Below are 138,314 nucleotides of genomic sequence, written 5' to 3' on the forward strand. Positions count from 1 at the left end.
AACTACAGACTCATTGGACCATCCTAGCATGCGACTTTTGACACTCCCAAGTTAACCGACATATGTGACATGGCCAGCAACATCTGGATGGACGCGACTGCTTCCTCATTCGTGATCGCCGTCGTCATCGGTTTGCGCACTTAATTACCTAGCTAGAGTACATGATCAAGGAGAAAGATAGTTTAGACAGGCTTGGAATGGAGACTTCATCTGTTTCTTAAAATCATGCTATATATGTTGGTACCTAACTCAAAAAAATATAAACATGGTTTTTTGAAAATTATGAATCTGGTTTTATATTTTTCTAAGGTAAACCAAAATTTCTATGAAATTTCAAAATTTTAATTAGATTTATTTTTAAACACATATTTATTCCTAAAAATTATTTTTATATTTTTTGAAAAACTATTTTTATAATTATTTTCAAAAAAAATTGTGTTATTCTATAAAGTCAAATTTTCTATTTTAAATGCATATTTATTCTAGGAAATATTTGGATAATTTTTGTATAAACTCTAAGTGAACCCTTAAAATATTAGGATAGTTTTTGTAAAATTATTTCTGTTTATTTCCAAAAATAGTATTTCTCTAATTTTTAAACACATGTTTCTTTAATCTTTCTCTTGGGTGATGTCAATGAAACCACTTTAAAAATTGTGTAGATAGGTAAATCTTATGATTTTTAAAGTTAGAGAAGTTTAAAATATGATTTTCTAATTAAAGTCAAATAAAACTTGTACTTTAGTTGAGGTGCCTATATATTTTTTTTTCTAGATTGAGGCTTCTGGGAATGTGTTGGAGCGGATCAAGGGCATCGGTAGCCTAGCGCTATTTCTTGGCGAGAGGTGCCTTGTTGTGGACGCCAGCAGGTTTCCAACCATTGAGGTCAAGGCCTTGTCTAGATGCCAAAAATTTTGGCAAAATGCTACTGTAGCGGTTTTCGTTGTTATTTGGCAATTAGTGTTCAATCATAGTCTAATTAGGCTTAAAAGATTCGTCTCGTGGATTTCGTCTAAACTGTGTAATTAGTTTTATTTTTTATTTATATTTAATGCTTTATGCATGCGTCCAAAGATTTGATGTGGCGGAAAATCTTAAAAAATTTTGCAAAATTTTTTGCAACTAAACTGGACCCAACTACGTTTACTTCCAAGTCTGATCCAGCAGAGGAGGGTTATATCTACAAGTTCAACATTGAAACTTTTGACGACGGTGAAAACCCGAAGCTGGTATCTGCAGCAATGGGCAGCAGCGATATGATTTGGCGCACTAACTCAGCGTGTCCTTTCACAATTATTGAGCTCCTGTGCAACTACACCATGGACATTCGGCTTACTCTGAAGTGGGAAAGGCGCATCTACCAGAAAAGCTGTGGCGAGTTTGATTATTACGATGAGTGTAACTATATTGACTATGTGGATTATGAAAGGGATGAGTTTGATTAGATGGTTCTATATTATCATCTCTGTTTGAGGAGATCGTTGAAGCCTTGAATATGCATCACTATTGTTTATCTTTTCTTCAATGCAACGCATATTATTATTTGGCTAATTGTGTGTGGACAACGCTTATGATGCGTGTATGTATATTGTGTACTGCTTTTGTTCTACATTAGCTAGTGTGCATTTGTGTTAAATTACTTCCCTGCTTCTCTGCTTTTGTGTGCTTACTGTAAGGCCAACTCCAACCAAGGCCATATCTTAGCCCTCATCTAATTTTAAGAGTCCAAAATGTGAAAAACATTCTCCAACCAGGGGCCGAGCTATATTGCTCACTGTAGCACATACGCAAAATTAAAAATACAATAAAAAGAGTCAAATTTTCACTATATTTACACCATAAGACAAGACGCACCCCCCTTTGAATTTGCTCTAGCTCCACACCTGTCTCTAACCCATCTCCTATTCGACACCCAAGAGATAAGGGCGCCTCATTCCTCCCTCCTCCTCCCCCACATGCATCCTAGGGCCTCCGATCTGAACTCATCTGCCGGAGAGGAACAACGGTCGTCTTCTCACGCTCCCGTGCCTGCGTAGATCCTCTTTTGTTGCCGCTGCCCCCTTGTGCGAAGGCCTACCGGACGACCGCAGGCCCTGTTCAGCCTGCGGAGCTCGCCCCCTGCTGCTGCGCCTACCAAATCTGCCTCCTGCTTCGTGGCTTGTTGCACAGCCTGCCAGAGCCGCCCCTGCTCCGCAGCCTGTTGGAGTTCGCATGTGATCCTCCTGGCTTGTTGGGCGGCTGGCTGCAACTCGCCCCTTGCAGAATAGCCCTTGTTTAGTTCCTCCTACAAAACTTTACACACTATCACATCGAATGATTGGACACATGCATGGAGTATTAAATATAGACTAAAAATAACTAATTGCACAATTTGCGACTAATTTGTGAGACGAATCTTTTAAGTCTAATTAGTTCATGATTTGACAATAAAGTGCTACAATAACACATGTGCTAATGATGGATTAATTAGGCTTAATAAATTCATCTCGCGGTTTACTGATGGATTATGTAATTTGTTTTTATATTAGTATCCGAACACCCCATGCAACATTCTCATATAACACCCGATATGACATCCCAAAATTTTACATCTTGGAACTAACCATGGCCCCATCTCGATGATGCCATTTTATTATTATTTTTGGATTTCTTTAATAGGTGAAGAACGACCGGCTACAGCTTGCCCCTTGATGTGCTGGAGGTGTCAATTAGGCCATTTCATTTTTTTGATTTAATTAATTAGCTGAATAAGGTTTTGAAGATTGTGCGATTATGAGATGGCCAAAATTGCCGGTAGAACTTTTCTGAATTTCATGAGATTTTTTAGACCTATTGAGTAATATCTGCTGGTTTTAGACAGATTAAGGTCTTATTATTATTTTTTGAAACACATAAAGGTCTTATTATTTAGTTGTTCAAGTTTATTTTTGTTGTTCTTATAACTATTCAAGTCAATGTACCGACTATGAATGTACTGACGTCCAGGTACGAGCATGGGGAGCTTGATGTTGAGTGTGTGCTTGATGTAATGCAATAAGGATTTCTTCAAGATCATCATCACCTTCTCAGATGAGGAAGAGGAATCTAGTCGGGAGACGTGAGTCATTTTTGGTGGACAAGAAGGAGCATAACGTAGGAATTGATTCATGAAGGGGAATGACCATACATGTATAGAGATGGGAAAATATAACAGTTGGAGATAGAGCACTTGTAATATAGTTGTTTGAAGGGTAGGGTTGTTTGATTTATAGCTGTTGGAAGACCGTTAATTCATAGCCGTCGAAAGAGTGACGATTCAAATATATAATCGTCCGAAAAATAGTGGTTGCAAATTATTTCAAAAAAATAATTCCTTCAATATTTAGCCATACGAAACTGTTGGTAACAAACATCCATTCCAACAATACCCGTTTTTGTATCAATTGATATAACACGGTTTAGATATAAAATACTGGACTTGGTGGTTAAAAGTTTTGTATAAAATATAGGTGAGAGAAATATAGGAAGACTGAAATGAACGAGAGTTCGGTTGGAGTACAGAGAGAAATGAGTGCTGAAATCTGGATGAGGGGCTCACATTTGTGGGAGTAGGGGGTAGATTTTGTGGGGTTGGTTGGAGTTGCATGCCCTTACTACTTAACTAGTGTTAGCTGTTGAAATTTAGTTGAGGAATTGTTTGGATCCACACCTAATAAGCCAACTAATATTTTACCTACCACCAAGCTAATAATTAGTTGTTAGCCGATTTCTTCCAGCTAACACATCTAATAGTTAGCTGGATGAAGCCAAAATAGGGACCTCTTTTGCAAGTGAGGTGGGCACCTAGTTTCTCCATAGGCTGGATAACGGTACAAATGAATGCATATAGACAAAAGTTGACACGGCTGAGAATAGCCAATAATGTAATATATACCTTACCTCACTCATTTATAGCTGTTCAACACTAGATTTAATTACAGATGAACTATAGTGCAACACAGCTAAACTATTTAGTGTACAACCAATTACTACTTACAGCTATAAAAGACACCAACCAAACCCAAGCATAGCAAACAACCAAACCCAGGAGACCACCATGCCTTGCACACTCTCCACCCAAAAGAGAGCTCGCCTCATGCTAGCATGGACATCGCTTCCATACGACCTAGTCCATAACATGGGTGACCGCTTGTTGGCCAGCAACGACATCGACACATACATGGCGTTCCGCGAGGTCTGCCATGAGTGGCGCTCTGCCACCAAAGACGACACTGCAAAGGCGAAGGCGGGCGATGAAACTGATCCAGTCGTTTGCTTCGAGCCCACCAAGTGGGCGTTGCTCGACCGCCGCGACGACCTCATCACACTCGTCAATGTCGACACCGGCCGGTTCCTCAGCAAGAGGATCCCATTGCTGCGTAGGTTCTTCTTCATCGGCGCGACTAGTGGCAGCCTCATCCTCCTCGGGGAGTCTTCAGAGCCCCACAGGGCTCGCGTTCTGAACCCGTTCACGGGTTCAATCGCCCATTTCAAGGTGAGGATACCGTGTGAAGGGGTGAGGGCGGTTGCCATGACAACAAAGCCGCCGTTGACGGTCTTCATCTCCACCGAAAATGGCAAGATCATGTGGGCAGATCAAAGCATGGAGACCTTCAAGCACTTCTCGGTCGCTTACCCTAACAAGCCTAGCTGCATGACGTCCTTCGGGGGCAATGTGTACGCCATCGATCGGTATGGATCGATCTACTTGTCCACTGTCGTTGTCGATGTCAGCGAACCAAGGCGTCAATGTGCGATAGACATATCTATGGAAGCCATCTCTCCTAGTCTTAACACAAGTGGCCAAGGACTGATGAGCGGCAGGTATTATCTCGTGGAGTCTGCAGGGGATCTACTACTCGTGACCAAACCATCAGGCTTTACTGTCGACCAACTAGTGGTTCGTAGGGTGAACATGGAGACCCAGACAATCGAACCAGTCAGTAGCATCGGCAGTCGTGCCCTTTTCGTTAGCCATGGTAGGTGCTTGTCGATCGATGCTGACAAGTTCCCATCCATCCAAGGCGGCTGTGCCTACTTTCTGGAACCAATCGTAACTCGAGGCTACTATGCGACCGTAGACAGGACCATTGTTCATGTTGCTGACAACGTCGTCAAGTTCGATTGGGGTTGGTGTACCCTACAAGGCTACATCCGTCCGTTCACCCTCATCAAGGTCTTCGCGGATTACTGCAGGTCCATTCACTACTCTGAATTGTGCGAAATGATGGCTAACAAGTGGGACATGGATCTCTCGGATGGCGATGAATCTGAATCTGGTGAATCATCATCCTCTGAACTCGACGACGAAGAATCCTCATCCTCCGAACTCGATATCAAATAAGCATCCTCCTCTGAACCAGCTGACGATTGAATGAGGTTGTATGCTTGGTGCCTGCATACTCTACTCTCTCTAAAGGAAGTCAACTACAAGTCTGCTAGCATACTAGTATTTCCACATTTCATGTTGTTAAATTCCTCAGTTCTGTAGCCTGCTCTTTTTAATATAATCTTTAGCCCGCCAGGGCAGTGTTGTTTCATTTGCTGCAGCTGCAGAGTTGTAGTGTGTAATCTTCTTTGGGATGTCGTAGGCATGGCCAATTATATCAATTACCAGATATGTTGGTCAAATACTTAAATTTTCAATTTTAGCTTTCGAATGTTATGATGAATTCAAATGCTTGTGCATTAGTATCTTCATGGGATGATGTGTTCATGTTTCAATCGATAGAGTTCTAGGTGTAGAATTATACATTTGCATACCCATGACATCCGTTTATTTTGTTAATTAATTAACAGGAGGAGATCGACTAGTATAAATGAAAAAATGGCAAGTGACAAAAAAAACTTATAAATAGAGCAAAAAGAATCCCATGTTTTGCCTATGTTATTACCTACTAGGCTCTTCTTTCATCTTGGCGCAGAGGCCGCTGAAAGCCACTTGTCTTCTTAAGTTATATTGGCTAGTGAGGATGGCTATCTTCCAGCCAAACGAGGGTTCGATTCTCACCTTGCTACACATTAATTCTATATATATGTTTTGATGTCATTTAATCGGAGAGGCCTTTTTGTCGCAGTACTGAGGATTTCCATTAGGCATCAACAAGGGTTCGATTCTCACCTTTCTACGTATTAATTCTATATTTGTTAATTATTTTATGCCATTTATTTAATCGAAGTACCGAGGATTTCCATTAGGCATATCAACAAGGGTTTGATTCTCACCTTGCTACGTATTAGTTCTATATACGTTAATTTAATGTCATTTCTATTGGAGTATTGAAGATTTCCCTTAGGCATAAAATATGGTGCTTGTCACCTAGCCAACCAAGGTTCGATTCTCAACCTCTATGGGTGGCTCGATCTTCATCTAAAGAAGTATTTTTGGTGGGGCATCAATATTCATGACATAGTCATATATAGATTTTCACCTGCAAGCAGATATTGGCAATTTTGTTATCTTTGTGCTTAAACATTCTTACTCGAGGGATTTATTTTGTTTATATATACTTTATATGTTTTACTGTTCCTTAGCACTATAAGAAAATGAGGGAACCAGATAACCTTTGTGGTCTCTGGACTGCATGTTATATATTCAGGGAAACGCCCCCTGAGTGGCTTGGATTACATCACGGTAGATACACAACAACCTCATGTGTCTATCCTAACAACCTCCAACAATCTCTTCCTATACATATGCTGTACACTGCATGACTCGGTTGTCTAGGATAACTATGATGCATATCATCTAACACTCCCCCTCAATCTTAGCCACTAAGAAGGTTAAGATTGGTTCTGAACTGTTGAAGCTTGGCAGCAGGAATAGCCTTGGTGAAACCGTCAGCAAGTTGATCACCTGAGTTGATGAATCTGATCTCCAACAGTTTTGCAGCCACTCGCTCCCTAACAAAATGGAAGTCGATCTCAATATGCTTAGTCTAGGCATGGAAGACGGGGTTTGCAGAGAGATACTTAGCTCCCAAATTGTCACACCAAAGACGTGCAACTGAAGGACACCGAATCTGCAGTTCTTTCAGCAATTTCTGAACCCACATAATTTCTGCAGTTGCATTAGCCAGCGCTTTGTACTCCGCCTCAGTACTTGATCTAGAAACAGTAGCTTGTTTCCGAGCCATCCATGAGATCAAGTTGCTGCCCAGAAACACTGCAAAGCCACCAGTGGAACGACGGTCATCAACACACCCCGCCCAGTCAGCATCGGAGAAAGCACTAACAAGCATAGAACTCGACTTCTTGATTTTGAGCCCCAAACTAACTGTGCCACGCACATAGCGTAATATTCGCTTGACTGCACTCCAATGAACAGTTGTAGGAGCATGAAGATACTGACACACTTTGTTGACAGAGAAGGATAGATCAGGCCGTGTTAGTGTCAGGTATTGAAGAGCTCCAACAACGCTTCTGTAGCGAGTGGCATCTTCAGGGCTAAGTGGATCTCCAGTAGCAAGACTGAGCTTCTCCGAGACACATAATGGCGTGTCAACTGGCTTTGCACGGTCCATACCAGACCTGGATAGAACATCAGTGGCATAGCGCTCTTGAGACAACAGCAAGCCATCACCAACTCTTTTAACTTCGATGCCGAGGAAGAAGTGAAGATCGCCCAAGTCTTTCAGAGCAAACTCAGCTTGGAGATCTTTAAGTAGAGCTGCGGTAGCCGATGAAGAGGAACTTGCCACAATGATGTCATCAACATATACCAAGACAAACATGGTGTATGAGCCCTTGTTATAATAGAACAAAGAGGTATCTGCTCGTGAGGGAACAAAGCCAAGTGCTTGCAGCTTATTGCAGAGTCGAGCGTACCAAGCCCGTGGAGCTTGTTTCAAGCCATAAAGTGCTTTATCCAACTTGCATACATAGCTAGGATGGGCCTTGTTAGCATACCCGGGAGGTTGGTGCATGTAGACCTCTTCTTCAAGAAAGCCATGAAGAAACGCATTTTGAACATCAAGCTGACGTAACGACCATCCCTTTGTCACAGCCACGGACAGAATCAGACGGATAGTGGCTGCTTTGACAACTGGGCTAAAAGTTTCTTCATAGTCAATGCCATAACGCTGTTTGAAGCCCTTAGCAACAAGTCGTGCCTTGTAGCGGTCAATTGTGCCATCAGCCTTGCGTTTGAGCTTGTAAACCCACTTACAGCCAACAATATTCTTGCCCTTCGGACGAGGCACAAGATGCCAAGTTTGATTCTTGATCAAGGCTTGATACTCATTGTCCATTGCCGCACTCCAATTGTGATCATTAAGAGCTGCATCAAGGGTGGAAGGTTCCTCTGTAGTGTGACTGGCAAGCATGCCCCAACGCACCGTGCCATCAGTGAACTGCTTGGGCTGGCGAATACCACGTTGAAGTCGAGTGGCAGGGCGATCAGGCATCGGTGCAGTAGAAGGAGCAGCTGTCGAGGACGAAGGAGGCACAGGCGCAGCAGCCGCAGAAGATCCCGCGGGGAGGATCTGTACAGTAGCCTCAGGAGTAGGCGACGTCGAGGTGTCTGCGACGGTCCCAGCGCCAGCGGGATCTGGCTGTGGAGCATCGAGCCCGGCGGGTGAGGGCTGTGGCGTAGAAGATCCCGCGCCCGCCGAGGGAATCACAGCGGACCCGTGTGACGCCTCCACATGGTCGGGACGGACCACCGTACTGCCACCAGAGTCCGCGCCGGATCCCGAGTGTGATGCGCCGACGCCAGCAGTGTCGTCAGGTGGATCGACCTCGGATCGCGCGCTGTGCCCCGACGGGGAACACGTGAAATAGCGCGTGCCAAGCTCCGTTTGCACCGCATTTTCGCCGCCAATTGTACCTGTGTCAACACCAGAGACAGGAGAACTTGCTGAGGCATTAGCAGTGTTAGGAGATGCACCCTGCAGATCAAGTAATTGTGAATCCCCGAGGCTAGTAGAGTTGGTTAAAAGGACATCGGGTAGTAGCTCAAGTTCCTTTCGAAGACGAGCACCAGCGTTGGGGTGGAGTGACGCAAAGGGAAAAACTTGTTCATCAAAGATGACATCTCGAGATACATATACACGTCCTTGTTTTGGATCTAGACACTTGTATCCCTTGTGAAGTGTGCTATACCCAAGAAATACGCACTGTTTAGAACGAAACTCAAGTTTCCGAGTATTATAAGGGCGAAGATTAGGCCATACTGCACAACCAAAAACGCGAAGATGGCTATAATCTGGAGTCTCACCAAACAAGCGCTCAAACGGAGTATCATTATTGAGAACCTTAGAAGGTAACCTATTAATGAGGTAGACAGCGGTCAAGAAGGCTTCATCCCAAAATTTGAGAGGAAGAGAGCCATGGGCAAGCAGGGAAAGACCGACTTCTACAATATGGTGGTGTTTTCGCTCGGCAGAGCCATTTTGCTGGTGTGCATGAGGACAAGAGACGTGATGGGCGATGCCAATTTTATTAAAGAAGGAATTAAGCGCTTGGTACTCGCTACCCCAATCAGATTGAACCGCAAGAATTTTGCGTCCAAACTAGCGCTCTACCAAGGTTTGGAACGTATGAAAGCATTTGAATACCTCAGATTTATGATGAATTAAGTAAATCCAAGTGAACTTGCTATAATCATCAATGAAGGAAACATAATATTCAAAACGTCCAACAGATGTGGGAGCACGACCCCAAACATCAGAGAAAATAAGATCTAGAGGACCCTTGGACCCACTAACAGACTTGGGATAAGGCAATTGATGACTTTTTCCTTGTTGACATGCATCACAAATTCGCTGGTTATTGGAATCAAGAACAAAAGGGAGTCTATGCCGATCTAAGACGTGCTTGACGACCGGAGATGAGGCATGGCCGAGGCGGTGATGCCACAGGGAGGTGGAAGGCTTGACGGCAGTGTAGACTTGTTTATTGGAAGATGAAAATGACGGCGAGGTGGATGATGCATGCAACGGATAGAGCCCTCCTTCACATCGGCCTTTGTGGAGAGTTTTCATCGTCCCCTGTTCCTTGATCAAAAAATGATCGGGGTGAAACTCAAGATAAACATGATTATCTCTAGCAAGTTGATTTACTGAACAAAGGCTCTTATTTGCTTGTGGAACATGGAGAACATTATTTAGATGAAAAACTCTACTAGGGGAAGACACAGTACTATGACCGACATGTGTAATCTCCATACCTGCGTCGTCCGCGGCGTGAACATTGTCGCCGCCGTGGTACTTGTTGCGGGTGGTGAGGCGCTCCAGTTCGCCGGTGATGTGGTCGGTGGCACCACTGTCCACATACCAGTTCGTATCTACGCCGTACGAACTGGACGTGGCCGAGGAGACGCTCTTCTGAGGTGGCCCGCTGTAGGTGTTGTCGAAGCGCTTGCGGCAGCGGTACGTCGGGTGCCCTTCCTTGCCACAGATTTGGCAGAAGACCCCGGGCTGGAAGTTGCGGCCATGGCCGTTCTCGCCGCCGCCATTGTTGTTGCCACGGCCACGGCCTCCCCTGCCACGACCGAAGCCACCGCGATTGCCGCCGTCGCGGCTGCGCGGATTGTTGGAGGAGCCCCCAGCACTGCGGTTGCCCTTGGTGGCGGCGTTGGCAGAAAACTGGGTGCCACCGCCAGAGTTCAGTTCCTTGCGCTGCTCGTGCGCGATCAGCTGAGCATAAAGCTCTGGAACGGTGATGGGCTCGACCCTGTTGGCAACAGCAGTAATGATAGATTCAAATTCCTCACCAAGGCCCGTGAGGATGTAGGTGACGAGATCCTCGTCTTCCAGCTTCTTGCCCGCCGACGCCATGTCGTCGGCGAGGCCCTTCATCTTGGTGTAGTAGTCGGCGACGGACGATGTGCCCTTGGACGCCGTGGCCAACGCCATCCGGGTGGAGATGATGCGAGCACGAGACTGGGAGGCATGCTGGGCATGGATCGCAGCCCACAGCTCGGCCGCGGTGGTTGCAGACGACACTTGCGCGAAGATTTCCTTCGACAAGGACGAGAAGAGGTAGCTAAGGACCTGTTGGTCCTGAATCATCCACGTCTGGTAGGCGGGGTTGGGCACCGGGTCGCCCTTCTTGCCGGTCGCATCGACGGCGCCATCGATGAGCGCCGCGGGTGGAGCAGTGCCGGTCTTGATGTAGTCCCCCATCTGCGCGCCCTTGATGGTGGAGGAGACTTGCGCGTGCCACATATTGTAGTTGGCACGAGTCAACTTCTCGGAGACAGGCGGCAGGAAGCCAAAAGCGAAGGCCGGCATGGCAGCGGAGGAGGAAGAGCCGGCGGCCATGAGGATCAGTTCCGGGAGGAACGAAAAAAGCTCTATACCATATAAGAAAATGAGGGAACCAGATAACCTTTGTGGTCTCTGGACTGCATGTTATATATTCAGGGAAACGCCCCCTGAGTGGCTTGGATTACATCACGGTAGATACACAATAACCTCATGTGTCTATCCTAACAACCTCCAACAATCTCTTCCTATACATATGCTGTACACTGCATGACTCGGTTGTCTAGGATAACTATGATGCATATCATCTAACAAGCACCAGCTCACCACATACAATAATACTTTACCTGACACATGACATCTAATTTCAAGCTAGGTTTAGTTTTCCCTTGTAAGCTTAAGCTTTTGGATCAAATTGATCATGGTGTATCAGTGCATTCAGCTTGGTGCATAAGTGCATAATTCAGCTCGATACCTCTATTTGTGTGGTCTCTTGGAGAGAATGCATGTGAGTTCCTGCTTGTTTAGTTGGTGTGAAGCACACCATTTTGGCAAGTGTTTTGATGCTGAAGAACCTTAGTCGAGCTGTACACATGCATGGGGACCGTATTAATTGCCAGATTTGATGAAATCTCACGTTTACGTAATTTCGTATTAGCGGGGAATAATTTTCAGTAGGTTGGGCCTGTATTATAACGATGCCGTTAGTTTTTGTTGTTGTTGTTCATATATAACGCACTGCCCTTGGGCTTTGGCAGGTAGTACATAATTTGAACTCGAACTGTATGGGCGAAAATTAAAACAAAAAGAAAAGGAAAATGAACTCGAACTACATGATTTCTTTTTCGAGCCTAAAATGTAAATTCTCGTCGGCCCGCTTGCATCTAGGGCCTGCAGGCAGACGATGACTTGGGCTCAAAATACTGGCCCAGAAGGCGAGTGGGCCTGAACTCAGATTTCTTTTTTTTTCAGCTGCTTGAAACCGTGTGCTGTTTTTTTTTTCACTTATTAAACAAGCAATGCTTAAACCGAACCGGCGCCTGTTGAATAAAGAGTTCTGAGTTTATACGCACGCCTGCCTTTGGTGTGAAAAGTGAAAACTGCATTTACATTACATTTAACCATTGCCAAAATCACCAACGCCAAGGCGCCATTTTTGATGAGGGGCGTTGATCCGAGCCAGACCAAACTCCCGCCAATTCAACAGACGTCGTCGACGAGTGAGAACAAGCGGCTGCCTCCACCCTCGATTAGAATATATATTTACGCTCACGTACGGCCAACAAGCAGCAGATCGATCACCATTGCATCCAAGCATAAGTTCCTAGTCTGCCATGGTTTGCGCGCTCTCCAAGCACAAGAGGGCTCGTCCTGCTCCACCGACGCCCGGCCCCAGCATGCCTTGCACACCACCGTCCACGAAGCACAAGAGGGCTCGTCGTCCTGCTCAGCCGCCGACGACTACCCCTACGGCGGCGGCGGCGCCCGAGCCCGACTGGTCGTCGCTCACCCCGGACCTCGTCCGCCGCGTCGGCGACCATGTCCTGGCTGCCGACGACATCGACTACTACATGGCCTTCCGTGCCGTCTGCCACAACTGGCGCCGCACCCTCAAGGACAACAACGCGGCAAACTGCACCGACGATCCCACTTTCTTCCAGCCGAGCAAGTGGGCGGTGCTGGACCGGCACGACAGTGACGTCCTCGCGCTCGTCAATCTGGAGACCGGCCGCTTCCTCCGCAAGAGGATCCCGCTGCTCCGCGAATACTTCTTCGTCGGCGCCGCCAGTGGCGGCCTCGTCCTCCTCGCGGAGCCAACGTACCCCTACCGCGCCGTCGTGCTCAACCCCTTCACGGGTGTGCTGGCCCGCTTCAAGGCGCGCGTTCCCACAGGTGATGCAAGGGAGGTCGCCGTGATCGCAGCGCCTCCGCCGACAACGATGACAGTGTTTGTCTGCATGCTAGATGATGGCGCCGTCTTGTGGGCAGACCAGGACAGCAAGTACTTCCGAAAGTGCGCAGCGCCGGCGCCTTACCCCGACGACGGTCTCCTGTGCATGGTTCGCTTCGCCGGCGACGTGTACCTCACCAACCGGCAAGGAGCCGTACTCTCTACAACTGCTGCGGCCGTCGTCGACGATGGCGCCTCCCAAGGTCCACGTTGCAGCCGCTCAGCTCAGAGCATCTCCATGGCCACTGCCATTCCGGAGGCGGTGGAGGGTGGCCATTGCCATTATTACCTCGTGGAGTCTTGGGGAGAGCTGCTGCTTGTGATCAGACGTGCTTGGTATGGCTTGCCCGGCGATCAGTTGACCGTCGATCATGTGGCTGTCCACAGGGTGGACACCGTGAGGAACGTGCTTGAGCCGGTGAGCACCATCGGCAGCCGCGCCCTCTTCCTCAGCCGTGTCAGGTGTGTCTCCATCGACGCCAAGAAGTTCCCGGCCGTCCAAGGTGGCTGCATCTACTTTGTGGATCAGTTCGTCACCGGAAGCTGCTACTTCGACGTTCAGTTCTCGTTCATGACCGTTGTTCGCTTCCCTGGTGCCGACGGAGTGCAGCAGCCTATGGTGGATGGAAGCCCCATACCAGCAGATTGTTTCCAACCGTTCACCCTCAACCATGTTTTTGCAAAATACTGCAAGTTTGTCCAGTGTTCTGAACTGCGCCGCGAAGTTATGATCGATGACGAGGAAGATTGCTCGGATGACGACGAGGAGGATTCTGATGAAGAAGAAGATTATTTCTCAGATGATGACGACGGTTCTGATGGAGGGTCCTCTGAATCTGATCAGTGAAAAAGGATACATATGCAATGCACAGCCGGAGGATAAGGTGGGCGGACGCATGCCGTTGTGGGAAAACTGGGTTGAAAGATTTGCATTAATTTACATGAACCATACTGTTTAAGACAGTAGAGCCTCTGCGTCTAGTTTTCTTTTAATAAGTGAAGCTTAATTTTTGCCAAAAAGAAAACTGACATGACTACGTTTTTGAAGCCAATTCCCTCGGTGCCATCAAAATTTTTATGACTCGATCTGAGCATGCTACTGAAATTAGTCTTGTAAGGGCACTCCCAATGCAGAAACCACTATAGTTTCTATGGATATTAATTGTACTGCCACCTAAGCGTTTTGCTGATGTGGCAAGGTAGTTATTGAAGAGAGAGAACAAAAATCATAGAAACTGGGTCTAAGTTAGAAACCATGTCTACACGAGAACCAAGACATGAAGGAATGTGATTGGTAGAGAATGAAGAGAGAGTGTATGTGATTGGATAAAAAGTTGTTCTGTAGAAACTATCCATTGGAACCATGGTTTCTATATATAGTGTCTATGAAAATTAATAGGTATAGAAACTATATATAGTTTCTAGCATTGGGACTGCCCTAAAGCCATTGCAAAAAAAAAAACCTATATGACACTTCCGTCGTGTTGCTGTTAAAGTGGTTAAGTTTCTCTGGAGAAAACAGTTTTGCCCCTGCCATTGAATGAACCAAGGTGGACCGCTCATTTCATTAAACGCATTGCAAGTCATTTCTGTCGCTAAGGTCAGTCTCAATGGGGATTTCATAGAGTTTTATGGACATTAAATATGCTGACATGGCACTGTCTTGATGAAGAGAGAGAAGATAAAAGTTTCATGGGAGTAGAGAGAGTTTCATGGGGGATGAAACTCTTCTGCACTGTTTCCAAAATATGGGTGTGTTGGAAACTGAGAGATGAAATCCCCACTGAGACTGGCCTAAGAGCAGCCCAGTATTGCTGAAAATCTAAGTGTGCCTATCGCCGGGACGTGCGGACGCTGGCCTTGTTTGGACGCGCCTTGCCGGAATGCTGCTGAGCCTGTTCGCTCGCAGGAATTTGGAGGGAATCTGGAGGAATCTATGAGAGCGTAAATAGTATTTTTTATCCGGGAACAGTGAAATCCGACTGGTTTTCATACCAGCCGAACGCAGCCGTACAACTGCTGTGCCTGCCTAGCCGCCGTGCAGCGCATGCAAGTGGGGACCACCCCACGCCCACTTCGCTTCCCGCGCACACGGAACAGCACATACGCGAGCTTCTTGCGCATGCTAATATTGAAACATGAAGCACTTTCGCAGCATACGTCTGAAGAAGGTGAAATATTTGCAACGTACGCTTGCGACATGTATGTATAGCCACTGCAACACATGCGAATATTTTTTTAATTTTAACACTTTTTAATTAATTTTAAATATAACACCGTTTGTTTTTTATTTCCAAATCTAACACTTTTGGCCGCGTCTATTGTCATGGCGCGGCGAAATGCCTGTGCTGCGCCATGCATGATGGCGCGGTGGGAGGCTGACGTGGCGAAGACCGGGAGCGCTGACCGGTGACGTGGTTGGGGCTGCCGCGCCGCAACCTTCGACACGGAGAGACAGATGGCCCATGCTGCTTTTGCGCAGACAGGCATGAAAAGAAATTAAGAATGTTATCGCTTAACCATAGGGATATATTCATCCACAGGACATCACGATTCTTGAAGAAAGGCACTCATGGTCTGGTGGGTCCTAGCATACAGTGTTCCAAGAGGGCCAGGTCAATAACTCCTCTCCTCCTCTGCGTCGTGCCGTACGCAGCTGCCGCACAGCAGCAGCACCATCTGCGGCCTCAGATTTGACGGCTCCTTTGGCTGTTTGTGGCGTGGATGAACTCCTCACTCCTGCTACTCTAGAAAATTCATGATCCTTTATTTATTTACAGTACGTCAGACAAGCTTCGCGTTTCAGTCGTATAGTAATATGTATATATACGTATGGAATTAAAGAGCAGTTCGATTGTTCACTCGGAATTAAAGAGCAGCTTCAGTAATAAAAAAATAGAATTAAGGTCTTGGTTGTCAGAGCTCCCGCTCTAGAAAATTTATAGAGTTCTTAAAAATTCTGTGGATTTACATGTTTATTTCATTTTAGTTTAAATTAAATACAAATAGTTAAACTACATTAGTTTACTTTACAAACTTCAGATCTAGCATAAACCACTCTCCGAGCTGGAGGTGCGCTAAATGGGTTCCAAAGACCGAGTTTGGACTACAACTGCAGCCTCGTGTTAGGTATCATATGCGATTCAGCAGAGGTCTTTGAAATTGTCTATAGGTATCATATGCGTCCCCAAAGTCACAAAATGCACTTTTGGGTCCCTGGAGTTGGTTCGGTCTCATTCAGGTCCCAACGGGCTTTTACCTAACCCGGTAGCTGACGTGACATGTCAATTCAATGCTTACATGGATCTGACATATGGGACCCATGTTAGCGGCAAGGATCAACCTTTTAAAAATTGTATCTTTTTCATACGACCTCGGATAAAAATAATTTTTATGTCACAATTGTAGCTCTCGATGTGATCTACAACTTTCTAGTCTTTAGTTTTTTATTTAAAATCATTAATATGCTAAAAGGTTAATATAAAGTTTTAGCAAAAAATGTTTTAACTCAGAAAATATATGCATTTAAAATTACTAAATTTGATCAAAACTTAGAAAAATAATAATAAATATTTTAACTCAAAAAAAATATGAATCCAGTTTTATATTCTTTTTCTGCAATCTTGCTCTATATTTTTGTACCTTGCTTAGAACTATTTCAATCTTATGTGGTCCTCTAAAATTCAAAACTGAACTAAATATGAAAGGGAAGATGCAGCCAAGACAAATCTTTGAAGATCGCATCGCGTATCGCCTTGCAACCTGCCATGTAAACTGCAAACAACATTTGCTCAGTAGCAATGTTTTGCTTAACCTTTGAGACAGGCATAGAAAATTCCAAATAAACGTATAATTCAAGTTATGTTCTTATCTTAACACATACCATGTCGTTTAACTTTGTTGCAACAATTGTCTTCTCCCGGGTACATCACAACAATAACGTGTGGAGAACTGCAGACTCATTGAACCATCAGCATGCAATAGCTGGCGTGCAACTTCTCAAACAATTGTGGTAGCTGGTTTTATATTTTTCTATGGTAGAACAAATTTTCTTTGATTATTTCAAACATTTAATTAGATTTATTTCTGGACTCATACTTATTCTAGAAAGTATTTAGATATTTTTGAGAAAAGTATTTCTAAATTAATTCCATAAAAGTATTTCTATTATTTTGATAAAGTCATTTGTTCTATTTTGAATGCATATTTATTCTAGAAAAATAGTTGGATAACTTTTTTAAGAAAGTCTAAGTGAACACTGAAAAATATGTGGATATTTTTTGAAAGATTATCTTTATATTTATTTCCCAAAAAATAGTTCCATAATTTTTAAACACATATTTATTCGAGAAAGTCTAATTTATCTGTCTCTTCACGCTTACGACGGTTGGCGTGACGCTATGAGCCAAAAGCACTTTAAAAACCAGTTGGGGAGATAAATTGGATGATTTTAAAAATAGGAGATTCTTTTAAAAAAGCTGATTTTTCTAATTAAAGGCAAATAGAACTTGAACAATTACTTGAGAAAGATAAGTAAACTTTTTTCGATTGGATGGTTGGATTTGGAACGACCAAATCTCAGTCTCCGACTCCCAAATCCAGGGGAAGAATGATAATAACTGCAGCGAGTAGTAAATAGCAATGCCATGCATTGGTGGATCATATGGCCGCTTCTTTTCTTCTTAGGGCAGTCCCAATGATGCATTGATGATGGTTTATATCATCATTAAATGACTTGCCATGTAGGTAAAATGCTGACATGGCAACGTAATTAATGAAGAAAGAGAGCAAAAATCATAGACCTGGTTTCTTCATGAAGAAACCAGGTCTACTCTTGACCTAATGCACCAAGAAACCATGAAATCGCCATGGGGGAGAAACCACCAGTTTCTAGGGAGCTCGTGTCGCACTCCTATTGGAGGAAAAGATAGAGTTGGAAGAGAGAAAGAGAAAATAGTTATTACTCATAGAAACTATGGGTTAGAAATGAATACTTTTTTTTTTGTGCGATATCCTATGTTATAGAAACTACTAGTTTCTTTCATTGGGACAGCCCTTATTCCACTCGACCTCAAGCGCCGCGTTCACATCGCCTTCCTGCTGGCTGCCTGTCTCTACTATTTAACCCCCATCACCCCCTCCTCTCTTCGCCTACATCATCAGCACAGCACCAAACAACAAACAAGTCCCTGCAACCCGGAGCCCACGAGGGTCGATCGAGGCCATGGCGCAGGGCTGGTCCTCGCTTCCGGAGGAACTCGTCAACCGCGTCGCCGACTGTCTCATAGCCACCAGCGACCTCGACTACTACATGGACCTGCGAGGCACTGCCGCTTCTCCACCGCCGACCCCAGGAGCTACCAGCAAGAACCCCGCTTCCGACCCACCCGGTGGGTCATGCTGGACGAAGACAAGTTCTCCTCCTCCAGGTCTAACGCCGCCGTCGACGACGACACGCGCCTCTTCGTCAACTGCGCCACCAGCAGCTTCGCCCGCATTCTCCTGCCACTCCTCCGCGACTACATCTTCATCACCACCACCACCGGCAGCCTCCTCGTCCTGGCGGCCAGGGTCTCGCCGCAGGCCGTGCGCGTCCTCAAACCCTTCACCTTCGCTTTTGAGTGGCATCCCAACTCTGCCGCACGGAGGCTGCCCCTGATAGCAGTAGACGCAGCCGGCAAATGTTCTCCTTTTTTAACCTTCGTCGTCAGCTCTACCATCAGATGGGCTACCGTTGTCACGTAGTTGAGTCCGCTGCCGGCGGCGCCGGGGAAATGTTAGGCGGTCTTTGAGCACCGCTATGGCCATGATATGGATTTATTCAAGATTGACTCTGCTGGGATTGTTCTGGAGCACATCAGGAGCATCGGTAGCCTGGCTCTGTTCCTCAGTGACTCTTGTTGTCGAATTTTTTTTAAAAAAAATAAGTGTCCAGGCGGCGGCAAGGGAGCCTATCGGTAGCGCGGGGGCCCATAAGGTCGAATCGGCCGTCCAGTTGACGATAAGGGATTCCATCGGCGGATTCCGTCGGCCATCCAGTTGCCGACAAGGGTACCTATCGGCGACGACACCGATCTGGGCGATGTCCGAGCTCGTCAGCAGCCCGGACGCGATGCAGCGATCTCAGTCAGAAGTCCCGCGAGTCCTCCATGGAAAAACACGCGTGGTAGAGTCCGACATCCAGGAGAGGCTCCCATACCTGCAGACGGTGATCAAGGAAACGCTTAGGCTGCACCCTCCAGTATGCCGCTGATCCTCCCACGGATGTGCTCTGAGTCCACCGAGGTCCTAGGCTTCCACGTGCCTCAGGGCACCACGGTGTTCGTCAACGTGTGGGCGATCGGCAGGGACGAGAGGTCGTGGCCTGACGCCGACGAGTTCAAGCCCGAGAGGTTCGAGGACGGCGGTGCGGTAGATTTCGCCGGCGGCGCCGACGACTTCAGGTTCCTCCCCGGCGGTGCTGGCCGGAGGATGTGCCCGGGCATGGCGTTCGGTCTGGCCAATATCGAGATCGCGCTCGCGAGTCTCCTGTGTCACTTCGACTGGAAGCTGCCTGGCAGAGCAAATCCGTGTAAGATGGACATGGCTGAATCGTATGGAATCACGGCACGCCGGAAGTCTCCTCTCTTGTTGGAAGCTGTTCCATGTGTTCCACTTCCTCCACCCATGGATCAGAATCTTCGGTCTCGTGATTGAGTGGGGTTAATGGTGTGCGCGCGTGCGTGCGTGTGAATTTGTTTTGTCATGGCACGTCTATAATTTTCTCATGCATATAGCATGCATTGTTCATGTAAATTGTAAAATGGCTCCCTCACACATGAGCCGCGTTATCATGGATTTAATTAGAAATTAAGACTTTTATTATTTATCTGTTGATAGATTTTTTTACTTCATCTTCCAAATTTCTATATGTTTGATTTGTGCTACAACTGTCACTACTAGGTCGTATTTTAAAAGATCTGACAGATTTCATTACATAAAATCTGTTGACAGATAACTAGACACTCCCAAAAATTAAAATACAATTATAAATTCATAATGGAATGTAGGTCAGAAGACAGGGTCAAAGAACTAAAGCATTTGTGAGATATTGATTTTAGTAAAATTTATTTTTCAACCTCCAACTTGCTGTCGGAGTTTATTCTTAGCCATAAACTATGAAACTGCGAGGACCTTGAATAGTCAAAACTAGAGGTGAGACTTGGGCTCATGCTTCGTGCCGCTTCGGGCCGTACTCTCTTAGCACGGGAGGCACATCGGGCCGTGCCGATATGGCACAGTGAATCTTTTCTTCGGCTCAAGCACCGCCCGTGGCAGGCTCGCATGCCTTCAGATCGTGCTGGCCCAAGCACGGCCCTCGAAGTATCTTTGCTAGTTTTCTTTTTCCCTCATGATATCAAATATATATCTCTTATGTGTACTTTAATGAAAATTTAATGATTTTTATAATTTATTCAAGAATCAGATAAGAGTATTATAGTAAATGCTAGAAAATTGCATTGTATAATTGTAGAAGTGTCTCGTGTCATTTTCGTGTCATGCCGGCCCAAGCACGGTCCAAGATACGGGCCGGGCCATGTAGCTCGTTGTGCCGAGATCCCGGGCACAGCACGGCACGGCCCTCATGTTCGTGTCGTGCCAGCACGACCCAAAATATTTCGTATCGTACCGTACTTCGCATCGTACTAAAAGACCGTACCATTACCCGTCCTCGAATGGCACGGCCCAAGTCGTAGCTCTAGTAAAAACCGGGTACCATGGCCTCCAATTTGTGGATTGATTAACGGGGCTGTCTACCGCACGCTCGGTTGTTTCTAGGGCTTCCAGCACCCGGGTGGTGCAGGCCACAGAAACCCTCAATTTGGAGCCCAAATAAAACATACAAGAATAAAAAAACAAAAAAAGATCACATAACTGTTCAATTAATTGTGACCATCCTCATCTACAATCAGTCAATTTACACCAACTGAACACAAAATTTATACCAAAACAGGGATAGTAAAATACAATAACGCTCCTATCAGGACGTCCGTCCATTCCGGACTGGACAGACACGCCTCGCGCCGCGCATCGTGACGTCTCCCGCTTGACGTCATGCGAACCAGCACCTTGCACCTTGCACGATCACATCGGACCCGTCTCGCGCCGCGTGCGCCCTGGGCCTCGCGCCACACGCCCTTCCGCCTCCCGCCTTGTGTCATGTGCCCCTGCACCTCACACCTCGCACGGTCGCACCAGACCCGCGTCGCGGCGTGAGTCCCGTGCCTCGTGCCTCGTGTCGCGCACCCTGCCCGTGCCTCATGCTGTCCACGCCCCCGCTCATGCCTCACACCGCGTGCCGCCCGCGCCTCATGCTGCGCTCCCTCGCGTCGTGTCAACTAGCCTCCATTGTTGCAAAAGTAGATCTGGTGTTACATATGTTACAATGGCTATATACGTATGTTACAAGTATATGTTTTAAATATTTTAGCTGTTTCAAACTAATGCTGCAAGTGTTTTATCTCGATATTGCATATGTTGCAGTGGCTATACATGTATGTTGCAAGTGTATGTTCCAAATGTTTCACCTGTTTCAGACCTATGTTGCAAGTGTTTCATATGGATGTTGCATATTTTGCAATGTTGCATATGTTGCAAGCGTCTATTCAAAATGTTTCATCTGTTTCAGACGTATGTTGCAAATGTATTTATCTGGATATTGTAGTTGTTATATACATATGTTACAAACGTGTGTGTTTGTAAGTTTCACCTATTTCAGACGTATGTTGCAGAAGTGCTTTTACGTTGCTACATTAGCAAGTGTAGTAAGTGAGCGCATGCAGATGCAGTCTCCATGGGCGTAGCGGTCCCCACCTGCACGCGCATCAGCGGGCACGAGACATGCATCAACAAGCATGAGGCGCACAATTGCATTCGTAAGCGCACTATCATGAAGGGGCAGGTGTGCAAGCTAGAGTTGTATGCGGGGTAGACTTTTTTTTTGAAAAAAGCGGGGCAGGCTTAGCAGCATGTGTGGCAGGCGGGACGCGCTTATGCCAGGAAAGCTGTGTCGAGTTTGATTATTACGAGGAGTGTAACTATAATGATGACAAGGATGTGTATTGGTAGCGTGAGTATGAATCAGAATGCCAGAAGATGGTTCTGTATACATTATCATCTGTTTATTTGAAGAGATCGTTGAAGGCTTGATTATGCTATATATGTATGCAGCTCTATTGTTATCTTTTCTTCAGTGCAGCGCATATATATTATCTGGCTATTTGTGTGTCTTGTTATGCTGTATACTGTGTGTACTGCTTTTGTGCTACTTTGACTACTGTGCATTCGGGTTACTTCCATTCATGTAATGTTGATTGGTAACGCAGACTGCTTGCTTTCGCATCTGACGTGGCCACCCATTTTCTCCAACAGGCTGGATGTATATGGATCAAGCTAGCTTCAAGCATGTTTGTTCGCTGTCAAATCTTGTTCAATTCACTGGCTCCATGCGAAAAAAATGAACTTCTAGTCGATCTGGAAAGCTAGAGCTGAACTGAAATGCTGGTTGTTTGTATCGACGTCCTTACAAACATACACACGCAAAATTCCTTATGGAAAACAATTTGCAAAAAAACATGCATGTCTGCGTGCACGATCGGATTGCAAATTTTCGCTCGGTCACTGTGCTGTGATACCTGATCAGCACCTATGCAAAGATTGCACTTGCAGTAAACTTGTTTATAACAGCTTGCATACAGGGGCATCTCAAGTTCACACTACATATGTCAAAAAAGAAGAAGATAAAGTTTAGGTCTCTTGGAATTAAGCCTTGCCCGTGATCTTACCGGTAAGACAATGGCGACGCCTTCAGGCCCAATTTTTCTTCAGAGGTGTTGCCATGGCACTCCACACTCCTGATCTCCAGGTGAAAAACTAGCCTCGATGAGGCGGGCGGCGTCGGCGACCCTCGTCGTGTACGTGTGTGTAAGACAGTAGCCCATGTCTTGGGTCCTTGGGGGTGAGTTTGAATCAGGGTGCTTTCTTGTTCTTCCACAATACTCCAAAGGGTTGTATTCCTGACTTGGTTACAAAAGATTTGCATGGAGTAATGGAGTTTTCCATGCTAATAAGAAAACAAAGAATGTTGAACTTACAAGTAATACTAGGATCGATCCTCCAACAAACAAATGGTAGTAGATGCTGCTGCCGTGGTCTAGAGTTTGTTTTGTCCTTTTCAGCGTCAACTTTCCTGCAGACTGACAAATGATTTTCAGCAGAGCCGGCCAAACAATGGAATATGCTCCATCATCGGGTTTGGACTTTGGATTATCTCTTACTTATTTTGTTCGTACTGCAATTCATTAGTAAAGAATGTTGAACTTACAAGTAATCTTAGCATCCTCCAACAAACAATGGCAGTAGATGCTGCTGCCGTGGTCTGGAGTTTGTTTTGTCCTTTTCAGAGTCAACTTTCCTGCAGGCTGTGACAAATGATTTTGAGCAGAGCCGGCCAAACAATGGAAGTCATCGCTGTGCATCGGGTTTGGACTTTGGATTATCTCTCACTTATTTTGTTCGTTCTGCAATTCATTAGTAAAGAAGGACTATATATCACATAAACTTCGACATGTCTAACTACCGGCAAGTTCAAATGCATAGTATAGGCTAGTTGCTAGATTTATGGAACCAATCAATCACAGATCGATTGTGTTCGATCGACTCCTATATTAGGCACGTATTTGGGTCACTATTCACTTGCGACGTGACGCTCCCAAGAAAATTGCGTAGTTAGAGCATCTCCAAGAGTATCCTATTTTTTCTTCCTAAAAACATGTACTTTTACAACTCCTAAAATGATATCGGGAGGAATCATAAAGGTTATCTCCAAGAGTTTCTAATAATTCACTTTAAAAAAATCTAAATTTGGCACCACAAGCTACGAGAAGCTGCCGCCGGCGAGGTCTGAGTCTGACCTCGTCCATGCCAATCGGCGTGGCCGGCCTTCCATCCCCTATCCCGTAGACCCCTAAGACGACGACAACGACTATGCCTGCATTCGTCTCGCAGTGCCTCAACAATTATAATTAGGTTAATAAAATCAACCAACTAATCGATCCGGCAGCCGCGACGGCCTACCGAACCAAATAAATCAAACTAGTACTACTACTACTCCGGCCGACCAGGCTCAGCAGCAGCGTTGCCGGCGCCTCCGCCTTGCAGTGCCTCCGTATGGCCTCGTACGAGTAGGACCCGCTGCCCGCGGGGTTGTTGCCCGCTGTTGTTCGTGCCCGCCACGGCGTATGAGGAGCTGGAAGCCCCTGCCGCGGCCGCGGTCTGTCTTCTTGAAGTCGATCAGGCCGCCGTCGGCGTACGGCGAGTCGATGAGCCATCCCCACCGTGGACGTGCAGTCTTGCCGACCCCGGCGACGTCGAGGAGGCCGGCAAGCTCCGGTCGGTGCTCCAGAGGCTCCTGCACTAGTACGCCCTGGGGCAGCGAGCACGCCGAGCAGGTGGCGAAGCGCGTGCTCATGGCCATGGCGCGGCTGCTGGGGTTCGGCGAGGGGTTCTTCCTCGACTGAGTCGGCGAGAAGGGCGGCACGCCGGCACGTACGCACGGTTCACCTGGTCGCGGCAGGATCCGCGCAAGCGCAACTGCACGTATCTTTACGCGCAAAGGACTCAGTTTTTAGAAGTGCTAAAAGATTAGGAGTTGATTTTAGAAACTGTTGGACACCTGTTTTTCTTAATTTTGCTAAAAAATTTAGATTAGGAGAGTGTTTTAGAAACTCTTGGAGATGCTCTTAGGACTCCAAACGCTTCGTAAATTTGAGTCTCTAAACATCAACTTCGTAAAAATAACCCTCCAAACATTGGTCTCTTGATTTCCATGACATTTGGTGTATTTCTTTACTTTCTTAATCTAAACACATGTATTTTATCATGAGTGGACCCTATTGCCCTTCTGTGTTCCATTGCACCTACCCGGGGGCAAAGCGCGCGCCGCCCGTCTGGCCCGGGTGCTCCGAGTGCCGCGGCGCCGTGATCGCCACCACCTACAAGATGCTGGCCACCGCGCACACCAAGGAGTTCGTGCCCTGCAGGATGGCGGCCACGGTCGCCGTCTGGTCAAGCGCGGCCCCCGCCGCTAGAGCGGTACAACGAGTACGCGCTCTGCATGCTCCAGGTCCTTGAGAACGTCAACAGCCTCGGCACCGACGAACTCGTCCCTTCGCCGCCGCCGCCGCTTGCTGCTGCCTCCGCTAACTAGTCCCCTCCGCCTGCTTCCAGTTCTTCTTCCTCGTCGAGCAAAAGCACTCTTCCCATCGCCGCTGGCTCGGCTGCGGCAGGTGTCGCGGCGGTCAGTCTGTCTCGGCTTCACTGTCGTGGCAGTCACAAGAATCCGTCGCCGATGTAGGATGGCTGCAGGAGGAGACAGCGAGAGCGGCAACGACTCGAGCGACGACGGCGACGACTCGGTGGCATCGCTGCCACCGCTACCGCGCGAAGGTTGGATTGATCTCCCAGCCAATAAGCCCAACGGCCTATTGGGCCTGGGTCACGCGTCCTGATTGGGGGCGCCCAACCCTACATGGTTGGTGGACCCCTGTCGCACTGCACTATATAAAGTGGTGGGGGCCGGCGGCTCAACGTACGAGGTTCACCAACAAACCCTAAGTCCGATCTAGTAAGGGTGCGCAGCCAGCGACGGAAAGACGCCATCGTCATCACCGTCGGCCTCACTGCACCCCACTGCGTCGCCGGACTTCACTGACTCTTCCCCAACCATCGCTGCCCATGCGCTGACTGCACCAACGAACCCGATGGAGGCCTCTGGATCTACTCCTTCCGCGGTGTCAGGTCGTAAGACCTAAACTACCCCTCTTTGTTTTTTCTCTGGTAGTACTAGAACTAGTTCTAGGTCTTTGATCTATCATGCACCCCAGCTAGATCCCTACCTAGACGATCCGAATATCATAACAATGGTACCAGAGCTTGTTTTCTAGGGTTTTGATCTAGAACGGGTGAACCGTTTAGAAAAGGGAAAAGATGATTAGATCCAGTGTGGATTTAGAAAGTAGAAAGAGGCTTCGGCCGACAAAGGGTTCGGTTGAACCTTAACCTCGATCCCTTCGGATCTGAGAAAAGATGAGGGTTCGGGAAAAGTGAAGAAAAGATACATCCAAACCTTAGATCGGATTTTGGGACAGAGATGATAACATGGTTTCAACTGGAAACCAGACCTCAAACCCGTGAAGAAATCAATTCGGGAAAAGATAACAGTGCCATCCCTAACCCTAACCCTAACCCTAATCAGGAAATCGGATGAAATCCGAACAAATGAATCAAAACAAAAGGGGAAGAAGGGGAAGGGGGTGGCCTACCTCGCCGTTGCGTGGCACTACAGTCATGCCGGTGCGCGGGGAAAAGAAAGGGTCGATCGGGGGTGAACTGCTCGCCGGAACAGGCCACAGAGGCGCCGTGGCTAGGCTGCTCGACGACGGCACGCTCACCTGCTGGGGAGCGTGCACGCCGGCGAGGGGGCCGGCGACGGCGCCAGGGCTCGCTGCTTGCTCTCGCCGTCGAAGCTCATCGCTCGGTGCTGCGGTACTGAGGGTGAAGAGAGAGGAGTGAGGCAAAGAGAGAGAGAGGGCCGGGAAGAATGACTTAGGGTTTTGGCTCGGAGACGCGCGGCGTCGGGTTTTATTCCGAGCGAAACGCGCGCGCGACCGTCCGATGATGGATCAACGGCCGAGATCAAATGGGCCAACTCGCGGCCCAGACGGGCGCACGGACGCGCGAGCTTTGTAGGCCTAGGCCCAGGTTGCGGCCTGCGCGCGCGTGCAGTGATGGGCCGAGCCGGTTTTGCCGATTTTTGGGCCGTTTGCGCTGCTATGGGCCGAAATGGCCGAACACAGTGAAATTGAATTCGTTTTATTTTTTCCATAAACTTTTGATACATATTTGATGAATTACAATGTCCAACTCTACACAATTTTGATCCAACGATAATTTTGTTCAGAGAAAAGTAAAGTTCTATAAAGTTTCTGGAAAAAATAATATTGAGAATATTTACGTTTCCCGCTGCGTATGTAAAGATGTAATTTTCATTATTAAATTCGAACCAACGGGAGAATTTAATTTTGAAAAATAGATATGTTTTAATTGATTATAATATTGTTATTATTCTGACCAACGTTGATTAATGGCAATATTATGATATTTTGTCTTGCATCAATTCTATTTTCTGCCCAACGGTGATATAGAATTAATGTAGAGAACAATTGTATGTTTTAATTTTGACCAACGTTGAACTAAGGCATGCAATTGTTGTTGTTATTATTTGTGTTCTCATACTATTTGAATTGTGTTTTCAGGCGGATACAACTTGATGAGTTGTATCAAAGAGATCCCCACACTAAAAAGGGATAACTACATTGAATGGAAGAAAAAGATCAACTTGGCCTTCATATTGGTTGAGGTGGACTGGGTAGTCACCACACTGTGTCCCAAAGAACCTATGGCACCGGTGAGGGAGACAGATGAGACTGATGCTGCATGACAGAATAGAGAGCGGGACTTTGCTCCTGTAAAGATGTCTTTTGACCTTGAACATAGAAAGTGGGTCACAGCCAATAAAAAATGTTTGGCTATGATAAAGAATACAATTGAGCCTGTAATAGTGGGCTCAATTTTAGACTGTGACACGGTCACAGAGACCTAGAAAGAATAAAGAGTCAGTTCACTGGCTCTTCAAAGACATATGCAACCCAGCTGATCAAGCAGCTGGTCACAGAAAGGTACTCTGGTGACGGCAGTGGCATTAGAGAGCACATACTGAGAATGAGCAATTTGGCATCTAAGCTCAAACAAATAGATTTGGCACTCAAGGATGAGTTTCTTATTCATTTGATTTTTGCTTCTTTGCCAAAAGAATTTGACACATTTGTTGTTAATTACAACATATAGCCCGAGAAATGGGATTTAGAAAAGCTCATAGCCATGTGTGTGCAGGAGGATGAAAGAATAAAAGTTTCATAGGGTGGTACTGTCAACTACCTAAAAGATAAGAAAAGGAACTATAATAACAGCTCTTCCTCTAAGTCATCTGGAAAGGGTCCCATGCAACAGTCTCAGAGCAAGCAATTCTCAGTGGATAAAGACCAGTGTCTCTACTATAAGAAGACAGGACATTATAAGAAGAATTGTCCCGATTTCCTAAAGATGATTATGAAAAATAAAGGTGAGAACATTATTACGTTCGTAAATGAATCCTTGTATGTCAAGTTTTCAAAATCTACTTGGTGGATTGATTCAGGTGTAACTATTCATGTTGCTAATTCATTACAGGGATTCCGTTCGATGAGAACTTTGCAAAGAAGCAAAAGTTTCATTAAAGTCGTAAATGAAGTACAAGCAGATGTTGAGGCTGTTGGTGATCTTCCGCTAGAGCTTGCTGATGGCTTTATACTTTTTCTTAGAGATGTTCTTTATGTACCTTCTTTGCAAAGAAACTTGATTAGTGTATCAAAGTTGGACCATGATAGTTATGATTGCCATTTTGGAAATGGCAAATATCAGATATTGTTTAATAATAGATGTATTGGTCTTGCCTTCCGACAAGACGAGCTTTATTTATTATCACTTCGTAAAAATGTGAATTCCGTATGTGATGTGAATGAGAATGTATCCTCATCGAACAATGGAAACAGAAAACGAAAGAGAGCTCACGATACGTTGTCGAAATTATGACACTGTCGTTTAGGCTATATTTCGAGGGGGAGAATAGAAAGACTAGTTAAGAATGATATTCTTCCTCCATTAGAGCTCTCAGATTTAGAATAATGTAGAGATTACATAAAAGAAAAGTATGTAAAAAAAATTAAGAAAGATGCCAAACGAAGCGTAGGAATTCTACAGATTATTCACACAGATATCTGTGGTCCTTTTCTTGTAAAGAGTGTGGATGGTTTTGATTCATTCATAACATTCACAGATGATTACTTCCGTTATGGCTACATTTATCTAATCAAAGAAAGAACAGAAGCATTGGATAAATTTAAGATATTTAAGGTAGAAGTTGAAAACCAACACAATTTAAAGATAAAGATAGTCAGATCTGATCGTGGTGGGGAGTACTACAGTCGGCATACCCCATATGGCCAAGTTCCTGGACCTTTTGCAAGGTTCTTACAGGAGAATGGCATAGTAGCCCAGTATTCCACACCGGGCGAACCTCAGCAGAATGGAGTAGCTGAAAGGCGCAATCGTACCCTGATGGATATGGTGCGCAGTATGATAAGTTACTCCACTTTACCAATGAGTCTGTGAATGGAGGCGTTAAAAACTGCCATTCATATTTTCAATAGAGTACCAAGTAAGTCGATGCCCAAAACACCGTATGAGTTGTGGACAGGAAGAGTACCCTCACTTAACCACTTGCGTGTGTGGAGGAGCCTTGCTGAGGCTAAAGTTTTTAACCCAAACATTGGGAAGCTAGATCCAAAGCAGTGAGTTGCCATTTCATTGGCTACCCAGAAAAGTCAAAAGGTTTTCGTTTCTACTGTCTAGATAGACATACAAAGTTTGTGGAAACGAGACATGATGTCTTCCTAGAGGATGAAATGATGAGGGGGAGCACGGTAGCTCGAGAAATTAACCTTAAAGAGAAGCGGGTGTATGCACCCACTCCGATAATTCATGAGCCGTTTTTCTCACTACCTGCTGTTGCTGCACCGACAGTATAAGACACTGTGGTGCCAGCACCTGTTGTTATCCCACCTGTGGCAACAATGAATGATGATGAGGAACCTGTTCCTCAGGATCCTATAGAACCTATTGTCACATATGAGGGGGAGCAACAACAGCGTCAAACAGAAAATGTGCCAAATGAGGAGACCCCCTAGAAGGTCTCAAAGAGTTAGAAAATTAGCTATTCCTGCTGATTATGAAGTGTACAACACTGAGGAATTTCAAATAGAGGATGATCCCACCTCATTTGAAGAAGCCATGAAAAGTGATCATTCATCAAAGTGGCTTGAGGCCATGGAAGATGAAATGAAATCAATGAATGCAAATAAAGTTTGGGATTTGAAGATAATTCCTAAAGGAGCCAAAACAGTAGGCTGTAAATGGGTCTACAAAACAAAACTTGACTCTCAAGAAAATATAGAGAGATATAAAGCCCGACTTGTGGCAAAAGGCTTTACACAAAGAGAAGGGATTGATTACAATGAGACATTTTCTTTAGTCTTATGTAAGGATTCCTTCAGAATCATAATGGCATTAGTGGCACATTACGATTTAGAATTACATCAGATGGATGTAAAGACGGCATTTCTCAACGGAGACTTAGAGGAAAATGTTTACATGGCACAACCGAAAGGTTTTGTCATGGAAGGAAAAGAACGATTGGGATGCCGCCTAAAAAAATCCATTTATGGATTAAAACAAGCTTCAAGACAGTGGTACTTGAAGTTTGATCAGATAATAAAAATTTTTGGGTTTAAAGATAATGTTGAGAACAATTGTGTCTACGCAAAGTTTAAGAATGGGAAGTTTATCTTCCTTGTCTTGTATGTGGATGATATCTTACTTGCTAGTAGTGATGTCAGTCTACTACTGAAGACAAAGAAGTTTTTGTCCTCAAAATTTGATATGAAAGATCTTGGTGAAGCTTTGTTCGTTCTAGAGATCGAGATTCACCGAGATAGAAGAAAAGGGGTATTAGGACTGTCACAAAAAGCATATATAGAAAAAGTCTTAAAGAAATTTAGTATGCACAAATATAGTCCCTCACCTGCTCCTATAGTAAGGGCGACAGATATGGGGATTTTCAATGCCCTAGGAACCAATATGAGATCGATCAAATGAAAGTGGTTCCATATGCTTCAGTTGTCGGAAGCTTGTAATATGCTCAAGTGTGCACGCGCCCTGACTTGGCATTTGTTATCGGGTTACTTAGCAGATTCCAGAGCAATTCTGGAATAGAACACTGGAAATTGATAAAGAAAGTCTTGCGTTATTTGCAAGGAACGAAAGGCCACATGATGACGTATAGAAGATCTGATTCACTCCATATAGTGGGATATTCAGATTCTGATTATGCGGGAGATAATAGAAAATCCACGTATGGATATGTATTCACTCTTGCAGGAGGAGCTATTTTATGGAAAAGCTCAAAGCAAACCATCACTACATCGTCCACAATGTATGCCGAGTTTGTAGCGTGTTATGAGGCAACGGGGCAGGTGAACTGGCTAAAGAAGTTCATACCCGGTTTGAAGGTGGTTGACGACATCAATAGACCACTAAAGTTATATTGCGATAATAATCCAGCAGTACAGTATGCTTACAACAATAGGTCAAGTGGTGCTGCCAAACACATTGATATAAAGTATTATGTTGTGAAGGATAGAGTCCGGGATCAAATGATAAGTCTTGAGCATATAAGTACCGAAAAGATGCTCGTGGATCCGCTTACAAAAGGCTTACCACCCAACGTGTTCAGAGAACATGTAGCCGGCATGGGTTTAAGGGAAAGCCTATGATTTCTAGACTATAAAGGGCCCAAAAGTTAAAGTGTCTATTTCATATCAGAGACGTGCATCGTAGTTGTTAAATATATCGGCGATTGACCGTGACGATGAAACATGCTCTATGCATCATCTGTGAAGAAATGAGTAACGATAAAAGAATTGAAGTTTAAAGTTTAAAGATAAAAGTAATAGTGTGAGATCAAGGGGGAGAATGTTGGATTGATCTCCCAGCCAATAAGCCCAACGGCCTATTGGGCTTTGGTCACGCGCCCTGATCGGGGGCGCCCAACCCTACATGGTTGGTGGGCCCCCGTCGTACTGCGCTATATAAAGTGGTAGGGGCCGACGGCTCAACGTACGAGGTTCACCGTGAGTCAATCCGCCCCACCAACAAACCCTAAGTCCGATCTAGTAAGGGTGCGCAGCTAGCGACGGGAAGACGCCACCGTCATCACCATAGGCCTCACTACACCCCACTGCATCGCCGGACTTCACCGACTCTTCCCCAACCATCGCTTCCCATGCGCAGACTGCACCAGCGAACCCGATGGAGGCCTCTGGATCTACTCTTTCTACGGTGTCAGGTCGTAAAACCTAAACTACCCCTCTCTATTTTTTCTCTGGTAGTACTAGAACTAGTTCTAGGTCTTTGATCTATCATGCACCCGGGCTAGATCCCTAGCTAGACGATCCGAATAGCATAACACAAGAAGCTGCTGAGGTCGTCCTTGTTCTCCCGCCACGGCGCCGGCGGCTTGAACCTGCCTCCAGGCCCATGGCCCCTGCCGGTCATCGGGAACCTTCACTACCTTCTCGGTGCGCTGCTGCACCACGCCATGCGGGCGATGGCGCAGAGATACGGCCCCGTCATGCAACTCTGCCTCGGGCACGTCCCCACGGTGGTGGTCTCCTCCCCGGAGGCGACGAAGGAGGTCCTCAAGACCCACGACGCCGTGTTCGCTAACCGGCCGCTCTACGTGAGCATGGACATCTTCACCTACGGTGGCCGGAACATCAGCTTCGCGCCGTACGGCAGCCGGCACTGGAAGGAGATCCGCCGGCTCTGTGCCACGGAGCTGCTAGGCCCCAAGCGTGTGCTGTCCTTCCGCCCTGTCTGGGAGGAGGAGGCGGCGAGCCTTGTCCGGTCTGTCGCGGCGGCGGCGTCGCCGGCGGCAGTGGTGAACGTCACCGAGAGGGTCAAGGTCCTGATGAACGACATCCTCATGAGGTGCATCATCGGCGACACGTGCCCGATGAGAGAGCAATACATCCAGGAGCTTGACAAGGGGCTGGAGCTCATGGCAGGGTTCAACCTCATCGACCTCTTCCCGGGGTCGCGCCTCGCCCGGGCGCTCGGCGCCGGCTCCCTGCGCACTGTCACGCAGGTGCACCACAGGATCCATCACATAATGCAAGCCATCATCCAGCACCATGCAAACAATGGAGGTGGCGACGGCGACGGCGCTGGACGTGAACGTAGGGAGGATATTCTTGCCGTTCTACTATGGCTTCAGAAGGACGGCGATGGCGACGGCGGTGGCGGTGGCGGTGGCAGGCTGGGGACCATCCTCACAGCAGAAGTTCTCAGCGGCGCCTTGTTCGTAAGTCTCACTCACATGACATGCACGTCCTCCAATAAAACTTCTTTTTTGCCGCGTGCGTACTCATTCGTGCCATTGCCATCAGGATCTCTTCACCGCCGGCTCAGAGACTACGGCGACGACGACGATCTGGGCGATGTCCGAGCTCGTCAGGAATCCGCGCGATGCATCGAGCTCAGTCAGAAGTCCGGCAAGTCCTCGAGGGAAGAGGACGGGTGGCAGAGGCAGACATCGAGGGGCGCCTCCCCTACCTGCAGACGGTGATCAAGGAGGCGCTCAGGCTGCACCCTCCAGTGCAGCTGATCCTCCCACGGCCAGCGACGGAGCTAGCGGTGGGGCTAGGGGGGGCTTCAGCCCCCCCTACCGATCCTGTGCACGTGGAGCCCCTCTAAGTCATCTCTTAAAATTTTATGCATATATGTATTAGGTAGGAGGAGCTAAGGTTAAGAGAAGATAAAAAAGCCTTTATTTTTTGTTTAGTCTCTCCTAAATTTTTTCCTGGCTTCGTCACTGCCCACGGCTGTGCTCTGAGTCCACTGAGGTTCTGGGCTTCCACGTGCCTCAGAGCACCACGGTGTTCGTCAACGTGTGGGCAATCAGCAGGGACGAAAGGCTGTGGCCTGACGCCGACGAGTTCAAGCCTGAGAGGTTCGAGGACGGCGCCACGGTGGATCTTGGCGGCACGGACGACTTCAGGTTCCTCCCCGGCGGCGCCGGCCGTAGGATGTGCCCGGGCATGGCGTTTGGTCTGGCCAACATTGAGATCGTGTTCGCGAGCCTCCTGTATCACTTCGACTGGAAGCTGCCTGGCGGAGCAAATTAAATCCGTGTGAGATGGACATGGCTGAATCGTATGGAATCCGGAAGTCTGATCTCTTGTTGGAAGCTGTTCCATGTGTTCCTCCACTCATGGATCATCAGAATCTTCGCGCTCGTGATTGAGTGGGGTTTATTAGCATCCGGTGCATCCCATTAGTTGTGAATATATATGTGTGAATTGATTTGTCATCATACTTGTGTACAATTTTCTCATGCATATAGCATGCATTGTTCATTCATAATGGCTCCGATGGAAATGAGCAGCATTGCCATGAATTTGGCAATGCTTTAGAGAGAAAAATGCAACTACAAATTGACAATGGAATGTACCACCTCCGGTCCTTTTTATCTGTGCGCTGCTTGCTGGGCGCGCTGCCGCACCACGCGATGCGGGCGCTGGCGCAGAGGTACGGTGACGTCGTGCTCCTCCGCCTCGGGCACGTCCCCACCGTGGTGGTCTCCTCCCCGGAGGCGGCGAGGCAGGTGCTGAGGACGCACGACGCCGTCGTCTCCAACCGGCCCCTGTACGTGACAGCCGACATCCTCACCTACGGTGGCCAGAACATCGCCTTCGCGCCCTCCGGCTGCCCGCACTGGAAGGAGGTCCGCCGGCTCTGCGCCACGGAGCTGCTGAGCCCCAGGCGCGTGCTGTCCTTCCGCCCCATCCGGGAGGAGGAGGCGGCGAGCCTGGTCCGGTCCGTCGCGGCGACGTCGCCGCCGGTCGTGAACGTCAGCGAGCGGGTCAAGGTCCTCATGAACGACGTCCTGATGAGGTGCGCCGTCGGCGACAGGTGCCCGATGAGGGACGAGTACATCGCCGAGCTGGACGAGGCGCTCAGGCTCCTCGCCGGGTTCAACCTCGTCGACCTGTTCCCGGGCTCGCGCCTCGCCAGGGCGCTCGGCGCCGGGGCCCTGCGAGCCGCGAGGGAGGTGCACGACAAGGTGCACCGCATCGTGCAAGCCATCATCCAGGACCATGCAAGCAAGGCGGCCAACAACGACGGCGAGGGCTCTGAGGACGACGACATCCTCGACGTCCTGCTACGGCTTCAGCGCGATGGTGGGCTGGAGACCGTGCTCACCACAGAAGTTGTCTGCGCGGTGTTGTTCGTAAGTCACCTCCCCATTGCCATGGCTTCCTCTATTCCTCTGGTACCTGATGAGAAAATGGTTTCAATTTTTCCATCAGGATGTCTTCGCCGCTGGCTCAGAGACTACAGCGACGACGACCATATGGACCATGTCGGAGCTCGCCAAGAACCCGGGCGTGATGCGGCGAGCGCAGTCAGAGGTCCGGCGAGTCCTTCAGGGCAAGACAAGGGTAGCCGAGGCGGACATCCAGGGGCGTCTACCCTACCTCCAGGCAGTGATCAGGGAGACGCTCAGGCTGCACCCTCCATTGCCGCTCATCCTCCCAAGGTCCTGTGCTGAGCCGATCACGATCATGGGCCACGACGTGCCCGCGGGCACCACGGTGTTCGTCAACGCGTGGGCGATCGGCAGAGACGAGAGGTGGTGGCCTGACGCGAGCGAGTTTAAACCTGAGAGGTTCGACGGCGAGGGCGAGGGCGATGGCACGGTGGATTTCAGCGGCGCAGACTTCAGGTTCCTCCCCGGCGGCGGCGGCCGAAGGATGTGCCCGGGCTTGACGTTTGGGCTGGCCAACATTGAGATGGCGCTTGCGAGCCTGCTTTATCACTTCGACTGGGAGCTGCCCGGTGGAGCAGATCCCAGCGAGCTAGACATGGTTGAAGCTTATGGGATCACGGCACGCCGGAAAACTGATCTCGTGCTGAAAGCTACACCTTTTGTCCCCGCGAACTAGTAAATTCGTTCTCACACACATGCCTGTTGTGAATATGCTACTCCTCTCTGGCGCTCTCTTGTCCTGAAATACAGTGAAATTTCAGCTATTCTGAGTCAACCATCCTAAGTTTCGACTAAATTTGTTGAAAAGAACAAGGCATTTACGATATCAATGAGATGCATTAGAGACATTACGAAATGTATTTTCACCATAATAATTCATTTCTTTGATGTCGTAAATATTCTTGTTTGTCTTGAAAAAAAAAACTTCAAACTTTATGGTTTATTTGACTTGGGACACCTGAAAATGCACTGTGGGATGGAGGAAGCACATGTACATATGTTTCTAAAATAGCATGGTTCATGGAAGGCAGGTACTGATTTATACTGTTTTTTTTCACAAATATAGTTGTTCAAATCTAAAAAAAAATGGTTCATACTTAATTACTCATATAACCATCTAAAATTTAGAATATTAGTGATTGGTTTAAAGTTAAACACAGAAGGAGTATATGGTTGATATTTTAGCACTCATCCTACAAGTTGATTTTTTTTTTTTTAATAATGCCTGACTGTATTAAAGTTAGGGAAAACATACGAGAAGGCGTACAGACGTTCTAGCCCACATTACACAAATGCCCCTACAATCAAAGGAAAATACAACAAGCCCTTGAAATCCTTTGTGCTTGTCGGAGACCCCTTGCTTCGTTGAAGTCCCTACACTCAGATACAATTTATCAGTTCCATGGAAGTAGTGTTGGAGGGATAATCTATACGCTAGCCTGAACTCTAGACCGCAGGGATTAGCCAGCAATAGCCTCTGCAAAGGGAAGACAGGAATTAGGCAAGATTGATCTATTACTTGGATTGGTTCAGTTTACAAAAGGCGTGGGTCTTCTCGCATCCGGATTCTACCTACAATATCCTATAGCTTTCCCTAATCTAATCTGATCACACGTGGAACTAGCCACGTCCCTGGGGGCTGCTAAGGTCCGGGCGGCCGTATCCTAGCGCCAAACAGTAGCCGTGCGCCGCCCCTATTCACTTCGCTGAATAGCCGTGGCTGAAAGTACCGTTCGCTGATTTGTTGTGAGAGAAAAAGACTGTTCGTTCATTGAAAAAAAAATACGGCTCATAAGAGCGAACAGAGGACGCGGGAATGATAATGTTTTAGGGATACGTGCGTGCAGGCCCGGCTGAAAGCTCTAGTTTGGTTTTGGTGAATTGATGAAACCCTAAGTGCTAACCTAATTCATCAAGTGATTATAAGATAGGTAGCACACTTCAAGTAGAGAAGCAAATGAAGATCATAACATGACAATGGTGATAGCATAGAGATGATCAAGGGCTTAAACTTGAAGAGAAGAAAGAGAAACAAAAAGCTCAAGGCAAAGGTATAACTTGTAGGAGCTATTTTGTTTTGGTGATCAAGACACTTAAAGAGTGTGATCACATTTAGGTTTGATAGCCGTACTATTAAGAGGGGTGAAACTCGTATCGGAATGCGGTTATCAAAGTGCCACTAGATGCTCTAACTTATTGCATATGCATTTATGATCTAGTGGAGTGCTAACACCCTTGAAAATATTTGTGAAAATATGCTAACACATGTGCACAAGGTGTTTGCAGGGTTGAGGCGGGATTCGGCGCTTTTGAAAAAATAAAATATCTATTTTCTATTGCGTCGGATGCAAAATTCTTGGTGATTGGCACATTTGAGCAAGGGTGAAGAAGTTAGAGTTGAAATAGAGTTGGTTGAAATGATGCTGGCGTCGGTCTACTGACCGGACGCTGGGTCACTCAGCGACCGGACGCTGAAAGGCTGCGTCCGATCGAGCTGTTAGACGGCACAGTAGGCTAGGGTTGAGCACCGGACGCTGGCTGCGTCCGGTCAAGGTGGACCAGACGTGTCCGGTCGAAAAAACATGCCTCGGGGAGCTTACTGGAAACGACCGGACGCTGGGGCTTCAGCATTCGGTCAGTTTTGACCGGAGCGTCCGGTCAGCCTCGTAGCCGTTGAAATCTGACGAACAGCGTTTGAAGCTGGTGACGCGTGGCATCCATCGGGCGATCGGACGCTGAGGGCCAGCGTCCGGTCAGAGCGCGTTTTGCCCAGTGAAGGGGTATAACGGCTCTATTTGATTGGGGCTCTATTTATAGCCCCATGGCCGGCTGTGGCTCATATCTTTGGCCATTTTCATTGACATAGAAACCTTGTGAGCTAAGCCAAAGCCCTCCCACTCATCTACATCATTGATTCATTATCATAGTGAGATTGGGAGTGATCCAAGTGCATTGCTTGAGTGATTGCATCTAGAGGCACTTAGTGATCGTGTTTCGCTGCGGATTTCGCTTGTTACTCTTGGTGGTTGCCGCCACCTAGACGGCTTGGAGCAGCGAGGATCGTCGAGCGGAGGTGGTGATTGTCTCCGGCTCCGATCGTGGTGATTGTGAGGGGTTCTTGACCTTGTCCCCGGCGGAGAGCCAAAAGGTACTTTAGTGAATTGCTCGTGGCTTGTGTGATCCTCATCTTGTGTTGGTTGTGCGGCACCCTATTGAGGGTTTGGCGTATGAAGCCAATTAGCGCGTGAACCTCCAAGTGAGTGAATCGCCATAACGAGAACTAGCTTGCCGGCAAGTAAGTGAACCTCGGTAAAAATCATTGTGTTTATCCTTTGATTCCGAGGTGATTGGTCTCCATTGTTATTCATCTTTGTGATTGATTGGTACTTCATCTACACGGCGGTATAACTATCATAATCACTCTCTTTACTTTATCGTAAACTAGTTGACAAGCTCTTTAGTGTAGCTAGTTGTGAGAGCTTGCTTGCTTGGTTGGTGTGGCTCTTTAGTTAGTCTTTGAGAGCACACTAACATAGAATAGTGTCTTTGCTATTGTGTGAATTGACACTATCTAAACTAGAATTGTGGTAGGTGGCTTGCATTTTAAGTAGGCTAGCGCAACACTCACTTCGCCTCATAATTGTCTAACCACTTTGTTAAGTGTTGTTGTAGAAATTTTATTAAGCTATTCACCCCCCCTCTAGCCATTAGGACCTTTCACCGGCCCTGGAGGGGGGCGAGCGGGGCAGCCGCTCTAGGCCCCCTGGAACCAAGGGGCCTCCGATACTAGTACATGTAGTGATGTAGGTAGCAATATACTTGGTATATAGTATGTATATGTATGTATTATTAGTTACTAGTATATATTTGTTGTATCACCTAGGAAGCTAGCTACTACTCTCTCTGTCCCTAAACGTGTATCGCCACGATTTGCGTGCCAATAAGTTTAATTCGATTTATAAAAAATACGTGCAATATTTGTATCTTCAAATAAATTTATTAAAAAACTAGATTCAAATATATATCCAATCATACTAATTATGTATTATAAATATTAATATTTTTTAATATACAATTAGTCAAAGTTGTTTCTTGAAAAACGAAAACGACAGACATTTATGAACGGAGGGAGTAGTTATTAGTTATAATTCATTGTCAATTGGTCATTTGGGCCCGACAAACGGCCCCTCAACGAGGAAGAAGACTGCAGGTATAAACTGAGAGCTTGTGCCTTTCTAATTGCATTAGTAATCGTTTCATTTCTCTCTTTAAAATTACAGCATCGTTTCTTTTCTTCCAATTGCAATTAATTTATTCATACCAAATTTCGGCAGTGAGAAAATAAAGAGAAAACAAGTCGATGAATTGTTGCAGTCATAGAGAGTATCAAATGATAAATTCTTTAAAAGTCATATAAGCACATCAAGAAATCCATACGAATTAGATATAATTGCTATTAATGTAGATAATCAACCATGTAGAAGACATTGAAGAAAATTTTAAAGTAATTTAATATTATAATTTATTTGATATGAATATTGCATTTGATACTCTTTAACTGTTTATAGGTAATATTCCGTTTATACATGTGTTTAGTAATATTAATATATTATTTTGATGTTTATACTAAAGGGTCCTGAGATTTAGTTTTGCTCTTGGCCCTAAAAATCTCAGGACCGGCGCTGCGTGCGTGGCTATTTGTACATAGACTTAATTTGTTTGGGCCAAACTATCCACCTATTGTATTTTAATTATTATATGCATATATGATTCGGATTCACTTGTGCTCAGCGCATCAGTTAGATTAAGATTAGTTTTTTATTTATTTTGGCCAGCCTATCAGAAAAAGATTCCCTTGCATCAACATGGGTACTAATGGTTTTATGAAACTTCAAAAATTCATAGTTCACAGACCAAGTATTGAAAAAAAAATCTGATGACGCCATCAACTTTTTTGTAATAAATTCTTCAAAACAAGACCCCACATGGATATATTTAAAAAAAATTCATTAACGAACATTTATCTCATGAAAATAGAACATTTTTTATTGAGGAGATACAAAGTTCTAGGTTCAGCAAACAATGTTCCACCTTTATACAATGTTAACATTCTAAAATATATCATAGAAAATCACATGTATACCATGTGAACCTCTTAAAATACATCTACTGTCATATGTATACCACGCGAATATCATAAAATACATCATAGAACATCACATGTACACTAAATGAACATCACAAAATACATCATAGAACATTACATGTATATTACGTGAACATCACAGAGTAAACAAAGAACATGACCTGTATAGTACGTGAACACCACAAAAAACATCATGGAACATCACATGTATACCACCTGAACATCACAAAAAATACATCATAGAACATCACATGTATAACACATAAATATCACAAAAAATACAACAAAGAACATCACATGTATACTACATGAACATCGCAAAAACGCATCATAGAACATGACATGTATGTACCACGGGAACATCACAAAAATACAACATAGAATATCACATACATGTACGTTTTTCCACTCTCTGCATAGTGCAACAAAAGCAACGAGGAGGACTGGTGATGGCACTCACCATCTCCGATCGACACATAGTCCCCAACACCTTTTGTAACTGCTACCTCTCGGATATATAATGCGAGGCAAGGGACTTGTCGTGGGTTCGTAACCACAACTAGGGATTAGTGGATTCATTGGTAGGTCGATGTGTGGGACTTCGTTAATTTAGCACTCAAGACACAAAGGATTTATCTTGGTTTTAGCTTCTAAGCCCTACACCCATTAGCGAGTTCTTCATGCTAGAATGCTCAAGCGAGTTTGGCCAAAGAGATGAAGAGAGATGGTAGAAGAGCATATTCTCTACAGGAGCCTCTTCCCTCCTTATATCCTAGGAGGCAAGAGTAGGCCCTGGAGCTCCATGGCTTTGCCTGCATGTCAGGCTCTGGATACCTATCTAGATCTACCAGAAGATTCCCCCGTCACTGTAGATGGAACGTTGGTCGAGACAGCTCTTTAGGGGGCCCAGTCCTCGACCTTCCTTGGTCGGTCACGCCTGTCTGAGGCTAGGCACACTCAGAAGCTTCCCGGGTCCCCAAGCATGGAACTTGATAGAGGGTCAGCCCTAGGGTGTTTTTCTAGGGCTTCGAGGCTGCTTTTTCGAGTGGACCGCCACAGGCTCAATGGCTCTTTCTATTATCCGACGGGGGGGGGGGGGGGGGCACACGAGTGCACCCACTGGATGTAGCCTCTGAGCTCCTAACTAATTAAGGGGTAAATTGTTGTATGATGACCACTTATCATGACATTTTTTACGTCATCTTTATAACCTAATTTTTGTTCATAATTGTTAGCGGGCAAGCGTACCTTGACTACATGGGAGAGTTGATTTTGGTTTGCCTCCTTGGTTAAGGATTTCCTTGCTCATGGTCCTCCCCCTCTTGCTCGTGATCCTCCCAGGAAGATTGCCACTAACAGCCGAGTATATGTTCATTCATCCTCTCCATTTCTATCTTTGTCTCCATCTCCGGCTAGTGTTCAAATGGGGGTGGGGGGTGGAGATGGGGTGATGGCCGCGTAGGGATAAAGTTGTGTAGCAGAGAGGCTCCAACGGGCACGCGGTGGTTTGTGTCGTGGGTCTGTGTAATGTGAGTGAGCGTGTCAGCGTGGCTTGCGCCCTGCATGTCTGTTTCGAGCCAGCCCACTTGTATCCAACGCAAGAGGTATTGGGCTAAAAATACTCACCCAATGGATGACCCTGAACTCAAATTTCCTGCTTTTTCCTGGTTTTCTAAAACCACATGCTTATCTATTTCAACTACACAACAAGCAATGCATACACTTGCGACTATATATCTACTCCCATGAACTATAATTTTGTTCCCGTGCACATTGAGCTGATTGTATGCCTGTTGTGAATATGCTGATGCTCTCTCACATACTCTTTATCTTTATGTCCTGAAATATAGTGGCAGTTTAATTATTCTAAGCCAAACCATCCTAAATCCGACTATGTTTACTGAAACTAATTAAAAAATATTTACGTTATAAAATGAGATTTATTAGAAATATTATAAAATATATTTTCATAAATTTATCTATTGAATATCATAATATTATTGTTCTTTTAATAAAACCCGGTAAAACTTTAGATGGTTTATTTGATTAGTATAATTAAAAGTTATTATATTTCAGGACAAGTGAAAAACATGATCACATTTTGGATGAAACTTTGGTCAAATTTCATCGCGAGAAAATGATTGTTCATATTTAGTTGCTCGTACAATGATCTAAATTTTGAAAAGTTTGTACATGAGATTGTTATAGATGGAAAGAGTATGGTGTCAGCCACAACCACAAGAGGTGGGTGGCGAGGAGCGCCAAAATATAGAGAAAATAGAGACAACGACAAATTATACTATATATATAGTAATACATCTATGTAAGTTATACATACATATAGTAATTCAAATTCAAATGTGTCCTTGCTACAAAAGTTTCAAAAAATATACGAGATCGTTTGAACCGAATGAGTAAATAGTCCAAATTGTAATCCTATATTCCATATAGGGAAACAACCTCAGCCCTCAGCTCCAAAAAAAAAAAAGGAGTAAATGGTCAAAATTTTAATCCTAGGGCAGCCCAAGCTAAAAAAACAAGGAAAACCCCAAACCCCTTCCGGCGGCCCCTCAGCACCGCGGCCATGAAGAGGAAGCAGAGAGCCTCGGCGGCCGCCGCCAACGCGGACAACGACTCCGACGCCGACGAGCCCTCTCAAACCCCGCTCCCCCTCGAGTCCTTCTCTGGCGACGCCTGCGCCGCCCTCACAGCTCGCTACGGCCGCTCAGCCGCCCCGCAGCACCGCCACCTCCTCGCCTCAGGCGCCGCCATCCGCTCCATCCTCCTCGACGACGGCCTGCCGCTTACCCCAGCGTCCTACCTCCCCGCGGCCGTCTCTGCCCTTCGTGCCGCCGGGTCTGCAGACCCCGCCGCCGCCGCCGCCCTCGCCTCTCTGCTTGTCATCCTGCTGCCCCACATCCCATCCTCCCCTTCGTCCCTCCCGCCAGACGCCGCCTCCGAATCTGCCTCCGCACTCGCCGCCTTCCTGTCGTCCCCCGACGCCTCCCGGCTCACGACAGGCACCGTGCGCTCGGTGGTCAAGTCCCTCGGCCACTTGACCCTCCATCTCGATGCTGCAACTGATTGGGATGCTGTGGCGGCACCTCTGGAAGCTCTCCTTGCGGCTTCTGTGGACCAGCGGGCCAAGGTGAGACAGCTAGTAGCATAGTAGTACTAGGAATTACTGAATTAGCAATAGACATTTAGCAAGCTCGCTCATGTGGATGTCAATCGCTGCTTTCTAGGTTCGAAAATGCGCTCAGGAGAGTGTTGAAAAGCTGTTTGCTTACTTGGGACAGTGTGATTCCACGAAGAAAGCTAGCAATGCTGCAACTGGCATGTTTGAGAAGCACATTTCTTCAGCCCAAAGTCTTATCCATTCGAATATAGATATTTCGGAGGGTAAAGAGACAGAAGCGGCTCATATGCTAGGTACAATGGTGAATTTAGTTCCACATCTATCAAAGAAGGCAAGGAAGAAGGTGTTCTTGGATGCTTATCAGTTATTGGGCCCTTGTTTTACCCCACTTACGAGGCACGTCCTAAGGCTTTTGGCAACCTTGTTGGATCATCTGAAGGCTGAAGGTGTTGAATCCGAGGTGGAGAGTCTTGTATCCTCGGTGGTTGCTTACCTGCCTTATGATGAGAAGAAGCCTGATGATACCATTGTCTCAGCATTTCACCTAATTAAAATTTGCTTGGATAAACTTGTTGGCCGCTCAAAGTTGTGGATGGAAGTTTTTCCAACTGCATTCGAGGCAGTTTCAGGTGTGTATGTTTACATGTCTTATGCACAGCCTTGTCTAATTATATATACTGACGCTTTTATTATGAGTTTATGGTATACACATATCCATCCAGAAAAAAAGTTTTTCCTATTGACATAATTGGCTGACCATATTTGGAAATACACCATTCTTCCTCCAATGTATTCAGTGTTTCAATAGGAAGGAATTATTCCTTTAGTGTCTCCTGACTGTTCAAAGCTGCCATCTAGTTTTTTCAGGTTGTTTTTTAGAGCATATCTCGTATGCTGTCGCCATTTTAATATGTACTTGTCTACTTAGATTTCTTGCGAATATTGCATCCTTCAGAATCTGTAATTTGTGGATCACGCTTACGCACCCTTCTAGTGGCAACTGTTTCTTTTCTCTTTTTGATTATTCTTTATATATGGAATATAGTGCTTAACAATGTAACCTATGTTTAACTCTCAATTTGGCAGGATACTTAATTCTGGGCAGAAAATGTTCAGATGATATAGCAAAAGTTGTGCAAGACTGTATTGATTCTCATATTGACCAAAATGTTTTTGTCGCTAATGGACCACAGCTAACCAACAGTGGCTTTGAGGGTTTGAGTGATCAAAGTGCCATGAAATCAATCTGTTTAACAATCAACAGCAGACTTCACACGTGTGCTTATCCTCCGGATAGTATCTTAACAGTAGTATTGGGTTTATTTCTGAAAATTGGTATGTCTTCAGTTTTTTGAGCAGCGGCATCTCTTATCTTCAATTGGACTATTGCGGAGATATTCTGAACTCTTTAAGCTCACCATCTTGATTTTTGAATGTGATTTTACCTCCACATAAAACTGCATGTGCCTTTTCTACATATCATATGCAAAATGTGCTTGTTGATTACAAACAAGCACTTGAAACACTACAAAAGGGTAGATGATGCACCATAAAATGATAAAAATGTGTTAGCTGCAAAGTTAGGAGCACCTGTGTAATCATTTTAGACAGACAGATGAAAATACCTTTCAAATCTGTTGTGAATCCTTTTTGCATATGTGCCAATGCCCTGCTCTTTGTATGATCTTATCATTCAGTCAAATGATTCATTAGCTATTCTGTTTGAATTATTTTTCCAGGAGAAAGCTCTTTTATCTTTATGAAAGATATCCTACTTACTTTGGCAAAGTTTGCTATGAAAGTGGACAAAGAATCACAACTGAGGAATGTAAGTTCATTTATATTGGTATAATGGTATTTACTTTGTCTTGATTACTGTGATGCCCCTCAATATAAAACATTTCTCAACTTCTTTCGTGACAGAATTATATTTAAGTGCTTAAACTCTAGTTTTTGTTGAACTTATATCACCTGCAGGTTGAAGAATGCATTGGAGCAGCAGTGATTGCTATGGGACCAGATAAAGTACTTTCATTACTTCCAATAGCTTTTGATGAAAACCGGTTGACATGCTCAAATACTTGGCTTCTACCTATTCTGGACAAGTATACATACGGAGCTCCGCTGCAATTTTTTCTAGAGCATATTGTACCACTAGCAAAATCTGTACAAAATGCATCTAACAGGGGTAAGTAACTAGATACAAATAACTCATCCAAAAGCACACAAAACCCAATTTCATATATTTTTTCTTTAATTTTAGTCAAGAAAGAAAGGAAACGTAAAGAGTTGCAATCTTGGACTGATCAACTGTGGAACTTGCTTCCTTCCTTCTGCCGCTATCCGATTGATGTACATCATAGCTTTGGTTCCCTGTCCAAGTTGCTGGTGGAGATTTCAAAGTGTGATGACTGTCTATACAAATCTGCTGTTAAAGCCCTGCAGGTTTGGATGCTCAGCTATCATACAATGCTGTTCTTTTGTTGTTTGTTATATAGATCCCTTTGATATTTCTGCCTTCAGAATTATAAAGATGGTTCAGGCCATCTCTTATATATTTTTTTATTGTTTCTCAGCAACTTCTAGATGGGACCAGAAGATTAAGTACTGGTGGTCAAGACGTTGAAATCTATATGGAACTTTCAGCCTTGTTCTCCTCAAAACCTGATAGCTTCAAATGTGCATGTTTAGATAGGTGCTCCAAAAAAGATGCCCGCAAGAACTTGAAAGTTCTAGCATCACATTCTGCCAGTCTTCTCTGCACTTTCACGGAATATTTCCTTGACTCCTCACCTGAAAAGCGTGCTCATTTGAAGGTGCATCTCCTACTCATTTCTTTCAACTTTTTAATTGGTTACCTGTGACTATTTGAATTTTTAAGTATTAAATCTGTAGTGTACATGCTGTGAAACATCTTATCTTATAATACCTAATTTAGTTACGTCTTAAAAAATCATCTTGCTGCACCCTATTTTAGCCTCATTGTTTTTTCTACAAGAGTTTGATTTGTTACAGCGTACCTATTTTTGTCAGATTTGTACTTCCAAACTGTGAACTAAATTTGTTTGGTTGACATAGGTAAACTACTGAGGTATAATAGAACTTTTATTCAAGTGCAAGTTTTACTAAGAAGAGATTTTGATGCCATCACGATGAAGATCAAACTTTCACATTTTCCATTCTGAAATGACCACTGCTATAATAAAAAGACAGCTCTATCTGTTATGGGTTGACTCCAGAAGAAGGAATAAAAATTTTGTTTTCTGAACAGTTAACACCCTAAATGGATGAATGCTAAATACCAACACGATAAAGTTGGGTTTTCCAAAGAGTAAAGTCTACCAACGGTCCCTAAACTTATTCCACTGTGTCATCCCGGTTCTTAAACTCTCAAAACGATCATCTAAGTACCTAAACTCTCATATAGGACTGTAGTGAGACCCGAATAATGTTTAGGTACTTAGATGATCGTTTTGAGAGTTTAGGGACTGGAATGACACAGTGGGACAAGTTTAGGGACCGGTAGTGGACTTTACTCTTTTCCAAAATTTGCAGTAGTTTCACCTACAAACTAGCATTTTTGGTGTATATATGCACAGTGGAACATTTGGAAGTCCAGTTTCCCTCTTTCCTTCAGGATCAGTTCTAACTTGTAATAATTTTCATTTGACAGCCATTTATTGGCTAATGTTGTGTGAGCTTAAATAATTTCTCTGTTAATGTATTATGCGTATGAAGGGCGGGCCTGGTGCAAGCGGTAGAATCTTACCGCCTGTGACCGGAAGGTCCTGGGTTCGAGTCGCGGTCTCCTCGCATTGCACAGGCGAGGGTAAGGCTTGCCACTAACACCCTTCCCCAGACCCCGCACAGAGCGGGAGCTCTCTGCACTGGGTACGCCCCTTTTTTAATGTATTATGCGTATAGGCAATATATTTTACTACACATTTTGTACTTGATCCGGCCCATTTATCTCTTTCCAGGTTGCTTTGAGATGCCTGGCTCAACTTTCTGGTAGCATGAACATATGTGAGCTTTTTGTTTCACTAATCACTAGTCAAAAGGTTTGATTTAGAAGATACTCCATTGGAGCCAGAATGCAAAACTGATGAAGAAGATAGGATGGATGAACTTGTCAAAAAGGAAGATAGGAAGGATGAAGAAAGTACTGAATTCAAAACTGGTGAAGTAGATAGGAAGGATGGAGAAAGTACTGAATGCAAAACTGATGAGAATGAGATAGATAGGAAGGACGAAGAAGGTACTGATGCAACAGTGGAGCTAAATAATAAGAGGTTTGTTGCTTCTTTTCACTCATCTACAAGATTATTTTTTCATGCTCAGTCGGTTTCTGTTCAAAGAGAGCTCACAAACTGCTTGATGATGTAGTTTGGCTTGTGCATGTCTCTTCCGATGATGCTCAATCTCATCTTGTTACTTTGTGCTAGCCTAGGATTGATTAAACATTATATGACTAGTATTGCTTGTGCAGGTTTCTTCTATTAGAACTCATTTCCACATTTGTTGAAGTTGCTGATGAGGATCTGCTTGATAAACTTTTTGGATTTATCAAGTCTTGTTTGCTGGTACTCTCTATTTCTTTCTGCTCCTGCTACCCCCAAGACCCCAACTCTTAGTAAACATTCATTTTTTTCATAAACTTTATCTATTCCTTCTGCAGGACAGTAGCATGTCTTGTCACAGTAAAGCTCTCTTCGCGTTAAGCATAATTGTGAAGGTTAGTGGTAGTTTCCTGTCAGTCATGACACATTGATGTTTTTCTTCCTCTTCTTGCTTGAGATGACCTTAATGTCTCATCTTTTTCTTACTTGCAGGAACATAGTGAATATTCTTTGGCTCATTTGGATGAAATGATGCTATTGCTTCATGGAATGAAGTCAGCTTTGGATAGCACAGTTTTAGAAAGCCAACTATTATGCTACCAGCATTTATTGGTTCACATGATTAAGGTAGGTTGACAGTTGGTAATTTTTCCCAATTGATCATAATGTGATTAGTATCTAGAGCTTTGCTTTTAGAGGGCCTGTGTTTTACTGGTGCTTTGTTTGAAACCATTATGGGGTTTCTCTGGACTATCATGCAAAGCCAGAGTCTATTTTTCCTTGCTTATTCATATATGCCTGCAGACCATGCTTATATTGTTACATCTCAGTGATGTCTACACAGAAATATAAAATAAATAAAAGCAGGGTCTTTTACAGTACTCAAGTTGCTTTTGTTTCAAATTTATCTAGTAAACTTGTACTCGACAAGTAAACAACTAAACATTTCAATTACAGGTAGGAACTGGTCAAAAGGCACAAGTTTGTTTTCTAAGCTGCACTAATCGAACTTAACATGCATCAGAAGTAGACAACTATACATTAATAATTGGACATGAACAAATGACTTGTACTTTTGCAAAGTGTGTGTGCATGCGTGTTGTGCCTATAATAAATATGTAACTCAATGACGACTTCATTCTTCATCTTTATGTGTTTATCTGATCAGATTTACTTAACTAAGACATCACGATGTCATTTTGAAATTGGATGTGCCTGTTACTGAGTCACGAGCGATGAACATAATGTCTATTGAAATATGACTGCATTTCTTATCTTGCGTTGTGTTCATGAATTGCCTTAGCTAGTTTTGTTTTATATAGTTTGGGTTTGTCTTGTATTTCTCTGACATACATTTCTACTATTTCAAGGTTAATGAAGAGAACACCAGCAAGAAGGCATTCTTGATTCTAAATGAGCTAATAGTTGCACTAAAGGTTTTCCTTTCTTACCTTCACATGCTAAACAATTATTAAATGTGTATTAGATAATATCCTGCCAAAAGTACATCATTCCTGTATGGAAATCTGAACAGTAATGGTGTATGGAAAAGGTTGTAACATGAGAAACTCTCTTTCTCTGATGCCAATTTCCTCTATTTATTCAAAATTCCTTTCTTTTTTTCTGGTGCAGTCTAAGAAGGAAAGTAGAAAATTAGCGTATGATGTGCTCCTGGCAACTAGTACAAACTTGAGGAGCTCAGAGTCAAATAGTGCAGATTTAGATCTTCAACGACTGTTTACAATGGTTAGCTACATAAAATACTCTATTCTTAACATATTTCCTTTTGTTTTATTTGGTTTTGAAATTTATTAATAGTGTCTTGTCGGACAGTTACCTTTTGTTTCCTGCTGCTAGTTATTTCTGCCGAACATTTTTCCGAATAAACTTATGGCATTTCCTCTGCATTTAGATATGGACTGACATGTCCATCGGTATCTTTAGGCTTCATTTGGATACATCCCCTCAAATCCAAACATATTACTCCTCCATTCCAGTGTAGGTTGTTTTAGTTTTTTTCTATGTCAAACTTCTACAATTTTGACTAAGTTTATAGAAAAGTGCACCAACATCTAGAACATAAAATGATTTCATCAAATCCACTGTGAAATATTTCTTGATAGTGCACTTATTTGGTATTGTAGATGTTAATATATTTTTTGATAACTTCGGTAAAAGTTTGAGAATACTCCATTTTTAGTCTACTTTGAAGATATACAATCACCAACACTAAGATTTAAACCACTAATAGTATCACAAAACACTCCGATTGTTTCTCTTAGTAGCAGAGGGAGGCATCTTCTAAAGGATAGCAGGTTATATTTTGCTACACAATTGTCATGGAAAATATAGAACTATGGAGGCTTTTGAATAAGTAGTATCCATGGTGCTTACACCTCGTAAATTATGTGGTGAGCAACGAAACCGCATGAAGATCGCAATGGAGCTGTAACAGTAGCTAATCAAATGCCTAGCCTTTTCTTTTTCCAATTCACAACTATTTGCAAACTTGTAATGTCTATAAATCACATGGATTATTTTGTGTGAACGGCATAAATGATCAGTGTAATTCTATATGTTAAGTGCGTAAGTTGCATTTACAAGTTTTATTATTGAAGCTTATTGACTATCTTCTTTTTATTCAGGTAATGGGATATCTTTCAAGTCCATCTCCTCACATAGTGAGTGGAGCAATTGCTGCACTATCATTGCTTATATACAGTGATGCTAATTTTTGCATGGAAGTACCGAATCTGATAGAGTCAGTATTAGTTTTGCTGCAACATAAAGCCATTGAAGTAACTAAAGTCAGTTCTGTGATTCCCTATGTCCATCTTTTCAGTTCTTTTCCTAATTCCTATTGTTGAGGGTCTGGTATGCTCGATTTTAGGCAGCCTTGGGCTTTGTCAAGGTATTGGTAACTTCTTTGCAACCACAAAAACTATTGAACTTGCAAGCAGATATCGTAAGTGGGATATTACCATGGTCATTGGTTACAAAGCACCATTTCAAAGGGAAGGTTGGTAGAAATATTCCAAGGCTTAATTCCCATTTTTTTATTGTTTTCTGTACAGGGGTACGAATGACATGCTGTGTTCTTATATTTGCAGGTTGTACTAATATTAGAAATATTGATTAGGAAATGCGGGTTTGATGCTATCAACTTAATTACACCTGACAAGTTCAAGGGCTTTGTTAGAAGTGTTGAAGAGGTTAGATTCAAATTACTAACTTGACATTTAGCCGTGGAAACAATATATTATTTGTTTGATCAATGGGGCATGTTTTTAGTGAGTTCTTTTATGAACTTTATATTGGTAACGACTAAGAGCAAAATTGATTGCATGTGTACCTGTGACATATTTTGGTAGCCCTGTATATGTATTTGTAAACAGCATGCCTTGTTAAGGCATATGATTTGAAGCAGATCATTAAATACTTTTTAATTATTACTCAGGTGGTAGAAACATCCTGTACTGATTTTTTTAGTATGTACTATTTTCATCCAGTTAATACAGATGCATCGTTTGTACCTTATGTTCTACTCCATATGTATCATCTCAAAATAGCGTGTACTTGCAATTTTCAGGGTCGCAAGGGAAATTGTAACCAAACTGATGGTGCACATCTCGAGGCAAAAGAACATGAGCAACGTGATGGCAAAAGGTTAGCGCAGAGTCATTTTTTCCGGTGCTTAACAAATTGCTTAATGGTTTATTGTTGTACAGGAGGAAATGGGTTGACACTAATGCTGAAACTGGACAAGATGGAACACCTAGTCGACCACCACCAAATAGTTGGTCAGCTGGGAAGAAGCAGGGCAGGGATTTTCATTTGAAGAAAAGGACAGGGAGAGGCAACCCTCATGCTGCAAAAAGGCATCAAAGCAGAGATTCAGGTGGCAAAGGCGATAGGACTAATTTCAAGCCAAAGTCAAAATGGCAACCAGGAAATAGCCAAGGAAACAGAGGCGATAAATCGCCTGGCAGCAACCAAAAAAGAACTAGGGGCGGTGCCTCCAGCAAGATGCAAAATAGTGAGGCTCGAGCACCTGGGCACTCTCCTAGTTTCAAGAAGCGTAAGAGATCGACAGCATAAGATGTTTTACTTGCACCACCCTGTCACCCACCGGGATTCATGGCTCGTGGGGATGGCTCTGAATATTGCAATGTCGACCCCAGCTTTTACCTACTAGTGCTTTCATCTTGAAGATCTTTGCAAAACTTGTGTGCTCGTCTCTGTTGTGAATCCACCGTTTTGTAGAGTAAAATTTTGACTTGTAGGTGGATTGAGTACCGTTGCAATCAAATGGGTTTTGGTTATAAAGAAATCAATAGCGGATCTATCACTTTGGTTGATCACGTCCTTGCCTGCTTGTATCTACCCTTGTGACGGTTTCAGCCGTTCCGTTTCTGACATGTATGATGCTGGCAAAATTGTCGAGTATTCCCGGGAATAATACCTGGGCATCAGTAGTGGATCCGCCCCTGCTCCGAATTGAAAAGAGAAGCAGCCAAAGATCTTCCACTATTTGAGGACGATATCGAAGTCACCTTTGACGAGCAAGCTGAGCTGCAAAGGCTCATACCCTCAGAAAGCAAATAGGTGACCGAAAAACCCAACGGCGGCCTAGTATTTCAGTAAAAAAAAAAAACTGAACCTAAATATGTACTTGCTCACATGTAGAGCCAAGTTGAACATAGGTCTTCAGGTGAATTACGGTCGCAGTAGTAGCAGCATCAGTAAAATGCATACGATGCCAATTCTGGAGGAATTCGGAGGAATCTGGATATGAATCTGGAGAAATTTGTGAGAGAAACACTGTTCTGGATGAAAAAAGAAACGGATCAGGCCGGGTTTCAGGGCACATGAACGGGGCCAAGGTCAAGCCCAAGGCAGAAGAACTACCTTCGGCAATCTGTTAATCCCCATGGCTCGTTGGCTACTGCAACAGCATGGAAATTCAAACAGGGAAATCTCACGAATTCAAAAGAAAGCTATTTTAAAAACACATTTATAAGTCTAAACATCAATCTGGGATCCAATGTCCCATCTGGCTCGAGACCTGCCTTGGCGCAGCCCAATCTCCCCCCACTCGGTTACCCTTAGCCGCAGCCCAAATCAGTCCAGCCCAACTACATGCAACCTGCCCCCCTCCGTCATTCTTGAGTTCTTGACTCTTGAACCCGAGCGCCCAAACATTACCCACGTCATCCCAAAGAAACATCGGAATAATACTATACAAGATAAATAGATACAAATTATAGTCACCACACACGGTAATCAACAATTAGTAATTTGACTCCCAAGCATCATCAGGTTTAGGTGCAACATTATGAAGAGGTCTCTTGTCTGAAACCGGAACTTATCCATTATTTATTAAATAAAGGTGCAACATTATGAGGACTTCTCTCATGTTCTTCACCTCGGATATTTGGACACATAAAGATCTTCGAGGTCATTTTCCTGGTTAGCCACCGTTTCTTCACTTTCTTCCATAGCATCAACCTCGTCCTCACCTAAATTTAGCAAAATATTATTAACTTTGATGCTAGCATAAGAAACTCGAATGCTGAACTGATCGGGTACCTCACAGCCTTGCAGCTTCTTAACTCCGATGACACCAAGTGCTAGACTGGCTGAACCTCCTTACCGTCTGTTGTATAATCTTTCAGCCATGTTTCCTTCTCATCCTTGTCCTCGACCATTAGGTCTTCGGACCATCTCTTGATTTGAAGTGTGGGGCGTCCAGGATGGATGCTGGCTGTGTTCCTGATGGCAGCCTCTGCAGCCTCTACCCTACTTCTAGTAGCACCATAGCAATAAATGTCGACACTGAGGTTCTCCAGGCTTGCAAGGTGCTCAAAGGAGAACTCAAAACCCATATCAGACTCTGATTCTTCTGCGTTAAACTCGAGATTAAATCTTTTGAGCATTGGCAGGCATCGCTTCCCTTTCACAAACCATCCTCAGCCCACCAATCCCTTTGGTCCAGAAAACAAACTCCTTCAGGCAACAGAATAGTTGGCTGCCGATGGTGAGCCTGTCACCAGGGGCTTCACTTGAAATCAGACTGACGTAAAGCAGTGAGGGAATGCCTCCGAGTATGCAGAGCTCTTCCTGTTTAATTTTAGTGACACCAATGCCAAGGTGGGCAAGACTAACAAGAGATGACACCCTTTGCGGAAGTCAACTAAGAGAAGGACAGCATATGAGCTTCTGAAGACATCGAGCATCACTGCATATTGAATCCATCAGTTTATCTGCTGCTGGGTAATCTCCAAAGTCAATCTCCAGTGACTTCAGCTCGTGTTTGGCCAACAGAGTGAGAGATGACTCTAAAGACTCCTGGTACCTCTCCATGTCATGATCACCAAGTTTATCTCTGCAACTGCAATGCAGTTGGATTCCAATGATCCTTAGATTGGTTAATCTTCTGAGCTGTCCCACAAAGTTCACCGGGTTACAAGGGCAAACGAATGAAAGCGTGCGTAAGGCTTGAAGATTTCCGATATCATCAGGAAAATACACATAATAACCACCAACAAGGAAGTGAACCAAATTTTGCAGACGACCAATGGTTGGTGGAATTTTTTCTATAATACTGACACTCAGATCTAGTGTCTGCAAATTCTGTAGGTGTCCAATTCTATTTGGAAGATTGGTAATACCAGCAGAATCGAGTTTCAAATACTTTAACTGGATAAGGCTTCCGAGATACTTGATTTGCTGGTTACCAAGATGCCCATAATCCTCATCTTCCAAAACCAATACTCTCAAGTAACAGAACTTTGAAAGTTGAAATGTTTGCTTATCTAATTCATGGAAGCTAATAAGTGAACGGATCTGCAAGCACCTGTCCATAATCTCCTGCATCACTCCGTTTCCCATACATCTGGATTGAAGAGAGAGCCTGCGAACTTTATTGGACTTATATGCATGGCCTTCAACTATTGTGGTAAAGTTCTGTTCTGTGGACTGGGATATGATAAGATCAAGCACCATATCATGGACTCGACAGCCACCAGCCCTACCATCATACTGTTAGACTCTTAGAATCAATCACAGTAGGTCATCGGAGTACAATACAGTGGGGTATTGAGGAGGAGGAGCCGGATCCCGCCATCGGGTTCATCGGTGAAGTTCTGCGCTAGGCAGCGACGGTCGGAGAAGAGAGAGCGACGCAGTGAAGACCGTGGTGGCGCCGTGTAGTGGCGGCGGCGGTGCTTCCCGTCACTGACTGCGCCCCTCTGTTAGATCGGAGTAGGGTTTCTAGGTGGGGCGTACGGCTCAGGCGAACCTCATTTTGAGAGCCGCCGGCCCCCACCTCTATTTAATGCGCAGTGTGACGGGGGCCCGCCAGCCATAGATGGACTGGGCGCCCCCGATCAGGGCGCGAGGTCAAGGCCCAAGTGGCCGTTGGGCCCCTGTGGTTGGGAGATCAAACCAACATTCTCCCCCTTGATCTCAACTCATACTTTAACTTTAAACTTTGACTTTAATCCCTTTCACTTTTATTTGTTCCATCACAGATTAGTGCATAGAGCATGCTTCATCGTCACGGTCAATCGTCGATAGATTTAACAGCTACAATACACGTCCCTGTTCTGAAACAGATTCTTTAACTTTGGGCCCTTTATTGTCCGGAAATCATAGGCTTTCCTTTAAACCCATGTCGACTGTGTGTTCTCTGAACACACTGGGTGGTAAGCCTTTTGTACGCGGATCCACAAGCACTTGCTTGTTACTTATATGTTCAATACTTTTAGTATGATTCCGGACTTTCTCCTTCACAACGTATAACTTTAACGTCAATGTGTTTGGCAGCACACTTAGACCGTTGTTATAGGAGCGAACTACTTAAATGGTTATTGCTGTTGAATACCATTATCAATTCCGGGTGTAAGTTCTTTTAACCATTTCGCCTGTCCTTAAGCCTCATAACTAGCTATACTGTGGGTATGCATCTTTGATGACACCACAACTGTTTCTTTGGAGCTTTTTCATAATAAAACTCCAACTGCGAGTGTTAGCTACTACGTGGGTTTCACTAAACATCTCGTTAAAATTTAACATTTGTACCCACAACTATTTGAGAGTACTTATTCTTTCTTACTCGAGGCCTATAAATCTTTGCACAATTGCAAAACATTCTCAACTCCATTCCAGTGATCTATATCTAGACTGAACTTCTGCCAAAACATCCCGGATATATGAACTATGTCAGGGTAAGTTCTTACTTATAAGCATTCATTAAGCTTCCAACAGCTGAAGCATATAGGACGTCCTTTTTATCGATCTTACATTGGTTCTTGGAACACTGGAAGTTCTCAAAACTATTACCCTGGTTTACTCACATATATACTTTATTTCTTTAGAATCTTCTCTAAGTATACACTTGAAATAGTTCTAATACCCCTTTTCCTTTTGTCTCGGTAAGTTCCAATTTCTGGAACGAATGGCGCTTTACCAAGACCATTCTCATTGAAACTTGAGGACAAAAACTGTTTCTTCTCCAACAGTAGATTAACACCACTACTAGCGAGTAAGGTGCTACCCACATGCAGGATTAGGAAAATAAATTTTCCATGTTTAAACTTTGCATAAATATAATTGTCCTCTACATTCTCTTTAAACCCAAACTTTCTTATTGTACTGTCAAACTTCAAGTACCACTGTCTTGAAGCTTGCTTTAATCCATAAATGGATTTCTTCAGGCAACATCCCTTACGTTCTTTTCCTTCCACGACAAAACCTTTTGGGTTGTGCCATGAAAACTTTTCTATACAAATCCACGTTGAGGAATATGTCTTTACATCTTTCTGATGTAACTCTAAATTGTAATGTGCCACTAACACCATTATGATTCTAAAAAAATCTTTGCATGCTCATTATAATCTATTCCTTCTCTTTGTGTAAATCATTTCGCCATAAGTGGTCCTTTATAGCTTTCAATATATACCCTTTGGATATCTTTCTATATTTCCTTTGGAGTCACATTTTTTTTAGACCCATTACAGCCTACTGTTTTGGCTCCATGAGGAATTTCTTCTAAGTCCCAAACATCGTTGGTATTCATCGATTTCATTTCATCTTCCTTTGCTTCCTGCCATTTAGATGAGTGAACGCCACTCATGGCTTTTTCAAATGAGGTGAAATTACCCTCTATTTGAATTTCTTTCTTAACATTGACTCCTTAGTCACCAGAAATATCTTATTTTCTTATTCTTTGAGACCTTCTGGGCCTCATGACACTTCTTGCATATGGGGCTATTGTTATTCTTCATTGCCAAAAGGCAATTGTTCTATAGCCTCCTGTATCACAAGATCCTTATTTACTTATTCATCTTCTTTAAGAGCTAACATCAGGTGTTGTATACGTCATACAACATCAATATGTATTAAGCAATTTGTTGCTCTAAAACACTGTAGTGGATATATAATCCCACTTCTATTCAAGCCTTAGGTATGTATATACCATGCTCCCCCAGATTACTCTGTCTTCTGTAAAGATGGTGTATCTTCAAATTTTTTATTTTGGGTTTAATCTGCTAAAAACTCATATGGCGCGTTTAGCACCGCCTTGATAACTCTGAACTCGTCCAGTATGAATACTAGCCGACTATGCTATCTTCCTATTGGAACTGTAAAAGGTCCAGGAATTTAGCTATTTCTTTACTTTAGGGTATTGTTATTATGACAGTCTTACTCCCTCAACGATCACATTCATCTTAGAATCAATCACAGTAGGTCATCAGAGTACAATACAGTGGGGGTATTGAGGAGGAGCCGGATCCCGCCATCGGGTTCATCGGTGAAGTTCTGCGCTAGGCAGCGATGGTCGGAGAAGAGAGAGCGACGCAGTGAAGACCGTGGTAGCGCAGTGCAGTGGCGGCGGCGGTGCTTCCCGTCACTGGCTGCGTCCCTCTGTTAGATCGGAGTAGGGTTTCTAGGTGGGGCGTACGGCTCAGGCAAACCTCGTTCTGAGAGCCGCCGGCCCCCACCTCTATTTAATGCGCAGTGTGACGGGGGCCCGCCAGCCATAGATGGACTGGACGCCCCCGATCAGGGCGCGAGGTCAAGGCCCAAGTGGCCGTTGGGCCACTGTGGTTGGGAGATCAAACCAACACATACATCATATCAATAGGTTGTATCAAGCTTCTATTGATAAGATCATTAAAATAGTTTTCTCCTATTTGTTCCAAGGATTGTCCCTTCACTTGAGTTATAAAGCCTTCAGCTATCCACATCCGTATTAATTCTTCTCTATCAATCCTATAGTCCTCTGGAAATACACTGAGATATAAGAAGCATGTCTTCAAATGGCAAGGAAGATCATAGTAGCTAAGCAACAATATATCTCCAACATATTGTGCATTGAGTATAGAAACCATAGAATCTTTGACTTGCTCCCATTGCTCTTTTGCATCCGAATTCTTGTTAGCTAGCAAACTAGCTATTGTTATTATAGCTAGTGGCAAACCATGGCACTTCTTTATAATTGCATGAGAAACTACTTCCAAGTGAGGAGGGCAGCAATGCTTACTTTGGAAAACTCTTTCATAAAACAGCTTCTGAGAGTCCTCATCACTTAGAGGTTGAATGTTGTGAATATATCCTTCTAAACTAGAGCAACAGGATTGAGCCACATCAATTTGTCTTGAGGTTGTAATTATTCTACTGCACATATTATTTTCAGGTAAAGCAGACTTTAAAGATTCCCATGCAGCTATGCTCCAAATATCATCAACGATGATGAGGTACCTGCAAGGAATAATACATTCAAAAGCTCAACATCAGAATCACAAATGCTAAAGTATGCACACTTTCAAAGCATATCAGGGCAGCTAACAACATGCAGTGAAATTATCATAATTCAACAAAACTTAACATTGATACATATACTTATATCGTTATATGCCCCTTCTAGTGTCATAAGCCAGTTCGTTTTTAACATTGACACATATACTTGAAAGATTTGAATATACCTCTTATCTTGCAGGAATGCTCTGAGCTTGTCTATAAGCTGCCGCTCATCATCTGACGCATCAACTCCACCCCGAGCATATCGGTCAGTATCTTCTTCGTGTTTGGATTCCTTGAAATTGGCACAAATGCTGCGGAAACGAACTGGGCTCTGATTTTGCAGCACACTTGATTCGCGAGAGTCGTCTTATCAAGTCCACCAAAACCCACAATGGATACCACTTTGAGTTTCTCTGTCGATGAGTAGTCATCTTCCATCAGCCACTGAATGATCGTCTCCCTTGGGCCATCAATCCCAACGAGCCTATCAGCTTCCATATAGAACGCCGGCAGCCTCGGATCGATCTGGGTCGTCGCACTCATGTCAGCAGCAACGACAGAAGCATCGACCTTGCACCCAAGGTTTTAAATAGCCGGCTAAGCCATTTAGCTTTCTATGTCCGAAAACAGGCTATAGCCGGCTGTAGCAGGCTATAGCAGCAGCTAAGAGCTAACTTATACATGGAAAAACTTAGCTAAATCATTCTCAAACAGCTATAGCCGGAGATAGCGGAGGCTATAGCCGGAGATTTAAAACATTGCTTGTACCTCAACCGCCGATCGCTTTCCTCCACCACGCTAGCCTTGAGCCCTTGGATCACGCCGGCGATCTTGTGGCGCGACCATATGTTCCTGATCTTCCGGGCGGTGTTCTGGACGATACTGGTGGTGGCATCAGCGCCACCACCACCGCGCTTCACCACGTGCAGGAAGAGGTCGATGCAGTCCTCGATGTCGTAGCTCAGCTCGCGCACCTTGTTCCTCCACTCTTTGGACTGCTCGTCCAGCCTCTCCTCGTTGTTTGATAGCTTCACGAGTAGGGCGTTCATGCTGCTGAGCTCGTCCCTCAGGAACAGGATCCCGCCCTTGACGCTCTTGAGGTGCTTGTACTCCCCCTCGATCAGCGCGGTGAGCTTGTGGAGAAGGGAGTTCATCACCCCTGTGGAGACACTCGCTATTGGTCCAACCATACTGATCTATCGTGCTTGACTGATTGTTCTTGGTGGATGTAGGAATAGGATAGCTCTCGCGTAGCAGCAGCGGCGCGAGGGCCTCAGCACTTCGGGTAGTGGCGGCGGCGATGGGCCGATCAGAAGCTCGATCCGATCGACTGGTGGGGAGCCCGATCCAGGGCGGCGGTGGATGTGAAAGGGCGCGCGCGACTCGTGCGGTGGCGACGACGACGCACCACCAGCGAGAATCACGATCCGTCCAGTCGGGAGCTCGATCGATCGATCCAGCAGGGCGACTGTGGACGGCACCGCCGGAAGGGCCGCGAAGCACGAGCCCCTCAAATCCTCCCTGCGCCTAGAGAGGTTGAGTGGCCGGAGAAAGGAGGATCCGAGCTCCCGTTGTTGGAAGGGAAGGGCGCCGGCGGGGAGGATAATCGGCGGAGGGTTGTGTCGACTGTCGAGGAGTACGGTGGAGTACTGTAGATGCAAAGTGTACATTTCCTCTCTCTCTCTCTAGAAACCATAGTAAGAAGCAGGCCACTGCTGGTTCACGCGTCTCGCAGTCTTGGCCCACTAGCCACAAGCATGGTCCGTGGCGCGCAACATCTTTTTTTTTCTTTTTATTGTTATATATTATTTTTTATTTTTAAAAAAAATATTACTTGTATCTCCCTGTATTTCTCTAACTTAAAGTAACTTTGATCTAATCTACAGAAAAATATATTAGCGTCAATATTATCAAACAAATATGAAATTAAAATATATGTCATGGCATGTCTAATAAATTTTGTTTGATGCCGTAGATGTTTTGTTTTTTTTCTATAAACTTATCAAAACAAGAGAAGTTTGAATCATAACAAAACTAATAAAACCTATCTTGCATTGCTTGAGAAAAAAAACTAAAACAACATAAAATTGGAACAAGATGAGTAGTACTCGCATATATGTCTCGCCGTTGCAACGGGAGTTATTTTATAATTTACAATTATTTTGATGTGACAAATCTATAAGTTATTTCTTGCGTGGGGTCCAGGCCGAGGACCAAACTACTCCCCCAAAAACTTGTCCTGAATTCTTGCCGGCATATCACTAGTTACTCAATGCTATTTAATGTAGCCTCTCATCTGCTTGCCGTAGACTGAATTAGGGTACCGAAGGAACCGGAGCCGGAGGCGGCACGAATCGTGACTTTTTGATCGGAGAGAGAAAAACAGCTCCTATAAACAGTGTTGCTACATTACGGGGTGCAGGAGGAGCCGGAACTGCAAAAAGCCCTGGCAAACACGCTCTTAGCGTTGTGCGAGTTTCCTTATCACCTTAGCACATCTGTAACTTTTGAGATCGCAGATAATCCAAGAATTCAGTTACATTTAGTGTAAGAAATTAGGATCTAGTATATTCTCCCATTTCTTTCTCCGAATCCTCCCAGTGCAATTCGAAATTTACAGTTACCAGCCTCTTACACAAGGGATCCGCAGGTCCACAAACTCCACCAACAAAAACTTCAGCTCCTAGCTCGTTACAGACCGGAAGACAAGTTCTGTGATTCTGTCTCAGCTTAGCTCGGACTCCAATTCGTCTCGACCCTGGCCTTGTGCTTCCTAGTTCCTACACTATTGTAGTTTCAATGGACACAACAAGAATAACTTACATGAAGAGCCAAAGCAACGACAGAGTCAAAAAGCTTTACAGTACACGTATGCCCAAAACCCGAATTCATGGGAAAATGGCTTCAACAAATGCCTCAGCGTCAAAAGGTTGTAGGTCTTCCATCCCTTCACCAACCCCAATAAACTTCACCGGGATTCCAAGCTCATCCACAACGCTAACCTGTAACAGACCAAGCAAGAAAATCCACAGGTGAGACTGTAACAATGGCCATTTTTCAGTTTGTTTATGCAACAAAGCTGTGCCTACCACACAGCCACCGCGCGCAGTGCCATCAAGCTTTGTCAGGATGAATCCAGTGATTCCTACAACCTAGAAAAGAGCCAAGAGAGTACAACATCACCAATAATCCTCCCCTTTTTCCTTTTTTTAGCGAGGACACCAATAGTCCTCTTGAACGAATGATGATGAAATTTAATACTGAATTATCAGGTGCAGTGATTACATCATTGAACTCCCTTGCTTGCTGTAACATGTTCAAGCCAGTCGTTCCATCAAGGACCAGCAAAATCTCCTGGAGACCATTAGACAATATGTAGTTATTACCAACTAAAAATGAGCAAATAATAAATCAAATTAAATCTGTATACATTGAATACAGCATACATTTGGAGCACCAGGAAGCGCTTTAGCTAGGACTTTTTTGCAAGAAACCAGCTCTTCCATCAAACCGTAATTTGTATGAAGTCCTGCAAAAGATGCTCCAATGTAGTTAATTTCAGCCCCCATCAAGTAAATACCTAAACAGATGATAATCGAAGTCTGTAACAACAACCATACTTCCTGATGTATCACACAGAACCACATCAAACCCCTCACGCTTCCCGCGCTTTACTGCCTGCGAAAGAACTACCAAACAAGTCAAATTAGATGAAACATAAGAGCATAGTCCCAATGAGGGAGCAAAGTGCTTTCATAATGCTCGGCAGACCATGTGGTCATACCTGCTGGAGGCTGTGCCTTCTTATCATTGTCAATGACAATCTCAGAACCAGTTCTCTCAGCCCAAACTTCTAGCTGGTCACGAGCTGCTGCTCTGAAGGTATCACCTGCTGCCATCAATACCTATATTATGTTTCCAAGCAGGAGACGCAAACTGATTAATTTATTTGTGGGAAAACATGGTTGATCAAAAACAATAAATAGAGTGTAAGCAGTACATTATAACTACACTGTAGAAGCAATGTCCTGAAGCAATACATATAGCTGGACCTTTTCCCACACAACTAAGCCTATAAAACAGGAGATGTCAAGAAAATAGACTCACCTTCACTCCTTCGTTCTTAAACCTATAAGCAAGCTTGCCTGCATAATACAACAAATGAAAAGCATGATCAATCTATGGTACCAGTTGATAGCATCATGTTGTTGAATTCATCGAAAACATCCTTTCAAAATTAATTAAGTAAAGTGGCAAACTAAGCAGTGGATCGAGTCCAAAGCAAATGTGATATACTGATGTACTCAAACTATGACCACAAAGTTCTAAATTACTATGAACAGAGAGTGCCTTTTCCAGTTGAAAATCAGTGTATAATTAAGCTCGACAGACAAAAGTTTATCTAACTGAAAGCAGCGCAATCAACAATGCAGCAAACTGTGTACCTAGTGAGGTTGTCTTTCCACCGCCATTCACTCCCACGATCATGATGACAGCCGGCTTCCTGGCACAATGACAGAGCCCATTGAGACCTCTCAAACCTCAATCAACAAAAGATTCTCGTAGGCAGGAGGGAGCAGAACCTGAAGCCGAGATTGAGCTCCGAGTTGCCGCCCTTGCTCGTCAGCAGTTCCAGGATGCACCTTTTCAGCGCGACCTGCACCACCATCGACCATCAACAGTTCAACACTGTAAAATGTAGTCGCTAAACAGCTAAATAAACGAAAATGTTCAGTGAAACTGAAAAACAGCAGCCGAAACCGATCGAATTGACCTTTATCTCGGCGCCGGACTTGAGCTTGCCGTCGCGGATCTCCTCGCGGAGCGTGTCGACGATCCGGAACGAGATTTTGGGTCCGAAGTCCGAGACCAGCAGCGCCTGGGTGACGGGTGTGCATCAGCAAGGAACACCATCAGAACCGAACCGATGGAGCAGACAGCAGAGAGAGAGTCCAAGGGAGAGGTGAGGTGGTGCTGGCTAGGCGCACCTCCTCGAGGTCGTCGAGGACGCGGTCGGTGTCGGCGAGGTTCCAGTAGGTGAGGAGCTCGTCGACGACGGAGAGGTTCTCGCGGGTCTTGGAGAAGCCGGAGAAGAGCTTCTCGACGTCGCTCTTGGCCTTCTCCTTGATGAGGCGGCCGAGGCGGGTGAAGAAGCCCGCCTGGCCGGCCGCGGCCGAGCAGCGCAGGAGGCCAGCGCGGCGGCCAGACTGGGAGTGAGAGCGGGCGCGGGCGGAGGAGGCGGCGCACCCGCCGGCGGGGGAGAGGAAGGGGAGGACGTGGGAGGGTGCCGCCATTCCGGGCGCTGCGGATACTAGCGCTGATGGTTGTGGATAGCGCTGCGCTGGTGTGTTTCTTCTCCACGACAGCGACGGACAGGACCGGTGGGCTTGGGGCCCAAAACGAACGGGACTCGAATGTTTTTGGATGTAGCCCACGAATAGGCCTACAAACCGCGCATGGACCAACACGTAATTTTTTGTTCCCTCCGGATGTTTTTGTAAGGACTGCAGTATAGGAGTACACGTGAAATACGGCCCCATTTCTTCAAGAAAACAAAAGCAGTGATGCACATGAATTATACCCTCCACTAAAAAAAACATGAATTATACCCTTCATTGTCTATGAAAAATTAACCATGTATTATAATTAAGATCTTAATCCTCTCAAACACTATCATAAATTATAGAATACTAATTTACGAATGATAAGGAAAATATATACAATGCATGTCTAGTGGAATCCTGAAAACCTTAGTATGGACTATCTGGGAAAATCAGTAAAACATATGGACGGACCAAGTACTCCATCTATTTAAATTATAAAGATGTTTTGGTTTTTTAGGTACGTTGGTTTTATCATGTATCTAGATATAGTGTATAGTGCACAGCAAAAACTACATATCTAAAAAGATAAAATGTTTTATAATTTTAAACCAAGGGAAAACATTATCCAAGTTCCAACCAACCCTACAAAGTCACGTCACACGTTATGGAACCACCAGAACAACAGTGTTCTTTGTAAATTGAGTCGACCTGATGAATAGTTGCACCTCCCATTTCAAATACCATTCCCTGAGCTAGCTAGAGTTTGGATCGAAGCGGTGTGAATGGTCCTGCTTCCTATTATAGGAAACCCCCCCCCCCCCCCTCAATCCCATCGAGCAAGGGTCTGCATATTTCCCACCATCGGACGAGACCTTTAGGCCCGGTTTTAATGCAATTTTATAGGAAAAGCACATTAACATGATTTTTTACGTGTTCCAAATTAAACAGGGACTTTTTTTTTTCTTTCTACCTCCTTCCCAAAATAAATATAAATACTCATATGATATCTCAAAAAGTCAAATAATTTTAAATTTAACTAAATTTATAAAAAAAAATAGTATCAATATTTATACATCCAAATAATAATGCTTATTTATAATCATGAACATTAATATTTTTATATATATACTTGGTCAAACTTGAGATTGGTGATATATTTCTCAAAATATGAGGCGTGCATTTATTTTGGTAAGAGAGCCTATTTCACAATAATTTGTTGCTCAACAGTCAACATCACTTTAGTCGCTAGATTGAAAAGGTTAAATGAGCTAATGGGTTTGAGCTCCTCCCCTGGTGGCGGAAACATCAATAATGGCGTCGACACCCTGAACCGGGAGGGAGGGAGGGAGTGAGTGAAAAAAGTAATATCCTTTATTTCTTATATGATACTCCCTCCGTCCACAAAAGAATATAATTATGGTATCCGCGTCAATCAATTGAGCTCAAGTTTGACCAAATTTATAGTAAATAGTATTAGCATTTATGTCTCTAAATAAAATTATTATGAAAATATATTCTATAACTAATCTAATGATACTTATTTTGTATCAAAAATGTTTGTACTTTTTATTATAAATTTAGTCAAACTTCAGTCCGTTTGACTCCTCAAAATTCAAAAATTGCATTCTTTTATGGATGGGGTAGCAGTTCATATGTCTTTGTGTGTGTGTTTTTACTATGAATTACTCTATCTCCTTGGTTCTATATTCGTTCTACTAGTATATACTCCATCTGTTTTAAATTATAGATGTTTTGACTTTCTTAAATATATTGACATAGTGTTTATGAATAACCAAAGTTGCATTTCTACTAAAAAGCTAAAATATCTCATAATTTGAAATGGAGGAATCAGCTAATATTCTAGCGCCTATGAACTCTTTTTGAAGCACACTGTGTGGTTGCTGTTAGGTCTCCGTTGCATACTTTAAGGGTTTTATTGACCCATTTCCATTTTTCTTTAGGATGAAATTAAAATGAAATAACGAGATCTCCAGCTGGTATTTCAAACCGTACACTGCAAAGGTGGCACGTGTTCGTAAGTGTGAACTACGACGACGACAGCACAAATCGGAGAAGTGCACGAGATGGTCCAGCACCAGCAGGGGGCCTGCCAGGTAGGACACGGTAGCCCATAAGGCCATCAGGTACTGTAGCACTTTATTGTCAAATCATAAATTAATTAGGTTTAAAAAATTCGTCTTATAAAGTAGTCGTAATCTGTATAATTAGTTATTTTTTACTCTATATTTAATACTCCATGTATATGTCCAAATATTTAATGGGATAGAGTGTAAAGTTTTGAAGTGGGAACTAAACAAGGGCCAAATAGAAACATTGTTTTTTTAGGTAAATACGTTTACATAACGAGAATCGCGCGGATTCAAAAAATTTCTAGCTTCGCCACTGACAAAGTGAAAAGAAATGGTAACTCTCAATAAGAAATGGTAGTTGCCATATTTTAGATATCTAATAATTTTCAAACAATAATCTTAGACAATTAACCGGGATAGTTAAAACAACAATTCACAAGAGACAATTTATAGTTCCTTTTTTATGATCAAACAATATGATAAAAATACATGTTGCATGAATAATAAAAAAAAATCAAACAGCTGATGAAGTGATAAGAAATATATGAATCGAGCGCACGGAGAAATAAATCAAACATTCTCTTTGAGCTGTGTCCATGCATGACTAGATAAGTACAGCCTGTTCGTTTGGCTATAGCTTCACGTAAACGATCGTAAATTTTCAGGCGGAACAATATTTTTCTCTCACACAAACCAGTCTACAGTACTTCTTCACGAACCAGCAACGATACGAACCAGCCAACTGGTAAACTGCTGCACTGCACACAACAATGGATGACGACGACACACGACAGGAGAGAGTACATCGAGACACCATGACACGAAGTGCATGTTTGGTTCTCATCTGCTCATCTTGCCTCACCTTGCCAGGCCAGGCGAGCCGTTTTGGCTCTCCTCTGCAGAAATCAAGACAGCACGAGAGGGAATGGATCGACCTTGCTTCAGTTGCTTGGCAAGGTTACAATATGGCAATGGATCCAAACATTCCCGAACTCGTGATCAGCCATCATGCACGTACCACTGCCACTACGACACATAAAAGCTATGACACACACACACACACACACACACACACACACACACACACATATATATATATATATATATATATATATATATAGGGAGAGGCTATTCAGTAGCCGGCTACAGAATAAGTTATTCTGTAGCCACCTCCATTTACCATAATTTTATATACTAATTTACCGTAATGTCAATACATATTTACAATAGTTGGGTTACTATAACACACGGGGGATATTTACCATAACGTTATATTAAACCACTTAGAGGTGGCTACAGAATAACTTATTTTGTAGCCGGCTGCTGAATAGCCTCTCCCTATATCAATATTTATATTCACTAATTGAGCGCTCGCTCATCCAGCGTGCATAAAATATTTGAGCGTGAAAGCGACACTTGTCTTGAATAGTGAAGTGGTTGAGCCACTCCCGGTGTGCTCGGGCACTGTTCATATCCCGAATTTGAATAGTAGCCGCGAATTTAAATAGTAAATCTAAATTTGAATAGTGCTGTGAATAGTAACTCAAGAATTTTAAAATTCGAATTTTGAGTTTCGAGTTCGCTTCTCGTTAGAAGGTACCCCCATTTATATTGGTATCAGAGCCTGGTTATTATAATTTGAATTTAAGGGATTTAATATAATCTGTTGAAGATTGAAAAGTTACATTATTTAAATTTAGAAGTGAATACAGGAAAGACAGTCACTACTAAAGAGAATATAAATATAAGGTGCAGACTAAATAGTTCTGAAGAACATACTTGGCATACCTCTCACGGACAGATAAATTTAATAGTTGATTTGATACATAACTTTTACATATATTGGGGAAAGAGGCAAGACGAGCTAGAACTAAAATTTGATAGACTGCAAAAAGAACATAAGCACCTTGAAGAGCAATATTCAGCTACTAATAATAAATTAGATTTAGTTTTACAAATTTTAGAAGAAAGTAAAGTTTCTCTAGGTAAAATTAGCCAGAATAGTGATTATATTAAAAAAGATATAACTTTCCTATATAAGAAAACTGATAATAATATTGTTGAGCATAACAAAGACATTGTGTTATCATCAGCAGGAATAGTTGAGTCCACTAGATCTTTAAATTCAGAAAGATGAAAGTATCTGAGAGCCTCTCTAGAAGAGACAAGTCACTCCAGCTAGTAAATAAAGACATAAGACCTCTAAATTTTAAAGATAAACTAAAAGGAGGATGTGAGGATACTGAAGCCTTAGAAGAAGTGATAGACTTAGAAAGCGATCTTGAAAGATATCAGAAAGACACTTTGAGAAAAATAAGGCATCAATAAATATATCAAATGGGTTGGTTTGAAAATAAAAATGGACTATATAGAATATCTAGAGAAGTAGAATTAAGTGTAGTAACAGAACCAGTTCTGTTAAGAATTGTTAGTAAACAATTTGAGAATGCTTTAAAATATTCAGGGTATAAATATATACATCAGGGAATGTATATCATTGGAATTAAAGGAATGACAAGAAAAAAAATTAGGAACTAAGGTTCTAATAACTTTATTAGATAAAAGATGGGATTCAATAAATAAAGCATCATTAGAATTTTTAGAAGGTGATATGAATGAAAATATGTTGATAACATATATAGCTCCAGACTTAATAATGCTAGTTAAAGAATTTATAGATAAGATGGCATTCGGATTTCAAACTAAAGGATATGAAGAATTTAAAGGAACGAATTTATTAGTAATCATAGAATTTATAGAAAGGTTAACCAACAGAAGTGGAACCAGATATAAGGTAAATGTAAACAATGTTGTAGAAAGTATGCAATTTAAAGAAATAAAATTTATGAGTCCTCTTAAAATAAGTTCTGAAGAAAGAGCAGGAGAAGAATGGAATATAAGCTCATTAATAGAACCAAAAATTTTAAAACAACCTAAAGATTACATAAGCTATGAAAATAATAGAGGGTTGACTAGTATTAGGTTTGTAGATTATAAAGAACAAAGTTTATATGATTTAGAAGCATCCAGTTCAGAGGCAAAACTGGAAAAAACAGAAGGCATAGCATATGTGAATTTATGGAAAAAATAGATATAGATAATGAAATAAATCATTATAAGCAAAAGCTAAACAAAATTCATAATGAATATAAAACCTCCATGATATGCAAATGGACTGCTATAAGAGAAAGGAAACTCTACTTTAGACGAGAAATATGTAGACTTGAAAATATCAAGAAAGATAGAGAATTAAATGCTAAGAAATTCAGCATTCCAATAAAGAAAAATGACTTTGTGTCAAAACAAATAGATAATAGGGTAAGGGAAGTCCAAAAAAAATTAGAACATAGCAAGGATAAGATAAATGATATAGAAGATAATGATATAAGCGAAGATGAGCAATGGAAAATTAATAATAAGTTATTATTAGAAAGCTATGAAGAAGAGGATGAAGATATAATTGAGATATGCAGTAATAACTCAATAACACTCATAAACCCCTTAGAAAATAAAGAGTTACCTAAAAATAATGCCATAGAAGCAATGGAAATAGATCCAAGTACATCAAAAAGAAAACGAGGTCCTAAAATAAAGATAGAAGAAGAAAGTGAGAGACCAACTAGAAAACCAGGAACTTGGCCTCCAGAAAAAGAAGAACCTGCATACAGATATATACCTGGACAATATAAGCATATGGGTTCAAAAAGAAAGAATTTGAAAAGAAGGTGCAATTCCAGAATTATAAAAGTGATGGTGCTATACTAAACTTAGCAGCACATGATCCTATAGATTGGTCAAATATAATTAGCATATGGAAAGGATTGATAGTCCAAAAGTATATACAAAATCAGCATAATATTGGAAATAAAGTAGAAGATATGATTACATATTTAGAAACATTTTTAGTTGAATCAGTCAAAGTATTATGAGAACAATGGGTAGAAGCTTTCCCTAACCATTATGCCCAATTAAAAATGGCTGGTAGTAATCCATATAATTTTGCAAATATTATATCAAGCATTGTAATAGGTGAAGATCCTGAATTAGGATTTATTGTATTACAAAATGAAAGATTAAAAGAAATAGAAAAATTATCACTGACAAGTTGGAAAGGAATAAAGAAATTTTCTCAACACTATTTGTATAATGCTACGACTGCCAAGCAAGGCTATAACCAAGGTATAGTAGAAAAATATTTTAATAAATTACCAGAGCCTTTAGGTTCTATGATATTAGAAGAATATAAAAAGGAAACTATTGGTAAAGAATATAATATTTCTCAGGCTATAACATTTGTTTTCAAACAGTTAAGAAAAATATGCACGAATATACAAGCCCAAAGATCAATGAAGCAATCAGACTATAATTTTTACAATAAAATAGTCCAAATACCCCTGACATATGGAGAAGAAAGATCTAGAAATAAGAAATATCCTAAGAATTATAAGAAAGGAAATATAAAGACAAAGAGATGTTATTTTCTTAGAAGGTCAGATAATAGAGCTCTATTCCTCCACAAAAGGAATGTAAGAAGATATAATCCTAGAAAAAATTATGATAGTTCATGTAGATGCTTTATCTGCAACTCGCCTAATCACTTAAGCAAAACATGTCCTAACAAAAATAAGAAAAGGTATTCCAATAAACAAGAAGAACAAGAAAAGGTTCAAATAATAGATAGTGTGAATGAAAATATCTTAGTCTGTGATGATGATATAATGGATGATGAATCAATATATTCAATTATAGAGACAGATGAAATAGAATATGATGAAGAAAAAGAATCAAGTGATGAAGAGTTAGATTTAATTGATGAGTTAGCAGGATTAAAAATAAAAATGATGGATCAAATAAACTGTGAACACAAGTGGAATCATAAAAAAGGCGATCCTAATATAAAATGTGTATTTTACATATATTATCAAGATCCAGCAAAAAGAGCAATATGTAGGCTATGCTTAAGACAAGCATGCATGTCATGTTTAAAACAGCAAAGCGATATGAAAAAGAACTCAGAAGCTAAAATAATATATGAAGAAAATAAAGTGTAATTAGAAAAGGAAGTAATTCTAGAGGAAAAAAGAAACAAATATTTAAACAATATTCCACAAGAGTTTCTTATTCCTAGATTAAGTTTTAAGACTGAACAAACTTTGTCATACTTTACTCGTGATGTTAAAGATATAATTTGGAAGAAATATGCTGAAGGATATTACAAAACCTTTCATGATATACAAAAATACTTTATGAAATTATACCAAGGTAAAGAAAGACATCTAGGAATAATTGTGAATGCAAATACTTTTCCTTTACTTCATCTTGATGATAAATTAATTGTTAAGCCTCATCAAAGATTCTTAATATTGAAGGCTGATATAAAATTAAAATATTTTAGAAGTATACAAAGAAATATTAGAGATGATATATCTTTGCAGACTATTATTGATCATGGATTAGTTCATGATATATATGGTACACTTGAAGAGATACTCCAATCAAACCTTGGAATAGCTATTAAAGAAGCTTGTAAGAAATTAGCATGCATTCAAGGTAGATACAAAATTAAGTTTTGTTCTAATCCCCCAAAATTTACACAACCAATAAGACCAGCATACCATGATATATATATTATAAAGGGATCATACAAATTTCCTACTACATAGAATTCAGACTCATGGCAAAATTATGAAGAGTTGTTCGTAAAAGACACGAACCATGATAATTGGAGAATTTTCAGTGAAGCAAAAGAATTAGAAGGGAATACCAAATTTGCTTCTGAATATTATATGATGTACCAAAATAAAATAATAAAAGTATTCTTGAGAGAATACTATGGAAGATATAGTATAATACAAAGAGAAGTTGGCAGACTAATAAAGCCAAGTTATGGTAAAGAATGTCAATTACGAAAAGAATATCGTGAATTATTATCTTGGTATGAAATATGGCAACCTGAAGAAGTGGACAACGAAGAAAATATTGAAGAGTCAATATAGACTCAGTTCAATATCAATATATTCATACAAGAAATATACTCCTTATGTTGATAAGGTGTTATCAATAATTTGCCTGGGGGAAGATAAGAAAAATCTTACATGTCATAGAGATAATACTGCATGCCTATCCTTGATTTGATGTTTGCAACATCAATCATTCGAGCGTAGAAGACCATACCGAAGAATATCCAGAAAGATACTATCTGTGCGTGATGGAGGACAGCGCATACTATCTGTGCGTGATGGAGGACAGCGCAAAAGGAATATACAGTCACTCTACTGTAGCCAGGACAATTATTCTCTGTCCAGCTGTCCAAACAACAATAAAGGATGGTAATTGAAGACGCCAGACGCTTCCTTAAGCACGAAGGCTCCTCAATTAAATAATTGAAGACTTCGCCTCGAAGGAACTCCAGAAGATAAGCGCGAAGGACGCTCCTTCAGTGCTATAAAGCGGGACGCCGGACACATTCATGGATCATCGAATGCTCAAGCCGAAGACAACCACCGAAGCCTCAGACATCCGCTCTCATCCACCACCCACTCCACCAACTCTCCACCCACACACACACATGAAGACATGATCTCAGAAGCTCTCTGAGAATCATCCACGAATAATAGTAATCATACACCACCGTTGTATCACTCCACCTTTGTAAATTAGAGAATAAAGGAGGTCCTTGTGATCATCCTGCGCTTGTAAGGTAATCCCTAAGGTTTGTGCTAAGTGCTTGGGGTTTTCCGAAAGGGAAAGCCGTATGTAAGCTTGCTCTGTGGAAATGAATTAAGCTTTCCTGTTTGAATCCCTGCCTTCCTTCAAGCTTGTTCATATGGGGCGACATCTCTATGTTAGGGACCCTAGAGGAGAAACATCTGCGTGTGTTGTTCTCGTGTTAGCCCAAATAGCGGCGTTTGTAGAAAACCCTATGTGCGCAGAGAAATGTTCTCTTTGGGTGGAACTGCCTAGGGAGACGATAGAGCCTGAGTCCTGTGTGTTCGTGGTTGGGGATAGAAGAGAGTAGACCGGGTTAGTCTAGTTCTGAAGCAAGTTAGTGATGCATACGGTGAGTACCGAGTAGGACTGTCACAAGCATAGTATGCACGACCGGCTGAACTGTTGGTCTTGCCAGCCTACAGAAGATCCTTAGAAATAATCTGCATACGCATATTCACTAAGCACCAGATTAGCTAATCGCGATAGCGACATATCAATATTTATATTCACTAATTGAGCGCTCGCTCATCTAGCGTGCATAAAATATTTGAGCGTGAAAGCGACACTTGCCTTGAATAGTGAAGTGGTTGAGCCACTCCCAGTGAGTGCTCGGGCACTGTTCATATCCCGAATTTAAATAGTAGCCGCGAATTTAAATAGTAAATCTGAATTTGAATAGTGCTATGAATAGTAACTCGAGAATTTTAAAATTTGAATTTTGAGTTCCGAGTTCGCTTCTCGTCAGAAGGTACCCCCGTTACGTTTGCGAACTCGGAACTCAAAATTCAAATTTTAAAATTCTCGAGTTACTATTCATAGCACTATTCAAATTCAGATTTACTATTCAAATTCGCGGCTACTATTCAAATTCGGGATATGAACAGTGCCCGAGCACTCACTGGGAGTGGCTCAACCACTTCACTATTCAAGGCAAGTGTCGCTTTCACGCTCAAATATTTTATGCACGCTGGATGAGCGAGCGCTCAATTAGTGAATATAAATATTGATATGTCGCTTTCGCGATTAGCTAATCTGGTGCTTAGTGAATATGCTTATGCGGATTATTTCTAAGGATCTTCTGCAGGCTGGTGAGACCAACAATTCAGCCGGTCGTGCGTACTATGCTTGTGACAGTCCTACTCGGTACTCACCGTATGCATCACTAACTTGCTTCAGAACTAGACTAATCCGGTCTACTCCCTTGCTATCCCCAGCCACGAACACACAGGACTCAGGCTCTATCGTCTCCCTAGGTAGTTCCATTCAAGGGGAACACTTCTCTGCGCATACAGGGTTCTCTACAAACGCTGCTACCAGGGCTAACACGAGAACAACACACGCAGAGGTTTCTCCTCTAGGATCCCTAGCATAGAGATATCGCCCCATATGAACGAGCTTGAAGGAAGGCAGGGATTCAAATAGGAAAACTTAATTTATTTCCACAGAGCAAACTTACATACGGCTTTCCCTTTCGAAAAACCTCAAGCACTTAGCACAAACCTTAGGAATTACCTTACAAACGCAGGATGATCACGGGGACCTCCTTTATTCTCTAATTTACAAGGTGGAATGATACAACGGTAGTGTGTGATTACTATTATTCGTGGATGATTCTCAGAATGCTCCTGAGATCATGTCTTCATATGTATGTGTGTGGGTGGAGAGTTGGTAGAGTGGGTGGTGGATGAGAGTGGGTGTCTTCGGTGTCTGGTGGTTTTCTTCGATGCTGAATGTCGATTTTCTTCGATGCTGAATAAATGCGCCCGGCGTCCCTTTTTATAGCACTGAGGGAGCGTCCTTCGCGCTTATCTTCTGGAGTTCCTTCGAGGCGAAGTCTTCAATTATTTGATTGAAGAACCTTCGTGCTTAAGGAAGCGGCTGGCGTCTTCAATTATCATCCTTTACTGTTGCCTGGACAGCTGGACGGAGAATAATTATCCTAGCTACAGTAGAATGACTGTATATCCCTTTTACGCTGTCTTTCGTCGCGCACGCTAGTATCCTTCTGGATATTCTTTGGTATGGTTTGGTATGGTCTTCCACGTTCGAATGATTGATGTTGTAAACATCAAATCAAGGATAGACATGCGGTATTATCTCCATGGCATATATATATATATATATATATATATACACACACACACGACGCACTGCCCAGATCGCATAACTATTTTTTCCGTGATCGAGGAATATAACCCGTTTTTCTTCATTAAGGAGAGAAGCTACCTCGTAGCACAGGTTACGAAACTATTATCGATGATGGCCGGCATCTTTGCAACTTGCACGAACCTCCTCCCCATCGACCTCCGCCGGCTGGCGGCGGCGCTGCTCTTCTAGCAGCAGCCCCCGACGACGACCAGCGGCGCCTCTACTCTGATGAGGTGTGAGCGTCGTCTGCACCAGTGCCGCGGGGCTCATCGTCTTTTGGCCTCCGCGGCGACGACGACGACCGAACCTCCGTCGGTGGACAAGCCCATGGTCGGGGACATGGAGCGGGGCTCGCTAGCGGAGAAGCCCGGGCGCTCCGATGGGCAGCTGGCGGCGCGGTGGCGGGAGGTCCACGGGCGCGGCAACTGGGAGGTGCTGCTGGACCCCATCGACACGGTGCTGCGCGGGGAGCTGATCCGGTACGGTGAGTTCGCGGCTTCGCGCAGGCCTGCTACGACGCCTTCGACTACGACCGCTTCTCCCGCTGCTGCGGCAGCTCCCGGTACCCGCCGCCGACCTTCTTCCGTGACGTCGTGCTGGTCGGCGTGGGCTACGAGGTGACGCGCTACCTCTACGCCACCTCCAACGCGCGGCTGCCCAACTTCGTCAGCGCCCGCAAGCACCGGTCAGACACCGACGACCTAGATGCGTGGCTGTGGAGCGAGACCGCCTCCTTCATCGGCTTCGTGGCCGTGTCCACCGACGAGGAGACGGCGCGCATCGGCCGCCGAGACGTGGCCGTCGCGTGGCGCGGCACCGTCATGCGCCTCGAGTGGGTGGCCGACCTCACGGCGGCGCCGCGCCCCGTGGCGGGCTTCGGGATCCCCTGCCCGGACCCCGGCGCCAAGGTCGAGTCCGGCTTCGCCGAGCTCTACACGGGCAAGGACGCGGCGTGCCGGTGGTGCCGGTACTCGGCGTGGGAGCAGGTGCTGGCGGAGGTGCACAAGCTGGTGGAGCTCTACCACAGCCGCGGCGAGGAGGTCAGCATCACCGTGATGGGGCATAGCCTCGGCAGCGCGCTCGCCACGCTCAGCGCATTCGATGTGGCGGAGATGGGCGCCAACGTGTCGCCGGACGGCAGGGCGGCGCTGGTGTGCGTCTTCTCCTTCTCCGGCCCGCGGTTGGGGAACACGCGGTTCAAGGCACGGCTGGAGCGGGAGCTGGGCGTGAAGGTGCCGCGCGTCGTCAACGTGCACGACATGGTGCCGACGGTGCCCGGCGTGTTCTACATCCTGGACAAGAAGTCGTTCCCGGAGGCGGCGCTGCGGCTGATCGATGACCTCGGGCTGGGCACCGTGTACGTGCACGTCGGCGTGGACCTGGCGCTGGACCACAAGGTGTCGCCGTACCTCAAGGCGGACACGCTGGACCTGGCGTGCTTCCACAACCTGGAGGCGCACCTGCACCTGCTGGACGGCTACCGGGGCCGCGGCTGGGAGTTCAGGCTCTGTGGCTGGGACCTGGCGCTGGTGAACAAGGCCGCCGACTTCCTCCTTGACGAGCACATGGTGCCGCCCGCATGGCGGCAGGACGAGAACAAGGGCATGGTGAGGGCGGAGGACGGCCGGTGTGGTTGCTGCCGCCGCGGCACAGGGAGTTGCACGACCACCCGGAGGACACCGACCACCACCTCCAGCAGCTCGGCCTCGCCGCCAACTGATCGGCGATGCATGAGCATATGCAGCACCGCTGCGTCCTGCGTGCGTAGGGTGCAACGGCCGCGTGGTGTACAATGATCGCGAGCTGCCTGGCTAATAATTGGCAAAGCATTTGCATGCCAAGGGTGTGCCATGTGTACTCATGTGCGATGGGACGACGAGAGATCATCTGCTACACTCTACACATTATTACTATTATTAGAACCCAGTTTTTTCTTGTCCACAAGGGCTCAAGGGCATTATTATCACTCCAAAGTCCAAACTAGGAGTAGTTCGTTATAGGATATTGTGGGGATATGGCCCTCCGTACCCACGAGATAAGACATGGGTTACGCCTTAAAGGTGGTCTATCCCATGAGATCGAGACGTACGGCGCACGGCTCAGCTCGGCGTGCACGGCTATGATTTATTAGATATTGTATCAAATAGGATATTCACCTTATAATCCTACCCCTCTAGAATATATAAGGAGGTGCAGGGGTCCCTAGAAGACATCCCAATAGCAGATTCAATACCAGATCCAATCTTATACGATAGCTAATACTAAACAACAGACCACGGGAGTAGGGTATTACGTCGTGCCAGTAGCCCAAACATGTCTAACTCTTGTGTCTCTATTGCCATCTTGTTTTTGGTCACGTGCACCTCCTCCGAACAATCTACCATTATGGGTAGCCCCTCGGTGGATTGCCCTCTTGTGTCTCTGTTGCCATCTTGTTCTTGGTCACGCGCATCTCCTCCGAACAATCTAACATCATGGGTAGCCCCTTGGTGGACTGCCGAGCATCTTTTGTCGACAGTTGGCTCGCCAGGTAGGGATGTGCGCTGATCATTTGGTGAGCCAGATGGCAGTTTTCATCTATAACTAAAAAAATCAGGTGAGTCGTTCTTAGCAACGTTCTAGATTAGATTGATTTGCTCTTCAAATATCTGATCTAGATTATTTTTTCTCCATGTACTGATCGTGTCTCATCATGATGCCTGGCTGCCAACAAGCGCTAGCTGATTCTCTGGAACGATGCGGCGCTACACCCGTACGACCACTAACAACGCCGCGGCGGCTGCTACCCTTCACGACAAGATCCAACCATGCCCAGGAGCAACCACCTCGTCACGACCCTAAACCGCTTGATCGGCAGTGTCATCGACAAGCCAATTCCGCCCACCGAATTCGACTACTCCGACCCGATCGAGAACTCCGAGAAGTTGCAAGCGAGCCATCCGAGTTGTAAGCAAGCGTCTGAGCTGCCTAGCCATATGCATCTACAAGGACATCATGACATGCTGACTACTCTACCCGGCGACAATCCAGTTAAGTCACGCTTTAATATTGAAAATTCAATATTCTCCAAACCTTGTATGTCTGCATAAAATTTCTCCATGTTGTTCTCTAAATGATTTTTCCCTACAAGTATACCATCTAAAAGATGACATCTAGTTTCGCCATTGGCTCGCCGACCAGACACGTTTTCACTTGTGTTTTTACAGAAACGGCTCTGTCCTCGGCTTATCCCTACATGTGCATGCAGCCACGCGCTCTGCGTTATGGGTGGTCGGCAGCGGCTCCTCGGTTACGTTTGTCTTCCTACACGTGCACGAGCCCCAGTGCTCTGTGTTATGGACTTTGGGCTGGCCGGGGCTGGAAGCTCAATGATGAACTAACTGGTTGGGTCGGTTGTAAGGTCCTAATGGCTAAGGGGGGTAAATAGCCTAATAAAAATTTCTACAACAACACTTAATAAAATGGTTAGACAATTATGAGGCGAAGCAAGTGTTACGTTATCCTACTCAAAATACAAGCCACCTGCCACAATTCTAGTTTAGGTAGTATCTATTCATACAATAGCTATGACACTACTCTTGTTAGTGTGCTCTCAAAGACTAACTAAAGAGCCACATCAACCAAGCAAGCAAGCTCTCACAACTAGCTACGCTAAAGAGCTTGACAACTAGTTTGCGGTAATGTAATGAGAGTGATCAAGAAGGTTATACCGCCGTATAGATGAAGGAACCAATCAATCACAGGGATGAATAACAATGAAGATCAATCACCTCGGAATCAATGATGAACACGGTGATTTTACCGAGGTTCACTTGCTTGTCGGTAAGCTAGTCCTTATTATGGCGATTCACTCACTTGGAGGTTCACATGCTAATTGGCTTCACAAGCCAAACCCTCAATAGGGTGCCGCACAACCAACACAAGATGAGGATCACGCAAGCCATGAGCAATCCACTAGAGTAACTTTTGGCTCTCCGCCGGGGAAAGGTCAAGAACCCCTCACAATCACCACGATCGGAGCTAGAGACAATCACCACTCTCCGCTCAATGATCATCGTTGCTCCAAGCCATCTAGGTGGCGGCAACCACCAGGAGTAACAAGCGAAATTCACAGCGAAACACGAACACCAAGTGCCTCTAGATGCAATCACTCAAGCAATGCACTTGGATTCACTCCCAATCTCACAAAGACGATGAATCAATGATGGAGATGAGTGGGAGGGCTTTGGCTAAGCTCACAAGGTTGCTATGTCAATGAAAATGGCCAAAGGTGTGAGCTTCAACAAGCCATGGGGCTTAAATAGAAGCCCCCACGAAATAGAGCCGTTGTACCCCTTCACTGGGCACAACGTGGGCTGACCAGATGCTCTGGTCATGTTGACCGGACGCTAGACCTCAGTGTCCGGTCGCCCGATGATAGCCACGTGTCCTGACTTCAACGGTCACTTGAGTTGACCGGACACTGTGCTATAACTGACCGGATGCTGAGCCACCAGCGTCCGGTCGTTTCCAGTAAGGTTCCAGAAATGCTTTTCACCCACCGGACGCGTCCGGTCAAGCACGACCGGACCCTGCCATCGTCCGGTCAGAGACCCTAGCCTCTGTGCGCTGTCCGACAATAGGACCGGACCCTGCCTCCAGTGTCCGGTCACTGAGCGACCCAGCGTCCGATCGTTTGACCGACGCTAGCATCTCTGCTGTTACAACTGACCGGACGCACCGGTTCCACTAGGACTAGCGTCCGGTCACCTTGTGACCAGCGAGACTAACTTTTCTTCACCTCTAACTTCTTCACCCTTACTCAAATATGCCAACCACCAAGTGTATTACCTTGTGCACATGTGTTAGCATATTTTCACAAATATTGTCAAGGGTGTTAGCATTCCACTAGATCCTAAATACATATGCAAAGAGTTAGAGCATTTAGTGGCACTTTGATAACTGTATTCCGATACAAGTTTCACCCCTCTTAATAGTACGGCTATCAAACCTAAATGTGATCACACTCTCTAAGTGTCTTGATCACCAAAATAAAATAGCTCCTATGGTTTATACCTTTGCCTTAAGCTTTTTGTTTTTCTCTTTCTTCTTTCCAAGTCCAAGCACTTGATCATCACCATGACATCATCATCATCATGCTATGATCTTTATTTGCTTCACCACTTAGAGTGTGCTACCTATCTCATGATCACTTGATAAACTAGGTTAGCACTTAGGGTTTCATCAATTCACCAAAGCCAAAGTAGAGCTTTCACCGGTTTATATAAAATATGAACAAACTCCAATGTTTATTTACTCCGCTCTACTATCTTCATCGCCGGGTTCAAATATTTTATCTGTACATCATGTACTAACCGTTCTCCGTATTTGTTTTATAGGGGCAGGTTCGGTTGTCGAGCTCATCTCTTACGCTCGGGGACTAGATCACCCGAGAAGGCCACAAGGATCGTTGTTCGGGTGGTCGCACCATCTGGCATTTGGGCTACTTCGCACCGATTAGCTGCTAGGACTCCTCAACGCTTACTTTGCCACCAATCAGTTGCTCGGACTACTCAGCACCTCATCGTCAATTAGTTGCTCGGACTGCTCGGCGCTCACTTCACCGTTCACCGCTCACCACACCGTTCGTCACTTACTTCTGTTCTGTGAAGACTGATACATTTCAGTCAAGTACATCTTAGTCGCCCACCCTAAAGTCAATGGCAAGGTCGAATGGGCAAACGGCATGATTTTAGGTGCCCTCAAAAAGAGACTGTACCAGAAGACTGAAGCAATGCACATGCTCTTCATCGCCGACCAGTGCTCGCTGGCTGAGCTGGGGACTCGCTTCATCACTAACCAGCGCCCGCTGGCTGAGCTGGAGACTCGCTTCATCGCCGACCAACGCTCGCCAGCTGAGCTGGGGACTCGCTTCATCACCGACCAGTGCCCGTCAGCGGAGCTGGGGACTCACTTCATCGCCGACCAATGCCCGCTAGCTAAGCTGGGGACTTGCTTGAAAGCATCTAGGCCCCTAGTTGGATTTCGGTGATTAATGTCAATACAAGATTACTATAACTAACGTGTGTTTTGCAGAGGCAATTAAGTTAGGTCATGGTAATGGAGATCGATTGGGCAATCGAGGTTGTCATGCCCCTACGATGAAAATCGTTTTGGTTTTCAAAGAATTGGACGATAAGGTTAAGGATAACTAGTTCTAAGTGTTAATTGAAGTTGGAGAGACACTTAGAGTAGTTTAGGACTTTGTTTTTCCTTTGGCCGTACTATGAAGGGGGGTATGAACAGGTAGCTTGACCTAGTTGAGTCTAGTGAGTTAGGTGTGATGCACACTTGTTAAAACTAGCTCTAGGTAGCTCCTATGAATGCCTAAAATCCTTTGGAGCAAACTTCATTCACATATGTTCGAAAGTTGGAAGTGAATGGAGGGTCAAATACTGACCGGACGCTGGCTCCAGTGCGACCGAACGCTGGCCGTAGGGTCCGATCAGTTCATTTAACTGAGGAGATCAAGTCTGGTGTGACCGGATGTTGGAAGGTCAATGTGACCGGACGCTGAGGGCCAGCGTCCGGTCGACTCCAGTAAGGGTCCAGACTTGAGAAAGTGTGACCGAACGCGTCCGGTCAGTGGTGACCAGACCCTAAGTATCCAGCGTCCGGTCGATTACAGTAAGCATCCAAGAGCGACCGGACACGTCTGGTCAGTACTGACCGGGCCCTAACAGCGTCCGGTCATCACGTGAAAACTGTTGCACGGGTTGAACTGACCGGAGCGTCTGGTCAAATCGATTGGAGCATCCGGTCGCCCCATAGAAGCTCATAACAGTTCGTTTTTTAGGTTGCCTTATAAATAGAAGCTCCACTCATGAGTGGAGTCACTTTTGCTCATTCCAATAGCTGAGAAACATGTTTGTGAGTGCCAAGAAGAGCAAGGTCCTAATGAGGTGTTTGTGATTTGAGAATCCAAGAGTGAAACCTCATTAGTGAATCAAGAGTAGCAAAGTGTGCATCCATCTTCTTATTAGGCTTCGCGTGGTCAAGTGAGAGTTCGTGCTCGTTACTCTTGGTGATCGCCATCACCTAGATGGCTTGGTGGTGATTGGGAGCTTGGTGATCACCCGGCGGAGCTTGTGGGTGACCCAACTCAAGTTGTGAGCGGCTTTGGGTGATTCGTCGTGATGGAGTGTCAAAGAATCAACCTGTAGAGAGCACTTGATCCTTGCGCGGATCAAGGGGGAGCTACACCCTTACACGAGTGCTCCAACAAGGACTAGTGGAGAGTGGTGACTCTCCGATACCTCGGCAAAACATCGCCGCGTTCCTCTCTCCATTTACTTTGAGCATTGTTAACACTGGATTTTGGTCGATTCTGGAAGATGACAGGTAGACCCACATGCGGGAAGAAGGGTGTTCGGCAAACAACGCAAGCGGTCGGCTAAATGCTTGTGCGGTCGGTTATTCTGGAAGGCGGTGACTCCATTCGGGAAAACAGAAGATGGCAGGCAAGACCGATCGGAAAGATGAGAGTTGTATTAATAAAAGAATCTATAAGTTTAGGGTAAGGAATCGTAAGTTTCCAAGTTTGTTTAGAAGTTCCTTTGTAAATCGTAGTCCTTTAGGACTCACATTTTGTCTAGGGTATAAATGTTGACCCTCGACCATTGTAAGGAGAGTTCACAACCAAATCAATACAACCGGCCCCATGCCAACTTTCGAGTCCTCTTGTCGTGTCGTCGAGCTCTTCGAGAGGAATCATCGATCCGTCGACCTCCGTAAGTTCCGACAACCTTGTTATCATGTTTAGTATCATGCGGTGGATTTAGACATGGTGCAAGCAGTCTTGTTTGTTTTCAATGGTCGTGCGGCGGATCTTTGCTTGACAATCAAGAAGTCTTTGCTTATGCTTCGTTTATGAGTAGATACCGTGCGGCAGGCGTTTACTCATATACTTAGTAAAGGCGAGATAGTTATCGGCTCTATATTAGATATGGCAAATCTAAATAGATTCATTAAGTTATCCAGTGTTGCATGTTTTAAATCTCTTATATATTTGTAACACACTTCTGCCCAATCTAGATTGATATTGTTCGGACTTCTTTCTCTTGTGGTTTTACTCGTGCTTCAACGATCATTGTCTATTCTTATATTACCCTTGCAAAATAGATAACATGCTCATAGTGGCCGAATTGTCTTAATCTAGATTGTCACATGTTGCGGGTTCATGCATGTTAATCACGTTTAAGCTTTAACGAAACTAGGTATCGTGCGGCAGATGCAGGTTTTAGTTTAGTTTAATCGCTTTTATTTGTACGTTCCTTCTTCATGGATCCCAATTCGGTTGGATTGCCGAGCTTGGTTATGCATTAACTCATAATTAATTTCACTTGTTCAAACGTGTCTTCCCATGCACATGCATTCGGCAATTAGGTCTTTACGTGCATTTACCTTACGATTAGCTGAATGATTTATGAATTTGTTGGCAGACAGCTCTCTATAGCCGTATGTCGTTGTAAGTGGCTTCAGGGCCGTACATGTGGAACTGTCCGGTATTACCCGACATGTTCCGGTTTGACATTTAATTGTTTTATCCCTTGTTAGTTTTCAGGTCAAACTGACTGGCACGCTTCCGGATCACGAAACACCCGGGAACTCAATTGAAGCCACGCTTTTCGGCTTGCTGTGTGTGAGGCACAGTACGTCACATTTTGTGTCAACACACTTTTTGGCACGCCCGGTGGGACAGTCTGCTAGTTCAAGATGGCATCTGAGATCAACAATGATCATGTTCTGGACGTAAGCATGGCAGAATTGCCAGATAATTACAAGGATTTAGTGCTACAAGCATGTGAGCAATACCAACGGAAGTGTTTGATGTCTTTTTCCAAAAACAAGAGCAATAAAGTGTTTCAAAAGCAGTCAATGCCAAGGGTTCTTCTTCCGCATCAAACTGATTACACTGAAGAGGAAGATGCTCAGAAGATGGCAGCCCTAATCTATAAAGCCATGGGAGAAACCATGACAAACCATCACACAGCTTTTCTGAATACCTTTCGGGCAATCATGATCAGTACTTTTGGTCCAATGGTTGATAAATACTTCGAAGAAAATGTTGGACCACTCAATGGGCCGATGCTTTTCAATGTTCCAAAGCATCAAGAGAGGCCTATTGGAAAAGAAGTAGCGTCGCCTTCAAATATAGGTGGATTGACTCATACTGAAAAGCAATCACATCCCACCTATGGCCAGGTGACATTTGGTACCACAGGGGAAGTGCCACCTTCGGCTTATAGAGTTTCTCCAATATCAAACAGATTGCAAAAGAATATGTATGGTGATGGGTATCAAGAATTTACTGATTACAGTGCTATCAATGCTATGCCAAATCCAGGGTATAGAAGTGTTTCAGGATTGCCTTCTGGAGTGCAAGTACAAGGAAATTAGGATCCAGGCATTGATGTTTTGATGCACAGGATGGCCGATATGATGCAAAATCAGTTCGGCTTGAAGCCAAAGAATCAATCCTATTCATACAAGTCTCCTTATCCAGAATGGTACAATAGAGTGGCGTTGCCTCCAAGGGTGAAGCCTCCGACAGATTTAACTAAGTTTTCTGGTCAAGATGATACTAGTACCATAGAGCACGTCAGTCGATACTTAATGCAGCTTGGAGAAGCTGCTTCAGATGAAGCTTGGAGAATTCGATATTTTCCTTTGTCTCTTACAGGACCAGCTTTCACATGGTTCACGTCTCTACCAGCTCATTCCATTGGTACGTGGGCAGAACTAGAATAGAAGTTTCATTCATATTTCTATATGGGTACTAATGAGAAGAAGTTAGTTGATCTCATGAGTCTGAGGATGAGAACAAATGAGACACCATTGGAATATCTTCGCAGATTTAGGGAGACCAAGAATATGTGTTATTCTTTAAATTTACCAGATGATCAACTACCTGGAATAGCTATAGCAGGAATGTTACCGAATATCAGGGAGAAGTTGTTCGGTTTGGAGTTTGATGATCTTGGCCAACTTGCACAGCGTTTAGCAGCTATGAGTAACCAAGCCCAAGGATTTAGGAGAGATAATCGCTTTCAGAAGAACAATGCCACTAATGATGTGTATCAAGGTTTTCTGGATGAAGCGACTGAGTATATTGATGAAGATGAGATAGCTGCAGCTGAGTTAAATTGGGCAAAGGAACCCACTCAAGTTAGTCAACGCTGGTTGAAGCAACAAAAGGGGACCTATGATTTTGATGTTACTAAGGCAGATAGACTTTTTGCATTGTTGATAAAGGAAGGGCGCATCAAGCTGCCAGAAGGACATCCTATGCTACATCCTGAAGGAGTGAAAGACAAAAAGTATTGTGGTTTCCATAACACTAATTCTCATTCTATTAATGATTGCCGAGTATTCAGAGTACGAATCCAGAAAGCTATCCAAGAGGGACATTTGAGGTTTGATGGTAAGATGAAAATTGATGATCAGCCTTTTCCACAAAATATGATTTCTTTCTCTGTGAATATGGTCTCTGCCAATGATCTCAAGGGTAAAGGCAAGGTGAAGGTGTTGACTTCTGATAGAGCAAAGGAGAGTGGTGCTGTTGACCCGGATCGGCAAGTCACCAGTAAAGAGCTGCAGCAACGAATTCGGTTTTAGAATAGCCGAACCGAAAAAGGTCAAACTTCCGAACCCAGAGTTACATCACGTATTTTGCTAAACAAGTGGCAGAGGGAACAAGAGAAGGAATACTGTAAGAAGCAATGGTTTATGGGAGAACGCCGGAGGTATGAGGAAGAAGTATACCGAAGGAAGCAAGAAAAATACATGACAGAACAGGAGCAGTCTCATTGGGGTTGTTCGTTCTTTAGGCATTGTTGGAATGAAGGTTTGAGGTTGCCTGCAAGAAATAATTGTCCGGAGTGTAGTGTTCAGTACTCCGAGTATAGGCAATCTCGAGTCAACCGCCGTCCCGTCTATGAAAGACTTGGAATAAAAGTTCCTGAAGATGATCGGCGCTTAAAGATAGGTGGCTTTGAGAATCAGCAAAGGAAAAGAGTTGCAGGTTCGGGTTGGATTCATAATAGAGTGCATGATGAGGAAGCTGACTTCTATAAATACGTATGGCAAAAAGGACAGTGGTGTCCTCCAGGCCTGAGGAAAAGTTAGAAAAGAAGAGTGCAACGGTTGAGGAATAGGGAGCTGGAATTGGAAGTTGCCGAAACAAAGCAAATATGGCGTCCTAAAAAGAAGCCTGATGGATGTGGTCCTTCGGCTAATGCTTGCATGGCTTTCTTCCTCCCATCAGAGTTTATAGCTCCCGAAAGCCAAGATGTCCAAGAAGAGGTGTACTCTAATTTTGATGAAAGTGAATGTCAGGATTTGATGGCTCAACTTGTATTAACACAGCAGGCTATTTTTGATAAACCAATCAAGAATCGTCACTTGAGACCACTCTATTTAAAGGGATATGTCAATGGCAAGCCTTTAACTAAGATGTTTGTCGATGGAGGGGCTGCTATCAATATCATGCCTTATACTACCTTCAGGAAACTTGGGATGACTAATGAAGAATTGTTGAAAACTGACATGGTGCTCAGAGACTTTGCTGGCAATCCTTCCGATACCCGAGGTGCTATCCATGTCGAGTTGACCATTGGATCGAAAACTCTAATTACTACCTTTTTTGTCATTGATGGCAAGGGGGCATATAGTCTACTCTTGGGCAGAGATTGGATCCATGCTAATTGCTGCATTCCTTCAACCATGCATCAAATTCTCATTCAATGGATTGGAGATGATGTTGAAATTGTACATGCTGATGATTCGGTAAGTGTTGCTGCTACAGAGTCTACCTATTGGGAATATGAAGGCGTTGATTGTTTTTCCAGAAAAGTGTGGAAAGAAGGTCCTGTGAATGTTTTCAGCGAGGACCAACAGCCGATCCAAGCAGTCGGCTCTCATAGTAATTTTTAATGGGAAATCCTGTCGATGGCAACAAAGGAAAATTGGGACGTGGTTTTATGTCGGCTGATAAATTGGAAGAAATTGATGTTGGTGATGATTCTAAGCCAAGACCGATGTATATTAGTGCAAAGTTAGACCCAGAATATAAATCAAAGTTGATAAACCTGTTGAAAGAGTTTAAAGATTGTTTTGTTTGGGATTATACGGAAATGCCTGGATTGGATCGTTCCATTGTTGAGCATCGATTACCCATTAAACCTGGATTTCGTCCTTACAAACAACCTCCACGGAAGATATACAAAGAGGAGGTATTAGCCGATGTAAAGAAGGAAGTTGAAAGATTAATAGAAGCAAACTTCATTCGGCCATGCAAGTATGCAGAGTGGATTTCAAATATAGTACCGGTATACAAGAAAAATGGAAAAATGAGAGTTTGTATAGATTTCAGAAATCTTAATAAGGCAACTCCCATGGATGGTTACCCAATGCCAGTTACCGATTTGCTGGTAGATGCAGCAGCAGGTTATGAGGTCATTAGTTTTATGGATGGTAATGCTGGCTATAACCAAATTTTTATGGCAATAGAAGATATTTCGAAAATAGCTTTCAGATGTCCTGGTCATATTGGTTTGTTCGAATGGATAGTCATGACGTTTGGGTTAAAGAATGCCGGTGCAACTTATCAAAGAGCTATGAATTATATTTTTCACGAGCTGATCGGCAAGATTGTAGAAATCTACATCGATGATGTAGTAGTCAAGTCTAGAAATCATGAAAGACATTTAGCCGATTTAAGAAAGACTCTGGAGTGCACAAGAAAGCATGGCTTGAAGATGAATCCAAACAAATGTGCCTTTGGAGTTTTGGCTGGTGAGTTTTTGGGATTTTTAGTTCATAAAGGAGGAATTGAAGTTGGTAAGAAGAGCATGGAAGCAATAGACAAAGTTGTGCCACCAACTAATCTCACAGAATTGCAATCATTGTTAGGCAAAATCAACTTTGTAAGAAGATTCATATCCAATCTTTCAGAAAGAGTTTTACCCTTTTCCCCTTTATTGAAGCTCAAGAAAGATCAAAAATTTGTATGGGGTGACATACAACAAAAGGCTTTTGATGAGATCAAACAATATATGAAAGCACCACCTGTGCTGGTACCTCCACAACTTGACAAGCCTTTTAAGTTGTATGTGGCGGCCGATAGCCTAACGATAGGATCGGCCCTTATGCAGGAGTTTGAAGAAAAAGAAAGAGTCATAGCTTATCTTAGCCGAAAGTTGTTAGACCCGGAAACAAGGTATTCAGCTGCAGAAAAACTTTGCTTATGTGTATATTACTCATGTACCAAATCTCGGCACTATTTGTTGAATTCCGAATGTGTGGTGGTTTCTAGTTTTGATGTAATCAAGCATATGTTATCAATGTCGATTTTGAATGGAAGAATTGGCAAATGGATTTTAGCGTTGTCGGAATTTAATTTAAGATATGAATCGGCAAAGGCGGTAAAGGGTCAAATTATTGCCGATTTTATTACCCAACATCGGGATCTTTCTGTTGAAGTGGTAAGCATTGTGCCTTGGGCTTTGTTCTTCGATGGATTATCTTGTAACAAAGGTGGTGGTGCTGGTATTCTCTTGATTTCCCCACAAGGGAAGACTTTTGAATACGCGGTTCCTATTGAATTTCATGTTACTAATAATCAGGCAGAGTATGAAGCATTGATTAGAGGGCTTCGGCTTCTTATAGAAGTAAAGGCCGCTGCTGTCGAAATCTTTGGGGATTCTGAGTTGGTGATTAATCAATTGAATGGTCAGTATGAATGCAAGAACAATGTGTTAAGAGAATATTATGAGGAATGTAGAGAACTTTTGAAGAATTTTCTGGTAGTAACCTTGCATCATGTCCCTAGAGAGTGCAATGAAGAAGCAAATAAGTTAGCTCAAGCTGCTTCTGGATATCGAGAGAATCGGGAGATTTTTGCTATAGAAGAAGATGTTTTAAATACTGATCAAGTAGATGATGATTGGAGATACGAAGTTACCAATTATCTAAAAAATCCATCTCAAAAGGTTTCCCGAAAACTCAGGTACAAAGCTCTCAAATTTGTATTTCTTGATGATCAGTTATATTACAAGTCCATCGATGGAGTATTGCTCAAATGCTTAAGTCAAGAAGAAGCCAAGAAAGTGATGTATGAGGTTCACGAAGGATTGTGTGGTGCACATCAGTCAGCTTATCGGATGAAGTGGATAATTAGGAGAACTGGTTATTTTTGGCCAACTATGTTGGAAGATTGTTTTGAATATTACAAAGGGTGTCACAATTGTCAGAAATTCAGCAATATTCAAAAGGTTCCAGCGTCTGCTATGAATCCTATAATCAAGCCTTGGCCGTTCAGAGGGTGGGGTATAGATTTAATTGGTCAGATCAATCCTCCTTCTAGTAAGGGACACAAATTTGTACTCTTGGCCATGGATTATTTTACCAAGTGGGTTGAAGCTATCCCTTTGAAGAAGGTAACATCAGAGAATATGATCAGTTTTGTTAAGGAACATATAGTTTACAGATTTGGGATTCCTCAGACTATAACAACTGATCAAGGAACTCAATTTACTTCTTCAGAATTCTGTGACTTTGCCAAAAGTATGGGGATTAAGTTGTATAATTCTTCTCCCTATTATGCACAAGCTAATGGTCAGGCAGAAGCATCAAATAAGATTATGATTAAAATTATCCAGAAGAAGATTGATGAAAAACCAAAGAAATGGCACTTGGTTCTTAATGAAGCATTGTGGGCTTACCGAATGGCTTGTCATGGGTCCACTCAAACGTCTCCTTATGAACTGGTTTATGGACATCATGCTGTGTTACCATGGGAACTGCGGTCAGGATCAAGGCGAGTTATTTTACAGAAAGAATTAGCAGAAGAAAACTATAAGAATCTGATGATGGATGAGTTGGAAGATTTACATTTGATTCGTCTTAAGGCATTAGAAAATATTGAGAAAAATAAATTACGCGTCGCCAAGTATTATAACAAAAGGGTTAGGCTAAAGCAATTCGCAAAAGGAGATTTGGTGTGGAAGACTGTATTGCCGGTTGGAACAAAGGATAGAGCATTCGGCAAATGGTCTCCAAATTGGGAAGGTCCTTTCCGAATAGTAGAGTGTGTACCTGGCAATGCATACATATTGAAGACTTTATTTGGGGAAGAGTTTACCAGAGCTATCAATGGAAGATTTATTAAGAAATACTATCCTAGTGTTGAGGTTGGTTCATGAATGTAGATCAGAAAAGCGACAAGGAAAAATTGCCTTTAGCCTAAAAATCAGATACAAGACTGAGAATAGCCGATATCATTCATATCGCCTTTAGCACAAAATAGCCGATGCAGTTTGCATCGCCTCTAGCACAAAAAATGTTTGTCTGAAACTGGGTTGTTTTCAGCATTTTTTTCTGACAGTCGCAAGTGGAATTTTGCCGAAAAGAATCAAAGAAGTAAATATTATTCCAAAAGACGAGATTGTTTATAAAGTTCATCCTAATACAAACTACTCCTCAAATAACTTGTTGAGGACGGATTAGGGGTTTGTGATTTCGGCAAGGGCAGCAGCATGATCGTCGTAGGCCTCCAGACGCTCATCGATGTCGTCGACTTCGTCCGGGCGTCCTCCAACGAAGCCAACTGGCTGGGAGGAGTAGTCCTCGTTGGTTTGGGAGGTCATTGCCGCCAGCCCGAGAGAAGCGCCGAGGTGCACACCTTGGATGACGGCCTGATCAATGCGGCCGTCCATAGCATCAAGGCGTGCCTCGGATGTCTCCCCCTGAGCATTCACCTTGTCGGCAATCTTGTTCGACGCCGTCTTCAAGCGGTCATTCTCCGCGGAAAGAGCTGGGCATGAAAGAAGAAATGGGTCGGCAAGCAAAGGAAGTCAGGATGATGAAACTAAGTGAGGATATCAAACCGGTGATGGCGTCGCAGAATTGTTTCCGCTGATCCTCCCATTCGGCTTGATCGATGCCGAACTTCTTGGATACGTCGCCTAGCTCCTCCCGGGCTTCGTCCCTCTCCTGGCGAAACTTGAGCGCCTCCTCGTGAGAATATGGATGGTGTGCATCTGCTGGCTCTGCCAAACCCCAAGGGTTGGAATGGTAAGAGCTTGAGGAGCTGGAAGATCCGGAGGAGCCGGATGATGGAGTTCCCGGTTGAGTTGCCGACACTGGAGGAAGGAGATGGTATTGGCCGGAGCTGATGACTCTTATCCTGATGAATGAGGAAGGGGAAATCGAAATTAATAGATGAACGAGGATATTGCAAAGGGGGCAAAGAACCGAATCATACCCACGACGCCGGCAGCGCGACGCTCTGCTTCCTTCAGCCTCTCCGTCGGCAGGACGCTTGCCATGGTTGCCACTGTTCGTCATTTGCTTTGGTGGAGGTTAGGGTTTCCTTCTGGAATGAATCGAATGAAGGAAGTGGAAGAGACGGATGTGAGAACACTGAGGCAAAGATAGTGATGAAGGCCAATGGAAAGGTCTATTTATAAGCCGAAGCAAAAGATCGTGGCGAATTCCACGGGGTTGTGGGGCGAGAATCCCGAACGGCGGAGTAGGTTTGTTCCCTTTCGGCTGGGCCGTTACTGGACTGGGCCAGGCCTGAGTTAAGTCGAACGTCGCTTGAATATCTCCATGATTTATTGGAGCCAACATTGTTCGGCTATACCCTCACAGTATTTGGATTGGATTCGTTCGGTTATCGGAAGGATGGAGACAATCGGCTACATTCTAATCGAGTAATTTAAGGGAAAATGGCCGATTGCTTTTTTTTTCCGAACGAATGAAAATAAGTGAACATAAAGTTGTTTAATCAAGGAAAAAAGGGTATCACACTTAAGGTTTATTACAAGCCTAATGTCTACTGGTTCAGAAGATGATTGATTGCTTCTATGGCCTCGGTCCTGATTCGGCTAACATTATCTAGCACTTTTTGGTCTTCATCTTCGGAACTCTGGATGCTGGATAACTTATTTTTGATCTGCTGGTCTTCTTTGATGGTCGAAGCTATCTTTAGTGAAGTTGCTTCTATGTTCTTCGGCAGATTGGCTATATGGGCCCTGTGAGACTGAATTTTGGCATTCAGTTCGGCTAGTTGAGCTTCTAGTCTGATTTTTTCATCCTCCATGGATTTCAGTTCAGGCTCCAAGGTTGCCAAGGAATTTCTCGTAGTCTGGATATGAGAGTGAAGATCTTTAATCTCCTGCTTTTTCAAAGATCTATCCTTCTGCAGAGCAGCCCTCGAAGATATGTTCTTGGTTGCCCTTCTCACCATAGCAAAGTGATCATCAAGATGGGCTGCAGATTCTAGGGGAGCCTTGAGAGCAGAAGGGATATCTTGATCAATGAGTTCAAGGAGGTCTTTTATCTGGTCTGCATCCTGAACCAGACTAATGGTATCCTTATTCAGCAGAATAATCACTTCTTTTAGTCGAGCCTGATTCTCCAGTGATAAAGTTTGATGAGAAGTGATCTCTTCACCTTTCTCAATAATGTAGTCCTCAATAGAGAAGGAGTAACTGGTGGTCGGTTTAGTGATGTTCTTCTAGACAAAGAGGAAGAAAGAAGGTGTTAGCCGATTGGGTAATTTTGCTAAAATATAGTATGAGACAAGGCATTACCTGTTGGGCTGATTGGTCATCAGGATGGGTTATACCCTGGCTTGCTGGAGGACTTGATTGAAGGTTCGGAAGAGATGGGTCTAGAGATTGATCAGGAGAAGTTTCCCTTGCCAGTTCATCTAAGATCTCATCTATTCTCAGTAAAGTAAATGATAATGAGCATAAGAGATAGATGTTGTTAAAGAGAAAGGAGAGGAGAATTGGTTGAACAGTGTTACCTATAGTCTCATCAGGTTTATGAGCCTTTGAACCTTCAGCTTCATGGGTCTCTGAAGTTTCGCTATCATGGATTTCTTCATCTTCGGTAGAAACTTCAGGGGTTGGTTCTGCAGGCGCTGAGGTATTACCCAGTATGGGAATTTCGACTTGTGGCTGCAATGGAAGAAGTGAGTGTAGAGGTAGTCAGGCTTACTGTTAAATAAGATGGTTGAACTGATAAGAAAACGAAAGGTTCATGCCTTAAGGGATGATCTGGCTTTCTTGGTCCTTGGTTTCTTGGGTAAGAGGAAACTTTCAGGTGTTTTCCTTTTGCTTTTTCCTCTGGAAGATGCAGCAGTTAAAGTAGCAGGAGTTCTCATGAGTGCCTTTAGAGGTGCTGAATCCAAAGTTGCAGAAGTTTTCATGAATTCCTTTAAGTTTGGAGCATCAAACCCCAGAGCAGGTTTGGGGCCAGCCGGATAGTACTGAATTGCTTTGGCAGGGGGAGTAAACTCAAGATCCTGTGCATGACCAGATGTTAAAATAAGAAATGGATTCAAGAACAAGAAATGATGGGTATAGTGAAATTACCTCACTGTCAGAAGCAAAATCGGGTTGCAAGTTTTTGCATAAAGAATGAACTGATATATTGAAGATATGAGCATGCCATTCTTGCCACCAAGAGACAAAGAGAGGGTGAGCATCATCTATTAGCCCAAATGGAGATGGTTCGTATATTGGTAATTCCCATCCTAATTCAAAGACCTTCTTGGCTTCCATTCCTTCTGTTAGTACTTCCCTTGATTTTATGATTGTTGAGAAGAGGAATTTTGGAGGCAGTTGGCCGCATCCTAATTGTCTGGCCACCATGTTTGGATAATAGAATTCATAGGTGGATTGTACTAATCTCCCATGATGAAATTCGGCTGGCAAAGTGCAAGGTTTGATAAAGGAGTTGAAAATCTCTGTGGATTCTTGGCCTGAACAACCAATTTCATAGCTAAACTTGCAGGGCAAAGTCAGATCTTCATTCTCTCTGTAAGGAAACCAGAGCACATTGCCGAATCCTTTGAAAAATAGCTTGAAGAGATGACCAATGTCTATATCAATGCTTATAGATGCTGCTGCTTCCCCATAAGTCTGACAAGCCTTAACCTTTGCTGTTCTGCCTTCAGCATAGTTAACTGAGGGGAAACTTAGGTTGAAGAGGCTCACAGGGGTTATCTGATGCATATATAGTTGGAGCCACATTTGAATTAGCCACCAGGGACCATTTACACAAGAAATTTCTCCACCATGGCGCATCTGAAGGGTGATCTGATGCATCATATGATAAGCAGACCCTAAAAGATATTTGCCTAATGGGATCTGGGTGCCTGCAGCTAAGTCTTCAGCCATTACCATGTGATTCAGGGTTGGTTCATTGGATTTTTCACAGAAGATGAATCTGCATAGCCACATATTCATGAAGGCTTTCAACTCTTTGTCAGAAACGGTGCCAGATGCATTCATATAGTTCTGGATATGTTTGATCCATCCACATCCAGAACTGACGGCTCTTTGATTACTCTTGCTCTTGTACTTATAAGGATATACTGGCAATAACACATTCAAACCAGTCATCATGAATACGTCGGCTAGAGTGATGGTCATAATACCATGACCAAAGACAAAGGCATTGGTGGCGTCAGACCAAAAGTGAGAAGCTGCTATCAGAAGGGAATCATTCCTGGGTGTCTCTGCTAAAGATAACTCCAGATAATGACTGATGTCCTGACTTTCCTAGTGGCTGCTGCTCTTCTCCAACATTCTCCTGTACCAGTTACGCCATCCGGTGATTGGGGGAAATGGCCAATTCTTGAATGTGTTTGGCCATCGGTTTGGTGAGGTGATCCCAGACTTGAAAGGAATTCTTTGGGTTTCCTTCTCAATGATTTCAGAAGGGTCAGGATTTCCCATTGGACCGAGGAAATAGGAGTCGGGGTTGGCAGCATAAGGGATCAAAATCTGGCTCTTGTACTCCTTTAGAAGATGATTGAAATCAGAGGGGAGTAAATCAAAAGAGGAGCGGAAGGATGAGATGAAAGTTGCCGAATATAAATGAAGTTTACCTCTGGAATTTCGTCCTGGGTCGCCATTGAAGATTGGAAGGAGGTCCGAGGTTGCGCTGAAAGCTTGAATTTTTGGGTAGCGGCTGCGGTTTTGAACGGTGATGACCTAGGAGGATGAAAGAGCTTGTGGTCAATTTCAGAATAAAACAATTTTTATCCCGAAATTGAGGGGGCATGTGTTAACACTGGATTTTGGTCGATTCTGGAAGATGACAGGTAGACCCACATGCGGGAAGAAGGGTGTTCGGCAAACAACGCAAGCGGTCGGCTAAATGCTTGTGCGGTCGGTTATTCTGGAAGGCGGTGACTCCATTCGGGAAAACAGAAGATGGCAGGCAAGACCGATCGGAAAGATGAGAGTTGTATTAATAAAAGAATCTATAAGTTTAGGGTAAGGAATCATAAGTTTCCAAGTTTGTTTAGAAGTTCCTTTGTAAATCGTAGTCCTTTAGGACTCACATTTTGTCTAGGGTATAAATGTTGACCCTCGACCATTGTAAGGAGAGTTCACAACCAAATCAATACAACCGGCCCCGTGCCAACTTTTGAGTCCTCTTGTCGTGTCGTCGAGCTCTTCGAGAGGAATCATCGATCCGTCGACCTCCGTAAGTTCCGACAACCTTGTTATCATGTTTAGTATCATGCGGTGGATTTAGACATGGTGCAAGCAGTCTTGTTTGTTTTCAATGGTCGTGCGGCGGATCTTTGCTTGACAATCAAGAAGTCTTTGCTTATGCTTCGTTTATGAGTAGATACCGTGCGGCAGGCGTTTACTCATATACTTAGTAAAGGCGAGATAGTTATCGGCTCTATATTAGATATGGCAAATCTAAATAGATTCATTAAGTTATCTAGTGTTGCATGTTTTAAATCTCTTATATATTTGTAACACACTTCTGCCCAATCTAGATTGATATTGTTCGGACTTCTTTCTCTTGTGGTTTTACTCGTGCTTCAACGATCATTGTCTATTCTTATATTACCCTTGCAAAATAGATAACATGCTCATAGTGGCCGAATTGTCTTAATCTAGATTGTCACATGTTGCGGGTTCATGCATGTTAATCACGTTTAAGCTTTAACGAAACTAGGTATCGTGCGGCAGATGCAGGTTTTAGTTTAGTTTAATCGCTTTTATTTGTACGTTCCTTCTTCATGGATCCCAATTCGGTTGGATTGCCGAGCTTGGTTATGCATTAACTCATAATTAATTTCACTTGTTCAAACGTGTCTTCCCATGCACATGCATTCGGCAATTAGGTCTTTACGTGCATTTACCTTACGATTAGTTGAATGATTTATGAATTTGTTGGCAGACAGCTCTCTATAGCCGTATGTCGTTGTAAGTGGCTTCAGGGCCGTACATGTGGAACTGTCCGGTATTACCCGACATGTTCCGGTTTGACATTTAATTGTTTTATCCCTTGTTAGTTTTTAGGTCAAACTGACTGGCACGCTTCCGGATCACGAAACACCCGGGAACTCAATTGAAGCCACGCTTTTCGGCTTGCTGTGTGTGAGGCACAGTACGTCACATTTTGTGTCAACAAGCATTTACTTTAAGTATTTACTTTGAGTATTTACTTTGAGCAAATTTAATACTTGTCTTTACATTCATAGAATTGTTATGCTAAAGTAAGTTTGGAACATAGGTTGCAAGTCTTTGTGCATAAATTTGATAGAAACACTTTTCTAGGCACAAGGGGTTAATTGGGCTATCCGTAGGATTTGATTATTGCAAGAAAATTTAGAATTAGCCCAATTCACCCCCCCCCTCTTGGGCATCTTGATCCTTTCAATTGGTTTTAGAGCCTCGTGCTCACGTTTTTAAGTCTAACCGCTTAGAGCAAGATGTCTCACGGGGATGGACCTCCTCCTATCTTCGAGGAGGATGATTTTCCATATTGGAAAATTCGCATGGAGGCTTACCTAGAAGCTCTAGATGTTGGAATTCTTAGAGCCGCCTCTCAAGGGTTCCCAGCACCTAAGAATGCCGCACAACTTCAAGGCGATGAAGTAAACTATGAAAAATGAAATGCAAAGGCTCGCAATACCATCTTTAGAGACCTTTGCAAAGATGTGTTCAATCATGTAAGTAACCACAAAGACACCCATGCACTATGGTCGGACGTTTGTGCGCTCTATGAGGGAACCAAGAGTGAACATGAGGAACGCTATCATCTTGTGATTAAAAAGCTAAATTCTTTTGAGATGCTTCCCAAAGAAAGTGCTAATGAAATGTATTCTCGTTTAAATGTTCTTGTAGAGGAAGTCAATGGGCTTGGACTTACTCAAATGTCACCATCCGACGTTGTGAGAAAGATCTTGAGTGTCCTCCCCATTGATAAATATGGGCACATTGTGACCATGCTACATAAAGGTGATCTTTCCATCGCTACACCGACACAAATCTTGGGAAAGATCAATGCTCATGAGATGTACATGCACATCACGCCACAAGATGGCTCATCCTCTACAAAGAAGAAAGAGAAGGACTTAGCATTCAAAGCTAGCCAAGATAAGGGCAAGGCAAGACTTGAGTATGAGAGCTCAAGTGATGAAGATGATGAAGAAAGTCTTGCTCTCATGGTGAAGAAGACCGCCAAGATGCTAAAGAAGCTAAACAAGAGTGGCATCAAGTTTGATGGCAAGAAGAAGAAGTTCTTCACTAGCTCAAGAAGAAAGCTAATCTCTGAGATGGATTACTACAATTGTGGCGAACTTGGCCACCTAGCTCATCAATGCACAAAGCCCAAGAAAGACAAGTTCAAGAATAAGGGCAAGAAAGATGATTTAAGTGATGAAGATGAAAAGAAAAAGAACAAGCCATACAAGAAGAGAGATGGCAAAAAGAGAGACTTCTACAAGAAGAAGAAGAGTGGCAAGGCCTATATTGTCGGTGATTGGCTCACGGACATTGATTCATCAAGTGGATCATCCAATGATGAGAGTGACAATGAGAAGGTGGCCGCCATTGCTATTGATCTTGCATCCTCACCGCCACCATCGCCATCATCCTCTACACACCTATGCCTTATGGCCAAGGGTGAACGCAAGGTAACTAAGAGTGATGATAGTAGTGATGATGAGCAAGCTAGTGATGATGATAGTGATAGCGATGATGATTCACCCACATATGATGATCTTGTCAAAATATTAAGAAAATACACTAAGATCATTAGAAAGAGTAGAGCTACAAATGAAAAACTTGATGCTAAAAATAATTCACTCTTAGCTAAGTGTGATACATTGGAAAAGGCTAATGATGAGCTCAAAGAAACAAATGACTCTATATCATCCAAACTCAAGGAGCTCAAATCTTCTAAGAAAGAGCTTAAAGATAAACATGATAAACTTGAGTGGGTGCACAATGAACTTATCATTAGTCACAACAAGCTAAAAGATAAATATACAACTCTAAAGATCAATTATGATACCCTTGTTATTGCACAAGAATTCTTACCAAATGAGCCACATGTTGCTACTAACCATGTTGTTAAGATTGATATAGCTACCTCATGTGATGATTTAATTGATGAGAGCATTGAGCATGGATCTAGTAGCAAAGGCAAGCAAGTGATTGAGTGCAATGACTATGATGAGTATGTCAAGCTCAAGAGTGACCATGAGAAGCTCATGAAAGATCTTGAAGAGATGAAAAGTCACAACACCATTGTGCTAGAAACTCTTGATCATGACAAAGAGTTGATCCTTGAGAATGAGAAGCTCAAAGAAGAAAACAAGAAACTCAAGGAAGAGAAGAACAATGATATTCTTAAGGAAGAGAACAAGAAGCTCAAGATAGAGAAAGAGCATCTCAAGGTGGGATTGAGCAAGTTTGCTAGAGGCAAGCATCTCCAAAGTGAGCTACTCATGAATACCGTCATGAAGATGGATAGAAGTGGCATTGGATATATGGCAAGTGTAGAGAAGAAGAAGGCTCAAGCTCAACACCAACAATCAAAGCTAAAGCTAAAGCCAAAGAGATGTTTTGAGTGTGGACAAGAAGGCCACTTTGCTCATGAGTGTCAAACTCCACCACCACAACCCTTGCCCAAGCATGCTAGACCCTTTGCTTTCAATGCTCACTATATGCTTAGAAAAGATTCTAGTGGAAAGATGAAAGTCATGTTCTTAGGACCCCCCAACAAGAGTAGGCCTAAGAAGATTTGGGTGGCTAAGTCACTTGTTGAGAAGGTGAAGGGCCCTTAATAAATTTGGATCCCTAAAGCTTGAATCTCTTATGTGTAGGTGAACTACAAGACCGGTGAAAGTCATTGGGTTATTGATAGTGGTTGCACTCAACATATGACCGGTGATCCTCGTATGTTCACCTCACTAGATGAAGAGGTAGATGGACAAGAAAAAATAACATTTGAAGATAATTCAAAGGGCAAGGTTAAAGGATTGGGCAAAGTGGCAATATCAAATGATCATTCCATCTCCAATGTGCTCTATGTTGCCTCATTGAGTTTCAACTTGCTATCCGTTGGGCAATTGTGTGATCTTGGCTTCCAATGCTTATTCACCGAGGAGGTTGTTGTATCCAAAGTAGATGATAAACAAGTGATATTCAATGGATTTAGATACAACAACTTATATCTAGTTGACTTCACCTCCAAAGATGCAAACTTGAAGACTTACCTATTCACCAAAACAACACTTGGGTGGCTATGGCATAGAAGACTTACTCATGTTGGGATGAGCTCACTCAAGAAGCTTATGAAGAATGATTTGGTGAGAGGGTTGAAGGATGTGAAGTTTGAGAAGGACAAGCTTTGTAGTGCATATCAAGCCGGCAAGCAAGTTGCAAACACTCATCCAACCAAAGCTTTCATGTCAACCACAAGAGTGCTAGAACTCCTACACATGGATTTATTTGGACCAACAACATATAAAAGTTTGGGAGGAAATCTCTATTGTCTTGTGATTGTGGATGACTATTCAAGGTATACATGGGTGTTCTTCCTTCATGACAAATCCAAAGTTGCATCTTGTTTCAAGAAGTTTGCCAAGAGAGCTCAAAATGAATTTGAAGTGAAGCTCAAGAAGATAAGAAGTGACAATGGCAAAGAGTTTGACAATACAAACATAGAAGCTTATTGTGATGAAGTTAGAATTAAACATGAGGTCTCCGCAACCTATACTCCTCAACAAAATGGTGTAGTTGAGAGGAAGAACCGGACTTTGATTACTCTTGCAAGGACAATGCTAAATGAGTACAACACACCTGAAGCTCTATGGGCGGAAGCAATCAATACCGCATGTTATGCATCCAACCGCCTATTTCTTCAAAAGTTCCTTATCAAGACACCATATGAGTTGCTCAATGGGAAGAAGCCAGACGTCTCCTTCTTTAGGGTGTTTGGTTGCAAGTGCTACATCTACAAGAAGCGGCAACACCTAGAGAAGTTTCAAAGACGTTGTGATATAGGTTTTCTTGTTGGCTACTTATTGAAGTCCAAAGCATATAGAGTATTTAATCATGCCACCGGCTTGGTTGAAGAAACATATGATGTGGAATTTGATGAATCTAATGGCTCCCAAGGAGCACATGAGAATCTTAATGATGTAGGTGATGAACCATTAAGGAAGGCTATGAAGAACATTCCGGTGGGAGACATCAAGCCAAAAGATGATGAAGATGATGTACAAGTCATTAACCAACTTTCTTCATCAAATGTACCACAAGATGGTGAAAAAGATGGGAGAGTGGAAAATGAAGATACTCATATCTCTCATGAGCAAATGGTGGTACAAGCACAAGATGTTGATGCTCCATAACCTCCTCCTCAAGTGGTCAATAGAAGAAACACACCTCTCCTACAAGATCATCCACAAGATCTCATCATAGGAAGTCCATCAAAGGGTGTGATAACTCAATCTCAAAAACTTACTTCATTTATTGCTCATCACTCTTGTCTCTTGCTATGAGCCTACCAAGGTAGAAGAAGCTCTTAAAGATCCGGATTGGATCAATGCCATGCATGAAGAGTTGAACAACTTCACTCGCAATGAAGTTTGGACTCTTGAAGAGCGACCAAAAGATGCAAGAGTCATTGAAATGAAGTGGGTGTTCCACAACAAGCAAGATGATCAAGGTGTTGTTGTGAGGAACAAGGCAAGACTAGTTGTAAAGGGGTTCTCTCAAGTTGAAGGTTTAGATTTTAGAGAGACCTTTGCACCGGTTGCAAGATTAGAAGTCATCCGTATCCTTCTTGCATATGCATCACATCATAAAATGAAACTATATCAAATAAATGTGAAAAGTGCATTTTTAAATGGCTTTATAAATGAACTAGTCTATGTTGATCAACCTCCTGGGTTTGAAGACCCTAGATATCCTAATCATGTTTATAGGTTGTCTAAGGCACTATATGGGCTTAAGCAAGCCCCAAGAGCTTGGTATGAGCACCTTCGGGACTTCCTCATTGAGAAGGGCTTCACCATTGAGAAGGTTGACACCACACTATTCACCAAGAAACTTGATGGGCATATCTTCATTTGTCAAGTATATGTTGATGATATCATCTTTGGATCATCAAATGAAGACTCATGCAAAGAATTTGGTGAATTGATGTCGAAAAAGTTTGAGATGTCAATGATTGGTGAGCTTACATTCTTTCTTGGTTTTCAAGTCAAGCAAATGAAAGAAGGCATCTTCATCTCTCAAGAGAAATACACAAAAGATCTTCTCAAGAGATTCAAGATGGATGAATGTAAGCCAATCAAGACACCAATACCTACAAATAGACATCTCGACTTAGATGAGGGAGGTAACCCGGTTCATCAAACTCTCTACCGTTCTATGATTGGTAGCTTGTTATATTTAACCGTATCTAGGCCCGACATCATATTTAGTGTGTGTATGTGTGCTAGATTTCAAGCTAGTCCTAAGGAAACACATTTAATTGCCGTAAAAAGAATCCTTAGGTATCTTAAGCACACACCAAGCATTGGTCTTTGGTATCCCAAAGGAGCTTTATTTGAATTAATTGGCTATTCCGATTTGGATTACGCCAGATGCAAAGTTGATAGAAAGAGCACATCCGGAGGGTACCATTTGCTTAGTAGATCACTTGTGTCTTGGTCCTCTAAGAAACAAAATAGTGTGGCTTTGTCCACCACCGAAGCGGAATACATTGCCGCGGGTGCTTGTTGTGCACAAATATTATACATGAAACAAACTTCACTAGACTATGGAGTAGTTCTAGAGAAAGTACCTCTTTTGTGCGATAATGAAAGTGTGGTAAAACTTGCAAATAATCTGGTTCAACACTCTCGCACCAAGCATATAGATATCCGCCATCACTTTCTAAGAGATTATGTGGCTAAAAATGATATATCACTAGAAGGTGTAAGATCCGAAGATCAATTAGCAGATATCTTCACTAAACTGCTAGATAAGGCTACATTTTGTAGATTGCGGAATGAGCTCAATGTACTTGATTTTAGTAACTTCACTAAAAATTGAGCTGGTGTTGTCCCTTGCATTCATTGTAATATACAACATGTTTAATTTGTGGCGATGCATATAGGGCTTGTCTAACATGGTTAAGATAACCGCCAAAAAGCGTGTGAAGAAGCTTAACCTTGGATCAAACTTGACAAGCGACTAGATTTACTTACAAGTATTGCATATGCATGAATGTTGTTTTGTTGTTTTGTTCCATTTGTCCTCTTGTTGCCTATTTTCTTAAAAAGAATTATAGCCTAAGGCAAAATATTTTGAAAAATATGAGGGTTTGAGAGAGGTCACTCACATCAGTCCTAATTGGTGTTTATTTGGATCTTATTCAAGTTGGGACTTGATTGGGAACAGGCAGCGCGAAGGAAGGTTAAAGGTTTGCTGGAAAAAGTGCACCAAACGCTGCACTGGACGCTGCTGTCCAGCGTTCGGTCAGTTCACAGGAGGTGAACTGCTGCCGAAGGAGTGACCGGACACTGCGTCTGTGCGTCCGGTCAAGTGGACCTTCAGTGTCCGGTCGATCGAAGGAAGGAAAGGCAGTACTGACTGGACCCTGCCTGTGTCCAGTCATGGACCACCGAACGCATCCGGTCCCGATTCTAGAGGAATTGCACCTCTCTGGAATCGACCGGACGCTGGGTGGTAGCGTCCGGTCACTACCACCAGAGCGTCCGGTCAGTGGATCTCGCGCGACTTCAGGCTCTTTTCTCCGTTTCCTAATTCGTCGTGTGTGGGGATCCTCATATAACCGTGCCTTCGTTTTCTTTCTCCATGACCTAACTCGCCCAAGCCCTAGCCTGCGCCGCCGCAAACTCGTCGCCATAGCCATGCTTTGTGCCCCGGCCATGCACGCCACCACGCTCAGCCCCCTCGCCAGCCACGCGCCGCCGTACCACGCCAGTGCCACAGCGCTAGCCTCCCTTGCCCGCGCTTGCCCTTGCCCGCACTTGCCGGCATCCTCGCTAGCCGCGCACCACTAGAGCTCGCCGCGCCGCCGTGACTCCCCGAGCACCACCGTGCCACCGTGTTTGACCGGCCCTCTTGTCACCATGAAGCGCCGTGTGCCCTAGCCCCATCTCCTCTCGGTAAGGCTAAGCTCGTTGGTTCAATTTCAATTTGCTTAGATCAAATTGCAATACAATGCGCTGATTTCTAAAATTCTTAGGGCCACCAGTTCTTCACTGCTCCTTGTAACCCTAGCCCCTGCCGGTTCCGAGGATTCCCCCACGTGTCGCCTTTTTCTTTTCTCGGATCGCTGATCGTCAGGTAGAAAGCCATTCGATTCAAGTTCGCATCTACATTGCTTTCTCTATTAGGGTTTCGCATCTATTAGACATATAGTATTTATTTGTATATCCATCTATTCTATCGTGCAGCGAGTCGGTTCCGTTGTGGTTCTTCTGGTAGTTGGCAGTCAACTCAGAGCTAAGCTCGCGAGTAAGGATCGAGGCCAAGCCTCGAAAGCGGCAGTTTGACAGTTGATCTTCATAAGCGGTAGTTCATCATCATGTCAGTTTAGATGGCTCGCACCAAGAATGTTGGTGGTGGCCTAGGTGATGATGATCGGAGGCCCCCGCCTCGCCAGCCAGCCGGATCTAAGGGCAAGTCAACCAAGCAGGTGACATCCAAGAAGTGGAAGTACCCCGATGCAGAGACTGTGAGAGCAGCAACTGTTGCAGAGGCCGTAGAGTGTGCTGAGAGAGGTGGTGCCCACAGCGGAGTTGTCATTATAGATCAACCGGTTTCACCAGCAGTCAGAGCTGCGATTGAGGAGGTTGAGCGTCATCATGGTAGTCCAGCTAGGACTACCACGTTTGTAGGATGACGGGTTACCATTGAGGAGGGTCCATCAGCACAGCAGCAGCCCCCACCAGCAGAGCCTGAGCTAGTTCAGTAGACTTAGGAGGGCGAGCAGGCCCAGCAGACTCAACAGGCCGAGGAGACAGAGCCAGCACCCCAGCTTCACCGCTCTGGATGGACCTGTGTACCAGTCTCGCCGAGGCCACCGACACAGCGGAGGGGATCACATCCTCCACCTAGACCATAGGGTCCACATCCAGTGGTACACCTTGACTTGAGGGCCGCTACCGCTAGGTAGGTTCAGCAGCTGCGTTTTGTTGAGTTTGAGGTTTGGTTTCCTCCGAGGAGGGATGAGAGGGTAGCTGAGGGTTTCTACATGCCATAGTAGGAAGATTTCTACAATTCTTATCTCAATAGTGGGGCAGTGTTCAGATCTCAGAGAGTCTGTCAGATAGAGTCTATTGTGGCAGCAGCCAGAGAGAGCATTTGGCCATACTTATCATATTTGCCAAGACTGACAGATTTAATTGGACGGACGGGGATATATGTACCATCTTGGGGTTGTCAGTTTTATGCTTCACTCTTCATCGATCCACATCATAGGTTTATTCACTTTGCTTTTAGAGGCAAAGACTACAGAGTGACGAGTGGTAGGGCCAAAGAGATACTGAGGCTACAAGAGCAGCCTATCAAGATGCATGAGGTTTGTTATGGATAGCAGGGGCCTCCCAGGCGTCCTCATGGAGGGCAGGTGCCCCCTACAGATTTAGTGTGCCATTGCTTCAAGGAGCCCTTTAGTGAGGGGTCGAGCAGGAACCCTAGTGACTTGACTCCTACAGCGAGAGTGCTAGAGGCCATCATCAGGAGGACACTGCTTCCTAGGTTGGGATATAGGGAGGGCCTGACTCACTTACAGCTCTGGCTTCTCAATGCCATCATGCAGCAGATGGTATTTGATATCTAGGATCTCCTGCTTTCAGAGATGGAGGACACAATAGCTGAGGGATTCAAGGGTCGCAGGCAGCTTCCCTATGCTCACTGGATCACGTTACTCATCCGTAGAGTTATGCTTGATAAGCCCCTTGGTATGATGGATGAGTATACAGGTGCCACCACAGAGTTCCCAGCTTACAACCTGTCATAGAGGATCAGACACACCACTCCTTAGGCACCCAGACAGCCTAGCCGTCGTCCTAACATGCCAGAGTCCGTAGCTCAGTAGGATGAGATCATCAGAGGGATTGCAGCCACTGAGGAGGAGGAGCTAGAGGCACAGCAGGAGGTGAGCGAGTACAGTGACAGCTCTGACGACGACTACCAGCCTATACCTCAGATGCCTCCATGCAGACATGATGCAGAGGCCGGTAGCTCTAGTTCTACTCCACCTGCTCCGCAGATAGACCCCGCTCTCATTGCTATTCTTGAGCGGATGCAGCAGGATCAGACACGACAGGCATAGGAGACAGCTGCCAACTTCGCATAGTTTCAGGCTTGTCAGGACGAGTTTCAGTGGCAGCAGCAGCTCCTTCAGCACCAGCAGTTACTTATGCAGCAGCAGCTCATGTGATTCATGCAGCATGTAGTGACAGCCATTAGGGTCCCACTGCCACAGCCTTTGCCCTAGCTTATATAGCCTCCTACCACTTCGATGACTCCAGCAGTACAGCCCAGCGGGCTCCAGAGTCAGGGATAGCCTCTAGCTCAGTTTGCTTCACCTCTTGTACAGGTGTCCTAGTGGTTAGCCTCACCCGTGGTAGCCCCGCAGTTCACTCCACTTCAGACGAGCTTTACACCAGAGCACTCTTCCTCACTATTCATGCCTGACACGTCAGTCTCCAGGAGTCTTAGAGCATCCTTCAGCGAGTTAACCGGCATGCCTACTCCGCCTCATATGCATACCGCTGGTCCATCTACAGCAGCTCCAGTCGTAGTGACTACTCAGAGGCTCCCCTCATCTATCACCTCATCAGATCCTACGACAAACATACTAGCAGCTTCACAGGCAGCACCAGCCTCGGCTCAGACCTAGACCACTTCAGCGACACTTCCTGCCACAAAGGGTCAGTCAGTTCAGAGCTCAGGGTCAGATGATGATGGTGCCCAGTTCTAGCTTGCCCCACGTACTTCAGCGCCTGACTCGTCCGCTGTAGCCCTGCCGATCGACCCTTAGGTTTTGGTGCTTGACGCCAAAGGAGGAGAGGGTTTGAGTATGTAGACTCAGAGGGAGCGAGTTTTAGGGGGAGCTAGTTATCTAGTATTAGCTTATTATATACATTTAGAGTTTTATTTGTGTGATACACTATTACTTATGCATTCGTGTGTTTACTTTCATGCATACTATTATATATATATGATAGTGCTATCTACGTGATTGTGATATATGACATGTGTGATTTCTACTTTGCATTATCTATATGTCATATCACTTGTGTTATGCTCATTTGCTTTTGCTTCTGTATTTATACTTCGAAGCAAATGAGCTTTGTTACTTGTACTCATGCTTAATTCATATCCTTTGAGTACATTGTGTTGGCTTGGGTCATATAAGCTTGCCTAACTCTTTTGTTCTTATCGACAAAAGCTTATATGAACCAAGCCTGTTAAAAACCTCACTCTTTAATATACTCGAGGTGGTATTGTCATCAATCACTAAAAAGGGGGAGATTGAAAGCATCTAGGCCCCTAGTTGGATTTCAGTGATTAATGTCAATACAAGATTACTATGACTAACATGTGTTTTGCAGAGGCAATTAAGTTAGGTCATGGTAATGGAGATCGATTGGGCAATCGAGGTTGTCATGCCCCTACGATGGAAATCATTTCGGTTTTCAAAGAATTGGACGACAAGGTTAAGGATAACTAGTTCTAAGTGTCAATTGAAGTTGGAGAGACACTTAGAGTAGTTTAGGACTTTATTTTTCCTTTGGCCGTACTATGAAGGGGGGTATGAACGGGTAGCTTGACCTAGTTGAGTCTAGTGAGTTAGGTGTGGTGTACACTTGTTAAAACTAGCTCTAGGTAGCTCCTATGAATGCCTAAGATCCTTTGGAGCAAACTTCATTCATATATGTTCGAAAGTTGGAAGTAAATGGAGGGTCAAATACTGACCGGACGCTGGCTCCGGTGCGACCGAACGCTGGCCGCAGGGTCCAGTCAGTTCATTTGACTGAGGAGATCAAGTCTGGTGTGACCGGACGCTGAGGGCCAGCGTCTGATCGACTCCAGTAAGGGTCCAGACTTGAGAAAGTGTGACCGGACGCGTCCGGTCAGTGGTGACCGGACCCTGAGTATCCAGCGTCCGGTCGATTACAGTAAGCATCCAAGAGCGACCGGACGCGTCCGGTCAGTACTGACCAGACCCTAATAGCATCCAGTCATCACGTGAAAACTGTTGCGCGAGTTGAACTGACCGGAGCATCCGGTCAAATCGATCGGAGCGTCCGGTCACCCCACAGAAGCTAATAACGGTTCGTTTTTTAGGCTGCCTTATAAATAGAAGCTCCACTCATGAGTGGAGTCACTTTTGCTCATTCCAACAGCTGAGAAACACGTTTGTGAGTGCCAAGAAGAGCAAGGTCCTAGTGAGGTGTTTGTGATTTGAGAATCCAAGAGTGAAACCTCATTAGTGAATCAAGAGTAGCAAAGTGTGCACCTATCTTCTCATTAGGCTTCGCGTGGTCAAGTGAGAGTTTGTGCTTGTTACTCTTGGTGATCGCCATCACCTAGACGGTTTGGTGGTGATTGGGAGCTTGGTGATCACCCGGCAGAGCTTGTGGGTGACCTAACTCAAGTTGTGAGCGGCTTTGGGTGATTCGCCGCGATGGAGTGTCGAAGAGTCAACCCATAGAGAGCACTTGATCCTTGAGCGGATCAAGGGGGAGCTACACCCTTGCGCGAGTGCTCCAATGAGGACTAGTAGAGAGTGGCGACTCTCCGATACCTCGGCAAAACATCGCCGCGTTCCTCTCTCCATTTACTTTGAGCATTTACTTTGAGTATTTACTTTGAGTATTTACTTTGAGCAAATTCAATACTTGTCTTTACATTCGTAGAATTGCTATGCTAAAGTAAGTTTGGAACATAGGTTGCAAGTCTTTGTGCGTAAATTTGATAGAAACACTTTTCTAGACACAAGGGGTTAATTGGCCTATCCGTAGGATTTGATTATTGCAAGAAAATTTAGAATTAGCCCAATTCACCCCCCCTCTTGGGCATCTTGATCCTTTCATGCTTCATCGTCGACCAATGCCTGCCAGCTAAGCGGGAGACTCCCTTGGTGGTCGAATTTTACCACGTCTTCGCTTCGCTCCGATTAAAGCTGGTGTGCTATCAAGTTGCTCCATGCTGTTCGGATCAGGGTGCTGATCCTGGACAGCATGTCGGGGACCTTGATGAGTACATTTCATACTTACTTTCTTTAACCCTGCTATAAGATTCATTCTTCATCTTCCAGCAGGCTCGGGGACTAAGTGGTTACACTTCACCTAGCGGTGAATGTAGTGCTTCTCTTCTGACTTACCCTTCTTATCGACTAAGGAGACTAAGTGGGCATACTTCACCTAAGGTGGAGAATTTTTAAATTTTATCATGAGCCCCTTACATCCTTCTAGCAAGCCTTACTTGGTGAAGTCCGAGGTCTGCCGGTCAGCTAAACAGCTCGGCAGCTGTCTCCATAGCTCGGCTGGGTGATTAAGCTAGTCGACAGGCATTTTCACCGCCCAAGTCACCAGCTGAGTTGGTCGGCTTTTATACTTGTCGCTTGGTTCGTCAACTAATGGAGGTCGGCTTCACGACAAACTGCTCGGCCTTGATCAAGACGACGTCGCCAAAGGATATAAGACGCTCGGGGACTAGCTGGATATGACCCCCGGTACCCACAAGACAAGACATGGGCCGCGCCTCAAAGGTGGCCCAGCCCACAAGATCGAGGCGTACGGTGCATGGCTCAGCTCGGCGTGCACCGCTGTGATTTATTAGATATTGTACCAAATAGGATATTCACCTTGTAACCCTACCCCTCTAGAGGATATAAGGAGGGGCATGGGTCCCCTAGAGAACATCCCAATAGCAGATTCAATATCAGATCCAATCTCATACGATAGATAATACTAAACAGCAGACCACAGGAGTAGGGTAGTACGTCGTGCCGGCGGCCCGAACCTGTCTAACTCTTTTGTCATCTTGTTCTTAATCACGCGCACCTCCTCCGAATAATCTACCATCATGGGTAGCCCCTCGGTGGACTGCCGAGCATCTTTTGTCGATAGATATGTAATTATAAATAATGTTATATTTTAAGTGTAAAACTATCACATATGTTTAACGGGATCCATTTCTCGGGGTCCTGGTATGCATTATAGATGGCTGAACAGGTAGCCCGACTCTATCACTATTGGGGCATGATACTATTAGACACTAACTTATTTATGTCGTGTCGTGTCAAGCCATCGTGTCCAACCTCGGCCCAGATACAACTCTATAGGGACTAAATCGTGTCGATGCGCACGACGACCCGAGTCAGCGGCGCACTGTCACTTCGCCGCAGGACGCAGCCACCCCATCACATGTCGCATCGTCGTAGTCATAGTTGCGCCTCGTGCAAGGTCACTGCCACTGAGAGAGAGGCAGGAAGCGACCTAGAGGAGAAGATGACGTTGGGAGCAGGGAAGGAGTGTCCTAGGACTAGGGTCCGCTAGCCTAGGGAGCGAGAGGGTTGTACGGTCCAAACAATGCGATATTTTAAGTGTAAACATTCTAGTTTTTTTTTAAAAAAATGGATCCATTTTCTAGGAGGGCCTAGTATACATTATAGATGGCCGAACAAGTGGCCTGACCTGACACTATTAGGCACTCTACTATTATGCACTGTAACTTGCTCATGACGTGTCGTGTCGTGTTGAGTCGTCGTATACGCAACCCTCGGCCCAAGCACGACCTTGTAGGGACTAAGTCATGTCGATGGGCATAATTGCCCGAGTCTGCGATCCACTGTCACCATCGCTGCAGGCTGCAGCCGCGCATCGTGCATGTCATCGTGCCGCCATCGTCATAGTCACGCCTCGCGCAAGGCCGCCGCCGAGAGAGAGAGAGGCATGAAGTGACCTAGAGGAGAAGATGATATAGGGAGAGGGAGTGTCATGAGACCGGCGGCCGTTGGACTAGGGAGAGAGAGGGTATTGTGGTCGGAAGCTAGAGGCAACCGAGAGAAATTCACGGCCAGGAAGGAGGAGAATGGGAGAATATGAGGAGGAAGTTGGTTTTATATCTAGGTTTTCAGTCAAAAGCTACATCCAACGGTAAAAAATGTTGTAAGTCAATCCAATGATCGGGGATAATTTGGCTGCCATCGTACCAGCCCATTAGTGATGTCGTGCCCGTACCGCACAGTGGGCCAGAGTCACGGTCTAGACACGGCGCTATACCGGTGCCCGTGCTCGCACCAGCACTATGAACATCGTGCTATGCTGGACTCGGGCGTTCTTTTTAGGGCTGCGCTCATGCTGGTTCATCGGACCTGGCTCGTTAAGCCATCTATAGCACACCAAGAGTTTGTAAATATTCTTGTTGCTCGCGATTTGGCTAAGCAATCGTCTTTAAATATAAGGGCGTGAGAGCCTGTTTAAGTTCAAAAAAAAAATCGCTGGCTGGCGTCTAGCTAATTGCTTCTTAGTACACGTGGCGCGTTTATTTTTGCATCCTCAAAAGCGCTTGCCAGCCCGGACAGTGTTTCCCAAAGGGTCGAATTTGTACATTCTCTGTCCCAAAAAGAATTTGTTAATGACATTTTTCTTTGGGAGGGAGTGCACATCGAGTTACTACTCAGAACGGAAATTTATCTGGCGAGAGATTTGCTGGCCAGCACCCGGCCACTTTGTACGCATACAAAACGGTCAAAGACACGGAAGGCGATCTCAGCTACTCTACCAGTCTCCCTAGAAACAGCATGCTGCAGTCCGCTGTTTGCACGGCCGCCGGCTGCTGGCAGCTGGATCTGGATCGCTTCATTTCGTTGACGCATGAGCTAGTAGTCAGCACTCAGCAGACGCCGTCACGTGCACCGCTGCGCCAAAAGCTCATGCTTCCTTCCCGCCCGCGTCCTCCCCCGATCCACGACGACGGTGCCAACCAAACCAAGTAACCAACCAACGGCCACGTCGGCGCCACGCGCTCGATCTGCAGACTGAAACCAGCGGCCAGCTTCCCCCTTCTCGGTGTGCGCGCCGATCGCAGCCGCACGCGGTGCTCCTGCATGCTCTGCCTCTGCTATAAAACGCGTCCCATCGCCACGATTATCCTCACGCCAAACTCCTGACCAACCCCGGCCACCCGGTCCGCGACGCGGCGCGCGACGACGATGCACCTCGCCATGGCCCTCGCCCTCCTCCTCGTCGGCGGCGTTGTCGTCCGCGCGCAGCCGTTCGACTACCCGACGGCAAAGCCCTCGACGACGTGGGCCAACACGGACGCGTCCCTCCCGCACCACGTCACGTACGCAGACGGCTCCGTGGCGCGCGCGGCGCTGCTGCGCCTCAACCCGGCGGGGTACGGGCCCTCCTACGCCTTCGGCTTCTTCTGCACCAACCACCAGGCGCCGCCCTGCACCGAGTTCCTCCTCGGCGTGGCCGTCGTCTACTGCAACAGCGGCGGGCTCATGACCTCCGTCGTGGCGGGCATCCCGCAGGTGGTCTGGTCCGCCAACCGCGGCCGCCCCGTCGGGGAGGGCGCGTCCGCGGAGCTCACGGCCACGGGCGACCTCGTGCTCCGCTCCGCCCCTGGTGGCGCTGTCGTGTGGTCCGCGGGCACCGCGGGGCGGTCCGTGGCCGGGATGGCCGTCGCCCGCGACGGCAATCTGGTGCTGATCGACGCGCGGAACGCCACGGTGTGGCAGTCGTTCGACCACCCCACCGACGCGCTGCTCGTCGGGCAGTCGCTGCGCCCCGGCGCGCACCTCGTCGCCAACTCCTCCACCGCTGACTGGTCCGCGAGCCGGCTCTACCTGACCGTCGCCGACGACAGCCTCAGCGCCTACGTCGACGCCAAGCCGCCGCAGCGATACTACCACCTGGGATTCAGCAAGGTCACCGGCGCCTACGCGACGTACGCCAACGGCAGCCTCGCGGTGTTCGATCCGGCGGCGGCGCCTGCTGCTTCCACGCCGCTGGCAACCATCCAGCTCCCCGCTGTCGGCGGCGGGGCGGTGCAGTACATGCGGCTGGAGCACGACGGGCACCTCCGGCTGTACGAGTGGAATCCCGCGGGGTGGGCGCCGGTGTTCGACGTCCTGCGCCTCTTCCCGGACGACTGCGCGTTCCCGATGGTGTGCGGCGCGTACGGCGTGTGCACGGACATGCAGTGCAGCTGCCCCGACGCGGCCAACTTCCAGGCGGTGGACTTCCGGAGGCCCAACCGCGGCTGTGTCCCGACGGCGCCGGCGCTGGCTGCATGCGGCGGGCCGTCGGCAAGGCTGGTGTCGCTGCCCGGGCTGGCCTACTTCAACGACCCGGCCACCAGCCTAAGGGCGCTGGAGAGGGTGAGCGACGCCGCGTGCAGGAAGGCGTGCCTGGACGAGTGCAGGTGCGCGGCGGCGCAGTTCGTGTACGGGGGCGACGCCGGCGACGGCTTCTGCTACCTGCAGTCGGAGGTGCTGTCGATGGAGACGTCGCGGCCGGAGGTGGTGCACTACAACTCCACCATGCATCTCAAGGTGCGGGCCACGCGTCGTCCATCAGCCGGATTTTAGCTCGAGTGGAATGGACTGCTTTTGCCTTGGATTACATTACATACGTTTCCAGTCCAATACAAGACTTGTGATCGAGATATGACAGAATAAAGTCGTTTTTTTTCCTGGAGCTATTATTATATTCTTAGTGCGAGTTGAAATTGACAACGTGCAGAAATGTGCATCAAAATTCAAATGCCAGCAGCAACTGTGACTGACAAATTGAAATGGAAGCCAGCATTTCCAGTGTGATCTCATTAGCCCACCTGCTTACTTGCTTCGTGTACCAGGCCCACATAGCCCACCTGTGAAACAAGCCCACATCCCTCGCTTGGGCCTTTCTATTCCCAAACAAAATCCCAACGTAGACGCAGGGCGCTGCAGCAGCCAGCAGGGCGGTTGAGGGCGGAGGCGGCCAGGTCGCTGGGCTGAGGCAGCGCGGGAGCCGCAACTGACGAGGGCTTTCCAACTCGGATCCAACGCCGTGTGGATCCGTGCTCTCCCTCCCGCCGCGCCGGAGGAAAGGGAGTGCCGGGCCGACGCCAGGACGCCGTGGAGGAGAAGAAAGGTGGGCAGACGCCGACAGCGGATGCTCACCGTCACTGACCTCTGCTCCGGTGAGATTGCGCCGCCTCTGTTTCCCTTTCTCCTCTCATGTGCGTCTGCCCCCGCGCGCGGGCCGATGGGATTTTACCCTCTATCCCCAGTCTTGGTGTGTGTGTTTTTCATCTGTAAATCCCGTCCGCCTCTGTTCATTCAAATGCACGTCTGTAGCTTGTGCTATATGGGGATTTTATTTACTAGCCTTAACTGAGATGAACGCTACCTTGATAAATGATAATTTCGGGATGGGATGAAGGCTACCTTGATATACCTATAGCATTAGTAATATTCCAAAATTGCTGCAGAACACAGCTGAGCGGAAAGACTGTCTTGCACTGCCAAGCTGCTGAAAAACTTAAGTCCGTCATTGCCTGTGCAGAATCTTGCATCTCGTAGCAATCTAGTTCATGACATCATGCATAGACGATTGTATCTTGCAGTGATGCTCGATTGCAATGAGCCACAATTGTTTTCTGCTTCCTTTCCTTGCTGTAGCATGCATATCTGATTTTTGTTCTATCAAAACCGAACAAAACATATGACCTTTGGACTCTGACATCGAGGCTAAAAGGACTTAATGCTGTCATTTTTCATTCAGGTGAAGTTGACTTTACGAAGTACATGTCACGGCAGGACAAAATTTCATAATGCTTTGGCAAACGAGTTGTAGGCTATGGCAACCCGTATCCTGTCGCGTCAAAATCTGAGAAAGCTGGCTTCATTCACTCTCCAGAATATATCCCAGAGGCAACTAATTTCACCTTACCCTCCAGCTCTCAGGTAATGAAACAGTTTCAATTCTTACTGATTTTGAGTCCTCAGTTGTATGCATATACGCCAAAGGAGAAAGAGAAACACCACATAAGCAAAATTTATGCCTAATTGCATGATCCCAACGTCCTGGGGCTTTTCAGGCCGCAACATGTTTTTTACCCTTTTCGATTAGACATAGAGGTTGCAACTGATTTTGCAATATGAAACCACAAAGCTATTACTCCAGTTATTCTGTAAGTAGCAAGTAGTCTCTTCTGCTGAGTTCTGGAACATATATCACGAGAGTTCACTGATTAAGTGTTACCCACCTAGTCAATCAAATTATTGTCTGAAGCTTACTAATCCAAGATGTGAGCAAGGGTGTCATAATGGTTTTGATTCCTTTTTCATGCATGACGGTTTCATTTAGTTCTCCTTGTATTTTCCTTCTGTTTATTACAGATCTACTATTGCTTCTCCCAGCAAATTCCTCACCCCCCTTTACCTGTCTGGGCATTCATTGGCTGTGAGATGGGTAACCTATGGATCAGTGAATCTAGTTCTGTCTGATGATGGAAAGCCCAAGTTTCAAATTGAGGAGGTGGAGCCCTCCACAAAGAGAAGGTACTTGACAAAGAAGCGCTTGAAGGTTCAGAGGAAGAAGGAAAAGAAGAAGAGGAAGGAGGCAAATAAAAATGATCCACGGCGCATCAGGCCCAAGGGAAAGAAGATAAAACAAAAATTTCCCACACCTGAAGCTAGGCTCAAATATAAGATCGAGAAGGTAGTGTACATATACCATATTATATGGATTGGTCTGGTTTGCTTGGCTCATGTCTTGCTGATCCATTTCTTCATGCATATTGCTTGATGTATCTGTCAATAACATTATCAAAATAAGATTCCTAGTTATTATGCAGCATCTGAATCACCATTGTTGTTCTATCCTTACAGTCAGTTTTCTTACAGAACATGTCCAAATTGTTTTCTCTGCTCTGGTTTCTATGATATAATGTAGTGTAGTTCTTTGTATTAAAGTCCATTTAATTTCTTTGAACCCTAATTGAAAACTATATTATTTAATGAAGACAGTGTCATTTGTCCCTTTTATTTCTTTGGTTTCTTAGGAGAAAATAAATTGAAATGAGCCTTTTTCTCTTTCAGGCCAAACTAAAGGAAGCTAGGTTGGTCGAAAAACTAAAGAAGTATGAGATTGCCAAAGCTCAAGGCCCTATGGCTAAACCAGATGATCTTAGTGGCGAGGAAAGATTTTACTTGAAGAAGGTTTCACAGAAAAAATCAAATTATGTCCCTGTTGGAAGGCGAGGAGTGTTTGGAGGCGTAATTCTGAACATGCATTTGCATTGGAAAAAACATGAAACTGTGAAGGTCATATGTAAGCCCTGCAAACCAGGGCAGATCCAGGAATATGCAAATGAGATAGCCCGACTGAGTGGTGGTATCCCTGTCAACATCATTGGAGATGACACCATAGTCTTCTACCGAGGAAAGAACTATGTTCAGCCAGAAGTTATGTCACCTGTTGATACGCTGTCAAAGAAAAAGGTAATTAGGATGTTTCTAGTTTATTTTTGTTGCTATGGAAACAACAAATCTTTGTTTATGGATGCTGCAAATGATTTTGTTTCCAAAACTCTTTTGTCTTTATACCTCTTCACTAGTAGCTCTCGTTCAGAGCTGGCAAATTGTTTGTTTATTCTTGTTGGTTTCCCCCTTTAGTGTAACCCAACTCGCTTGACACTTAAAGGTTTTGCTGTTGCTGTAGATAGATTGATGCATGCTATGAAAATGCAATGGCTCTCTGCTCCCTTTATGTTTTATAACACAACAGATATGCACAGAACAATAAACTAGTAAAACTTGTTAAACCTTTTCATTGATTTAAATTCATGTATGCATCATACCTCCCGTATTCCCAGTTCGTGTAACCTAATGCACAGCTCAGGTTCTTGCAATCCTCTTGTCTTGATAATTAGCCATCATGCCGATTCTAGATCTACATACATCTTTTAAATGCCCTTACATCTGCCCTTCTTTGATCATCAGGCACTTGAAAAATCAAAATATGAACAGTCGCTGGAGACAGTTCGGCGTTTCATTGCAATATCTGAAAAGGAGCTTGAACTTTATTATCGGCATGTTGCACTTTATGGAATTCCACAATCCCACAAAGCTGATCTTGTTTGTGGTGATGATAGAGAAGCTTCTTTGCTTAAAATGGGGGGATTGGATCAAGGGAAGGACCAAGAGCCTCATTTGGCTACCAATCAGTTTTCTGATCTTCACATCAGTGATGTTTCTGAATCTGATGAAGAAGATAGTTCCGGTAGTGAATATGATGTTAATAACAATGAGACTGAAAGCATGACCAGCATTTCTGAAGACGCCAGTGTTTCTGATCATGGCGGTTTAGCCAACTGGGGCGAAGTGTGATTACCTTGTCTCACATAATTACATTGTTGGCTAGAAATTTGCCTTACCCCGAGCCACCTTATTATAACATGGGTGTTCCTCATCAGTCATCACTCAGTTTGAATGATATCAATGTAAGATTTTGCTGTACCGAATCGTCATATTATGCTGATTAGAGGTTACAGCTTTCTGTCCCTTCTGTTGTCAGCTATAATTAAGCTTATTTTTGTGGTCGTTTATCTTGAAAGGCTTGATGTATGCCAGTGCAACAAATTCAGCCTTATCTGTCATCTGTCACCAAATGCGGTGGTGTATCTTGCATATCCGTCTAAAAGTGCTCTCTCCTTGCTGTCAAAAGTTAAGTCAGTTTGGGAGCTGGGACCCATATGACATCTGTGGAAAAGTATACATTACCAGCTACTGCGAAGAGATACTATATTGTACTGCTCAAGAAAGTATCCTCTGAGTTGGCCTCACTACTTGGCCACCAACACCTGATTAAGCAGTGAGGTGATTTCTGATTATATGAATAACAACCTTTGAAATCCAAGTCTTTCTCCTGAGGTGATTGGAGTGGTCACGGGGAGTAACTCGCACGATACTCCCACCTCTTTTTATCACAGCATCCTTGGAGAATTGCACGGGCCGTGCGTCACTTTCTGGAGGCTCTCCTTTTCTTCCCACAACGATCAATGATGTTGCTGGGTAGCATATATATTATTTCTGAACAGTGGTGACAGTTCATGGGTGAATGAATAGTAGCTGGACAAAAGAGGAACCCACTGTAAGTCAAATATTTGGATAATCTGTCGCTCTCCTCCTGAATTTAACAAAATGCTTGCAAAGTTCTGTCACTGTTTCGTAAAAAAAAAGTTCTGTCACTGCATTTTTGCATGATTCTGCCACTGCCGTTGTTTGTGGATTTGAAACTTTATCTCTGAGAAGGGTTCTTCCAGAGACCAACTAGAGAAAAGTGTGTGAATCAATTGACTTTGGGGAGAAGCATGCATACAAGAATATTTGCGTGGGTTCCCTTGTGACGCAAGTCTTCATTCAAAATTGCAAATGGAGAACCATAACTATTCCACCAGAAAGCCACTTGTGAGTCGGTGAGATAAAAGATGCATGAAGCCCTCAAAATTTATTCTGTTCCTATGGACCATGCTGGCGTATGGAAACATTTGCAGGTACGAGCTACAAAACACAAGCCACCAACTTTTGCATTCATATACAGATATTCCTCCTCTTCTATATATAGACGTAGAGTCAGGAGATGTTTATGCTAATGCTTATGCTAATTTGTTGTAGGAGGAAAACACATTTTGTTCGCTTAAAAGTATTGCTAAAGACCTAAAGCAGTTCAAGCGAACATAATACTGTACGTTCTACAAGGAATCATATACTGAAACCAAACTCAACCAAAACTCACAGAAGTCAACACATGTATGCATAAAGCTTGGTCAGAAACATGTACCAACGCCAACACGGTTTTGACCACATATATATCTCCATACACGCAAGACACACGAAGCAGAAGTGGTATACTATTCCAATTTTCAATAACACATTTTGGATATATATTGTGCCTTCCAATCTCTGTGATGCTTTCTAACAAATAAAATTATGATAATATAATTATTATGTACGACATTCTTAGCTGTATATATGACGTGTGTGTTGTGGTGACCAGAGCTGTACATAGCTGACACTAGCATATAGGCTCTACGTATATATCCACCAGCACCCTAGCCAGTGAGGCTAGCATCGAATGTGTTCTTCCACTACTTCACGAGGTAGGTCAACTGCTGAGCAGAGCAGTACTTAAACATATCATCACGCTAAGCATTAGATAAGTTATTGTTAATGTGTCTAGCTGTCATCTCAAAGAAGATTCATGTACTGGTCTCCCACTCAACAATATCATGGAGACCTTTCTGTGACAAGATTCACATATTCGATCTTCTCTTTTTCTCTGGTGTGGGGTTATTTGGTTGCTGAATTTTCTGTCGGTACGCCTTTTCCTTGGTGTCATTTTCATAACTGGCTATGGTACGGTCACTCTCTGTTCTCATTACGCAAGAACAATTCAGTATAGATGGTCACTTGCTTCTGTTAAAAGTTTGGACCACACAAATATCATTGTGTGTATTTCTAACAATACGTACATAGCTAATAGAGACAACAATAGTACAATTTGATGGGATAGAATGAAATAGCAGTATCAGCCATAATTGTTGATAAATGATGCAGTCTTAGGGCATATATGATTTAGCAAAAAAATGTTACTAAAGGAACCTTAATATATATGTTGGGGCCTGGTTATATAGTTGCTCACTATTGATGAGCCAAAATAAAAAAGATAATCATCCGCAGTACTGCTTCTACAGGCAATAAATTATATATTGCAATCTGGATAGTTAATAACACTGATGAGATAGAACTTGATCTGTCGCTTTCGTTCCATCGTATTACAGGTTTGCTCATCAATAATAATCACTATCCTAGCGAGCTACGACAACTGGGGCATTAGCGTGCAATATTGCACCTTGCCAGTTCCTACTTCATATCCACACAGTGGAAAGGCAGCAGAGATAGGCAAACTCATTATCATTACCAAAATTTGTTTCATGTATCTGTAAAACCTGTAGACCTGCTACTAGTTCCACATCTTTTTTTTGTTAGCTTTCTTAATTAAATTGAATGTATATATAAATGTATGATAATAATATGTATGAAACATACTATGTATATACATATCTGATCATGTAAATAGCAGGGTACTATAGCAGCACTTTTGTGGAGCCTACATTTTCAAGGAAGCAGGACGGCCAAGCAGCAAATGTGGCGTAGAGATACTGAGAGACGGGGTACTGGTGGACTAGCTATATAACGGTGCCAGGTCCTACCTTCTCTCCTCTTCCTTTCTTTCCCCTTTGCCTGCAGCCAACTTTAGCCTCTCTCTCTCTCTCTGATATCTTTCTCTCTCCCCTCTTCTCTCTTCCTAGTTCCTACCCCCTCCTCTGCAAGTTAGAGAGATCAGGCCAGGCAGCTGTAGCTAGGCTAGCTAGCTAGGGTTGGTGCTTGGAGGGAGAGAGGTAGCCTTTCCTCCCTTGCATATCAAGCCTTGAGATCAGGCCCCGCCTTTCTGACCCCAAATACAAAGTTAGTAGTCCTCTCGGTTGGTGGATAGTGGATACCGCCAGAGGTAGACAGATCAAGGAGGGGAGCTAGCGGTGCAGAAAGAGAGAGGATCATCAGCCAGAAGAGGAACAAGGAGGAGATCAGGGGCCTGGCAGTACGTAGCTGTTGGATATATACATAGCGAGTGAGGGCCGGCCGAGGATACTGTACAGATATGTCTCAGGCGATGTCCGGCGGTGGCGGCGGCGGCGGCGGTGCGGGGCAGTTCGGCGACACGACGTTCACCAAGGTGTTCGTGGGGGGCCTTGCGTGGGAGACGCACAAGGAGGGCATGCGGGCCTACTTCCAGCAGTTCGGCGACATCCTTGAGGCCGTCGTCATCACCGACAAGAACACCGGCAGATCCAAGGGATACGGATTTGTGAGTTCCAAACCCTTCCTCTTTTTTTTTCTCTTCATTCAGAACCATCCTATATAATTTCCTGGTTTGTTAACATATGATTTACTATTTCTTCTTTAATCCTAACTTTTTTAAGTTCTTCGTTAATTTTGTATATACCCTCATCAATTCAGTTGAATATAACAAAGAGTTTAATTAGTGTCCAATAATTAACAAGTTGCACACATGAACCATTGAACTGATCAAGAGCTTAATATATATATACGGTATTGAAATAGTTGTTGATGGTTATAAGCTTGTATAATTGCAGGTAACTTTCCGTGAGCCAGAGGCGGCGCTGAGAGCTTGCATCGATCCGTACCCGGTGATTGATGGAAGGAGGGCCAACTGCAATCTTGCCTATCTCGGGGTCAACAAGTCCAAGACAGCACTGCTGCCGCCGTATCTGCAACCATATGGTAATTTATATTGTTCATTGGATTTATCTTCACTCTTTAGCGAATAAACTAATAAATCGTTTCATCAACAGATTAATTAATGTTCATCAAAAGAATTTCTAAGTAATATAGAGCCTTATTGAGCTTCTTAATTCATGCCATATATATATATATTGATATATACATGCATCATGTAGTTCAAAGGCTAAGGCTTTTGCCTTTGCATCTCTTTGCATCATTTTATGCTGATGTATATATGCCTTGCGCATAAACTACGTTGCTGCTGCTAATTAAGCTGTGTTTTCTATAGCTTCTTACATTAGTGCTGCCTTAAACTAGTCAAGAGAATATTTCAGGCACCACTGCACTTTTAGAATCAAATCAAATATTGTCTGAAGCAGGGAATGCATGATGCCTTTTTGTTTAGAATGAATCAACTGAATAACTAACTAGTAATAATTAGTTAAAGTTTAATTTTGTCAATATATATATATATATATATATATATATATATTGGGTATATGATGTGGTGCTAGCTATTTTGCAAGATCAATTGTATTAATGTTGCATTGCATATATATCTTCCATTAAAGGCAAGATGCTATGCAGAAGTATATATGGTATCGTGCAAATAAAAAGGGTCAAAACAAAGAACATATAGTATCCAGGTATAGTTTTCCCGACAGTATTTCCCCAAGATGAAAAAAGCTGCATCACCTCCAGCTTTCTGCAAAGCGCTAAAAGCAAGCGTGGTTAGTTATTCTTGGGGGTTGTTCCTTCCAGGCTAGCTTGCCTTGCTAGTTGCTTCTTCCAACCCTTCAGTGTGCTTTGATGTCCTTGTCCTCTACAAAATTATCTTCTTTCCGTACACCCTTCTCTAACTAACTAACTAACCATAGAACGTACTGCATCTGCTGCGAGTACAAATCTTTCTTATTAGCTGCTGCTGCCCGGCCGGCCTGTTTAATAGTACTGGCCCTATTCGGCAGGACCGAAAAATACTGTTCCGGCTGATTGTTGTGAGAGAAAAATACTATTCTGGCAGGACGTGAACAGTGATTTCGTGAGTCAAACTGGCCAGCCAGCCGGCCGGCAAACAGCCAGCTGAACTATGCCACTGTCTACTACTGCATTCTTGGTCATGACATTGCAAATTGAATACTAGTACTAGTAGCAGATGCATTGCTACGAAATCACTTTCAGTAGTTTATCTAGATTATCATCCATTGAGTGCATGCATAAAATCATGGCGCCGCATTGTTCCTACATGAATCTTACTGCTAGACCGAATTGATATAACCGTGGGCATGCATGTGTATTCAACAACTCTCTCTCTCTCTCTCTCTCTCTCTCTCTCTCTCTCTCTCTCTCTCTCTCTTATTACTGTGTCATTTACTGACTTTTGCAAATCAAATTCTCCAATGATTAATTAATAATGTAACCTAACAATTTTGACTAACACTAACGTCTTTCACTTAATGAATACCTGTGTAACTGTGTGTTGATATGGATGGATATGCATGCGGCAGCTCATGTTTACGGGGGAGGCAGCAACAACATGCGGGCAACAATGAAGTCCTTTCAGGCAGCTGGTGTTGGTGGTGCCAGCCTGATGAGCTTCGTTCCGGCGGCCGATCATGGCATCCAGCAAGGGATCCCTACTTACAGTGTGTACGCCGGGTGAGTCCTACTTCTATCCTGCACCTTGCATGCATTGGCCAATGGGCACAATGGCCAGTGGCCACCATCACAGCTACTAGCTTCTGATGCATGCATGCCGGCCGGCCGGCCGGCCAGTCTATCGATCCATCCATCTGTGTGTCTCCCGATCTGCACTGCTGCGCTAGCTGTAAAGACATGGGTTTCGGTTAAAGGCAGCGCCGGCCTCCGCTTGCATGCCAGCCTCTGCCTGCTCGGTCATTAATGGTAGGAGGGGCCAGCCACTGCACCGTCCATCACCCAGGCATGTGCCTCTCATCTTCCTTCATGTGCCCATGGGCCACAGCTAGCTTATGCAGCAGACGCTACTACAGAGATCAGATCATGCACTCCCTGTTCCGGCCACTGTACATTGCTGCGTGCATATATACGCTCCTTATTTATATGCTTGCTAGCTTGCTTAGTGTTTATGCTTGCTAGGTTGCTTAGTGCACAACTAGCAACTACTGCTCCCCGTTTCAAACTGTAAGTCGTTCTAGCTTTTAATTATAGATACATTAGGCCTATTCGCTTGAACTTATCAACCGCTTATCAGCTAGAATCTACAGTATTTTTCTCTCACAACAAAACAACTTCAGCTCGCTTATCAGCTGGCTTTAATACCAGCCCCAATCTTTAAAGATGTATTAATTATGTCTACAATACATAGGCCTTGTTCACTTTGCAAATTTTTTGAACCCGATGAATAGTACCACTTTCGTCTTATTTGGCAAATATTGTCCAATCGTGGACCAACTAGGCTCAAAAGATCCATCTCGTGATTTCCAACTAAACTGTGTAATTAGTTATTTTTTTACCTACATTTAATACTCTATGCAAGCGGCTAAAAATTGATATGATGAAGAGAGAGTGAAAAAACTTAAAATTTGGATGGCATCTAAACAAGGCCATAGTACAAGTTACCTATATATATATATATATATATATATATATATATATATATATATATATATATATATAGGGAGAGGCTATTCAGTAGCCGGCTACAAAATAAGTTATTCTGTAGCCACCTCCATTTACTATAATTTTATATACTAATTTACCGTAATGTCAATACATATTTACGATAGTTGGGTTACTATAACACATAGGGATATTTACCATAACATTATATTAAATCACTTAGTAAGGAGTTACTATAATCTCGTAAATTAACATAGTAATTATCGTAACTCAAAGTGGCTACAGAATAAGTTATTCTGTAGCCAGCTACAGGATAGTAGTTATATATATATATATATATATATATATATATAGATTACTTAGGTTGCTTCTATTAGTTAGCTCGCACCAGTCCACCAGATACTGTATGCAGCAGAGACCTAGTAGGTGTGTAAGTGTAAGAGCGCGTGAGCACCTCATCATCATGTGTGACTGAGACTGAGAGCATGCGGCATTTTTATACAGCAAGTACACAGGTCTCGTATGCATATATTATGTGGGGCTACCATCCACTACAGGAGAACGCAGATTTACCGAGTGCCGCCAGCTTTGTCGAGTGCAAAAAATCGGACACTCGACGAAGCCACTCTTTGCCGAGTGCCGGACCGGGTGGCACTCGGCAAAGTCTAGCACTCGGCAAAGAGGTTTAAAAAAAACAGATTTATTTGCCGAGTGCCGGAGCTGTGGCACTCGGCAAAGAGTTTTTTTTAAAAAAAATTAGACGGCGTCGGCCGTCGGCCGACGGCGTCAAATCTTTGCCGAGTGCCCGAAATTTGGCACTCGGCAAAGCAGCCTTTACCGGAAGGGGATTCGACGGAGGCTCTTTGCCGAGTGTTGCACTCGGCAAAGGCTTTGCCGAGTGCAAAGCTACCTTTGTCGAGTGCAACAGGCACTGTTGCACTCGGCAAAGAGCCCGCCTCCAGTAGTGATCAGGCCCGGTCCTGTCAATTTATAGACCTGGAGTGAAGCCCGAAAGATGGGCCCTTCATTATAATTATAATAATATGCATAAAAATTATATCCATCTCTATTTTTTCTTTTTTCACTTCTATATAAATGTGAGCCTTTTGTCAACACGAGTGCACTGGAATTTTAGAAATACTAGATTCAGTTTAACGTTAAAATAAAAAATTTTAGAAATACTAGATTCAGTTTAACGTTAAAATAAAAATGAGTGTCAGTAAATTACCAAGTATTTTTTTGGTGAGAGACAAGTGGAGAACAGGAATAATAATTATTCACTGCCCTGCACCATTAGGAATTCTCCAATCCCAAATTAGATCCGAGTCTTATATTCTGAAAAATAACGACAGGGGGCAAAGGCAATTAGGCAAATTAAACATTGATTAAACAATCAACAAAGGGGCTTAGGGAACAGGGGCAATTGGGCACGGCACTCTACCTGAACACGTCTGGACACAAGGACGTCTCGTATAGCCGTAGTGTTGTACTCGTTTGGCTGGGAACGGAGTTATGGAGCGAGCAAGCGGAGTAGCCAGTGCGCTGCGCACGGCCGATCGACGATGGTGGCACCGGACGGCAGACGCGAAGGCACGCCGCGATAAAACCACGAAGGAGAGCGGCCGCGACGGAAGGGAATCGATAGACTCTTTCTTACGCGCCTAGTATTTCCTATGAGCCATATATATATATTTTCTATTAGACCAGAGTATTGCCAACTAGCTTAGGCTATGTTTAGTTCCAGGAAGTTGGAATTTGGGGCTAATGTAGCACGTTCGTTTTTATTTGGCAAATAGTGTTCAAACATGGATTAATTAGGCTCAAAACGTTCGTCTCGTAATTTCCCACTAAACTGTGTAATTAGTTTTTTTTCGTCTACATTTAATGCTCCATACACGGTCGCAAACATTCGATGTGACAGATACTGTAGCACTTTTTGAAATATTGTGGTGAAACTAAACAAGGGCTTACATAAGATTGAGCCCCTAGGCTTCAAGGGCTCTGTGCGTGGGCACAGCTCGAACCCCCAGGGCCGGGCCTGGCTACCATGGCCTTGTTTAGATTGAAGAAAATTTCAACCTGATGAATAGTAGCACTTTCGTCTTATTTGGTAAATATTGTCTAATCGTGGACCAACTAAGCTCAAAAGATTCATCTCGTGATTTCCAACTAAACTGTGCAATTAATTATTTTTTTTACCTACATTTAATGCTCCATGCAAGCGTCTAAAAATTGATGTGATGGAGAGAGAGTGAAAAAAGGAACTTTGAAGGGAACTAAACAAGGCGGCAGATCGCTTTGGAAAAAGCTGCGCTGCTGGCTGGCCCCTCCTAGCTTTCTTGCATACTAGCTGCATGCGGCCAGGGCGCCAGGCTCGCATGCCGCGTGCATGCACGCTTCCTCCGGTCCTGCTTTGGTCTGCGTGCACGGTCAAGGACCTAGCTGGCCTTGCTTCTTGACCCATGCAAGCATGCATGGATCCATGCATGCACCGTCCAAATTCCCTCATGTCCTTTTCATATACGTACATGGCATGGCATGATAGAATGATCAACGATCGATCGGTAGTGAAAGAAGTTGTTCCAACGTCTGTATTTGACATCACACATTATGATTTATGAAACGATCTCGCGTGCATGTTTAACCTGATTACAGTCTTGTTTTTTCTTGGTAGTAATCTGATATATGGTGCTAGTTTCAGTGACTAAGACTTATTTGTAATTTCAGGTACTCTCCCTATTTCTCGGACTACGGCTATCCGCTGGTACACATATTCATTTTGTCAAAGACTTTTTTAGAGTTTTGCTTTGTCACAAAGATTCCCTTGCATTGCCTAGGAGTAGTATATGTATTTTGACATATATATGTCGTATACGTACTGATCATGCATCGTCTACGCATGCATGCATGCAAAATTTTTGCAGAGCTACTATCAGCCCTACACTGGTCTGCAGCAGGGAGCCCAGCTACAGCAGTACGCCGTCTTGGGCGGCGGCGGAGGAGCAGTGACCGCGGCGCCGGCGGGGCTAACAATGGCGGCGGCCAACCCCTCCGCACTGTACCCCTACTTCCAGTACGGTCCGGCGAGCGCGGCGGCCACTGGCGGGTACAGCATGGTGCAGTACCCCCAGCTGTACCAGTACGCCGCTGCGGCTGCGATGGGTGCCACGACGGCGGCGACCACCCTGGCCGCCGTTGCCAGCGGCCTCCAGCAATACGGTGGCGCAGTGGCATTTACTCCTAATTCCATTGCCCAAGCAGGTATAGCTTTTTCACGACAGATTTCATCCTTTTGTTTTCACTCGTCAATTATATTTCAATTAGCTAGCTAGCTCGGCTTCTCCGCACGCACTCCGCTGCCGAAACCGGAGCCTCCGGTGTATTGAACTGAACTACTGATGAAGCCACTTTTCATGGCTCGTCCTCGAATGTGAAAACCGCTCTGGCTCCTGTTTTAGTGGGTAGAGAAGCTCGTCATAATGGCATTTGGTATAGCTTCGCCCGCTCTGATGCTGGAGCCGATGCATCGAGGGAGAAGCCGGTGCAGGAGTCGTACCAAATGATCGAGATTATATACATGCGCACTACTTCTGTCACATTTTTTCATAAGTAAAAGTTAACTAACAGAGCGTGATTTTGCAGGCATGACAATGTCTCTGACATCTCCAACTCTGGCAGCACCGACAGCGCAGCAGTACCAGTACAGCAGGCTGGTTCCTTCTCCCATGGCTGCTGCAGCACCGGATCAGAAGCCCAGCTTGGCCTAGACAACCACCATGGCTGCTAGACAACTACCCGTCTCTCAACCATGCATGCACGCACCTATCTTCTTCAATTCCTTCGGTACATGATCAGTCAGTATACCCAGACAGTCAACGCATATCATGCATCTCTGCTACCTCCCTTAACACAGCAAGTCTTGGATGGCTTCAAATGATAGTGCAGGCATGCAGATGTACGTGTGTGATAGCTAGGTACTCACCATGCATGCACACATGCATCTGCTCGCCTGCACGTACCTACACTTGATGAGAGACTTGACTAACTTGTTGACGCCGATGCTCACTCTGGGATGGGTGCTGCATTCGTCTGACTAACCAATGAAAAAAGGACCATGGCAGGTCCAATTTTCCATCATCCTTTATTTGTGCTATAATATAAAATCCTCTGATGAATCCATAATGTCTAGCTCATCAGTGATCAGTCTAGTAATAGAAATATAATATTACTTTGTAGTCGCCATGCATGCATATAAAGGTCACCAGTCATCAGCACCTGTTTTTGTTAGTCTCCATGTAGTTTCATATACATCATAAACTTTGTAGCTAGGCAGATGGAGCTTTAATTTGCTGCTAACTGTTCATTGCACTCTTATGGAAGGGTGCAAGGACGAACTGAACTGAGATGAGTCGCTGCTGGTTTTTCATGTGCAGCGTTACTCAACTAATCCTGCTGTCATCATCTCTCAAGATGACATTTTCACGTACAAAGCCATGTGTGGGTCCACAGAAGTTTGTGTAGACGCATACAGAAGGTTTACTGAATTACCGGTCAATTTGTGCTAGTCATATATAATATATATACATCTTCATGAACCAATGCAACTAATAATTAACTAGCTAGGATAGCTAGGAGCCCTTGCTCATTTTAATCTCTGTTTTGGTCCTTCCCTTCCTCTCCCATATCATCATGCATTGATCATCATCACACTGATCTGTCGTCCTCTTCACCGTACCAAGCAAGCCAGACATGGTTAGGCCAAGCCAAGCTTCTGATCCTTCATCATCATTAGATGAATGATTACGTACTAAAACCCCTTATTATGATGACAGACATATATATTATCATTACATTGTTCGTCAACGATTTATGTAATAGACACTATGAAGTGTATTAAGCTTCCTTCTGAGAGGCTAATGTGCCATGCATATCTATCTCTTGAAGACACATTTAATTAGTTTACATGCATGAACTCATCATCAACTATATATGTATTTGCATAGCAATATTAATTGGGGAACTCTACATGTATGTACCCATCACTTTGCTGCATATATATGTGCCTATACAGCCCTATACCTTAAGTATAGGCGCCAATGATAATCATGCTTCTTTGCTTAGTCTTCAGATCTTGTTTTGCTCATAACCATGCTTAGTCTATTAGAATTACGAACTAAGGACATGCATGGATCGATCTCTGAACCTCTTTGCGGTCGTGCAACGGTACACCGTACACGTATCATATATAGTCATATGCATTCATGCACAAGTTTGTCTGATGAAGTACGACGCACACGCATGCATATATATGTTCGTCTACAGCTCAGCCAATTGCCGGAGATTGAGAGGGTAGACGTGCTCCGGCGTGCCATCGAAAGCCATCTGCGCCATCACCAGGTTGGCCGCCTGCGTCGGTTTGTAGGCGTCCCAGAACACGTACCGCTCCCGCTCGCCGCACGGCGCCACCAACGGCACGCAGAGGCCGCAGGTGGTGGTGATCTGCACCACGTACCCCACAGCACCCGCTGTCCACCACTGTAAAACCATATATTTGCCGGGGTTGTGGATCATGTCCTGGACGCCGGCGTAGGTGTTGCCGTAGACGAAGGAGGCGGCAGGGTGGTGGTCGGCGTTGAGCTGGTCGACGAGCGATCTGAGCCCCTGGTTGAACAGCCCCAACATGCTCCGCGCACTGGCCTTGTCGGCCTGTCCCGGCCGAGGCCCGCAGGCCCGGGGTGCAGCCCAGCGGGCCCACACCGGCCAGTAGAAACTTCCCCAGCCCAAGGCTGTACATAGCCTGCAACAGTGCAGTGCATACAAGTGTCAGGACTCAGGAATTGGTTGCAGCAGCTGAGCTCGATCGATCGCGTGTCACTGTTCTCTAGCTACAATCACTCACTCTGACTGAGGGCTCGTTCGTTTAGCTCTATTCCTGACAAGATTCAATGCTAGTGATAATTTGCTATATAAATTACTGAACTATTCCTGACAGAATTAGTTTCAGTTGGTGATTCCCTGCCAAACGAACAGGGCCTGACTAAGTGACCGTACCAGTATCTGGCGGGCGTAGTGGTCGAGCAGGAGCGCGGCGTACTCGTCGGGGCGGTACCAGTCGCCGGAGTCGTAGGCTCGTAGCCGATGCGGAGCGGCCGCCTCCAGGTGCAGCACCTGCTGGCTCAGGCTGAACCTCTCGCCCTGCGAGTGCAAGCAAAGGCAGTCGCAGGTTTCTGCTCAGCTTAGTGTCAGAAAAACTGAAGCTTTTGGTCGTGCGTTAGCGCGTGCAGGCGTGCACTGCACACTCACACACCAGGTGCTGCCCTGTCTCGTCCAGGATGTCCCCCCGCCGCCGACGCGTAGTTGACGCCGCCGAGCACCTGCATCGCCGCCGTCCCGTTCAGGCCGCGGGTGCTCGTGTACGGCGGCACGTACCGGAGACCCACAAGATCGCCTGGGTGCCTGTTTAGTTGCACTTTATTTTGTAAAAATTTTCAAAATTTTCCGTCACATCGAATCTTTGGACGCATGCATAAAGCATTAAATATAAATAAAAAATAAAACTAATTACACAGTTTAGACGAAATTCACGGGACGAATCTTTTAAACATAATTAGACTATGATTGGACACTAATTGCTAAATAACATCGAAAGTGCTACGGTGCCATTTCGCAAAAAAATTTGCAAACTAAACCAGGCCCAGAAACAACGGAACGGATGGGTCTTAGTTGCAGGCCGGTGGCAGAGTTGAAGAATGTGATGGAGACGACAGGTCGACAGACACTGACACAAGGCGTCGGCGACGGTCTTGCCGTTGCAAAACCTGCCGGTGGCGGCGCCCAGCGGCGGGAAGTCGACGCCGTAGGGGTAGTAGTCGGCCCTGGCGAGCGCGTCGTTGTTGCCGTCGTCCACCAGCGAGTCGCCCAACACGAACAGCGCCGCCGCCACGTCACGCGCTCTGCCCGCCGCCCCGACGAGCAGCAGCAGCAGCGCCGCCGCACCTCGACGGCCCATCTAGCTCGGTCTGCAGTGGCGATGCAGGCTTCCTGGCCGCTACGTTACGTTACGTACGTCTCGGTGTGCTCTGCTGCCTGCGCCTGCGCTGCTACATACTGTATGCTACGTATGCGAGCAGCGAGCTGCTCAGTGCTACATCTCTCAAGAAAATACAATATCGAACTGTATTATCATTATCATTGCTAAATTTGGAGATATGGGTCTTCCCATTCCTTGTTGTCCCAAAACTAAAGAGCCAGAAATGATCCGTAAAAAAAGCCAGGCGTTAATATTTGAACAATTAAGGTTGCAATTTCTTTAATCAAATTAAATGGTGAAATTCCGTGTAAAGGGAGTAAACACTACTTAAAAATCATCATAACCTCTTGTGATAAATTATCACTGTTGGTTCACAAGCAGGTGTACGACGACTAGATTGGGACCGATAGTGAAAATCATAGGGATTCATTTCACCATCGGTTCAATCCACCGGTCATTAGGTAGTTTTTTTTTGTGCGGCTCCGACCGGCTTCGCTACTGTAGCACCACTGAGGTGGAGCCCGTCGGAGCACCAAAACTGCAGATCCGTCAACTCATGTCTTGGGGTTGGGGCAGAGCCGGAGCTGTTTTCTGGCTACTACGGTCACATACAATGTTGCACGGTGGTGAACGTAGGGAGCCGGAGCCCTTCAGAGCTACGCCAAACACGCCCTTAATAAAAACTTGGACCTAAAACCTACTTCTATGGCTATTGCATATCCATTCTTGTCTCTCTTTTATCAACTCTGCATCCCCGGTGTTTATTGTATCGTCTCAATCTCAAGGGTTATACTTGAACCTTAATTAATACCTTGTTAATCACTAGTTCATATATACATGCCCTCGATTCATAAGCTTAAGGCCCAATTTACCCAACAGGTAGCTAACGCGGCGAAGGGGCATGCTGCAGCCATTCCATCTCCGTGATTTGGGCGATTTGGTGTTGTTCTCATCGTGTATCTCCACGACGCTCATTCCATCTCCATGCCAATTCTTGAAATCTCAGTCGTCATGCGCGCTTATTGGCTCATCAGCCTACCTCGCGGATGGACACGCCTCCGACGCGACAACACCACCATCAAGCTGCAAGGGCGGCATCGCTGCCGTCGTCCTACAACCCAATCGAGGAGGCATGATCCGAAAGGCTATATAGGCTCTGTTCGTTTGGAGAAATTTGGAGGTATCTGGAGAAATTTATAAGAACACAAACAGTGATTTTTATCCATAAACAGTGAATCCGGCCCGGCTGGTCTTTTAACCAGCCGAACGGCGCCATACACGCAAGTGATCTAGTCTCTCCCTAAGGTAAGCTAATTTACAATCCAATCACATCACAAAGTGTAAGTCTGGATGACTAGATGTGATTATTATTTTTTCAGTTGATACCATAGATAATATCTTTCTTTTTTTCATTAGCATTTATTTGACACTATATCGATAATTTTTTGATGCCAACACCGAATAATCTATCTTCAACCGTTTTTTTTTATTTTCAATCCAATCACACATCACAAGTCTTAAGTCTGGATGACTATAGATGCTATGATTTTTTTCAGTTTTTTTTAATATGATTTTTTCAGTTGATAGCACAGATAATATCTTTCTTTCTTTTCAATCTATCTCCATTCGTATTTGTTTTTTTTCCCGCAAAGTACACAATATAACACAAGCGCTCGCTATGCACGCAAGTCACCACAAACACTCTAGGCTACCGGCTCTTTCGCCAACCTTATTTGTCTAAATCCTCGATCCGCTGCCAGTATTATACATTATTCCCAGGTACCGAATTGACAAGTGCCCGCTGCTGTGCTGTCTGCTGCTGAGGAGTCTCTCGCGCACGTGGGGTCCACCCGGTCACGCTGCTGTCATGCTGTGCCTGCCACCCCTTCACCAAATCATTAATTAATTAACCTGATTGGTCTCAACCTTTGTCTGTCTAATCTCCGCCCCACTGGCCTAATCACTGCCTGCGACGTTGACACGCCCGGGACTGCTGACGTTGCGATTGTGAGGATCTACCGCAGATTCACTCTGCATGCATAAACTGCCACGTAAACTCAAGGGGGTAGAAAAAAATTATCACATCAATTAAAAAAAAACGCCTTTATATTTTTTTGAGCAAATAAAAAAACGCCTTTATTATATAGACATGTGTCGTGACCGTGAAAGATCTTTATAGCCCAGGTGAGGTAAATCCTACTCAATTTTCCCCCCTCAGACCTGCACCTTCGTCAACTGTATTTGTTGTTTTCTTTCTAGAGCATTACCGTCGACAGAATATCATCGACAGTCCACCGAGGGACATCCCGTGATGGTAGATTTGTCGGTGGAGATGCGCGTGATCAGGAACCGAATGGTGACACAAAACGTAGAGACAGCGATTTAGACAGGTTCAGACCGTCTGATCGACGTAATACCCTACGTCCTGTATCTTTGGAGTATTGTATTGAGATGTATGTACATCCATGTCCACTAGAGGACCCCTGCCTCTCCTTCGGTCTGTTCGCTGGTTGGTTTCTGGGCTGGTTTGGACTGGCTGTTGCTGGTTTGCTGTGAGAGAAAAACACTGTTGGTTGGCTGGTTTGGGCTGGTTGAAACCAACAAACGAACAGGCTGCTTATATACTCTGGAGGGGTAGAGTTATAAGGAAAGTATCCTATTTGGTACTATACAATAACTTGCGGTGCACGCCGAGCAGCGTCGTACATGCCTTGATCTTGTGGGTTGGGCCACCTCTGATGGTGCGGCCCATGTCTTGTCTTGTGGATACTGGGGGCCATACCCCCACAGCTAGTCCCCGAGCCTGACAGTAGGCAACGTAGTCACGTGGTGCCAGGGTCAGAAAGTAGAAGATCAGCCGAGCAGGCAACCAGTCCCCGGACGTAGCCTCGAGATGAGAACAAGCACATTCACCGTAAGGTGAAGTATGCCCACTTAGTCCCCGAGCCTGCTGAAAGATGAAGAATGAATCTTGTAGCAGGGTCAAAGAAAAAGAAGCCTGAAATCTTGCTGACGTCGTCTGACAAGCGTGTATCAAGACCCCAGACGTGCTGCCCAAGATCAGCACCCTGATCCGAATAGCATGGAGCAGCTTGATAGCACACCGACGAGACGTAGCAAGATCCGAGCAGCAAGAGAGTTCCCGGTGTCGCTGGCGATGACCGAGCACCGAGGAGCAAGGAGTCCCCGACATCGCTGGCGATGTCTGAGCACTAAGGAGCGAGGAGTCCCCGGCGTCGCCGGCGATGACCGAGCACCGAGGAGTCCTCGACGTAGGCGGCGATGTCCGAGCACCGAGGAGCAAGGAGTCCCTGGCGTCGCCGGCGATGACCGAGCACCGAGGAGTCCCCGGCGTAGGCGGCGATGTCCGAGCACCGAGGAGCGAGGAGTCACCGGTGTCGCTGGCGATGACCGAGCACCGAGGAGCGAGGAGCCCCCGGCATCGCTGGCGATGATCGAGCACCGAGGAGCGAGGAGTCCCCGGCGTCGCTGGCGATGACCGAGCACCGAGGAGCGAAGAGTCCCCGGCGTCGTTGGCGATGACCGAGCACCGAGGAGCGAGGAGTCCCCGGCGTCGCTGGCGATGACCGAGCACCGAAGAGTCCCCGACGTAGGCGGCGATGTCCGAGCACCGAGGAGCGAGGAGTCCCCAGCGTCGCTGGCGATGACCGAGCACCGAGTAGCGAGGAGCCCCTGGCATCGCTGGCGATGACCGAGCACCGAGGAGCGAGGAGTCTCCGGCGTAGCTGGTGATGTCCGAGCACCAAGGAGCGAGGAGTCCCCAGCGTCGCTAGCGATGACCGAGCACCGAGGAACGAGGAGTCCCCGGCGTCGCTGGCGATGATCGAGCACCAAAGAGCGAGGAGTCCTCGGCGATGACCAAGCACCGAGGAGCGAGGAGCCCCCAGTCGCTGGCGATGATCGAGCACCGAGGAGCGAGGAGTCCCCGGTGTCGCTGGCGATGTTCGAGCACCGAGGAATACCCGGCATAGCCGGCGATGTCCGAGCAGCGAGGAGTTCTCGACGTCGCTGGCGATGTCCAAGCACCGAGGAGCGAGGAGTCCTCGGCGTCGCTGGCGATGACCGAGCACCGAGGAGCGAAGAGTCCCCAGCGTCGCTGGCGATGACCGAGCACCGAGGAGCGAGGAGTCTCCGACGTAGGCGGCGATGTCTGAGCATCGAGGAGTGAGGAGTCCCCGGCATCGCTGGCGATGACCGAGCACCAAGGAGCGAGGAGCCCTCGGCATCGCTGGCGATGACCGAGCACCGAGGAGCGAGGAGTCTCCGACGTAGCTGGCGATGTCCGAGCACTAAGGAGCGAGGAGTCCCCAGCGTGGCTAGCGATGACCGAGCACCGAGGAACGAGGAGTCCCCGGTGTCGCTGGTGATGATCGAGCACCGAAGAGCAAGGAGTTCCCGGCGATGACCGAGCACTGAGGAGCGAGGAGCCCCTGGTATCGCTGGCGATGACCGAGCACCGAGGAGCGAGGAGCCCCAGTCGCTGGTGATGACCGAGCACCGAGGGCGAGGAGTCCTCGGCGTCGCTGGCGATGTCCGAGCACCGAGGAGTACCCGGTGTAGCCAGCGATGTTCGGGCAGCGAGGAGTTCTCGGCATCGCTGGCGATGTCCAACCACCGAGGAGCGAGAAGTCCCCAGCGTCGCTGGCGATGACCGAGCACCGAGGAGCGATGAGCCCTCGGTATCGCTGGCGATGTCCGAGCACCGATGAGCGAGGAGTCCCTAGCGTCACCGAAATGACCGAACACCGAGGAGTCCCTGGCATAGGCGGCGATGTTCGAGCACCAAGGAGCGAGGAGTCCCCGGCATCGCTAGCGATGACCGAGCACCGAGGAGCGAGGAGTCCCAGCATCGCTGGCGATGATCGAGCACCGAGGAGCGAGAAGTCTCCGGCATCGCTAGCGATGACCGAGCACCGAGGAGCGAGGAGTCCCCGACGTCGCCGGCGATGACCGAGCACCGAGGAGTCCCCAACGTAGGCGGCGATGTCCGAGCACCGAGGAGCGAGGAGTCCCCGGCGTCGCTGGCGATGACCGAGCACCGAGGAGCGAGGTGCCCCCAGCATCGCTGGCGATGACCGAGCACCGAGGAGCGAGGAGTCTCCAGCGTAGATGGCGATGTCCGAGCACCAAGGAGAGAGGAGTCCCCAGCATCGCTGGTGATGACCGAGCACCGAGGAGCGATGAGCCCCCGGCATCGCTGGCGATGTCCGAGCAACGATGAGCGAGGAGTCCCTGGCGTCGCCGGTGATGACTGAGCACCGAGGAGTCCCCGGCGTAGGCGGCAATGTCCAAGCACCAAGGAGCGAGGAGTCCTTAGTGTCGTTGGCGATGACCGAGCACCGAGGAACAAGGAGTCCCTGGCGTCGCTGGCGATGATCGAGCACCGAGGAGCGAGGAGTCCCGGGCCTCACTGGCGATGACCGGGCACCGAGGAGAGAGGAGTCCCCGACGTCGTCGGCGATGACCGAGCACCGAGGAGTCCCCGACGTAGGCAGCGATGTCCGAGCACCGAGGAGCGAGGAGTCCCCGGCGTCGCTGGCGATGACCGAGCACCGAGGAGCGAGGAGCCCCCGGCATCGCTGGCGATGACCGAGCACCGAGGAGCGAGGAGTCTCCGGCGTAGATGGCGATGTTCGAGCACCAAGGAGAGAGGAGTCCCCAGTGTCGCTGGCGATGACCGAGCATCGAGGAGTTCCCGACGTCGCTGGCGATGACCAAGCACCGAAGAGCGAGGAGTCCCCAACGATGACCGAGCACCGAGGAGCGAGGAGCCCCCGGTGTCGCTGGCGATGATCGAGCACCGAGGAGTGAGGAGCCCCCAGTCGCTGGCGATGACCGAGCACTGAGGAGCGAGGAGTCCCTGGCGTCGCTGGTGATGTCCGAGCACCGAGGAGTACCCGGCGTAGCTGGCGATATCCGAGCAGCGAGGAGTTTGCGGTGTCGCTGGCGATGTCCAAGCACCGAGGAGTGAGGAGTCCTCGGCGTCGCTGGCGATGACCGAGCACCAAGGAGCGAGGAGTCCCCAGCGTCGTTGGCGATGTCCGAGCACCGAGGAGCGAGGAGTCCCCGGCGTCGCTGGCGATGTTCGACCACCGAGGAGTCTCTGGCGTAGTTGGCGATGTCCGAGCACCGAGGAGTCCCCGGTGTAGCTGGCGATGTCTGAGCACCAAGGAACAAGGAGTCCCCGGCATCGCTGGCGATGATCGAGCACCGAGGAATGAGGAGTCCCGGCATCAATGGCGATGACCGAGCACCAAGGAACGAGGAGTCCCCGGCAATGACCTAGCACCGAGGAGCGAGGAGCCCCCAGCGTCGCTGGCGATGACCGAGCATCGAGGAGCGAGGAGTCCCCGGCATCGCTGGCGATGACCGAGCACCGAGGAGCGAGGAGTCCCCGGCGTCGCTGCCGATGACCGAGCACCGAGGAGCGAGGAGTCCCTGGTATCACTGGCGATGTCCGAGCATCGAGGAGTACCCAGCGTAGCTGGCGATGTCCGAGCACCGAGGTATTCCCGGTGAATCTGGCGAGGTCTGAGCAGCGGCGTAGCTGGCGACGTCCGTGCGGTGAAGTGTGCCCACTTAGTCCTCGAGCACGAAAAATTTGAAGGGCCGAGGAGTAACCGACGTAGCTGGCAATGAAGCACGAGCGACGAATATTCTGGTCAACTGGTCGGCGGCGAAGTGAGCATTGACTAGAAACGACCAGTGAATAGTCCGATCAACTGGTCGGCGATGAAGTCGATGAACCAAGCGGTCCGACCAGTTGATCGGTGGAAAAGTTCGAGCACCAGGTGGTCCGATCACCTAGACGATGACCCTGTAATACAAACATGTAGAACGGGTAGTACATGATGAAAAAATATATGAACTCTAGAGAAAAAATAGCGTATGTAGCTTGGCGATCAGTTGGAGCGAAGATGCATTTAATATAAACCGCCCAAACAGTTAATGTGTAGTTGAGTCTCCAGCCCTAGCTAGCCTGTTAACCATAACGCGGAGCGCGGAGCCCGTGCACGTGTAGGAGGAACAGGCGTGACCAAGGAGCTGCTGCCGACCACCCATAACATAGAACGTGGAGCCCGTAGCACGTGTAGGGAGGAGCCAGAGACAGGGCCATCTCTGGAGGCGTCCGAGCATCAACGCGACTGTTTGGGGGTTCGGAAAATCGTTTGGAGAGCAAACATGGAGAAAACAGTTCGGAGAAACATTATGGCAATATACGGAGATTGGAGAATATTTAGAAGAATATTAAAGCGTGACTTAACTTTAGACAGAAAGTCTGGTCGGCGACGTATGGCGTTATCTGGTCGGTGAGAGGATAGACGTCTTCAACCTAGTTGGCGAATCTGCCCCTCAGGGCATGTTGGTAAGCGGCGGCGGCGTTGGTGAACCTGAAGGGCAGAGCCGCAACTTCTAGAGTTTTCCGAGCAGCCTTCGATAGATCTGGATCGGAGGGTGGTCGGTGCTGAACCAAAGTATCTAGGGCCGATTCGGCGACGGAGAGATAATCGGCGAGCTTCAGACCGGCCCGATCGATGGATTCGATCAGATCATCATTGTTGATCTGTCCCCTCTAGTAGCGAGGAAGCGAGCGGCGGGTCGTTGATGAAGACGACCTCGGAAGTGGTTCCAAGATCGGATCTGCAGTTACAGGAGCAGGGGTGGTCGGTGCAGAAACGATCTGCACCGGCTCAAGGAGCTCTTCGACTCTGTCAGCGTTGATGACCCACGAGATGGATCCGACCGTGAAGATCTGGCCGGGCTGCAGAAGGAACGAAGAACCTGCGGAAAAAGCCACCTTGTTCGACAAGGAAACAACACACACAACCCCTACCTGGCGCGCCAACTGTCGACAGAATATCGTCGGCAGTCCACCGAGGGGCATCGCGCGATGGTAGATTTGTCGGTGGGGATGCGCGTGATCAGGAACCGGATGGTGACACAAAGTGCAGAGACAGCGATTTAGACAGGTTCGGAC

General features: G+C 45.2%; 7 protein-coding genes and 4 pseudogenes across 10 annotated transcripts; 8 read left to right on the top strand and 3 right to left on the bottom strand.

The window, feature by feature from the left end:
* Positions 1-19,419: 19,419 nt before the first annotated feature.
* LOC136455582 (premnaspirodiene oxygenase-like) lies at positions 19,420-19,872 on the top strand. Its single transcript, XM_066455546.1, has one exon. The coding sequence runs from the start codon at positions 19,420-19,422 to the stop codon at positions 19,870-19,872; it is 453 nt and encodes a 150-aa protein (XP_066311643.1).
* A 6,690-nt stretch (positions 19,873-26,562) lies between these two features.
* LOC136455583 (zealexin A1 synthase-like) lies at positions 26,563-34,234 on the top strand (annotated as a pseudogene).
* Positions 34,235-34,411: 177 nt separating this feature from the next.
* On the top strand, positions 34,412-35,936 carry LOC136455585 (desmethyl-deoxy-podophyllotoxin synthase-like). The gene is made up of 2 exons (XM_066455547.1): positions 34,412-35,221; positions 35,301-35,936. Exons 1-2 carry the CDS (start codon positions 34,412-34,414, stop codon positions 35,934-35,936), a joined length of 1,446 nt encoding a protein of 481 aa, XP_066311644.1.
* A 7,004-nt stretch (positions 35,937-42,940) lies between these two features.
* Positions 42,941-52,240, top strand: LOC136454049 (uncharacterized). Its single transcript, XM_066454602.1, is given in 19 exon segments — positions 42,941-43,554; positions 43,652-44,174; positions 44,632-44,880; positions 45,285-45,373; positions 45,523-45,733; positions 45,809-45,990; positions 46,122-46,361; positions 47,526-47,585; positions 47,587-47,837; positions 48,035-48,128; positions 48,224-48,280; positions 48,378-48,512; positions 49,256-49,321; positions 49,518-49,631; positions 50,531-50,692; positions 50,776-50,904; positions 50,996-51,097; positions 51,475-51,551; positions 51,614-52,240. Coding segments are annotated over 19 exon segments (3,675 nt in total). The 5' UTR covers positions 42,941-42,990; the 3' UTR covers positions 51,984-52,240.
* Positions 52,241-53,165: 925 nt separating this feature from the next.
* On the bottom strand, positions 53,166-60,358 carry LOC136454050 (disease resistance protein RGA5-like; annotated as a pseudogene).
* An 881-nt stretch (positions 60,359-61,239) lies between these two features.
* On the bottom strand, positions 61,240-64,073 carry LOC136454052 (cell division protein FtsY homolog, chloroplastic-like). Its single transcript, XM_066454603.1, has 11 exons — positions 63,680-64,073; positions 63,466-63,570; positions 63,275-63,348; positions 63,137-63,195; positions 62,799-62,836; positions 62,476-62,596; positions 62,312-62,380; positions 62,138-62,220; positions 61,977-62,045; positions 61,781-61,843; positions 61,240-61,693 (listed from the first exon to the last, which is right to left on the bottom strand). The coding sequence occupies exons 1-11, from the start codon at positions 63,983-63,985 to the stop codon at positions 61,580-61,582; spliced, it is 1,101 nt and encodes a 366-aa protein (XP_066310700.1). The 5' UTR covers positions 63,986-64,073; the 3' UTR covers positions 61,240-61,579.
* Positions 64,074-75,072: 10,999 nt separating this feature from the next.
* Positions 75,073-76,684, top strand: LOC136454053 (phospholipase A1-Igamma1, chloroplastic-like; annotated as a pseudogene).
* Positions 76,685-111,490: 34,806 nt separating this feature from the next.
* Positions 111,491-113,129, top strand: LOC136454054 (epidermis-specific secreted glycoprotein EP1-like). Its single transcript, XM_066454604.1, has one exon. The coding sequence runs from the start codon at positions 111,532-111,534 to the stop codon at positions 112,915-112,917; it is 1,386 nt and encodes a 461-aa protein (XP_066310701.1). The 5' UTR covers positions 111,491-111,531; the 3' UTR covers positions 112,918-113,129.
* A 140-nt stretch (positions 113,130-113,269) lies between these two features.
* Positions 113,270-118,898, top strand: LOC136454055 (uncharacterized CRM domain-containing protein At3g25440, chloroplastic-like). 4 transcript variants are annotated; one of them, XM_066454607.1, is made up of 7 exons: positions 113,270-113,513; positions 114,098-114,279; positions 114,715-115,036; positions 115,417-115,818; positions 116,320-117,469; positions 117,631-117,872; positions 117,994-118,898. In XM_066454607.1, the coding sequence occupies exons 2-5, from the start codon at positions 114,173-114,175 to the stop codon at positions 116,704-116,706; spliced, it is 1,218 nt and encodes a 405-aa protein (XP_066310704.1). In that variant the 5' UTR covers positions 113,270-113,513; positions 114,098-114,172; the 3' UTR covers positions 116,707-117,469; positions 117,631-117,872; positions 117,994-118,898. The 4 variants fall into 4 exon arrangements, with proteins under 4 accessions (XP_066310704.1, XP_066310705.1, XP_066310706.1 ...); XM_066454608.1 differs by having other exon boundaries at positions 116,320-117,195; positions 117,309-117,872; XM_066454609.1 differs by having other exon boundaries at positions 116,320-116,819; positions 116,934-117,872.
* Positions 118,899-119,601: 703 nt separating this feature from the next.
* On the top strand, positions 119,602-128,310 carry LOC136454056 (uncharacterized). The gene is made up of 6 exons (XM_066454610.1): positions 119,602-120,247; positions 120,537-120,684; positions 122,193-122,343; positions 126,013-126,049; positions 126,210-126,546; positions 126,928-128,310. Exons 1-6 carry the CDS (start codon positions 120,041-120,043, stop codon positions 127,050-127,052), a joined length of 1,005 nt encoding a protein of 334 aa, XP_066310707.1. The 5' UTR covers positions 119,602-120,040; the 3' UTR covers positions 127,053-128,310.
* A 291-nt stretch (positions 128,311-128,601) lies between these two features.
* LOC136455586 (GDSL esterase/lipase At1g71250-like) lies at positions 128,602-130,294 on the bottom strand (annotated as a pseudogene).
* Between the last annotated feature and the right edge of the window lie 8,020 nt (positions 130,295-138,314).

The sequence above is a fragment of the Miscanthus floridulus genome, chromosome 5, assembly GCF_019320115.1.
Source record: "Miscanthus floridulus cultivar M001 chromosome 5, ASM1932011v1, whole genome shotgun sequence".
NCBI classification, from domain to species: Eukaryota; Viridiplantae; Streptophyta; class Magnoliopsida; order Poales; family Poaceae; genus Miscanthus; species Miscanthus floridulus.

Coding starts and splice junctions, on each gene's coding strand:
- LOC136455585 (XM_066455547.1), top strand. CDS start 34,412: ATGCAACTACAAATTGACAATGGAATGTACCACCTCCGGTCCTTTTTA. Junction 35,222..35,300: donor TTGTCTGCGCGGTGTTGTTC/GTAAGTCACCTC, acceptor TTTTTCCATCAG/GATGTCTTCGCCGCTGGCTC.
- LOC136454054 (XM_066454604.1), top strand. CDS start 111,532: ATGCACCTCGCCATGGCCCTCGCCCTCCTCCTCGTCGGCGGCGTTGTC.
- LOC136454056 (XM_066454610.1), top strand. CDS start 120,041: ATGTCTCAGGCGATGTCCGGCGGTGGCGGCGGCGGCGGCGGTGCGGGG. Junction 120,685..122,192: donor GCCGTATCTGCAACCATATG/GTAATTTATATT, acceptor TGCATGCGGCAG/CTCATGTTTACGGGGGAGGC. Junction 126,547..126,927: donor TAATTCCATTGCCCAAGCAG/GTATAGCTTTTT, acceptor GTGATTTTGCAG/GCATGACAATGTCTCTGACA.
- LOC136455582 (XM_066455546.1), top strand. CDS start 19,420: ATGCCGCTGATCCTCCCACGGATGTGCTCTGAGTCCACCGAGGTCCTA.
- LOC136454052 (XM_066454603.1), bottom strand. CDS start 63,985: ATGGCGGCACCCTCCCACGTCCTCCCCTTCCTCTCCCCCGCCGGCGGG. Junction 62,597..62,798: donor TTAAGAACGAAGGAGTGAAG/GTGAGTCTATTT, acceptor AACATAATATAG/GTATTGATGGCAGCAGGTGA. Junction 61,844..61,976: donor AAGCAAGGGAGTTCAATGAT/GTAATCACTGCA, acceptor GCTCTTTTCTAG/GTTGTAGGAATCACTGGATT.
- LOC136454055 (XM_066454606.1), top strand. CDS start 114,173: ATGGCAACCCGTATCCTGTCGCGTCAAAATCTGAGAAAGCTGGCTTCA. Junction 114,280..114,714: donor CCTTACCCTCCAGCTCTCAG/GTAATGAAACAG, acceptor TGTTTATTACAG/ATCTACTATTGCTTCTCCCA. Junction 115,037..115,416: donor TCAAATATAAGATCGAGAAG/GTAGTGTACATA, acceptor TTTCTCTTTCAG/GCCAAACTAAAGGAAGCTAG.